The sequence below is a fragment of the Chiroxiphia lanceolata genome, chromosome 4, assembly GCF_009829145.1.
Source record: "Chiroxiphia lanceolata isolate bChiLan1 chromosome 4, bChiLan1.pri, whole genome shotgun sequence".
Lineage (NCBI taxonomy): Eukaryota > Metazoa > Chordata > Aves > Passeriformes > Pipridae > Chiroxiphia > Chiroxiphia lanceolata.
The window spans coordinates 58,741,212-58,879,181 of NC_045640.1; the positions used below are offsets into that span (position 1 = coordinate 58,741,212).

Below are 137,970 nucleotides of genomic sequence, written 5' to 3' on the forward strand. Positions count from 1 at the left end.
CTCCATTACATTTCTCACTTGTGTCAATTCATCCTGAAGCATCCATTTTTCTTGCTGAATTTGTTTTCGATCAGTTTTCTGCTGGGACAGGCTGCAAATCTGTTACTTTATCTGGGTGCAGTGCTTCCCACATGCACCGAAGTCGGAGCATTAATCAGCATGGCTCAAGTGCTCGCCTGCCTGGCCCTTCCCGTTCCTGCTTGCTCTACATTTTTGTACTATTAAGTAACTATCCACCGGAAATAGAAGAACTGGACCAAATTAACTCAGTTTTTGATAAACACATCCATGGCTCTGCCAAAAAGGAAACATCAGTGACACTCCTGACTGCCTCAATATCTTAGTCAGGGTAACACTTCCCATCTTGGGGGTGCGGCACCAATTATATGCCTACGCCCCAGGAAGGGCTGGGGTGACTGTCTGCCAGAGGAATAATTCATCTATCAGCAGGTGACTGAAGCACCACACAAACTACCCAGCCCCATGAGTAAACCAAGGGTATAAGAATGTAGCTCAAGTGTGTGACAAATCATTGCTGCAAACCTAATTAAGGTTGCTACTACAGGTAGCTAGTTAAGGTTGCTACTACAGAAAAGGTTAACAGATGTCAGGGGATATGAAGCCTGTGCACAATTTTTTTCTGTTGGAATTCACTACTTCTGCCTTCATTTTCTCAATTTGCTTCTTCGAGGAGAGATGCCTTAAATCACTTGCCCACTGTGCTGTATTTCTAACAGCAGAGGCACAAAGTGTGTGTTTCAAATGGCCAAGGCTATGTTTCGGATTCAATCGCTGTGAACGGATGTGTGTACATAAGGTCTAGCACGTGTTGTGTTTTTAGCAGCCTGCAAACACTTTTAGCTGGAAAATAATGCCTTCCAGCATTTGCATAAGAGCTAGAGGTACTAAACAAGAATTTGCAGCTTTTGCCTGGGCATTTTTCACATTAATACCCATTTTTAAATATTGCAAAGTAGGGGAGACCAGTACAGAGGTATTTGGACTCCCATGGAAATTTGGGCAGAATTTGAGTGGTGCCGTGTGAAATACAAGGGGAATGCTTAAGAACCAGGACTAGGCTTAAGCTCACTTGAGTGTTATTTGAAGCCAGCTCTGAACGAGCGCCCTATCCCACTTCCTCACTCCACAGAAAGCCTAGTCCCTGCCTTGTGACATTCAAATGCTTTGGTTATGCAGCTCCTAAAGCAGTTCTGCTTCTCCCACGCCAGTGATGCCATCAGGCACACTGTGCTGACTAGGTTTTTATAACTAGAGAGAATTAAAAATAAAACTTTCCAGGAATTTCAACTGTCTAACAGCAGTGGAACCATGCTATTGCTAACAGGGACCCCACTGCTCTTCCTGGGCAAGCACCAAGAGCTGATATATTTTCATATGTATCAGTTTTATATTTTTTTATATATATATAAAATCAGTGTTTTACCTTCTGCATATTAAGGGAATTCTGAAGGGAAGAGTTGTACAAAAGGCAAACAATTCTCGTGACATAGCAGTGTTTGGGCAGATGAACAGAGCAGACCCGTGCCAGAGTAGCACTCTGTTTCTGAGTAAGAAGCATCAGGAAGATGAAACTAAGTTGATGCCAAGAAAGCATGGAAACTGTGAAAACAGAGATGCCTATCAAAGTGGTTTTGTAAGCTATCCTTACTCCCTGCCCCCAGACCCCCGGCCAGACTTTGTCCTGACAGAGCACACAGCTCTCAGCACTCTCAGCTGCTTTTATTTCTGAACTCAGCTGGTTAGAGGAGGCTGAGACAGCACACGCTCTGTTTATCCAGAGCTGGAAATAACACCGTGGGTCTATCTTTCTGCAGTTCTCTTTGAAGTGCACACAGCTTTATAGATAGTTCTAAAAGACTGTTTCCACTGAGTCTGCAACTGACAGATTCAGGTGCTGTGGGAGCTGTGGAACACACCCAAATCACTCAGCCTCCCACTGACCAGAACAAAGCTTTTAAGTGAGAATATTTCCTCTCATTACAACTGATGCACAGAGCTGGACCATCATGCTGAAAGAGATGAAATGAAGCTTTAAAAGGACGGACAAAGTGAGAGCTGCCTAGGCAGGACTAACTCACGTGGAAATGGCTTTCTAGAACAGAGGAACACAATAGGTCTTGTTCACACAATAGAAATGAACAGCTAAACGTTAACCTTACCAGTCCTCGCAGAGACATTTTAAATAAGTTACATACGGGGATTCTTAAAAGCACAGAATTATGACTCAGGGGAAGGAAGGGAATCACACATACACAAAAAATTGGTCTCTGTGGATAAGCTGGAAAGTGAATAGGCACAAAGACTAAGAAATACGCCCTGAGGTTTTAGGTCAGAACACTTATTCTGCACCTGAAGAGACTTGCACACACCATAGCTCTGATTCGATTTACTGTGGGTTATGAAGGCATTGGCTGCAACATCCTACAGGGCATATATTTATGACCTACCTTAGCTTTGAAGCACCTGATGTTATTTCATATAGAAGTAAGATAAATTCATCAATGTTGCTTCTTTCCCTTTAACACAGGCTTTAGGATAGAAACATCCCATTGAAGCAAGTGAGAAATCTTTGCTTTCCAAAACATCCTGAACCCATCCTTACTACAAGCTTTCCCATAGAACATCCACCAAACCAAACCATACCCATTCCAACACCTGCATGTTACATGTATATATGTATGTATATATATATATATATAATGAGCCCAGTACTGTCCTTGACATTGAAGCACTTCAGCATCATCTGGCAGCATAAAAATATCACGACCAGTGTCTGTTGTATACCTTTTTTCCCCTCTCCCATCTTCACCCAGGGGAAAAGCCCAGGTAAGAAAGCTTCATATTAAAGGCATTTGATCATACACTAATACATATTGTAGAAAGAGTAAGCAGTATGAAGTGCACGTACTGCCTTGCTTGACAAGCTTGATTTCAGAAAAATAAGACAAGCTACATATATCAGAGTTTCAGTGCAAATTAGAGCAGCTTCATTCATTTCACTTCTGATGCTCTCAAAGGTCACAGAGAAAGCCTTGGGGGAGTTGCACTCATCCATCTGGCAGAGCACAGCCTGTGTAAACAGAACAGCAGAGACAACAAATGTCAGCCTCTTTTTCCTTCCAGACCAGCTTCATGCAGATCGGAAACCACTCGTTTATTTCAAACTAGCTTTTCCTGCCATTTTCAAAGGAGAGTCGACATTTCTAGGGAATACTTGACTTCCTTTCCAAGCATCCATCAGGTCAAAATCTGAACTTGCAACAGTGCTGGTTGTTAGTGATGGACAGTGTGAGGTTACAGTTAGCAACTGGCAGGAAGAATTTTTTTTCCTGCTGTTCCCCTCCGCTGTATAAAAATAAAAATGCACACTCTGATAAGCATGCAAGTACAAATATCATTGTGACAGAGGTTACTGCCTCATTAACTACTTGTAGTTAACGCAGCAATTAATGGATTATTCCCACAACATCAGTTATTGCAATAAATCACTACTCAGAGTGAATAATTTTACAGTAACTTGCTCCTTGTTTTGTTTTTGTGGTTTTTTCCCCCCAAAATCCATACAAGAGTGTACCAAACTCTGGAGAAACCACCAATAAAACTTTAGAGCAACTGGTTAGACCTTAAGAGCATCACTAAAATTTTCTTATATGTGTACTACATCAACTACTTAGGTACATACAGTTATGCTGGAGTGAGCATCATCTGTCTTTTGAATGTAACACAAATTTAAAACTATCTATCATTTGGTGAAAAATATATCTCAGTTAGAAGGGCAAGGCATTAAGAGACAGATTTACACAGCCTCAAGTCATGCCAAATACTGCTTCTGCCCTTGAGGGCCAATTATTGTTAGAGTCAACATTTTCTGTTTCCAAAGCCATTTATGCCTCAGCTTTCAGGATCAGTAACAGGATTCCTCTAGAGGCACTCAATCAACCAGTGGAAATGAATAATGCTGCCTCTAAAAAGTGCTGGGTTTAAATTCTTGACCTGGTTTAATACTGAATGCACTCAAATATTGCACTTATGCAAACTTCATAAGCCACTATGAATTATCATAAGTAGAAGTATGTTTTTGCTAAATAAAGAATTTATTGCATTGCTACCTATGAGCAGTACAATACTAGCATTTTCATCACTTTTTCACCATAACTCCTTTCAATCAAGCATTCAACATTTAATGGCTCCACTGGATTTAAAACCATTCTTGTTTATTTCCAGAATGGCAACATAATTAAGCAAAGTTGAGTAACAAACACACAGTTTAAATACGGTTTATCTTAATTTTGCTTTACTGAGAAGAGACCTGATTTTGCAGAGAAATGCCATGTTTAGGTGTGCCACTATACTGGCTACCATAATTCAAAACTACTTTCATGTCCTTGTGAGACCCTGCCTGGAATACTACATCCAGGTCTGGGGTCCTCAGCACAAGAAAGACATGGACCTGCTGGAGCAGGTTCAGAGGAGGTCATGAAGATGATCAGAGGGCTGCAGCCCCTCTCCTATGAAAACAGGGTGAGAGAGCTGGGGTTGTTCAGCCTGCAGAAGGGTCCAGGACTTGTAAAAAAAGAGGAAGAGAGACTTTTTACACAGGTAGATAGTGATAGGACAAGAGGGAATGGAGGTATTTAGATTGGATGTTAGGAATACATTTTTTTCTATGAGGGTGGTGAGGCACTGGCACAGGTTTCCCAGAGAAGCTGAGGATGCCCCATCCCTGAAAGTGTTCACGGACAGGTTAGATGGGGATCTGAGCAACCTGGTGTATTGAAAAGTGTCCCTGACTAAAACAGAGATGAAACTAGATGATCTTTAAGATCCCTTCCAACCCAAACCATTCTAGGATTCTATGACTTAACCCACCAGTCTATCCCAGCTTTCAAGTTTGTCTTAATGGGCAGTGCTCTACCATTGTCCAGTACTAGACACCAGCTTTGCAAAGTTTACTTTATCACAACTGAGGAACTTTCAAGCATCCTCAAAACTACTTCCACGAGCCCTAACTTTTTGCTGGAACAAATCTGGTTCAGATATCTTTAGAAATCCTAACACATGCCCATGGAGTCTCAGAACTTGATACGGCTTCTCAAAAGTCAGTTCTTCAAAACTCTGTCTTTACATTTAAGTAAGTAATTAAAAAAACATTAAAAAAAAAGTAAATTTTTTGTTTGGAAGACAGCTACAGATACATCCTGAAAAAATTATTTCAGGGAATGGCCAAAGGCTGAATATGAATTTGATATTTGCATCTTTTAAGAAGGCTTAAACTAGGCATCATTTACAATTTCTTGCACAACTCTGGGACAGCTTCTTTATTAAGAATTGCAGCTCTATTTCTCTCCTTCTGTTAGCTATACCTAGAGAACAAAGAATCCTGCAAGTAGGAATTTTGGAGTAGCTCACTCAAGCCCATGTGTCCTAAAGGGAATATCCAAAATAAAGATATTATTTAAGTCAACTATGAACCTAAGCTCCTGGCAGAAGTACACACCAGGCAGTTAGTCCAATCCCCAAAGCACTCCTAGGGCTATGTTTGAAACCAGGAATGAATTAAGATCACATCTTCTGACTCTAGCCTACTGCTCATAATCCAATCATTCAAATGAAGTCAACTTTCCAAGAAACATTCTGAACTCAGAACTCACACAGAATTGTGGTATACAAAAGACATTAAATATTTATTACATGGCAGCAGCTTTACACAGGAAAGTTAAAAAATTTAAAATATCCAAATTTTGGACATGATTTTTCTCCATGACAGTTGGTCAGTGGGTCCCTGGGATATCTGTAGGCACCTTTAGGAGTTCTTCAACTTCTTCTTGTAAAGCCTCAGCTTTTTCACTCAGCAGCATCTACAGTGACAAAAACAAACAAAAAAAATTAGAAAACAAATACAAGCATTAGATGTAATTGTTAGGTTAAAACACCAGTGTTTCTTTCCAAAATTGCACCTGGTCTGTGAAAGACTTCTGCTGCTGCTCACAGGACCACAGTGATCACAAGACCTTTGCCTCAAAGGACTAACTTGTGCACAAGTACTACTACCAACATGTCTTACTGATTAGTGTACACCCATATAAAAGGCAGTCACATAAAAATTCATACAGTACACAGCTGTTTTTCTCAATTCTGCCACAGTACATAAAATTTACAGAACTAAACAGTTTTGTCTGTAACTATTAAGGATCATTTTTAACCTTAAACATTTATTTTCCACATTGGAATAAACACTTTTAAGTTGTGCCTGACAAGTTGCCAATTTCTTGCTTTATATGAAATTTCTTACTACAGCATTTTACACCAGACATAGAGGACTCCCAGTATCAGCAACTGAACTGTTTGTTGCTGGCAGCTGAGGAAGAAGAGGCCTCCATGCCAGCACTCTTCTAACTTTCCAGTTAGGGAAAACTTTAATTTAATATCTGAGCATGAGAGTAAGCTAGATTGTTGGATTTGACATTGATGTGCATGAGGAATATGCATATATCCCTCTCTTCTGGCTCACCAAGCAGCATAAAAAAAAAAAAAAAGCAGCAAGAAGCCTACAACAACATTAAACAAACGTGACCTTTTAAGTGCATAAACCTCAAAGTTTGTATGTTTACTCCATGAGAATATACAAAGAAAGACTTTGTTATTGACCGTCTCAATTTTACACCAACCCCCCATCCATTCATTCTAGACATTCCCTTACTTCACCAAAATCCTGTTCTTTCAGCAGAATCCAACATGAAGCCAATACCATTGTAGCAGCAGATGATTAATGGAGATAGAGGAGAGAAAATGCTACCATTGATAAATGAAGTACTTTCTGTATTTTTTGTTTAGACAAAACTCAATGTTTGTTACAGAACCTTTCCCTTTGTTTATTTATGTGTGCCAAAGGCAATAAGGGTACCTTAGAGGCAGATATTAAATGAAGGCCCTTCTCGTGATGCCTATTCAAAATGGAAAAGAAAGGAAAGAATAAGAGGGCATGACAAAAGCAACTACATAGGTGAGGTTAACCCTATGCCTTGCTGGTTTCTAGAATCCTGAAAATACTATTCTGTTGCCACAACTACCACTAGAATTTCTGTAAGGTAAGTCCTGAGATATTGGCAGAATCAAGCATTTCCACTTACAACAACTCAGCAGGAAGACCAATGTAGTCATTTAGTTCCCGTATTTCATCAAACAAGCTGTACAACACTTTTTCCTTTTGCTTCCCCTCTGAAAAGGAGCACAACTTGGCACTATCCTGTATGTAACAGGTTGCTCTTATCACAGATCAGTATTTGGATCACAAATATCCACTAATTAGTAAACTGAATCCTTCACTTTCAATGTCATTCAAACATCCACTTACGACATGTTGGCATTCTGAAGCAGGTTTTTATAACTTTGTTTCTAACTTACCTTTGCAGATGAAACAATTTGTTTGGCTTGATGTCGTGACAAGTGCTCAATCATCTTTATCAGAGTTTCTGGATTTGCATTAGCCAAGTGTGCTAAAGTTTTGTACCCTGCATTATAAAGCTGTTTTGCTCTTGCCTGAAAGTACAGAATTGTGTTAGATTATTAGAACAGGCAGTAAGAATTACTGTTAAGTGCCAATCTCTGCACCAACCTCAAATATTTCATTCTGTGTATCAATCCCATTCTCTGTTCCCTAATATGAATACTCACTGAGAATTTACTCCTCAAAAGCACAGCTTTTTACCACTAAAATTTACCTCCCCCAACAATTTCACCCAGCTCTTAGGAACCCCTTATTTTCTGAGCCTAGATGATACTGACTCTGCCATCTTCTCTTGTTATCAGGGTTTCTGCATTCACTGTCACTGGCACCAACAACTGTCTCACATTCTTTGGAGGTGTCTAAGTGAAAGGAGGGCTGATTACAGAGAGAGCTTTCACAAAATTCCAGAAGAGGCTACACTTTCTGTTTCAAGCTTATAAATAATTTTTCCTTTAGCATCACAGTATCTTTTTTATTTCTCCAATTTTGTGTGAAGTCATGGTTGTGAATCCACATATACAGGAGAGATGCACATCACAGGAGTAATTCTCTGGAATTTGATTACCAACAGTGTAAGAAGGTGGGCATTATCTGCTTCTTTTGACTCTGATCCTGTTGCCTATGTAAAGCAGCCAAGAAGTATTTGCTTAACAGAGGGTCTCTGGACAAACAAATTTCTTTTGCAAAACAAATAATGCTAGAACTTTACAAAGTTAAAATTAAAATGAATTTCTACAATGGTAGTGGAGTAATGTATCGCACCCAAGGCTGAGTTATGAAATAAATGCCCATTTGATGAACAAACATTTGGTTAATTACCTTTTGGGGTTTTTTCCCCCTTTACCTCTTTTAAAGACAACAAAGAATAGAAAGACTTTAATGGCTTATTTGGGGTCTTTTAGCATCCAACAGTCAATAGTTTACAATATATAATCTTCCTCCATGCATTTCATTGATGTGACATAGATGTCATTAATTTCACCAGAAGTAGCCACTAACTGCCAAAAAGTATTTCCTGTGCTCTATTTGGCTGTTATATGCACAGTATGACAAATAACACAGAATCTTGCCCCACTAATTACTTAAATCTCATGAAAAGGGTTTAGATTGCTCTTTGAAAACTGCCCAAGTAAATGTGTAAATAATTCTCTTTCAAGACAATACTCTCTCATTCAATCATCTCCTCCACAGAAATCTAAGCAAGTTACATCTGTTCAGGAGGACAGTTTACCTGCTACAAATATCAGCTGTTGGTATAATTTAAACTCCAGGGCAGAAGTACCTTGGTTATAGCAACAATTTTTTTGAAGGGTCTCCTTCAACTTTATCAGAATCAAGTACAACTTTATTAGAATCAAATACAACTTTATCAGAATCAAATACAACTTTATCAGAATCAAATACAACTTTATCAGAATCATGCTGTCCAGGCAGTTTTTGGCCTTACACAGAAATGGTCTCATGGAGCGAGCCATGAAAAAGTTGCTACTTACCTTCTTCAAAAAATTTGATATATATAAAAAACCCCAACAGCTGATTAGACTTCAAGTCTTCATTGTTTAGCTTTTGAGAATAAAACCTTATTGCCACTAAATTCAATGGTTTCCTGACAAACTGATTCTATAACAGGCTGGACAGGCAAGTTAAATCATTTTGCAGAGAGTATAACCTTGGACTGAAGCCCCAAAAGATTTTATACTTTAATAGGAATCTTTGATTCAGAAACTGGTTAAATTTCTTATTTAAAGTACATGTAGTGCTGCAAGTGATTTGCAAAAGCCTAAGTTCCCAACAGGACTTCACATATTTCCGTGAGGATCTTCTAATTTAAATATGTAAATTCTTATTCCTCTTTACTCTTATGAACTGAAGAATTCTTACCACAAAAGAAACCTGGACTCTGTTTTCCGACTGAGTATACAGCTAAATTATTGTCCAAATAGAGCATTTTCACTGTTGCCGTGGCAGCAGCCAGAAGAAAAACATTATTGGCTCCAGCTCACATTTCCTCAACAGACCACTTTTCCCCCAACCTCCAGACTGTTGTGGAATATCTGCATTTTGCTGAATTCCCCATAACAAACTAGCCTGATCTTCCAGACATACTTGAAAGGCACAGTAACATTTCGCATACAAGTTCACACTGTAAAATTTCATAAAGCCATGTTTACTAACCTCTAGAACCCCTGCTACCTCCATCAGAGGGATGAGTTCTGTCTTAACACAGTATGTCAGCTGCTTGGTAAGTTCTGTCAGCAAGGCTTTATAAACCCAGAATTCTTCCAATTCCTGCAGAGACAGAGATCACTAAAAATCAGATCTTAAATTCTGTATTTGGGGGACACGACTGATAAAAGCTCTGCTATGGCAACAAGTGTATATTTGGCTTTTGGACAGGGGAAGCACTGTTATTTCTAATTATCCTTTCAGCCAGTTGCAGAGTTGTATTCAGCACTCCAGCTGAACATCCCAAGGTTGGGGCAGTTCTGAAGGACAAACAATGCAGGAAAGAAACTCAAGAGAACAAGACAACTCTTTTCCAGAGCTGACATTCCACAACCAGATGGCCTTATTTCCAAGAGAAAGGTAAAACTGCCAAATATTTCACCAACAACACTGACACCACTGCCCCATACAGTTTGTGTATTTTCACATTCTCAGTGCATAAAGCTTACTTTTAGTATCAGAAACATGACTCTACAAGGCTGCTTTTCTCAGCAGGAAAAATAATTTTGAACAGGAAAGGTGAAAAGACAGTTTCGCGCGGGAAAGGTGAAATACAACACTCGTGTTGGGTTCTAAAGTAAGAGAACAAAACTCCAGATTTTGCAAAACCAACCACAGAGGATTTATTTCCATTCATTGAACACACTACCTCACAGAAGTGTAGAAGACAGGAGGCGAACGAGGCAGCAGAATTAAGGAGATTTTGCACATATCCTCGGGACATATTAAATTTCTCTGAAACGTTCCATATATTGGTCTCTTTCACCAGGGAATAAAGGACAAACGTCAGGTAGAGCCTGTTTACCACAGCACTGTCCACATTCTAGGAATAAAACAAGCTAAAATTCAGAGCTCATATCAAACTGCAGATTTTCTGTTAGTACTGTAAGGAAATTCTTTTCCTCTCTCTACTCCTTCACAGCCCTAAAACATTTCTATATTATACCCAAAGACATTAAACATTAAGAAAACCATGCAATGAGGTTAAAAGAACTTTAATAATTAGAACAGTAATAGGGAACACTAGCAGAAAAATAATCTAGAATTTGTAAACAATCTAGAATTTGTAAATAATCAAGAATTTGTAAATAATCAAATAAAATTACTGAACAGTCATCTTAGGTATGAGAAATCTCCAGCCTACCTTTCTGATGGCTTGACCAGAAGCCTTTTTTGTAATAAAGCTTTCAGGCACTCCCACAATATCTGCTACTTTTTGTTCTGCTGCACTTAGCTGGTTGAACTAAAATAAGATTTCACAAAGAATTTTCAGATGTTTAGTTCTCTTAATGTTATGGAAAAAAAGTGTATTATTTACAGTGAAAGAATGTTTTTCAGTGTCTCTACAGAGTACTTTGTCACTGGACTAGTACTGTAGTCACTAGACAGTCAGATCTGCAGTCTCTTTTCCCACTTATCTGAATTATCTGTAAATGCCCATCTCTGAATGCCTCATTAAAAAATAAATAAATAAATTTTAGTGCTCCCCCAGTACACAACACTTTACAGAAAGTGGAATAGTTGAATTATGGGTGGCTCTTACAAAGCATGCAAGACTAGAATGAGGGCAGTGCTGCTATGGCTGACACAAACATAGTCTGTAGGAAAAGTATTGGCCACAGTGTAATAGTTACAGTCATGGCTGGAGTTAAGTATTAGACTCATCATTAGACATATCAAAAAATGGTTAAATGTTCCTTAAATTATACATATAAATGAATGCTCATCAGAAGGTAAACATGGCTCTTGATTAATTTAATAGTGGTTTTCTTGCAGGATGACAATGATGTGGTTACATATAACTAGTTTATAGGAAAGTCTTGTTTAAGATAAACCAGACTTTGGCGATGGCAAGGCAAGCACCAAGGTTAGAGGTAGGATTTAGGGTACTGGCAACTCAAGAGATATGTTTCATGCCACTGTTTTCCCCAAACAGGGTCAAATATTATAAGTACAAAAGAGAACTTAGATTTTTATGCAGCACAGGAAAGCAGTTCTGCCCTGCCTCTGAAAATAAAACAGCACATCTTGTCATTGCATTGCTACCCTGCTAGCTACATTTCCTATGCATATAAACTGACAGCAAATTTAATAAGCAGGATTGTTCTACGTCCCAATGCATGTTTGCTAGCAAATTCTCACCTGTCTCAAGTATATCATCCAATCTGGGCTACAGCTAGAAGTCACTTCATAAGGAGTTGCCAGATACAGGAGATGAAGATTGCTCTCAAGAATTAGCCCCTCCAAACCTTTCTTCAAGTCCCTGTACAGAAGATTGCAGTATGCCAAGTCTATAGATCCTAGAATAAGTACAGAGGGTATTGCAATTATAAACAGGCACGCAGTCAAGTGCAATAGATTTTAACATAGTCAATATTATCTTTATCTTCCACAAAACCTTGTTATGCCATCTGAATTGAGGAGAAATAACCTGTAACCTGAATAATTGTTCTAACCTAACATGAGCAGTGAAACAAAACTGAGGAAAGGTAGTCACCTATTTCCATGTCTGTCTGTTCTGTTTGGTTTTAGAGTGTTTGTGAAATGCCTTGGCTTTAAAGAAATCCTGCAATAATGTGGAAGATTGAAGGAATCTTTCAGATTCATCTTGATTCAGTTGTGTTCCATACCCCAAAATCTTTATGCTATGCCAGGAAAACAGAACTTCCTGATATATTCTCTTCAATATTACAACTGGTTTACATGTCATATGCTCCTTTTCCATCTTAAGCTTCCCTCTAGTCAAGAAATCCCTTTGTTCACAATGACTGTTCATAACAATGAATTATAAAACAAGGTCCTGAGCACTTTGATCACAACCACTAAATCAAATCTTTAAGTAATTTTTTTAGGGGTACACTTCTGGTTTTGCTCCCACTGGGATCAATATTATTACACTTCATTCCCATCCCATTCAGTCATGTGCTACTTGTTCATTCCCATTTTCAGTTCAGCACATCATTCAGTAAAACTTTCTACAACTTATTTTTCGTTGCAGTTTCAGACTGAAGACGGGAAAAAGAACCAAACTGAGATAAGGCTGAAATGAAGGGTTTGTTGGAATACATATTATAATAAGAATAAAAAAAGCCTCACCTTTATACGTAGCTTTTCCCAACGGTGTGATTGTTAGTGTACATTTGGAATTGTGGTCCTCCTCAGATACTCTTCCTTTTAGGAGCCCTTTTTCTATTAGATTTTCTAGTCCATCTTTAATTACCTCTGAGAGGCTCTTCTCTTTAGACAGCAGCTGTTGCTGAACACCCAGCAATGTACTGCACATAAAACTGTTGACCTCCTCACAGGTAACTGCTATCTGCGACAGCATCGGAAGTGATTAGCACATTGGAAGTTATAATTTCATAAGATACAGGAAAAAATTTACCAAACAGAGAAGAAGTTTGATATCCTGTTGATGTGTTTCTATAGAAACACACGACAACAAATAGCATGATAGGCAGCCTATGGTGGATCTGATGGGACTGCTCTCCACCTGGTCTATTATTCGAGCTACTACATCATGTTAATTTGTTTCCACTGTTTCTATTTGAATCAAGTATCAGAAACAGAAATATTAATACTGTATTGTACAATAAGGTAGATACCATTTTTGCTTTTACACATAAGGAAACTGTCATATTACATGATTTTATTTAACTCGGTTATTAAGTAAAGACTAATCAAACCTTTGCCCTTCTTATCTGATTGGAAGCTGTTTTGAAGTTTAAGAAGCCTGCTTTTTTTCTACAGAATCAACAGGTAACATTTTCTTCACATTTCCAAGCACTTAAGTTACTCACAGAGAAGAGTTAACTGATACCTTCAGTCCAACCAAAGACAACAACAGGCTCTGCATTCCCTTGGTCAACTCCAGCAGAAGATTGCTGTAACAATTCTCCAAAGGACTAATAACTAAATCCCGAACCTAAAAAGAGCAAGAAATGTACTTGTATAGGGGAAATATTTATGCATTTACACTTTAAAAAACCACTGATATGCATGATTCAGCTCATAAAGAATATAAGTGTAAGCATCTAAATTTTACAGTTCAGATCTGAAAACAAATCACATAAAGGTCGTTTAAAGGTATTATTATATAAGCTAAATATTTGCAACATTAAGAAGTGAACAAAAATTAAGCTAGGCAGCCCAGCTCCTCCTGTTTGTTCCACCAACTTAACACAGCAATTTAAATTACCAACAGTTTTGTAAAAATTACCAAGTGTTTGTCTTTTTCTTGCACTATGAGAATACTTTCTCCAGCATCGTCAATACCAGCTCGACCGGCTCTGCCAATCATTTGTTTATACTGGTTCTTCTTCAGGAAGTCATTAGCAACATAAGGAGCTCTGAGAATAACCCTGTAAAGAAGCCTTTAATAAGTTATACTTTATACTCAAACTACTAAAGCAGCAATAAAATGGTACAAATTCATCCTATATATATGCTCCTTACCTAATAACTAATAAAAATCAACTGCACCTCTTTGAACAGATGTGTAAATCAGATGCAAAGCATTTAGCAACTTAAGGTTTATTAAATGGTAAGCCATGTTTATTATGTTTTGCAGAACCTTTGAAACTAGTTTTTACATGTACTTAAGCCTGAGTTCAAGATGCAAATCAATGACATATAAAAAAACCCTACAGAAAAAACATGCTCAACACTGACCATACATCAGTTATGCTAAAAAGACAACACTTGTCCGTATGAATTTTGTTTCTCCCCTCAGAATTCCAATAAACACAGAAGTGGACTCTTAGCAAATAGTCTTTGGTCATACAGAGTACAGCAATCATACCATCAACACTTGTACATGAAAAGATAACACATTTTTGTGTTGAAACTAACTTTTTGTGTTCAAACTAACTCCTTAGAAAATATTTATTTTCCAATTTAAACACTGTTCTTAGGTCAAATTCTAAAGAAACCACTATACTCCTGAATAACATCAGTAAAATACTGAAATTTTTCTTCAATTTATTAACATTTCCTTATTCCATTTAGGTAAGTGCTCTTCAGCTATGCATTCTGAGGGACTTGCTACTGACTCACATTTCCTACATAAAAACTTTGCAGCCTTGTGTCCCAAGTTGAGCACAAAATCCCTGATACTTCCAAATTGCTAGTAAAAGCAGAAACACACTGTAAATAGCACTGATATTTCCAACTTATTAAAGCATTTTTTTTTACAAAGTAAAAATCTATTAAAAAAATGAAATATGTTTTGGTTATTAACCTTCTAGCTGGCAAGTTGACTCCAGCAGCCAGAGTAGCCGTGCAAGCAAGTAGACACAGGACACCTGAAGAATATGCTTCCTCTATGCTTTTTCTTTCATCATTTGTAAGGCCACTATGGTGATAGGCAATACCAAAAGGGATTGTTTGCTTCAGAACAGGACAGACACTTCCATTTCCAATATTCTTTAGGTTCTCGATGAGATCTTGTTTTTCTTTCTCCCTGTGAGCTCTAAATTCTCTTGGAGGAGGAAAAGTATTTCTTTAGACTTTGACCAACCATTAACTAAAAAAAAAATAAAAAATTAAGAAACATGCTTACTGTCTATTTCTCTTCATTATCCATTCCTCTAACATCTAGGTTGGAGAAATAGTTATTTTCAGTAATTTTAAAACAGCAATACACAGGACTGATTTAGTTGCAATAGAACTCTCTTCTTGTTTATAAGCACAGGCACAAAAGGGATCAAACATTTATTGATTGTGTATGGGTATTAAATGCACCAAAGAAAGGAAATAGGGCCAGTAGTGAAGATTATAGGTACATTTAAAAATTGTTTCAATTTTGATAGCAAGGGAGTGGGCTTGTTTATTTTAATATAATTTCTTTCTGCATAATTTACCTTTGCTAGACCATTACGAGTTGATCAAATCACATTTAAACGAAATCAAATCTAAGACTTACTTTCTTTTCTTTATTAATGAAGTCTGGTTTACGTTTTACAACTTAGATTCACCAAGTGGGTGTGGAACAGAGATACTGAAATGACTAATAACATACATGACCAAATACAGGGCTATAGAGAAAAATGCTTGTTTTCTAAGCTTGCAGAAACCAGTGCCAAAGGGACACAAAGTTAAATTAATTTAGTATGCTTTTCCTTTTTTCTTTAGCATTTGTCCTCTGATAACCACTTTTCAACTAATTTGGTTTAAAAGCAAGAATTTTTAAAAAAACTTTTTGTTTAATAAGCCTTTCACAGTTTGCTGTCACTGTATGCAGTTAGCAACTTCATATGATTCCATGGTCAGAGTATTTACTTCTAATCACCAGGGAAAGTCACTTGGAAACTAGTGACAGTAAATCCTTTATTCAACATACATAATTAAAAAAAAAAAAAACATGACATACACTTACTTCTTGAGGTACTTGCACACCATTGAAGCCACATTTTCACAATTCTTTTTGGTGGGACAAAAGATTAGGCAGGAATAATTAGGAATAACTTCAGTAACCAGTGCAATGATGTGGTCAGGATCCGCTTTCTCCAGATAACTAGAATACTATAATAAAGACAGAATTTCTAAGTTTAAATATTTGTCAATAAGTCATAATCTAAGTATGCAATACTAAGTAATACTTGTTCTCAACCTTTGCTAGAATACACCCATTTAATTTAACGTGGCATAATTGCAAGAAGTCGAACGATAAGCTTTTCTCCCAATTCTTACTTGAAAGAGTTTATTAACATATCTAGCTTGGACTTAGGGATACAAGGATGGACCAATCAAATTCTTTGCTTTTTCCTCTTAATACTTCACTTTCTTTTAGCAACACCATAGAAATACTGTGATACTGGCAGTCTACCATAAGACACATTTTTCTTTGTAAAGGTTGAAACGAATCCCTACAAGCCAGTAATAAGCTGGAAACTCCCCCCCCAAAAGTATCTTCTTTCAGTACTGTCTTAAGTGATGAACCACTGAGAAAATCTACCCCAAAACATAAAGCATTGGGTATCTGGAATACTCAAGCCCATTACTTTTCACAGGTCAAAATACTGAAGAAACTTCTACCTCGAAGAGTGAAAATGGAGTGAAAATCAAGTTAAGTGTTCAGTATTTTAAGGCCTTTTTCTTCCCCAAAGCTCACCATTTTCTTTCTCACAGGTACTACAAATGAACTATAATGTTTAAGCAATTTCTCTAGTAAAAAGCCTATTAAAAAATAATCAGTGTATAATAATACATTTCATAAAAACAGTTCAAAGAAACTATAAGCGCTTTGGTTTTTACCTTGAAATTAAGGAGACGTGAAAACGTAAAGCCATTTTCTGTTTTGCTGTCAACTGCATAAATGGTGTCTCGTATCTTCACATATTCCTTTAATTCTACCTAGCAAGACAGAAGCCATGAACAGAAACTTTAATTAAATTACTAAGTTTTCTCTCAAGCTATTGCTTATGTACAGCTAAAGCTTTTTTCTAAGCATCACATGACATATACATACTTACACACAAGCATACACTTCACCCCATCAAGAATTTTTTAGATAATTGTTTTAATTATCTGCCTTGATAAGGCACTGAATCATGATGAATGATAAATACAGTATCTCATGAACTATTAATAAACCACTGTCCTGACAGCATACAAGCACCAATAATAGAGATTCCACTTATATCAAAAGAAGTGATTTATCACAGTAGCTGTAATTTAGAAATTGGTTTAGTTAAAATGACACAAATGTCTTAACAGGACAATATAAAGGTTACTACATTTGTGCATTTAAAAATGCCTAGTGAAATTTATTGTATTGGTAACAACTGCAAGCAATAGAACAGATTATATTACACTATACAGTGAAATTAAGCAAAAAGGCTGTGATACAATCCTAAACAGATTTACTGTAACTTTAAAGCCAAATATCTTCTTTATTAGTCTGTGGTATCTTGTATACAGACCGGTCTAAAATTATTGGTGTAGTATTCCGCTCGCAGGAACTTCTGCAGGTCTCCAACATTATTTAACGTTGCACTCATTCCAATGATTTGTGTGTTTTCTGTAGAACAGAAGTTGAGATGAATTTATTGTCACATGACCAATTTTTAACACTTTTGCTCAGTAATTAATTCACAGGCCTGCTTCTTCATCATTAGTCTTTCGTAAATGCCGAAGTAGACGGATTAAAGGGGGATCTAGGCTAAGAAATACTACTTGAGATGCAAAAAAAGAGCATTTAATTGGAATGGTTAGGGGCTCCTACAAAGAAATGGAAGACAACTGACAATACTCAGGATTTTGCAGAGGAGTATCAAAAAAGTTTCAAGAACACCCAGCCCATCGTTAGAGGGTCAATGAACATCATTACCGCATGGAGTCATGGCATGTTTTTCAAAAGCAGCCAGAACACCACAAATCCAGAAAGCAAAAGTATGACTCCTCTCTAGAGATGCCATCACTACAATATGTTAATAACATTAACTGCAGTCATGACTTACTACTGGTGTAAAGGATTTTCGCAAGAGTAATTTCCAGTACTGCTCCACGACTTCCCTCACCAAGCATATGCAGCTGTGCACAGGAGAGAAAAAGAAAATGCAAGAATGTTACTAAGAGTATTTCTAAAAAAAAAAAAACAAAACCAAACCAAAAAAACAACCTAAAACACCCCCAACAAATTATGTGGACCTAAACAAATACTACAGGATTCTTTGTTGGACTTCTGCTTGTAAATTTTGACGGCTAAGCTCCTTCCAGAAGTACAACCTCAATGAAACAACATTTAAGAATAAAGACCAAACGTAGACAAGATCTACCTTCCAATTAACTAGACCATAATTGACCCAAACAGTTAACTCCTGACAGTGCAGAGAGTTTTGTATTCACCAGTCAAAAGCAATTTTCAACAAAATGCATTTTAAACAACACTTAGAGTAGAAAAATTTCTAGTAGGCAGCTCCCAGAAAGAGTAGAATTAAATGCTACAGCTGCCTTCTGTTTAGAAGCTCCTGTGCTAAAGTAAGGTCAGTCAGCCTGAGGCATTCCATGAATTAAACAGCCTCCCTATACATGTTATTTAACCCCACAATCAACCCTTAGTAGCACAACTCAGCCACACCACTAAAAAGCAAAATAAGGGACAATTCTCACAGTCAAATGTTACTTGATAATTTTCTTTTTTTTCTTTTAATGTTCCATTCAGTTGTTTCTAATACCAGACACAAAGTCACATGGTTTCATATTTAGGAGCTAAGATACAGATGTCTAATTGACAAGTAGTTATTAAACAATTCACCACCAATCATTAACACTGTAGATCTCTCGATATAAAATCATCCTGATACAGCAACAAGTGCTCCAGTTAAAGAAAAATAACTTTCAATATTACAGAATTATGTACCAATGCAGAAAAAATTTAGTTAAGTAGTAGTAATTTCATGATGAACACTCAAGGCAAAACCAAGCAATCAAAGAACCACTGTTTGCTAATTAGATTAGAAAAATATGATCAAACTGAGTAAGTCTTGTGTCATACCTCATCTACAACAACCAGACCGAGGTCACTGATCCTATCTGTTTCGATTAAGGAATTCACCAGAGCATGTCCTTTCTCTATGGTAGCAATATAAAGAGATTTTTTTACTCTCCTTTTGATTGGTGGAAATCTTCCTTTGCTTCCTGCGTATTCTTCAACCAGGAAACCCAGTTCTATCCCAAAACCTGATAAACCCCTAATCTGTAAAGAAAAAAAATCAGAGAACAAACACATGCTCATTTTGGATTTCAGAGCTGCCTCAAGAACTCAACATACAAATAATCAACCCACACCACAATCAACGGCTTGAATTAGTGAAAATATATTAGCTATGACTACCTATGCCAGCTGCAAAACTGAAGTGTCTGCACATATTATCAGGTTGTGTTTCATCTGTTCTCTAAAACTAACTTTCCCTTTACACCAAAAAACGATAGCTTTTATTTCAAGACCATTTCTTTAGCAAGTTGGACAGCTCAGCTCTTGGGCTGCAGAACTATACAAAACATCAAAAAAGCACCATTATTTCAAAATTCACTTTATATATAAATATATGTATATAAAATTTTCTTTACAACTCAGCATCCTCACCTCATGATTTATGACTGTTCCGTTACAAAATTACTGACCCTCAGAACAGCATCTAGGAGGGGTCACTCACTTCACTCACTTCCCACCACATATTCATAAAAATCATGGAGCTTGCTGAAAACCAGCCAAGCAACAAGGTAACGAAGCATATCAGAAAATATAGGTATCAAACAAAGCAGTATCAGAAACACTGTATCCAGACCTTTTCTTGGACAATGGCAACATATGGCAGGATCATCAGAACATCCTTCTGCCTGCAGAGTAGTTCTTGCAGAATCATTATTTCAGCTACCAGTGTTTTTCCACCACTGGTTGGTAATGAGTATATTAAGTTCTTTCTTTGCTGTAGAGATTCTAACATTAAGCAATCATGCTGCCACTCTGAAAAATCAAAAAGGAACTATTAGCAATCCCAGGGGCATGTTAGCCAATAGCAAAATGCCTGCATTTCCCATGGAATACTTTAAGCCCAGTGTTTGAGGATTTTTCCTCAATAAACCTCTAGAAGTCTTCACTGGTGAAGCCTTCCACAGTATATTCTATAAGCCATATAAACCTTTTTCACCCACCTAAAACACCAAGAAAGCCATTTACAAAACCAAACCAACTATTTTCCAAGATGGTTTACATCAAAAATTACCTTAAATATTTTTATAGGGTAATGGGTGAAAGAGACAACCACTCCATTAGCAATTTTTTTCCAACAAACCATTAGTTACACTACCATAAAGTGTTTCAATCCCTCGAAGTTGTCTGAATAAATCTTTAACTTTGCTAGGTAATCCATAAAAAGGGCCTATATCAACAGAAGAAGATTCAATAGCTTTCCTAGCAACAAAAATCTCTTCAGATAAAACAGCTTCTTTAAGCTGCTTGGTCTTAGAGACCTGCAGAGTCTGGGCTTTGGCATTTCCAGTCATAGCACTTTTTAGGTGATCTTTAAGACTCTCAGTTTTCAATAAAACACACTTGGAGCCTGAGGAAAAGTCCATAGGTCTGTTCCTGTGTTCAGCATCAGCACAATAAGACAATGGGCTCCTGATTTTGTCCGAGGAAGAATTCACACATTCACTCCTCTCTTTTGAGTCTGGCGATGTCCTAAAAGCAGAAGCAAGTTCATCCGTTTTCTCAAAATACAAAAGTTGTGATGATGGCAAGTCGTCTAAAAGAGATTCAGCTGGTTCTCTACTGCCATCCACCCGGTCTCTGTCATGCACTTGGCAAGCACCCTCTTTGTCAGCTTTAAGGACAGATGCCTTATCTGAAGCAGAGAAGTTGTCTTGTTTTTTCTGGTGAATTCCTGACTGAAGATTCCCAACTGTGATTTCTCTAGCTGCTTTCACATCCATGTTTTTATCTTGCAGGTACTTGTGTTCGATGTCATCCACTTGAGCTAGCAAAGAATCATTTCCACAGAAGCTGTCATAGTCACCAAACATGTCCTCCTCGCTGTCATTACAGCACTGTAAAACCAGAACAGTGAGCATCAATAAGCTGAAGCAACGCCACAGGAGGCAGCATAACTTGTGCAGCACGCACATCAGATGCAAATAATCTAGGTCTTCCCCAGCTCAAAAGAAAATTGTCTTTTCTGATATTGTCTGTGGGGGAAACCCAGGTCGAGTTCTAAAGGAACACACACCTTGACTCAGTGAAACCAAACCTACAAGCAGGATGGATGCCTGCACAGAGAGCTGATGGAGATGAGCTTTTTTAAAGGTAAAGCCAAACGGGATCATCTCCTCTCGTACAAAGCGTGGCCCTTCCCGACACACGCCACGCAGACTTGGTCTGGGACATTCCACGTTCCCAGATGGAGCTCCCCCGCCCCGATACCAGCCCTAGGACCCCGCCATCCCCTACCGGGGGCTCCGCCGGCGGTGGCCCCTCGCCACCAGAGCTCGGTCTCTTGGGAGCCACCGGCGAGCTGGTGGCGCTGGGCTGCACCGGGGCGCGGCTCCTCTTACGCTCCGAGCTGGGGCGGCTCTTCCTCCGCACCGCGAGGCCGGACTCGGCCATGCCCCGGTCCCGGTCCCGCTCCAGCCGCCACTCTGCGGCCGGGGCTGCGCGGGGCCGTCACGGCCGCGGCGGGACAGGACGAGGGGACACCCAGTCGCGCGGGCGAGGCGCGGCCGCCATGAAGCGGGAGCGAGAACTTCCGGCAACAACCCGCCGCGACGAGCACGTGACCACGCGATGGCCAATCGCCTGCCCCGAGCGGGGCAGGCCGCTCCTCCATTGGCCGGCGGGAGGCAGTGACGCGCGGGCGGAAGCGACCGTGCGCGAGTATCATGGCGGCACGGGCCGTGTCGGCGCAGGGTCCCTGGCGGCGGCTGGTTCCCGGTGTGTCCCTTTCGCTCCCTCCTCCCTCCGTCCCTCACTCCCCCCGTCCCACCTGTCCCGCCGCCGCTAACCCTGTCGCTCTCTCCTTTGCAGCGGCGTTGTGGGCGCGCCCGCGCCGCCTGCAGCACGAGGGGCAGCCCCAGGCGCAACCCGAGCACCCCGACCAGGTGAGGCTCCCCCGAACCCCCCGTCCCGCCGCCCACCCTGCGCAGGAGGGGCTTCGGCCGGGCTGAAAAGGCCCGATTCTCCATTTTCAGCCGTGTCTGAAAAGGCTTTGCCCTGGTGGCTACGGATCCGTTGTGTTACAGAGCAGGAGGTCACCGGCTGCTGAGAGTTACGGCACCATTGATCTGTATTTCAGTATTCTAAGTATAGTCCTTAAACCTGCTGCCTCAGTAACCCGAATGTGGAGCAAAAGCTTTGGTAGCACCAGCTGGTTTCCTCTGTATAGCTGAGAAAAAGACTTAAGAGACTGCACTAGGTTTACATTAAAAAAATATGTGGGTTTTGGCACCAGCAAAAACTTAAAATATTCCTTCTCTGCCCAAATTCTACTTGTGCCTGCAAAGTGCATATAAATACCTCAAAGGCAGATGCCCAGAGGATGGTGCCAGACGTTTTTTGATTGTGTCCAGTGACAGGACAAGGAGCAGTGGCCATAAACTGAAACACAAGAAGTTCCACCTCAGCATGAGGAAGAACTTCTGTACACTGAGGGTGGCAGAGCGCTGGAACAGGCTGCCACAACGGGGTGGTTGTGGAGTCTCCCTTTCTGGAGCCATTCCAAACCCACCTGGAGGGCATTCCTGTGCAATAGGATGACCCTACATTGGCAGGGGGTTTGGACTGGATGATCTCCAAAGGTCCCTTCCAACCCTGACAATTCTGTGATTTCTTGCGAGGATTTGGTGTTGGGTGTATTCTGAAGCTTGAGGAGCTTTTCAGTCCTTGGAAATCTCTCTTTAAAGTGTGTGAGCAGACAGGAGCTCCCTCAGGCCACTTGCTTTGAAATACTTTTCAAAAAAAGACTCTTGTGACTTATCAGACAGAGCTTCTGCAGATATTGACTTCCGAGTAACAGGTGTAAGCACCGTCTCACTGAATGCTTTAATAGACTTGTTACAGTATCATTATTACTAAAATGTAAAAGGTTGTTTACCTGTGAGAAGTCTTTTAGATGGCTCTGTACCAATCAGTGTGTTAGGGAAACAGTTAGGGAAGTTATTTAAAAACTTCAGTGGTGCCCTAAATATCTCTTTTGGTTTCAAGGTATATCTTGCCTGAAGGATTCAAAGTAACAATTTATTTTCTGGTGAAGCTTAAAAATGTTAAAAATTCTCTAATTTCAGCCTATACAAATGGAGAACCCTTATAAGGAGCCTCCAAAAAGATGTATCTTATGTGAAATAAATGTTGACTACAAGAATGTGCAGGTGAGTGAAAACTCATGTCCTCGGATGAAGGTAAGTGGTTTATGATTTTTAAATGTGTGTGTCAGAAGTCCACAAGAACTGAAAAAAACCCAACCAACCAACCAACCAAAAAAACCCCCCAAACATAAAAATCCATTCATATGTGTAGGAGTTTAAAACTTGAAAATGTGTGCAGATTAAAGGTCAAATAATGTAGTTATAAGCTGATCAAGCTACTAGTTCTGTGTGTTAGTGTGACAGTTTTGTCATTTACCAAATAAGAGTCCTGGATTACAATCTATCTGTCATACAGCTTAAATGTTATGCCATAGAAAATACTGTTTAGTTCCAAGCTCTACTTTTTCTTTAGGTAGAACTGTGTTTTGAAAAAACAGATGCTAAAAAAAAAAAGAAAAACAGAGGGCAAGTAGTAATATAAAGTAAATACCTAAAAAAAGTTCTTGAACTGACTTTGATTTTCTTATTTTTGAGTAGCTTCTTTCCCAGTTTGTTTCTCCTTATACTGGGTGCATTTATGGCAGACATATAACAGGTATGTGAAGTATTAAATTAAAAATTTACTGGTTAATATTTGTGTTCTTCTGAGTCTAAGTAACTGTGCTTCAGCAATCTTTCCAAAAGTAACTGCTACCAATTCTATAAATTTTGTAAGAGTATTCCTCTGACTTAGTAGCCTGCATCAAGGAATAAAAATATCCCTTAATTATATGCATTTTGTATGTAACAGTAAAAGCACATGTGCATTTTTCTAGGAAGACTTAGACAAAGATAGAGGGAATTATCAGTAATATCCCTTTCACCTTTTAGACTAATGGCTTGTTTAGTGTTGAAAATAATTCATCTCTTTAGGCTTGTGCCACAAGAAGCAGAGGGAAGTTACAAAAGCCATTAAAAGAGCTCAAGTACTTGGTAAGTATGATTATGCTTCTAAGTTTTCGAAGGCAAGCTTACTTTTCTATTAAGAATACCTCCATCTTATCTTTTTACAGGATTTATGCCAGTTGTGCTTAAGAACCCACAATTTCTCACAGACCCCAAGATATGTAATATCAAGTATCCAGAGTAAAATGCTGTAAAGAAATAAACAATAAAACTGTGTTTCATGTTCATATTCTTGCTTACTGGAAATGTGGTTTTCTAGCATAGTGTGTGGTTGACTGAGGGTGGATGTCAGTTGGATTTTTATTAATTTTATGAAGTCTCTAAAATGTATTGTCTGAAGGAAGTATGAAATATTAAGGCAGTAAGAGAAACTGGCAGCTTTCTGGACCCCTTTCTGAGCTCACAGGTCTTGTTAAACTTTAGGTGGCTGTTTTTTATCCTGTCTGGATTGTAAGATGGGGGGAAATGAACAGGTACTGGTTTCCTAAGGATAAATTAAAACTATTCAAATTGTGGCAGTTGAAGTAGACTGCTAATTTTAAGTTATCTGTGTTCATTTGGTGCTACCTGCATCAGATTCTGCTGAGGAAAGGATAGTACTGCTTCTTCAACAGCAGCTTGAAATTGTATTAGTTTGAGGCAGTATGTGCTTATCTGACTGCTGGCATAGTCTTTAAACCCTGAGAGAGAGACTACAGATGGAACTCTGAAAGGCAAAATGAGGGAATGTCATCTGGACATTGTTATGCTGAACAGGATTCATGCACTGGACAGAAACCCCAGACAAACCCTGTATGTTTTGCAAAAATGCATTATGTTATATACATCCCTGCAGTGCTGACAATTGACACATCACTTGAATATGCTGGCAGTAGCTTTTGGTGTGAAGTCATCTGACAAATCATTAAAAGATCAGAAAGTAGGAGAGTGTGGGTATTCATTTGTGTCTCTATTTTTTTCCAACACATCCTCATCTGATTCAGTGCTGCTCAGTGTAAGCTTCCTGTCCTGGTCACTGTCCTCTGGGTCTGCAAGTGATTCTCGGTGAAGCTGCAATGATCTGGATTTCTTGAATGACTTTGATACTGTTGTGGTCCCTCTGACTTTACGCTTGGTTAGATGTCTTGTTTCAGCTTCAGTGAAGTCTCTTTCCTCTACCATGAGAGTCAGTTTGTCCGTGACGTTAATATTATGGTTAATGTTACAGCAGCTCTTCAATATCTGTTGGCCTTTGAAGGAAACAATACATGTCTGAAGTCCAGAATTGGGGAAAAATGTTTGCAGTGCCTGACAAAGGAGAACGTTCTCCTTTGGCTCTCCTGTGTAGTTTCTGCCTTCTCCTGGGGAAAAAAAAAAAAAGTTACAGTTGCAAAACCTCTTGCACACTCCTACCCCTGTTTTGGCTGCCTCAAGTTCAGAAGTGTTTTCTGCTTCTGCCAATTGAACAGACTTTGGAAGTCTAAAGCTGGCATTACATTTGGTTAACTTACCTGAACAACCTTGTTGCTTTTTCCTCTTTATTTCTTCTTTTAATTGCCTCACCTCTGCTAAGAGTTTCTCTACAGATCGTTCACTGACTTCTACTGTAAAGCATATTTTCTGCAAGAAAAAGAGCATTTGATCAGAGTAATAGTATTCACAGAAGCTGACTTTAACCTTGTTGCAAAATCCTTAAAGGTACTCACGATTAAGTTGGACACAAAGTAGTAAAAAGCTTAAGTAATGAGGTTGAGGTGGATTTTAGAGATCACTTAAACCTTGTGTTGAATGAGGTGCAGGATGTTTTATTTGTTCCTATCTAAGCAAAGAAGATCTGATAAACTACAGATAGTACTCCTTCAAAATAATCCTCTTGTGAGAATTTATTAGTGAACTTGAAGATTTATCAGTGTACTTCTATCAAATGGAACCTTAAGTCTTCAACTTTGAGAACATAATGTGCAGCTGCTGATAGTAAATGGAACTCCCTGATCTTTCGGATCCCCTTCCAAGACACAGGTTTGTTTCTCATGTAGTGCAAGATGTTGTACCCTCTGCTTGACTTCAGTTTTGTAGTACTACCAAAGGTGAGGCAGGTATGCCTGGCTTACCTTGAGTTCCTCCTGCAAAGTGGCATACATCTCATTTATCTTATGAACCTCTTGCAAGGATCCATCCTCGTGAAAGAACTCTGACCTGTGGGCCAAGAATGTAACTGTATAATTGCATGTTAGTTATCCCAGTGGTTACTTAGTAGGAGCTTTAAAGAATAAATAAGCATTTTGAGCTTCAGTAGCAGGTGCCTATGTTGAGACAGACAGCTGCTCTCCTGGCAGAGTATGGGACTGAACTAATTTCCAAGTGTGGTGGAATGCTAAATAATTGCAGATAAAGGACGAAAAGTGAGCAGGATATAGCTGTAGCATTTGCAAAAACACTTAAATGCTTTTATAGAAAGGTAAGTATAGTTATGTTAACAGGAAGCAACAGCTGTCAGTCGATATGTCATTGTACCTGTGTTGTCTTACTGCTCTCACAAAGCCAGAAGATACGCAGGAGCCAGACACTGTTCTGTAGCCTTGCTGTTCTGCCATACCCAGATTGGTAACCACCAAAGGGACTTTCTGGAAAAGACTTAAAAAGCACAAGTATGAAAACATGATCTATTAACATCCAGAGGCCTCTTTTTGATAGTTAACAGTTCTTGACTGTTAAGCATCCCAGATGGGCATTTACAGTATAGTTAGTCCTTGCTAAATGTATTACATGACACACAGATGAGGCTAAAGGCAAACTCCAGGAGCAACCAGACACTGAACCTGTATTATTTCCCCTGTTTCTGAGTACAATACACAATAATGCAATACTTGCTTGTTAAGCCTAGCCTGTGGGCAGCATGTCTCTGAAAATAGTTACCACCAATTTAGATATCTTAATATGTCAAGAGAAACACCATGGATGGTTGAAGTCCTATACAGAAAACCAACCTGATCAAGAACAGCTTATGTACATAAATATGCTGACAGTGTCTGCCTGGTGGTGCTGGCACTACAGATATAAAGGGACATCCCAGAATAGAGTCCCAGGGTAAGCTTTGAACTGTGCTCTAGCAATATAAGGAGGGACCTTACCTAATGTATAAGTTTCAAGGGTAAAATAAACAGTGTTAACAATTCATTTGCAACAAAGAAAAAAAACCCACAACTGTTTCAAGTTAGAGCACCCACTGTAGAAAACAAACCAATTATTACCCTTCCTGTGGCCGATGTAAGGCATGCTCCAGTCTGTAAGTAGAACAACTTTCTGTCATCACACTAGAGGTTAATAGAAGGAATACAAGACCCTGATTTGATAGGTGTGACTGCAGGTTCTTATGGAGAAGTCTCTCCCGGAATGTCATGGTCTGGTCTGTGTTGCGTCTGAATTTGTACCATCCTATTACACTCTGTAGGCAGAAGAAAAATCATTGTTAGTGTTGAACTGTGCTGTCCCTGTGTGCCACACTGAAGCAAGGTTGATACAGTACAAAGTCACAAGTCCGAATTGTTTGGTGATATGTACATAGTCAAGCAGTTAACTTGAAACCCTTAAAACATCTAATTCCAGTATGGCAGCTTCTTTCCTTCAAAACCGTGTGTTGAACCGGCCTGTTTCTGAGCTTGTGCTCAAGCTGAAACTCTGCAAACTTTGTTCTGCTATTTTGTGGTTTGTTTCTTTTCAGCTTATACCTTCCCCCTGTAAAAATTTCTTCTGTGGAGAAGACTAATTTTTTTTGGTCAAATGGTGCTTAACCATTTGAGCGAGCTGACCTTAATTCATCTTAAGCTAGAAATTGATAGAATTCCTTTGGGATACTTGAAGTGTTAACTTGGGAAATTAATAAGAACAAATAAAGTTGTGACATATGTGTAGCAAACCCTACATATATATAAGAAAGATAACCTAATCTGGTTTTTTAGGGGGAAGAGATGATGGATCTGCCTTGACCAGCAGCATATGGGACTAGCTAAAAGATTTCAAATGAGGAGAGAAAAAAAGCTTGATGCAAAAGGTATCCAGAACAGCCTCCAAAATTTCAATAAGCTCCTCAGTATGGTTTAGATTTGAAAATAAAATACCTTCTTACAGCCTGATAGTATTTTCTTCAGGGCAAGTTCATTCAGTTCTCCTGCAGAATTATAAAAGCTAGAAGAAGAAAATTAGGACAATTAGAGGGGAAAAAATGCTACTGTAGAAATAACTGTTCACTAACATTCTGGTAATCATCTCTAATAGTCTTTTCCCCCTCCTATTAAGCATAACAATATGCTGCCACAGCTTCTCTGCTTGGACAGAGCAGGTGATTTCATTATTCAAATAGCTCTGTAGGAGGTCTTGTGCAGCCCAGATGCTCTTCTGGCATCAGTGCTGCTGGGATATAAGTTAAAAGTAGCACCTGTTCTCTGAACTACAAACAAATAAGAAGCCTTCAATTTGATATGAAATGTATTTTTAATAAGAGCTGGGTTTATTAATTTTCAGAAAGGTTTGAGAAGGAAACTGTGATTCTCCCCTTACAGGGGTGTAAACCTGCACAGCTGTGTTCCCATCTATGATGGAACTCTGAATACTAACTTTTGAAACTACTCCTGCTATGGGGCTAACAAGTGTTTCTTTTATTGACCCACTTAGAAGCCTACGCCTGTACCTTTTTATTTATTTTTAAAATTTTTATTATTATTATTATTTTTGAGGGTGAGTGGTGAGAATGTATGCTTTTAGTAAAGCAATGCTTTTTTTCAGTGTGTTGGTATTATTCTTTAGTTTATATGGTATCACAGCTCACCAGAAGGTGCACTGTGTCATATCTCTATTTCCATATATATAGGCAAACACCAAAAAAAAGACATAATGAACAAAAATAGTAATAACATAAGGCATTTTGCATCTATTATTCCAAGAGGTTGATATGGCTACTATAGTTGCATTGGGTGATCTTCTCAAGTAATGTAATATAAGTTTAAATCCTGAAGAGTTCAAGTTAGGCATTTTGTATCTGTTTACTTAAGGCTCTTACCTGAACAGCTGGTAGCAGGGAATATGCTTCTGTATATCTGGAAAGAGAAAGTAATATTACACCAGGCTCATCAGTTCATGATGTATATTCTTCTGTATGTTATGATCAGTATTAAACTCATAGCAGTACCAAGAAATAATTCTATATAATTTCTTAAAATCAAATGCATTAATAAGGTGAAGAAAGGAAATATTTAAAAAATATATTCTAATTAATTTGTTCAAATGTAAAGGGAACCACTTCTGCAAACTGTATTTTTTTGTGTATTTTGTCAAATGAAAAATCAAGTTGGGCATTTTATTTCTCTCTCCCTTCTGTCAAAGTACAGGAGTAGTATGTAATATGAAAGATTTCCCTTGAGTTACTCTGCAACAAGGCATAGATGCATTAGTAAGATGAGGGTGAAGAACAGAAACCCACAGGGTAGATAAATGGAAGGCTGACAACCAGAAAAAAAATAGTAGGTGATCTAATGGCATTCTAAATCCTTTTTTTTTTTACTTAAATTCTCCACTGTTTTCATTTTCACAAGATAACTGAAAAACACCTCCAAACTTTAGAGCAACTAAGTCTGCCTGTGAGAATGTAATGATAAGACTCTGGGTAACCTGATCAATACCACTGCAAAAAATTCCCCACATTTTTGGTTCAGCTGTGAGACTGTGAAGGAAAGTGTTACACCTTAATTGTATCCTAGAGCAAAACTAGAAAATGGGTTGCAATTTCTCCCTACCATATTTTCAGGAAGATTGGCAAGAAGGCACGTGCTGCATTACCTTGTTCTGTTTCTTTTTGTATAACTGCATTTGAAAGGAATGGAGTTAACTGTGTGTGCATGTATGTATAGAAATGTAAGGGCCAGTATAAAATGCACATCCACTGCAATCCCGTGAAGACTATAAAAAAAATACATCTGACATCTGCTTAATGAAATCAATAACAGCTTGCAGCCTTCAGACACAGTATTTTATAAGCTCCCAATGAGGTAATAAATGCTAATACATTACAGGTCACATCACTGAAATAGACCAAGTTTTTCAGGGCAACTGTAGTTCAGGAGAGTTTGTGTTGTCACCAGGACAAGGTAGGAGTCTAAACCCTAAATTACTTTCAATCTGATGAGATACTTGGTATCTATTCAAAGAACTAAGAACTAGTATTTATTTAAAGTTACTCTGTTTTCTGCAGTATATTGTAACTTTTGTAGCAATTAAAATGTTGCAAAATAATGTTTTTTACACCAAGGTGTACTCCTGGGTCTCACAGCTTTGATGTCGCTGTAAGTTTTTGACTGCCCTCCTTCAAAACTAAAGCATTCATATGTTGCCTGAAACCAAGCAGGGTATTAAAAATATGGACAGACTAACCTATTGTATAAACAACTTCAACATCATCCATTTGCGAGTCAGTAATGCTGTTCTTGGCTTCACCTTTCACATCTCCAAGGAGAAAACCTTCCTGTAGAGGGGAAGAGGAAAAAAGTGTTCATATTAACCGTAGCATTGAACAGACACTCCTGCTGTACTCGGTGCTGGTGGGGCCTTACCTCTAATCCTGTGTGCAGTTTTGGGTGCCACAATATAAGAAAAATACAAAGCTATTAGAGAATGTCCAAAGAAGGGCCATGAAGATGGTGAAGGGCCTTGAGGGGAAGCTGTATGAGGAGCGGCTGAGGTCACTTGGTCTGTTCAGCCTGGAGGAGACTGAGGGGAGACCTCATCGAAGTCTACAACTTCCTCCGAGGAGCAGAGGAGGGGCAGGCACTAATCTCTTCACTCTTGTGACTAGTGACAGGACTCGAGGAAACAGCATGAAGCTGAGTTGGGGGGAGGTTTAGGCTGGATAAAGGAAAAGGTTTTTCACCCAGAGGGTGGTTGGGTACTGGAGCAGGCTCCCCAGGGGAAGTGGTCACAGCACCAAGCCTGACAGAGTTCAAGAAGTGTTTGGACAATGCTCTCAGGGACGTGGTGTGACTCTTAGGGCTGTCCTCCTATGCAGGGCCAGGAGCTGGACTTTGATTGTCCCTATGGATCCCTTCCAACTCAGGATATTCTAAGAGGATTTTCCCTCTCATATTAAGTCCAAATGCCGTCTTCAGAAAAGGAAAAAAGGTGTCAAAATGAACTTTTTTTTTTTTTTAAACAGACCAGGTTTTCACTAATTTTTCAATACTGGCCCGTAGTTCCGAGGGAAAAAAAACCCCAAAACCAACAAGTAGTGACACGTCCTCCTCGGGTGTCTCCCGTCCCTCCTGTTGTCGTTCAGCAGCGAGCACCCCACGGCTGTGCGGATGCTGCCCGCCGCCCAGGCTCGGGCTGGGCAGCCATACCAGCCCCTCGCTCGCTCCTGGGCAGACACAGCGCTGCAGCCGCCGCAGCCTCCCGGTTTACCGGGAAGACCCCGCGTTTCCCCGCCGCTCGCACACAAAGCGACTCCCGTGCCCGGCGAGGCGGCAGAGACCCGCAGCCCTGGGGCCGCGCCGGGAGCCCGGGCAGAGGGAGGCCCGGCTGCGGCGCGGCCACGGCGGGGGCGGCCCCTCCCTCCCCCCGCTTCCTCGGTCCCCTCTTCCGCGGCACCCACCGTGTCCGAGTCGGTGCTGAGGTGCTGGAAGGCGAGCGCGCCGAAGACGAAGCCCGAAAGCAGGGCCGAGGTGCTCTCGCCCTCCATGCCCCGGCAATGGCGGGACGGGCCGCGCCGCACGGCGGGAGCCCCCAGCGGCCGCCGGCGGCAGCGCCGGGCCCGGGCGGGCACAGCCCGGTCCCGCAGGGACGCGGGCTCCCCTCAGCCGCCCGCGCCGGGGCGGAACGTGGAACGTGTAAAGGTTTTCTTCAGAAAGGGTGTCCTCCGATGTTTGGTCTTTGTGTGCTTTCAAAGCTAATCAACCAAAAAAAAAAGGCGATTTAATCGGTGAAAACGGATCACAGAATCGCGGAATCAATTAGGTTGGAAAAGACCTCTGAGATCACCGAGTCCAACCCGTGACCCAACACCACGGTGTCAACTAGACTATGGCACTAAGTGCCACATCCAGTCTCGTTAAATACCTCCAAAGATAGTGCCTTCACCATCTCCCTGGGCAGTCCATTCCAATTCCCAAGCACTCTTTCTGTGAAGAAATACAACCTAATGTTCAACCTAAATCCCCCCTGGCTCAGCTTAAAACTATAAGAGAGCAGCTAACAAGCAATCTGTAAGTGGTGTCCAGGTGTCAGAAAGACAAATTACTTGTTGGTAAAATCGCCTCGTTAAGGTTTAGGGCTGGACATGCTTCAACGATCTCAGCCCATGGGGAGGTTAGCAAAGCTTGGAAAGAGAGATGTATCACTCATAGTGGACATGAAGAATGTAATATTTATGGGCCACAAAGACATCTGGCAGAATTCCCAAGATAAGGAAGAAACTAATGAAGACAACTCAGCAACTGTGCTGAATCAGCTTCAACTGTGTGAAAGGTAATTCTGTCAGTGGAAGACGGCTACCACTGACTTATGGCCACCAACTCAAGAAACCCACTGGCCCAAAAGAATAGAAAGACTGAGCCTGTGGACTAATTAGCATAAGAAGCAAGAGAATCATTAAACAATAGAAGATACAATACTAATTAAAAGGAGAACTGTGTAACTTGTAACCAATGAACATTAATACCTTTGTTTGCTAAAATGTATAAATAGTGAAAAATTTTGATAGTTGGTGTGCTTGATTTGTGAAATACCACCAAGGACCCATGATTGTGCAACTCTGAAGTAGATAATCAATATCTCTCTCAAGTGTGTGGTGTAATTATTGGCTTATTACAACTGTGCAATGAATCAGATTTTGTGAACAACAGCACCAGACCTCACCTCCTCTGTGCTCACTTCTATCCTCCCTCACTCTCCCAGCCTCTTCCTGCCACCTGCCCATGAGACTTCTGGAAAATCATCCCTTGCAGTTTGCCTTAAATGGCACAATTCTTAAGTCTAAATTACTGGAGACTGAAACAATTGAAACAGTGCTTTGATTTAGGAAGGCTGCTCAATCCTCTGCGTCTCTGTGAATGTCTGTGAGTGCAGCCCAAGGGCTTGTCCCGAGGGTGTCCTGGCCCCATCCATGGCTGCCAGCCTCCTGCCTGCAAGCTCTGGGACCTGACGCAGCTCTGGGCTGAAAGGCAGGATCTGCGTTCATGGAAGTGCCTCATCGAGCTGCACTACGAGCTTTAGTTTGATGCTTTCATCAAAATGACCTTTAAACTGAGCTGCCTGGCCCACATCATCCTGCTGGGAGTGTGGGTGGAGTGAGCTGGGCTCATGTCTTGGGAATGGGAGGATTGTGTCATGCCAGGCTGCAATATCAAAAGGCATGGCACTGGCTAAACTGCTGTCCATAACAAGGCCATGCCTTTCAAAACAAGCCATGCAGCTGTGAAGATGTCTGGGTGCACTGTACTGTTTAGGATTGTGGTGAGAATCTTCTGAGTTAATAACCTAATAAATTCTGATAAGGAACTAATAAAATGATAATGCTGAACAATGCTGGGCAGTAAATTGTACAACTTCTTCCTCAGATATAGACCGAGTTTGCAGAATATACGTTCTGTATTTTTTCCGTTGTCACATTTTACTCATTTTTAATACTTGTAGTAATGTATTTTTTTCCCATTTTAGCAGGTGTTCCTGACATAACAGTCAGAAGAAAGCTCTAGAAAACAATTTCAGGAAGGGAGAGTTAAAAGTGATAACATTCTTTGAAATATGATCAGAGATCTGGTCTAAAGGCCGCAGGAGTTTTACCCCTTCAGGGTAAATCAGGCGAGCAAATGTTTGATTTCATCCCTCACCAGGACTATAGGTAAGCACATTCTTAGCCTTAGACATTAATTGCCTGACTCTTGAAATAGAATGTGTGCTCCTGTGGTCTTTTAAGTTATATTTCCATGCTTTTGGGGGCTCAAATATGTTTTTTTATGTTGCATATAAAATTAATGTTCTTAGCGTAATATTTTTTCCATTAAAACTTGTTGGCAAGATTTAGAAGGAGAAGGGTTAGTTCTGGTATATTTAAATAAAATTCTTTAAGTGTTATTTAAAATATATGTGAATGGTGCCAAAATTTAGAAGAGGAAAATTGTTGTGCTTCTTAGCTGTTGTTACAGTGGAGAGAGGGACCAGCTAGGACTTTTATTCCTCAACACACTCATAAATGATCTAGATCTCTGGATAAGGGGAACACTAGTCTCTGAATGATACAGAATGATGGACGAGGGTGATGGGAAAGAGCTAGCATGCATTTCTTACAATGCAGGCCATGTGGTATTAAAAAAAGGGGTAATAAGTACAACACAACTGAAGTGATACATTGCGACAAATGATTCCATTGTGGACCACGTTGCCGTGGTGAAGGCAACAAGAACTGATGGATGTGTCCATATTCCATAGCTGTTTGTGGAGAAAATGATGAAAGGGGATGAATGCTGACGTCTTTCAGGAATTGCCCCAAAGGACCCTGTGCTGTGTTTGCAGTCACTCCTAAGCCAGAGCTGGGAGAAAATGTTATGCATTTAACCAATGCAATAAATGTTGGGCATTGACAAATTATTGTATTGCATTTAGCATCAATGATACACAAATCATATACAAGATTTATATGGATAATATGTGAGGTACGTATTGAAAGACGTGTAATGCCTACACACCTGTGATATCTATGCCTTGCTAAGGCAAACAAATGTAGTCAGAACATGTAGTGGATTTCCCTGTTTTGTGATACAAAGACTCAAGCCTGTTGTAAGCTACAGGATACAATAAATAAGGTTCTGTAATTGTTGAATTTATGTTGTGTGGAAACAATAATGCTTGTGTGGTCAGAGCTAAATGTATTACAGTCATTCTATGAGTGATACAGTAGTCAAACATACTTCTTCAATGTTTTCGTAATTCAACTGTTGATGGCCAAAGATAAAGCATAAATAGCACAATCTTACTGTGGTCAGATATAAACACATATCTGTTTAGTGGTGTAGATGGGATCTGTACGGACCTTAAGAGCAGCAGACATAGATCAGTTAGAATGTTAATGCAGAGGAGTACAAAGTTGCATTTAAGTGCCTGAAAACAGTGTAGTTTCTGTAGATAAATATTGCACTTGACATTGCTATTACATGCAATAGGTGATCTTTAAGGGTATTCTGGCTTTTTGGAGGATTTTTTCACCAGGAAAACATGAACCTCAGTCTTGATAAATATCAAAACAAAACTACCAGAGATTATTTCCCCCTTGAGTAGCAATCAGGTGTGGAATCTGAGGCTGAAACATAGAGAAGACACAAACAAAAAACAAAAAGGCCCTTTTTTTCTCCTTTTTTTTTTTTTTGTTTTGTTTGTTTGGTTGGTTTTGGTTTTGTTTTTAAATTTTATTTTATTTTTAATTTCTGCAATTGAAAAAGATATATTCTTAGTAGTTTTCATGTGTATGTACACACATCAGAATTACTGGAGTGCACAATGTTCTGGTCAGTCCTGTTTGAAAGACTTTCTTATCCTGCAAAGCATAATCCTGGTACCCCTGAATATTAACTGATGCTGGCTAATCAGCCCAGGTTTTCTCTCTTGACCCTCTGTCATTGACTTACAAGGCTTTTCTAAGTACATCAGTCTGCTTTGTAGCATAGCAAAACTCATACAGAAATACCAGGGAGGCAGAAGAGCATTTAGCAATAGTAACACCTTCATGTGCCTAATGGCAATGCTTGTCTGTACTTCTGTACTTCTAGATGTAAGCACTTTTGGATCATGTTACAACTCAAAACAGTTAAACAATATACCCTGTATATTTACTATAAAAAATATACTATATATTTACTATAAACAATATACCCTGTATATTTACTATAAAAAAGATCAGCTGATAGATGGTTGACCATGATTGATTGTTGTGGTCATTGTCATTCGCCTCAGGTAGAAATTTCTCTTTATTAACCTTTAGGGAATGTATTACTTCAACATCTGATGCACCACTGACACATGGCTGAAGCTGATGTGTCAGTGCTCCTTTGGAACAGTATCTGCTGGGGACATACAATGTTCTGGTAGTCTGATAAGAAAGGCGTTACAAGAAAGGCAGGCTGCAAACTCCTGTAGGATATCCCCTCAGAGTCACTGGAATAGTTAGTACTGAACAGGAAGAAGGCATACCTGGAAAGAGTGGTTCCCAAAATTTCTGTGACTCTGTGATACCTTCTCTTTGAGGCCATGCCAAGTGTTATTTCCAGTCTGTGTCTGCAGTAGGGTGCGTATTGGGAAGGCAAAACCATAGTGGCACTTCTTGAAAACTGTTATGTCTCACTACTGTTTTTCATCTGTTCACAGTGTATATGAATCTGCTCAAAAGCTGACTGCTGTACAGGAAAAGGCTGCTTATACCTGATTTAACCCTTCCATGTAAGGCACTACAGATAGACAGAGGTCAGTGCCGTGTTTGCTTCTCCTTGCACTGAAAAAATAAATGGGTCGTAATTCTGGTTCCCTGTGACAATTGGCAACTAGGCATTAGGCAATGTTTCGCAATATGAAATTAGTAGAATGACCCCAAGGGATCAAGAGCCAAGAGTAGGTGGCTGACACCCATTTTGTCACCTTTTCATTTCCCTAGGAGACCAGAATTGTTTCAAGTGAATTTCTTATGCTTGTGGGTGTCAATTTGAGATTTGTTAAATTAAAGTGAGCTTTGCTCTTGAATTCCTCCTGTGTCACTAGCATCTCTTTCTTCTAGGTTAGATTTTGTGAACAGAGAGTTTTGCACATTGTCTTGCAGCTTTTCTTGACATTCAGGGTACTTTGTGATAAAGAAGCACTTGTGGCTATTTGGTATAAATTCATCAGCTGTTATATACTAGACCTTACAAATGAATGCTACATTCCGTTGCTGCATGTTTATTTGAATTATTTGCAATACCTTCACACTTCCCTCTCCCAGCTTAGAAATGGATATGATTGCAGCATGGCTGGCTGTTGGTAAGAGGGAGAAAGAGGGCAGAAGAATGACAATCAAAAGCTCTGTTTAGTCAGTGGCTGGCAGAATTAATTCTGAAAGAAATTACCGTGCCAAGGAAACTTGTGTAGCCCCATCACAAATTGTAGTTATTCAGCTCATACCGGAATTCGGTATAGTTCAGTGTTCTTTGTATATATAGTATGTATAGTTCAGTGGTTCTTTGGAAATAATAAAAGATCAATTATTGTGCTGGGGTGTAAAAAGCTATGCCAAATTTCTGATCAAAAAACAGGAAGCTGTGTTATGAATTGCCTCGAAAAATAAAAGATTTCTTTTCTTCTTCACATCATAAGCAAGTGCATCACCTTCATTCAGGGCAGAGATAAAATTCCAATCCATATGGATTTTGTAGTGCCTTTGGACTGGATAGTTTGACCACCTCAATAGAGAGGCTACTAGCAACTCTTCAATTCTTTCACTTAGAATGCCATCCCTATGGCCTCCTCTTTCACAAACCTGCAAGGGGCTGGGGCTGCCAGGCTGGCCCATGAATTCAAGATGATGCTTTCACTGCAGTGGGTTGTTGCAGTGCTATGTGTCCAGGAGCAAACTGAGTGGAATAGGTGTAGTAATTATCTTTTGCTGTGTGGAAAATGTGACATGTTTCATGAAAAGCAATAGACTGCCAAGATCTCTCTATTTATTCCCCCTCTAAACCTGTTTTGGTTTTTTTTTCTCATACATCTGTGATAATTGTCTCAGCAACCCTCAAAAAACCTCATGTGTTTTGGACTGAGTGGTTTGCCAGGGAAAATTATAGCTGACAATCCCATAATTCAGCATAATAGATGGGTGAACATGGGAGGGGGTTGCTTGCTCTCTGGTATTTTTAGAAAGTGGCAGGTAAGGATTACAGTGTCTGTGCTCATGCTGTAGTGGGGAATATGACTTTGTAAGAGTTAGGCAGTGCAAATGATAAGGTTTCATGGGATGGAAAACAATTTCTGCCCTATTCAGGAGGGGAAACATCTTCTTACTCCCACCCAGGGTAGGCAAGTCTGTCTTCCCTTCTATCCTTTTAAGAAAGAATCCGTCTTTTGTGCGTCCAAACTTATTGCTGAGGCATCCCATTAAGTGAGTCACCACATCTTCCTGTTACTTTGTGGTGTCCTATCAATACTTAATTTTGCCCACCTTTCCTGCCTCAGTCAGGTCCCAGAAACTACCTCCACCCTCCCGCCCACAAGGCTTTTAGCACCCAGGCGACATACATACCGATCCCCTGTGCTGGGGCTGATGGCAGCTCTTCAGAGACACTGCCTTGTGCCAGGTGCATCAGCGCCCGCCCATCCAGCTCTCCACTATATGCCACCCTAGGGATCATGTGTTAGCTGGGCAAGCCACTCGAGGAAGAGACTAGTAATGAGAACGTAAGGAGTGGTAGCTAAACAGAAACGGGTGAGTAAAGCTGTTTTACAAACAATAAAACATTGTTCCCAGGGGAGCCTGGAACTGGAGCCTTTTGGTGGGGCAGGTGAGAAAATAGTGGCTGATGGCGGCGGCGTGATGGGAGAGTGAGGGGCTTGAGGTTGCCGTTGAGAGAAAGAGCAATGGGAAAGCAGAAAAAACCAAACAGACAAATCAGCAAGATTTTGTAGAAGATGCAGAAAGCTCAGAAAGAAGCCAGAAAGGGGAGAGAAGGCAAAGAAGCTAAATAATGAGAAGAAGCAAAAGAAAAGTTAGACTGCTGAAAAAGATTGCAGTGTAGTTGCAAAGACCCGAAGGATGTCATTCAGCAGCAAATCTGAGGATACAAAAGCTACTTGACTCACTGTAGGGCACAAGAAGCATGCCAGAGATTCATGTGAGCTTGAGAACACATCAGGATCCTGTTTGTTGGTGCCTGGGCATGTGGTATAAACTAGAGGACTTGGAGGTGGTACAGCCCACTCTGACACCTCTGCTTCTGTTACTGACTGGAGGGTATTGGGTGCACTTTCTACAGAGGATCTTTGGGTCTGCTTTCATTTCCAAGAAAATCCAGTTTGTGTGTACTCAGATTGCTCCACAAACCAAACAATAGTACATGGGAATGGGAATATTTTAAAAGGACAGCCCCAGCTTTAGAAAAACACGCTAATGTAAGTATGTGCAAAGGGAAAATGCTTTGTGGACTAGCATATCACTGTCTTGGAAGTTTTGCTCATTCTATCAAAGTTAGTTAATTTGTTCTGTGAGAAGGTTGTAAACAAGCAGCTGGTGGGCTCCCCTTGAATTCTGGAGTTATTCACCTCTTCTGTTGTGCATACAAAGAGGCAGCAGAGGTGTCTGTAAGGGGCTGAACTGTGTCTTTCCTAAGAAATACTGAATTAAATTATTGACAATTGATAGGATAGAAGGAGAAACCGGACTATCTATTGCATTTCAATTCTGTAGTTGAATAGACGAAAAGGTTTGAAAGGATGAAAGGCTTGTTACTTCACCAAAGTGTATTTTGTAACCCTGTAATACAGGCTTTTTGGCTAATTTCTGGTAGAGCAATGGAGGGAGCAGGTTTATCATATTGTCAATCCCTGCCTGCTGAAACTTGCGTCTTCATTTCATGTGTGTTATTAAAAAATAAAATAAAAAAGCCTGACTTGCACCTCAAGCTTCAGTTTCATTCCTTTGGTTAAATACCAAAATGAGGCCGTTATTTCCTCATGAAGCAGAAAATCTGACTAAATAAGTCACCAGTTTGCACAAATGTCAGTTGGAGAAGTGTTTCATGTGTATTAAATGAGGTTTAGAAGAGAAGATTTTAGGCAGTCTGAAAACCACACCCACCTAGTTCTGTATTGTAATTTGTTGGCAGGACACCTTGTGAAAACTAATTGACACACTGAAAAGTTTTCTTATTGACAGTATCTAATTACCTAACATATATTATTACCTATCATTTTTTTTTTTTTTTGTTCTCCCCTGGTGAGTAAATGCTTATCAATTACAAGGAAGTGGGTGGAGTTAGGGTGGGATAAAGGGGGTAGAAATCACATTATCATTGAGAGTATCTGTGGTGCTAGGCTTCAGAGAGCAGCAGCCTTCACCTAGACATAACTTTGGTTCTTAGAATGTGTAATTCTTATTTGGCTCCATCTCTGGAAGCTTACTAGATTCTCCACTACGGATGAGCATATATTCTCAGAAAGGCAGCTGGTTGGCATTTTGGAGGAGTAAGCATGGAAGAAAATAGAGAGGGCCATGGTCTTGCAGAAAGCAAGATTTTGTCAATCTGGATGATTTTGTTTGTGGCGTTAGTTTTGTTGCCTTCGATGTTCCGAGTGTCATTGGGGATTTCTCATTTCTATGTGAATATTGTAATAAAAATATTAGAGGTAAGTTGAGAATTAGGCTCAAAAGGTATGTGTTTGCTACAGGACATGTTTAATAATAAAATCTGTACATTTTTTATAGAAGCCATAAAAGTCAGCAGAAAGAATTCCATTAACTTAGATGTGTTGTTTGAAGCTTTATTTTACATGATAGACTTTGAGTGGTGTCTTTAATGATATCTAGTTTTGTGCTGGTTTACATATAATCTGCTGCTGGTTTGAGATTTTCTTGGATTAAAATAGAGACTCCATGATCTATTCTAGTTCAGGCTGGTTAAAGTACTTCATGCAAGTAAAATACTCATGAAAAGTCAGATATAAAGAAAAAGAGGTATTAGTTTATGGGACTTGGTAAGTAATAAGAACATGTATTTTAGATGTACATAAGATTCAGTGGTTTTATTTGGATTATTTTATTTACATGGTATTAATATTCTAGGTAAGGATATTCACTCTGTGTGTTGCTTCTTCCAGATGTAAATCTGGAGGATCAAGCAGTTACAAGTTCTGTTGTACTAGACTTGAGGAGTCTGTGCAACCTTCTGAAAGTGTAATTTTTCTAGGGATGAACTGATCATGGCTAAGATCCTAATTCTGCTGCTATCAGTAAGAGGTTTCTGGGGGTTTTAATAAGCCATCATTCCATTTAGTTTTTCAAGTTTGACTTTTCGTATCCATCATTAGCCAGAAGTAGGTGCAGTGAATTCATCATACTGAACAGTGAAGGATTTCCATTTTCCAGTAGATTAACTTTGTGCTTCTGGCATAAACCTGCTTTCTGTGAATATACTTTCTACTTGTGGCAGAAAACACATTACTAGTATTATTGCTATTGTTATTATTAAACTGTTGGAGTCATCTATTTGAGCAGTATACCATGTCTGTAACCATGTGATATAGTTAATATCATAACCATCTTACCTTGCCAATTCTGTCTTTTTTTCTGTCTTATAATTCTTCTATTTCTTTTTGTTTGTTTGTTTGCATTTGTTTGAGTGCTTGTTTTTTATTTTGTTTTATTTGAATGCTGACTAAGAGCTCTTGGGCAGGATCTGTCTTCAGCTGTATGAACAACATTTAGCATAGTGCACAGGACTGCAAAGTTTAGGGTTACTTGCTTTTTCAGATGCTGGTGTTAATGACAAATGACTGCCTAGAGTGGCTATGTGTAATATTGGCCTTTATATGTGAAATGGTTTTTTAATCAACTAGTGCTATGCTAATTAAATTCTTCTTGGTACCTTCTTCTTGGCACTCTTATATCAAATCTGAGAAGGTCTTTGGACAGGTCTTGCTGCTGCAGTTGCCAGACATTAAAATAACTTCCGAATTTTCCCCCCACCCTCCAGCTTGACCAGAGAAGTTTGACCCACTCAGTGTGTGCTTTATATAGGAAGGCACTTCTTTCATGAAGCACATTAGATATTTCTCTTTCCACAGTTTTTGTAACAGGTTATAAGCATGATAATTTTGTGTTCACATTGCAGAGGATCAATATATCAAAAAATAAATAATTAAGTTAATTGTTATGTGATCAGGTGCAGCCTTTTATGTTTAGTTCCCTGTGGCCACAGCAGCTAATAACAGGAACAGCACAACTCCATGCACTGCAGTTCAGACTGGCTTGTTTTGGGTTTTAGTTCAAAGTTGCTCCCTAGTTGTTCGATGGGCAAAAAAGGAGTTTCCTCTGTTTTCATCTGACAGGTAATTCCAACTACTTTCTTTGAAGTATTGCACAAATGCTTCTCATTGTGCCAAAAGAGTAACTAAGAGCTATTTTGGGGGGAAATGGGAGGGAGAGAGGATGGAGAGAATTTTAGGTCACCTTTGCTTGTGCTGTGGCCCACTAGACTCTTTGCAGGGAAGAGCAGGACTGGGAAATGCTGGGTTAAAGCTTGTGCATGTAATTGCTGGGCCTGTTCTTTGAGTCCTGGGGCTCATTCCTCAGAATACGGCTGAAATTGTAGCTTGGGATACAGTCAGCTTTAAAGCAGGCTTCTATGCACCGCTTGTTTGAGAAATTAACAACTTGACATTGAAAGCCCAGTGAAGGGTGGACTGGTTTCCAGCTGTGACATTATCTACCTGAGATATTGCTAATGGGGTAATGCACAGAGACCGACTGTGGTTCCTGTTTTTATCCGGAATGGCGAAATAGGATGCCAAACCGGATAGCTAAGCTGAAAATGCTAAGAGCAGATGCTTAGTCATATATTAGCACACTATGGATTATATTGCAGGAATATCAGTGCTTTAGGAAGTACCAAACAACTGGTTGATGTTTCAGCAAAAAAATCCAACCTTGAGCGCTATGACTGGATTCTCCGTTATGTTGCATTTGATTTAGTCTGTTACGTAGACCTGCAAAATTAACAGAAAACTTCTCACCTGACAACACTTTATATTTGTTTCTTACAGCTGTAGATGATAAATAGGGAGGCAGAGGGAAAACATGTTTTATTTTTCTCCATGTTTGTCAGCTTGAGAAAAATAAAAAAAGTAGAGATCGAAATCGAGGACTTCAAAGTTAGAAAATATTTTTCAAAGAAAGCATATCTGTAGCCCTTACTGAATTTGCTGGGAGCAAAAAAAAATGTGTTTTAGAATAAAGCTTAAGTTTTCAGATCTATTACCAAGCAATGAGTAATGGTGGCATATGATGAGATAAGTCAATTTGATTTCTTGACTTCACTGAAGTGTTTTAGCACTGTGAACAGTGACTGGAACAAATGGAAAAGATGTAATCATGTATGGAAATAATTTGTACCCTCTAGAAGTGATAAAGATGAATGTGGTTTGATTTCTGATAGGGTTACTTTTTCCCATATGCTTGTAAACTTCTATTTGTAAATAATGTGTTTTCTCTGAGTTTGTACTTGCTTGTCTATATCAGGGTTTGATGGAAATGACAATACTAGCAAAGCCGTTCTAGGGATGTTATTCCAGCTGTTCCAAAAGAAAATGCCTTTGCTCTCACAGTCCTGTGGAGAGTCAAAGAAACATATTGAACAGCTGTAGCTCTATTTGCCAAGAATCTTCTGGAATTTTGAGTTCTGAACTTCTGTATGAAATTGGAGCATTGTTGTTTCTTGAGAAACACTCACATGTAGGAAAGACATCTAATAATTGTGAATAGTCTTTGAATTGATAGCTACACGGAGGTAGCTAATATGCTGTAAACTCCCACTGGAGTATGGGCAGATGTTACTGACACTTAAACTAGTGAAAGAAGCTCCCTGCCGTGCTTTCAAATACATGGCTATCCTGAGCTAGCCTCTGCAACAAAGCCCAAACAAATTACACCTGTGCTCCTATTCCAAACAAATGTTTGTGACCCTTCTCAACCTATTTCATCAGCCCTCACTGAAGCAGGCAGGAGATTTGTGAGTCATTTTCACAATCTGATGGTGGACAGTCACATTCTCTCAGACATGCAATGTAATACTCAGATCATTTGATCTGGGTTCTGGGTTGTGATGTGAAAGGGGAAATGAGGCCAGACAGAAAGGACTGTTGGATGGAAATGTCCCAATTGCTCGATCTTAGATGGTGATTTTAGTTTGTGCTAAAAAACTACTGACCTTCTCTTTGCCATTGTTTTGGAAGACTATGGGGAGTAATTGCCCCAAAGCCTTTGTCACACATGAGAAAAGGATTGAGAAAAGCCAGTGTAACGAGTGACTAGAAAAACCTCTTATAAGAATATGGGAGAAGAGGTAGTAAAATTTGGGAAGAGATGCAAAACTGAATTATTACATAGTACAGAAAAATCGAGTACTTTAAATGGAAAAGGGAGGAAAAACTGCAAAAACCTCATAAAAACACAAAAAGTGAGATTTCGGAAAATGAACATTCCGTATTGTATAGTTTTTCCTCTCAGGTACTATGAAGAAAGTAATTGATATAACCAAGTATTGGGCATTCTTACTTTGTTTAGAATGTAATTACAGGAAGCTCAAACAAATGGACTGTTGGAATTAAGCTGTCAGGTCTTCAGTATTCCATCTGGGATCAACCACTGGATGTTTGGACTCCTTGTGTCCTCATCGCTTCAGAAATGGGAGTGAGGAAAGCACAGCAGCTGAGTTCTCGTTCAGTCAGCAAACTTAGGAATGAAGTTGCTACATTTAATACTTAAATTCTGTGTTAGTTGCAACATCTGTTTTTTTTTTTTTTTTGTAAGGCATTTAAAACATCCTTTCATTACTGTTTTGCAACAAAGACCAGCATGACAGCTCTGTCTCAATGCTGTGCAATACAAAGGTGATCGCAAAGACTTATTTCATTTTTAAAAACAAATTATACGTACAGGTGCAACTGAATGCAGAACAACAGAGTAGCTAGTCTGCTGAGTCAGTCCAGAGTTTGACCCAGACAGACAGCTTTGACAGGCTTCAATTCAACTGCTCAATGAAAAGCTGGGTGGTTGTATGGTCAGATTCTCTCCTCACTCCTTGTTGCCTCAGTCTCCCATGCCAGTTCATGAGCTGGGAGGGTTTTGTGTTCCACAATAATTTTCATCCATGTTTTTTTTTGTAACTGCTCCCATTTCAAATGATCTCTGGTGACATGTTCTGGACAATGAACTCACAACTTAACTGTGTTTTGTGGAAATATATTGCCTTTTTCTTGCTCATACACTCTGCCCAACACTTTTATATGATGAACCTCAGTTCTTGTATTAGAAGAGAAAACAGATAACTGTACCTTATGCACTTGCCCTGTGCAAGTCCAGATTTTGTAGACCTCTGTCCCCTGCCATCTTGGCCAAGCTGACAAGCCCTGTGTAACTGTTCAGCCCTCGAAAGCTCCTTCTCTTCTGCCTTGTCCCCTCATCTTTGTAGCCTTGACCGTTTAGTTACAGCCACTTTTGTCTCACTCTTTCTCTGTTCTATGAGTCAAGACTTCATATTTTACTAGTAATCTTTATAAATTTTTGTTGGTTTTGACTTGTCTTACTCATTTAAATTAGTTAACATATATTTTGAGTCAGCTTGGTCAGTAATTATCACCCTTTTTCTATCTGGCAATCAAAAGCCAGCCTCCTTGAGGCATTCCAAATCCTCCAGGACAGTATGAGCAAGCTCATTTCTCGCAGAGCTTGCTGGCTGCCAGATGCTTCTCTATGTAGGAGGACTGTGATAGGCAAGATAAGGGTGGTAGACAGGAGATAAGAAAGCAGAGAGTAAGGCAAAAAGACTTTATTTGTCAAGCTCAGTGATTTTTTATTTATTTTCCTCCCTCATGCCATACAAGTATCCTAAAAGAATATTGGGGAAGGGGTGAGAACCAGCAGTACATTATAAAGAGGTTAAATTTGCCACATGTCTGCCTTTACTCTCTTTTGCAACATTGCTGTACCTGTTCCGGATGTTCTTTCATTTCTCAGTGTGTGGGCTGCTGTTTTCATGACATCCCCTGGCTCCACAATTCTGACTCTTCATGTGTTGCAAAAGATTGAGACAGGTGATGTACCAGTTGACCTTTTCAAGACAGTAATAGGGAAGTATAGTGAAGGGCTGGGGTGTGCGATTTTTTTTTTTTTTTAATTTCCTCTTTTTTGATTTTGTTTGTTTTGTGGTGTTATAACAAATGGTTTACATGGAGTTTAAAATACCCCATCAAAGCCTATTCTGCTTTCACTTTTTTCTTTTCTTTTAAGATGGCTGGTAAGAAAAAGTCAACTAAGGGTAACTAAAATATCCTAATTACACCTTGGCAAAGTATCCCTTTTTTTACTGACTTTAATGCTACAGAAGGAGCTGGTAGAGAGCATGCAAAACTTAAGGATGGCAAAAAAGCTAATTGATATTGTAGGCACATGCAACACATTGTAGTGTAGTGAAGACTGTTTGAGATCAGCTTTGTGGTGACTTAAATGGCTGCACACATCAGTAAGAAGGAAATACACTTTAAGCAGGAGTTTATCCTGAAGCAGATGGATTATCCTTATCTGTTGTAGATGGGTAGCTTTAATAGCAGGTGAAGGCATAAGATGAGTGGGTTGTTGATTCTTTGATAATGAGCAGAGCCTACACTCAAGCATCCGGTGTCCTTTGTTAGGCCAGGTATCTTGACATAAATACAGGAAGATCTAGGACTCGCTAGAGCTACTATTTATATATGTATGATGAAAGCATTCAAAACTATGAAAACTTGAAAAATTAGGCATATTGGTATATTTGATTTTCCTAAGGGAGAGTTTTATGATGGTCTGCACAGGGAGGAGAAACTTGGTTTAGCTCAAAAAGGTGAGGACAGGGAAGGGTGAAAGCCCATTACCAAAGCTATTCCTTCAGAAATACCATGGATACAAAATGTTGCTGCCTCTGTTTTCTGTTAACAGAAACCACATTAATCCCCCAAAAATGAGGTAATCTCTTTTATTCTTTAAAATTATTTTTTTTAGATCTATTTTTTCAGCATCTCTCTGATGTCAGTGATAGTATTTTGCATAACCCTATTGCCTGAAGCTAAGTGAAAAAGAGTGTTTTGGACCCATGGATCTCATAGTCTTTCAGGTAGCTCAGTAATTTGTTGAGCCTCCAGAAGAAAAACAACTGTGTCCTGAAAAGAAGTTTGAACCAAACAATTTTTCCTAGAAATGGCGAAAGGTAGTCTATGTAACAAATGAAACAGGAGGTGTGCAGGACAGCCTTCAGGCTCACTTTGAAAAATGAAAATCTAAGGCCGTATAGGAGTAAAAGAGGCTCAGACAACTCACCTAAGGTAATTACAGAATGTCTAGAAATGATGAAATTAAAACCATCAACATCTACTTTTCTTGTTTTGGGAACAGTGGGCCACCCTGCAGATTGAGGAGGGAGTAAAAAAGCAGAAGGCGCTGGCACTTGAAAATTTAATCTCCACTGGTAAGATCTCTGGATGAAGGGGACACAGCACTATTCATCTTGTAAAAAGGCAACTATTTAAAAATCTTACTGAGAAAGGAGTTTGATGGGCAAATAACTTTTGAAGTTCCAAAGCTACAGAAGGATGTTATAAGCAAGATAACCTGCAAATTATTGAGTCTTCTTGAATAAAAGAACCTAGAGACTAGTGTGGGTATAGAAAGACATTGATGATAAGTATTTGGGAAGCTGCCCCTGTTTTCATGAGTATTTTGTGCTTTCTGACTCCACCAGCTCTCTCTTTAACAAGACTGAGAGGAATGAGTGTTCATTGCTCTTGACTTTGCTCTGCATGGATTCTCTTTTGTTTCTTGTAACTCCTCGCATGGAAAAAACCCAGGGTCTCTCAAGTGAAGAAGCTACAGCATCCCATGGATCACAGTTAAATTTTGCATTTTTGTCTAGGCATCAGGATAAAATCTGAGTAATTTTTTCCCCCAACTATTTTTCCTTTCTTCTTTGACCAGAGGGGAGTGGGTTAAGTTCTCATGGTAATCCTTTTACTTGTAGTGTCTTTTTTAGTCATTAGTCATGCAGACTGCTTGTCTGCTAATAAGTTTTGGGTCTGATGATTTTCTGGCTGTTGAAAGTTTGTTTGACTGAAGTGCAGCTGGAAGAAAGTTTTGTGATTCTAGTGGGGGGTAGTATATTGATTAAGATAGATTAAGTGTATTTTGAGTAATGCGCATTTCATGTCATCCAATACACCCCCTCCAAAAAAAACCCAAACAAACAAACAAAAACAAAAAACCCACACAACAACCAAAAAACCAAAAAACAAAACCAAAAAAACCAAACTAAACAAAAAACCCCACAAACAAACAAAAGAAAACAAAACCAAAAACAAAAATAGAAAAAAAAACACCCCACAACCAAAAGGCAAACAAGAAAGCCAAGTGTTAGCTGGTATGAATCAAGACAATTTTAGTCACTTTAACCAGCCAGATAAGAATCTGGTCTCAGTGTGACCTCAGCAAACACACTGAAACTTGCTGTGTGGTTGTCCTACGGGGTGTAATTTTACAAATAGAAGAGCATGAATGTGTTTTTATTCTTCCAGCACAATGTGTCTGGAAGAACAACGTGCAGTGTTACACTATGCGTGTTTTGGGGGTGGGGGGAAATCTAGACACTTCCAAGTTTCTTGGTAATGAGGGGACTCTCAAAGGAGAAGGGATAGAGGAAGAGAGAAAGCCCTGAAAAAAAAATACAGAGGAAGGGGTTTGTTACAGCTGGGAAAAAGTAAAACTAATCAACAGCAACAAGAACAGTAAGTATACAAGCACTGGCTGAATCTGAGTCAGGGCACCAGGAGGGATCTGCAACCTTGGCAGTGCATTGTTGACATTTCTAGGTGTGTGTACATATGTTGTTTGGTAAATGACAATGAAGTAGGTGTTGCGCTCAAGGTTTTATTTGCAGCTTGATCTGAATGCTTTTCTCCTTCCTCAGCAATTTAGGGGGGTTATATGGCATAGGGTTAGAGAAGTAACTTGTGGCATTACATGTCAGTACGTAAATGAGGCATAACAATGCAATTATGGTACTTGAGTAGGAGGAAAGCTATTTCTAAAAAGCATGTGTATTTTACTCTCTTTGGAACCCATGTTGTTCATTTCACCGTGTGGAAGGGGGACTCATTTCCTCATGCAGGGATCATCCAGAGAGATGAAACCCCCATGGAAGAGGAGATTGCTGGCCGGTGCCAAGGGTGCTTCAGCCTTGCTGATGTTATGTACTTCTCCAAGAAGGGGTGTGAGGCAGTTGCAGAAGATGAAGTCACTCGACGGTTCTCCTCCGAGGAGCTGGTGTCCTGGAACCTCCTCAGCAGAACCAATGCCAACTTGCACCGTGTCAGCTGGCAACTCACTGTTGTGTGGGTCACTGGGATCCTAGTTCGGTATTGTCTCCTGCTGCCTTTTCGGTGAGCCAGATGTAATTTGCTGGGATTTGCTTTCCATGTTACTTTTTACAGAAGCTGTGAAATAATATGGCTTTTGTCTGTTTTCCAAGATGCCATCTAAACTCAAATATCCCTAAAAGAAAAAAAAGAGGTGCCAAATATGTAAATTTCTCATGTTCCATATGTTTGATTAGTAATTAATTAATAGTAATTAGTAATTAATTTGTTTTTAAAATCCAGCAAAACTGTATAGGAATAAACTGGATATCTTTTTGTTAGGTAAAATAACAACTGTTTCAACTGAAAGGATCAGGCTCTACTTGCCTAAGAGACAGGGAGACTGTGTGCTGAACACTTGGGATTTGAAGCAAAGCCAGTGTTCATGGGGCATAGGGCTGAATGGAGGGGAAAAAAAGAGACATCCACTTGGAATGTATTAAATGTTCAGCATTTTAAAATTGTCTATTAAGCAAAACCAACCTTTGTCGTATTGACCAAACCACTACAAATATTCATGTGTTCTTGCAAACAACAGGAGCTTTTAAAATTCCTTATTCTTTTGATGGGTGGGCAATATACTTACAACCTAGCTGAAGTGCATGGTGAAATTCTGAGACCCTTTTGGCCCTGAGAAATCTCACCTGCATAAAAGAACACCAGCCACTACTTGCTGTCCTCTTTGAACACCATGGCTTCTTCGCCATGTGATACCTTTAGATCAGAGCATGGTGTTTTTTGGAAGTTAGGCTCCAAGCAGCACAAGGTTTTGTAACCAGTGCAGGATTAATTGGGTGAAAACATGTGCTTGTATTGTCCTGTTGGCCTTTAGCGGTTTCTAATGCTAGTTAGGTGCTGTTATGGTGGAGGGAAGCATTGTGAAATGGATCAAAGGGCCATAAAATGTTTTCTTGCTTACTCTTCCAGTTTTGCTTCTTAGCATTTAATTAAGATTATTTTACTTTGTAGCGTCTGCTTGTCTGTTTTCAGCATCCTGTTGCTGGTGTTGGCCAGTATGGTAGTTGGACAGTTTCCAAATGGCAGGTAGGTGTTTGCTGAGGGCTCTACTGATTTCTTTTTCATTTCTTTAAGGATTTGAACTAGTAGTTGGAACACTCTGCTTGTGGCCAGAGGATTAATGCGGACTATCATGGGATGACTTTTTCTCTACTGTAAACTTACGGAGTGCTATGAGAGAGAGTATGGCAATGGCATCTGAAAGCAGACATGCAATGTAACCCAGATGGATACTGCTGGAAGCATGTCTTAGAGCATAAAATAGAGTATGCTCTACCTGAGTCAGAACAGGGCAATTAAATCACCCGTCCTGAGCAATTCCATATCAATACTTTGAGATTGTATTGTCCTGTCACTGCAAGAAACTCAAATGTGATTCACCAGCTAGATAGTGCTATATTAAATTTATGTTATTGAATGAGAAGAAATCTATAAAACAAAACCCTGTTATCTTCTCTGCTTTGAATCTGGTGGATTTAGAATAGATTACAGTAAGAGAGTGGATCAAGAATATCTCTGATACGAATGAGCTCCTTCTGTGTGGCATTGTTACCACAGAGAATCCTCTTAGTATGGGCTTTGTAGTAACTGCTATTTGGAATAATCTGGAGAGTTTACATTGGAGTGTTCTAGGACTGACTACATAGAACTGGAAATGTATGTATGGCTTCATTTCTTTCAGAGTTAAAGGCTGGCTGAGCAACCAGGTTCAGATGATATGTGCCACACTAGGTGTCCGATGTCTGAGTGGTCTTGTTCATTTTCACAACAGGTGAGTGGTTCCAATCTGCTCTCAATGGGTTGGTATTCGTTCTTACAGTACTTAATGTCTCAAGTTTCAGAGAAGGATTCTTATTCCATTACTGCATGGATACTATGATGGCATAATTTATCCAAAAAGCTGTTTGGATCATCTAGACTCTGTCAGGATGTTTGCATGCCCTATTGTGTCTTCTGTTGTGTATGCATAGGTGAAATGGTACTTGCATTCCTGGTTAAATAGACACTTAGACATTTTTCAATGTTTGCCATGAACTTGTTTTAACCACATGCAAAAATATTGCCATAAAATGTTCAGCTGTCCCAGTAGCCAATTTGTTTAGTAACTAATTCTTCGTGCTCTCCCCTGAAGTAAGTTATGGGAGGTATTTTGGTAAACCTTTGTGGTGTCTTGCTTGCTTAATGGCATGCTTTATGTCATGGAGGCTTCTGAAATATCTTGTTTGTGCTTTAGAAAGAAAAGCAAAATCATGCTGCAGCGTCTTTGCTTTTAGAATTTTAGTGTCCAGATATTCTTTGATACATGCCTCTGTGAATGGTAATATATGCAGCTAAAATGCATATCCAGGGAAATCTCATATTTTCAGCTAAAAGGAAACTGGTTTTGGTGAAATGCCAGAACTGCTGAAATGTGAAGGGACTCTTGAAAGTATGAGGAAAGATGACTTATCTGCTGTAATGTACTACCAGAAATTTTAACATATATGTTATAATACTAGTATTTTAAAATGTTTTGTGTTCTCTTGCTTCTACGGATTTGCAGATAAGCCATGGGCCTGAAATGCTTTTGTCACTCAGTCTTGATTGTTCATGTATGCTTGCTGGATGGGTCATCTGATGGGGCCTGTAGTCTGGAGAATAAATGTTTAATAATTACCTTTATGGTTATCATTGCAGGGAAAACAAACCACAGCAAGGAGGCATCTGTGTAGCCAACCACACATCTCCATTAGATGTCCTAATCCTGGTCAGCGATGGATGCTACTCCTTGGTATGAACAAGAGAGTTGGTAAATATCAGTAATGTTGAGATGCCTGTAGATGTAGTGTTGGGGAAGAGGATAAACTAACTGGTCAAAAGAGAGGGATTTGATAGCATTCAAATTCGCATTTTGGACTGCAAAAAAGCACATGCAGGCAAGTGTGTGTGCATTTCTGACCAAGAGAATTGGTACAATTTGTGATTAAGCTTAGAAACAGATGCGTGTGTGTGTTTGCACAGTAACAAGTTTCTTTTGGTCTTGCAGGTTGGCCAGGCACACGGAGGGCTTATAGGACTCATTCAAAAATCTTGCATGTGGACCGGTCAGCATGTCGTATTTGAACGTTCGGAAATGAAAGATCGTCATCTGGTGAGGAAAAAGTAAGGTAGTGTGAGCTGTTTGCTTAATTATCCGGTCAGGTCTAGTAATTGTGAGGTTCAAGTGTAAACTGAAGCTGCTCTTACCCTGCATCTCTCCTTGGTGGGCAGCTGTAGGTTGTCATCAGTGTAAGGTTTGGAACTGCTCTGTCAGAGAAGGTGCAGGGTGTAGCAATCATCTTTAAGGTCCCTTCCAGCCCAAACTATTCTAATAATTCTACTCCACGTTTGATCATTTGCCACGTGACCTCTGGGAATTTCCACATTGCTACAGCTGCCCTGTCTGCCACAGGCAGGACCCTATTCATTCAGTTTTGAAGCTGTGATTTGGGATGTCAGGACAGAAACCAGAGTTCTGTCTGCACTTCTGCTTCCCAGATCATGGCTTGTCCTGGTACATTTACTCACCAACTCTGAGCATCAAAGCTGGTTGTATCTGGTGTTATCACAGCATAAAGAGAGAGTGACTGCAGCAAATTAAAGCCCCCAAAACCAAGGTACCACCTAGCTGCTAGAAGCTGGAAGAGCACCTGGAGTAGTATCATAAAATTTTTGCTTAATGCCTATGCTGCTCTCAAGACATGCAATACTGATTCCTGGCAGAGATAACATGTTGGACTTTCAGGACATAAACAGGATTGACTCAGTATGACAGTTCTTATAGAATCAGGTGTTTACAGAGACTGTTCTTAGTCGTCCTAAATCTTCATGAAAAAGGGTGCAATGCAGCTAACATAAAGTATCTATGACAGTTTGTCCTTAGAAAATAGGAAAGGCTTCCCTACGCCAGATCATTCTCTTTTTTAATTTTTTTTTTTATTTTATGATATCTGATATTTTGATTTTGTTCTTTAATGCAGACTGGAGAGGAACTGCATGCTCTTGAGTCATAGGAAAGATGGGTGTCTTGGAAAACAACAGATTTTGGTCTCAGTCATCTGCTTAGTGGTGATACATTTGTTTTTAAGTGATGCAGCTAATGTAGTAAGATAGCAGCCTGTCACTTGACTAGATGTGGAGAATCATTAGATACATGTAAAACTGATGCTATGTACCTAGAAGGCATGAAAACTAGAAATATGGAATATACTTCAGTCAGGCAAGTTTGACTGTGTTCATAGCTGAAACCTGGGAAGCTATTTTCACAGACTTCAAGTACCACCATTTTCTGACTTCATGTTAACTAGGTTAAAATGGTAAAATGAAACTTCATACAGTTTTGTAAAAAATGTACTTCTGTAATTAGCAAGAGAGAGTTTCAGGCCTGTGTCTCACTATCACATGTCCCAGCTGAGGCTACTGCCTGGCAAAAGACAACAGAGCAAGGGCTTTTCTTGTCCTTTGAAAGAGGTAATGGATGTTTAGATGCTTGGACAAATACAAATATGAAATATACAGTGCAATTTTATTTTCTCTCCACAGAATTAGAGAACACATTGCAGATAAGGCCAAATTACCCATTTTAATTTTCCCAGAAGGTAGGAAACAACTATATTGATTTTATTGCTCTTTTCACTTCTTGCCACTGAGTGCAGTTCATTATATCCAGTCTTCAAAAGTGAGGTGTTTGTTTTTAGTTTGTAGAATTAATTAGCTCTTGTGAGATATTAAAAGTTCTAGAATCTTACAACAGTTTTATGACAGTCTATTTGCTTTAGCATATAACATAATGGAAGAGAGTACAGGCTCTGGGATTTTGTTCCAGAACTAAAGCTTACTTTCTCCTTTGGCAACTTAAGTCTCCTTAAGACAGTTTATGATTCATTTGCTGATACTTTTCTCAGAATGGATTAAGCTCTTCATCTGTTTTAATTCTGGCCAGGTACCTGCATTAACAACACATCAGTAATGATGTTTAAGAAGGGAAGCTTTGAGGTAGGAGGGACCATCCATCCAGTAGCAATCAAGGTAATGTAACTGCAGTTTTCCAAATGTGGAAGAATTGTTTGCAAAAGCTTCTCATGTCAGAGAAGGTGTTCATGTGTAAACCTTATAAAGGGGCTTGTTTGGTGTGAACAAGGTACTGAATAAACCCTGAGAAAACGAAAACTTGGTGGTTTGCAATGTTCAGTGCAGTATGGGAAACGTTTCATTGAGGATCTTTGCAACTGGTTAGGAGCAACCTGAAAAGTACAGTGGCACTTGTCGTGCTGTGTGTTCAGTTCTGCTTGCTCATTCTGTCCTAGGGCTCCTGGCTCTTGTGAGCTCTGAGGATAAAGGCACTTTGCTTAGCACTTCCAAGTCTTTCTGAGTAGCTTTAGCCAAGTTGCCCTAGATCTAGATATGTTAGTTACTTTTTCTGGAACTCTAACATTGCCTAATCTTAAGGAAATCATTAAAAGTGGTATAAACATTTTTCATTAAACCTTCGTAGTCAGCATATCTGTAGATGACAAGTCTTTACATTTCGAGTAAATCTCTTGTTACAGTTGTGTTTCAATGTGTCTGTTACAGTTTGAGGTCCTGCATGGCTTGTAAATGAAAAATGTTAGAAACTTATAATAAATGTTGGAGCTTTACCCTGAATTTACTGATGCTTTTAGGAGGTGTGAGGAGATTTACCCCTTTTTAATAAGTTGAACTGTGACTTTGTGGCCGAAAAAAAGCAGCTTATGTGATTTAAACTAAGGTAGCAGATCATGCCCTTGTGCTTATTCTTCTTGTCTTCCAGTATGACCCCCGCTTTGGAGACGCCTTCTGGAACAGCACAAAGCATTCTATGATGACCTATACTTTCAATCTGTTGACCAGCTGGGCTATTGTCTGTAACGTATGGTACCTGCCACCGATGGTCCAAGAAGTACTTATGCTTTTCTAAATTTTGAAAATGCTTTTAAAATGTTGTCTGTGTTACTATGCATAGTGTTTGTGAATTTTTATTGATAACTTAATGGACTAAGACCAGAAAGCAACACTACAATCTTAAAATTGAGTACAGATTCATGTGGGTTAGTTATCTTCAAGTAAAAACTAACCTTGAAGATATTCAAACGTTCCTGCACCGTGCTCCCTATTGCTGCTAAAACCTTTACTTGGGTGCAGGTGCAGTTGCTTTCTTCTGATCCTTGAGACTAGAAGAGATATAGGTTTATGCTACAGGAGTCCTGCCCCTCAGTCTGGCATAGACCTCCTGTTTTTACTCTAGAAGTGATACATAGATTCAGGCCTTCTCTTCACTCCATACAGGGTCGCTTCTGCCTTCTGTGTCACCCCCACTACCAGCATCTTCCCAACACCCTGTTCTCTGTAACAGCTTCCTCCCACCACCTTGTTTCTCAGCCCTGCAGCATATCCAGCTAATCCTTTGCCCAGCAGCTTTACCCCACAACTTGGCAGAGCCTCCCAGCCCACTGCCCTATATGCCACCCTGACGCTGACAAAGTGCTCAAGGCTTTTTCTCTAGCAAAGCCCTAGTTTAGTATTGCCTACCGTGGTCTTTGCTCAGCCCTAATTTTGGCAGGGAAGCTGCTGTAATGCGTGTATCTTCAGTCCTCTGAAGTTTGGGCAGAGTCCTGTGACCTCACAAAAATTTAAATGCACCAGGCCCAACCCTGTTCAAGAACCCCATCTCCTGCAAGGATGATCCTGTCAGTGTGTTCCCGGCTTCAGACTCATGCTGAAGTACTGGGAGCAGACACATCCCCTGCTCTGGCCAGACCTGTGACCTCATACTGTGCGTTGTTTGAGATTGCCCCAGAAACCAGAGAGCCTCCCACTTAGTTCTTTTTGGCACTGACTGGTGGCAAACTGGGCAGCGTTTCCCAGGAAGTCACATCTGGCTTGTCGGTCTGGAAGTGCCTGCTGTCTGACAAAATGTCTTTAGGTGAGGCACAGAAAAAACGTTTATGTTGTAAAGCAAATAATTAACATATTTTTCAGGAAGAAGAAGATGCTGTTCACTTTGCCAACAGAGTCAAGGCTGTCATTGCTGCTCGGGGAGGAATGTCTGTGCTTCCTTGGTAAGAAGCAACACCTCTGAGATTGGGTTTAAAGCCTTTTAAGGTGTTCTGTATTCTGAAACATTAGCCTGGAATCTTTTAAAACTTCTTCCAGATTTGCTTTGCTTGCACTGTAGTCCATCACCCTTACTGACTCTAAATCCAGAAAATATTCCTTGAACAATTCCATTAGAATAAATAGAATAATATAGTATATACAGAGAAATAGAGCTGAGAGGTAGATCTAGCCAGCAGGCAGTGTTAGGTGCAAATGAATTATTTGACTGTTAAATGCTGGGTTAAGAAAGGGCATTGTTGTGTGGTAGGACTTGGCAGTACAGATCATTTAGCATTGTTGTACAAAATCCAACATTAGAGTGGAAACTACGTGGTCTAAATATTACAATGTTTTTCTGCCTTGACCCTGAGGTGAGCTCAAGGCTGTTTCTTTTCTGTATCTTTCAGGGATGGGGGACTAAAAAGGAAAAAGGTGAAAGAGTCTTTCAAGGAAGAGCAACAGAAAAAATATTGCCAGATAGTAATAGAAAATGGATCTGTGGGAAACAGAAATGTTTGTTAAACGGTATTTATTTTATCTCATTTTTCCATGACTTATCTCCGCCAGAAAATAGACTGGTTTTTGTATGAAACCAAACATGTTTTCCTTCTGTCCCTGTAAGATATTTTGCATATGACACAGCAGGGAAACCATAAAGAGATATCCTTATTTAATGCAAAAGACTCTAATTTTATAAATAGGAAAATATACAATCTACTAGTAAAATTCTCTCCGATACTGAATGAGAAAAATCGGCAATAAAATTACTTAGGCTCATTAAAACACCATTTTAAAACATTTGCAATACCTTGAGGACTTAAATGGTTACCTGTTAGCTTCTAACAAAACAACTGTGTAGTCCTAGCCTGCTGTCTCAGTGACTTGGACTAGCAGTGTTCCTGTCAGCCACAGTAATCATGTTGCTGTGGAGAGCTCCTCACATAGGAGATTAGGCAGTTCACCAAAATATGGTTTCCAAATTGTATGTTGAAGAGGAAGTGTTGGATGTCAGAGGGGAAAAAAAAAAACATGTGCTGACTTTCCCCTCCATGTCAGAAGACCAGGGACAGCAATGTAGAAAGTTTTCTGTTCTGACAAAGAGCAGAACAGTGTCCAGGGCAGCATGCCCCTAATGCCTGGGTGTGTGATGCTGAGGTAAATTAGTCACAGCCAAGGACAGTGTCAAAGAAAATATATCGTGGTTTTAAATTACATTTTATCTTCTAGTGTTATGTCCTTTTCTGTGTCTGCTTGTATGCATTACACAAATTAAAGAAAACATTTGATGTGACATCCATTGTTCTCTGTTATCATTATTTCTGGAGAGCCACCTGCTTATGTTACCACTTGATATGAAGGCTAAGGATTTGCTCTCTGACAAGCCCACCCTCCAGAAATAAATAGAACAACTGCACACAAGAAGTATGAGATGGAAATATTTCCATCACTTACAGTATTTACTGGTATAAAATATTTGCTCTCCTGGTAAGTAGCTCCCATATGGAAGGATCTGGCTTCTTAAATGATCTGAATAGCCCTAATGAAACACACACAAATAGGTGTTTTTTACCCAAGGTGCTCTGTGACAGAGATGTTGGTAAGGACAGTTAATAAGGTTTACATGAGAGCCCATGGATGAATCTGTTGTGGTGATCACAAACACACCCTGCAGAGGCACAGATGCACAGATACAGCTTTGCCCAGCCCTGGAGAGTCTAGAAAACTAATATTCAGAGGAGGGGGTAACAGAGGTGATAACTGCCCTGAGGCTGCATGGCACAGAAGCGGCATGGAACTGAGCTCTCCTCTTCTGGGGCCAGGCTGGGCTTTGTTACAGGTATGTGAATCCTTTTGGTGGATTAGTCAGTCCAAATTTTGGTGTCATAGGTAAGCAGTAGAAGAAACTGCTCTTCTACAAAGCTTTTAGCCACTCAAGTAGGGAGAGTGCTAGCAGTATGCCTACAGAGCAGAATTGCCTCAGGCTCTCCTGCTGTGAAAGAGGGCTGTTGGCTCCTAAGTGTAGTAAACTGTGCTTCCGTGGCTGCTGAAGCTGCTGATTTATTTTCTAGGTATAAAAATGTGAAGAAATATGGTAGACAATCCTGATAACTGTTAAATCTCTTCAGTGTGCCAGAGTTTAAAATTGAGAGATTTTCTTTCTGTGTGACTGTTGTCTGAGAGTCACTAACAGAGGCTGCAGTAAGACAAGTGTGGGGAGCATCCTTCCCACACTATGTGCTTTCTTCCTGCTCAGAGGTAAAAGGGGAAACTGAGCAAGCAAAAAAAAGGGGGCAGAGACAGAAAAATATGGGGAGATAAGAGTGTTGGAAGAGACATTTTCTAATCTGGGCTCTGCTTCTGTAAGAAATTAGGAGATGATGTGCGTTTTTCCCCAGCCTGCTACACTCTCCCAGCTAACAAAGAGAAGAGGAGCCTTTGAACCTGTGATCCTCATATCTATGACTCCAATTCTTGTAAAAGTATAGCTCAGACCCCTGAAGGTATGAGTATTACATGTCATCTGTGGGAGGATGGTGGGATTGTCAGTATTTCCTCTGCCATTTTTTGGCTGTCTTGACAAAAGAAGCTGAAAATTCTGTGAAGTAGGTACATACATACAGAATAGGGAAATGTAAAGCAAGTGATGAACACAAGAACTTCTTAATGATAAGTGAAGTGTGCTTTGTTAGCTGCCAAGAAATACCAGCCTAAGTTGAAACAGAGACTATTTTGTCTTGTCCTGCTTTAAAGAAATGTTTGTGGTTTTTAGTGATGCTTTCTTTACCTACCTTCCACCTCCTCCATTCTTTTGAAATGCAAATGAAATACAGAATATATCAGCAGTGGCCTTGGCAATTACTTTTACCTGAAATTGTATACTGCCCTTAGAGTGAGAAGGTTATAGAGGAATTGATTACTATCCAAAAGGATAGTAAGATAAGTGTGTCTTACACCTCCAGCAGGAGGGCATGGTAGCAGTAAAATCATACCCTCTTGCTATGTGAGTGAGTCAGAGACAGAGAGCTGAACATAGTTGCTGTTTCTAACTTTCAGAGACATCACTGTTTGATCGGCTGTGCAGATGGAAAACCAGATATATTCAAAAAACTCCTCCTTTAGGTCCTTAATAAAACTGCAGCGTGGTCAAGGTGCAGTGCAGAATCTTTGTACACAGTGTGGGTTCTGGGGTGACTCCAGACCTTAAGTCACTTGGGTGCTATCCTGTTTCAGGCTGGAGCTGTGTTCCCTGTATTTAGAGTCCTGAAGCCTTGAACAAGTAAGGGCACCCCACAAAATCCCATAAAGGCTGGGTCACTGCGTGTAACATGCCTCTCCTTCATTAGGCAGGCTTCCAAAATCACAGCTTGAGGAGTCCTCTGAAAACATGTTTTTAAATGTTTGCATTGCTATTACCTAACTTTTCCTCGGTTGGGAGTAGAATTTGTAAAGGTGAGTTATGTTTTGACCCCTTTAAACTCAATCTGCAGACTGAAATAGCTTCAACATCTGTCTCATTTCTGGCTTTTCATCTGTGGATTAAGGAGAGGTTATTTAGATGTTACCCCCATTCATGTTTAAAGTATATTGTGCTACTCTGCTACAAGGGTAAAGTAACCTGAAACAGATTGTAATTATTCAATGTTAAGCAGTGTAAGGTGAATTTCTGTGTAAATGACCACCATTGCCTTAATGTATTTGAGCCTGTTTTTCAGGAAAGTTCTCTAAACTTCCTTGGCCTCTGGGAGCATATTTGACTCAAATACGAGATGGGACCAGGAGTTTTGAGGTCTCTTTTTATATATATTTACATATAAATATTTTTTTCTGTCTATACACACACAGAGTATGTATATAAAGGGATGACCAAGTGCCTTCTATGTATTAGGAGCATAGTGTGGACATGAGAAACATGAGTTACTTATAACAATAGCAATGTTGTGGATTATTAGAAGATGTAGTGTTAAGCAACTTGATGACCTCTTGTATTGTGACAACTGAACAGAAGTTGGCTAAAAAGTGTGATAATCTTTCACTGTAATGTACTTGCATGTTAACAACGATTGATGTAGATCAGGTCCTTAATTCTCTTGGATAGAAATGTGTTTTTCTAAAGCTGTGTCTTACCTTTGGGAACGTCTGAAATGCCCATCTCTCTCGGACTTCTGCTGACCGGCTCTGCGTTACCGGGAAGCTCTTTTTCCCGGCTCAAGATACGTTCCCGTGTCTGCACCACGAGCGTCAGAAGAAACGGGCAACGGGGGCCATCTGGTGGCGTCCACTCAACCAGTAGTAAACTCCGCCTTGCACAACCTGCTCGCCCTAAATGCCGATAAATGAGCCTGTTATTTCTCCTACATTTCCAGGAAACCATGAAAACATAGAAATAATGCTGCGTACCCCCAGCACGGGATCTTTGATTACTGGTCGTGGTTTAATACCAGCAAAGCTTGTGCTTGTTCGAAGTTTCAGCAGCCTGTGTTGTGTGGGGTTTCCCCAGGTCATCTCTACCCTGTGACAAACCAAAGTCAGAACTACTTCTGCCCTTCAGTTCATTCAAAGTCAGGTATGAGTCTAACCCCTGGGCTTTTATTTGTATTTTAAAACTCAGTAGAGGCAACAAACCTGAAGGCAGTAGGACATTTGGATTTGCCGTGATGAGTTTCTTTGGTACCTTGATGCAGTTTGCTTCTGATCTGAGACTGATGATACTTTCAGAAGAAAACAAGTTTTCAGGATAATAAGGGAGATGTTCCGAACTTGTTTCCTACCAGCATACATTTCCTTGAGCTGTAGTGAGAACAGCAAACAGTTAGTGCCAAATTTAACAAACCTGCAGTTCACTGAAACTCTTTCATGTGCAGCTTGCCATGAACAAAACAAGGAATGTAGCCTGGGTGACTCCTCCCCTGGTGTTTGGTTATAGCCTCAAGGAATATATTTTGGTTATACATGCAGTCTGAGGCCTCATTTCAAGTAGGCCAATGGATTTAGGTCACAGATATGTTATGGATGACACCCCTGGGCTTTCTATCCTCGCTGTGGGATTTGGTTTTGGAAACGCTTGTGCTGAAGTGTTGTTCAGGCTCTTTTGAGCTTGTTTCCCAGCTGTGGTGCAGATTGTGGAGATGACCTGCGAGGGGTTCACGGGTTCATTTGGTTTTGAAAAAGTAGGCTTAGAAGTTAGTGGACATACAGTAGAGACAGAGGCCTTCCTGGCTCTTTGTCTTTTTATTGTTTTTGTTGTACACACAAGGAAGGACCCTAGCTTTGTAGCCATTTCTCCTCTCCCTTCTTCCTCTATTTATTACTCTGTTTAACGATGGCTCCTCAATTAGTGTACCAGACTCCTCTGTGAGCAGAGTTCATCGTGATCAATTGTCATCAAGGCCAGCGTTTGGTACATCCAATCAATGATGTTCTATATAATGGCAGTGGTATGGACCGATTTCTAATTTTACAGTATGTTGAGCCCTGTTGAACTCTTTTAATATGATAATTGCTTTACTAATCAGTAGTCATGATTTGTGTGCAACAGCAGATTATTGACATCAGTTGATATCCCTTGGTATTTCTATTAGACTCTACGAAAGATGCATGTGGTGAAAGGTGATTAATATCTAAACTGTGGATATTAACTAGAGTAATTCTGGGGAAAATACTATATTCTTGCATATCAAACTTTTAAGAAGTAGGTTATTAAATAATTTGGAAAGGTTTATTTCTTCTTTTTATAAGGGATAGTTATTAATAAGTACTTTTAAGTTTATACAGACAGCTGTTAAACAGCCTATTTTATAACTATGTGATAAGCACTCATTAGTTCATATGTTCAAACCTGTGTTTATTAATTATATAATAGGGTTTTTTTTTAAAAATTGCTCATCATATATGGCTATGAGCAGTCTACTCATCTAATTTATAACTTCAGATAAGATCTAAGTATGTACACACATGCAATAAAATGATCTATGTTATACTTCAAATAACCACTCAATCTTGCATTTTATTAATGTAATTTTCTAAAATACACTTACAAGGTATTATAAGGAGGGATATCTATATAAAAATTACATTTCAGTTAGAAAACTGAGGCTGATTTCTATCCAGATGTTGTCTTAAACATTTGTGTTTGTAAGTTATTCTTTGCATGTTGCACCCTCCCCCTTTGCATTGTATGTGTGACACGGGGATCTGGTATGTGCATCGAGCACATGCATTACACTGTGTGGCAGAACCAGGAGGTGGCACCCCACTGCCATGAGGACTAGAACCTCACTAATGCTCTTTTAGGAAGTGTAGGCTTTAATATCACTTAAGGAAAAAAAAAAAAAGAGATGCAAAGGTAAGTTAATTTACCGGCCATCAGCATATTTTGTCCTTCCTTAAAATCCTGGCATGAATGGAAAAGAACAGGTTCTTTTTAAGTGGTAATTCTGTTACACTGGAAGATTCAGTCATTAAAGAGATCATGAAGTTCTGGAATAATACATATATATGTTTTTTCCTTCACTTTTCATCTCTCCAAATGCAGTAGAAAGCCAGGCTGCCAGGCCTCAGGTCATGGTGGACGGCAAAAGGGGGTGCCATCCTTGTGTTGATGCCACAGATTCCAACACATCTGCCAGGTTGTTTGTACCATTTTTGCTCTGAAGATGGTGTCTGCATCTCCTCCTGTGCTTGACCCACAGAACCACTCATATACTCACAAAGCTCCTTCCATGTAAATGCTAGGGTGAAGGTTTCTTCGTCTTTTGGTCAGATGCTGTTAAGGTCACAAAGGGAAGAGCGTTGCTGAATTCTGATGCTCCTCTCTCACTGCAGAACCAAGCTTTAAGTGTACACTTACATATTTTGCTGTATAAAGGCCAGCATCTTTAGCAGCTTGCAAGAACAAGCTCTGAGATGTCCCACTGAAAAATGTGCAAGCGTAGAGCTTGCTAGAAAGGTCTCATGGTCCTGATTCCAAGACTAACAAGGAATCTCAGCTGTTATGCTCCAAGTGATAAAATCTTGCTGTAGATGGGAGGCCAAATGACCACAAAACCTGTGCTTAGGGCCTCCAAATGAAAAGTACTGGGTGCTGCACTGGGATTTATTCATGTGACCATTGCATTAGTGAAGATCTCTCTTTTCTCTCTTACTCCCCAGCATTAAAGACTCAGTTTCTCACTGAGTCATCTCACCATAGGCACACCTGAGATGCTCAAGGTTGTGTGGAACATGCATGCAGTTCCTATGGCCTGCAGTTGCCTCCAGCACAGTGTGTTTCCTATTAGCTGGTCTAGCTAGGATCCCTTCCATTTTGTCATATTTTCCCATTCATCATAAGGAGTAAGTAAACTCAGGGCTTTTAACAGTGTTTGAATTGTAGCTGGATTGCTGAACTCCTAGAAACCTAAATTTCTAAATTATGGAAATTAGGTTGTTCGAGGTGGGGGCATGCCTGTGTGCTGTGTTCAAGCCTTCATTACTGCTGGAGACAACACACAAGGCTGCAGCTCTGTCAATACACAGTGCTGGGCTTATAGGGTGCATAGAAGCCAAACTACTTGTATTTATTTTCAGTGTAATAAGAACTGGAGGTCCATGACAGCAGATGGTAAAATTCCACTTAGGTTCCTGGATACAAAGTGAAGCTGAAAACATCTGACTCCTTGTATAAAAGGTATCAATTTTTAGAGTGAGTTATAGCAAATACAGTGGTAGAGAAAAAGCATAACCTGCTTGCAGCCAGAAGACAGACAAGAGAGTAAAGAATTCCCCTGAGTGGCTTGCTGGCTACCTGCCATTCCTCAACAGCAGAAGATAAAAGGGAGTACCAGGATAACTACTATGACCCTATTTATTTCCAATACAATACAGATATTTACATGAGACGAAACCATTTGATATTCTGGAGCTGCCCGGCTCCTGTGACAGGAGACAAATGAAATGCTACTTTTTATTAGATCTGACCCAACAGAAGCCAATAACATGCAATAGCTTAGCAAAGACAGAGTCAGACTGCCACGTGAGGTCCCAGCTTTCTTCCCAAGTTGGTTTAACAAGGCCTCCCCCTTCCTGGAAAACCAAGCTTTCAGCCATGCTTCATGCCACCAAAATTTGGTATGTGCTGATAATTAAGTGGGATAAAATAAGTATAGCCATAGGAACAAAAAAATAAACCATTTACAGAAGCAATGGGGGAAAACTGATGAGAATTTTACAGATGCTTTTCTCTGTCTGTGATTCAATCCAACCCCCATTAAAGTCATGCATTACATCTACATCACAAAACCATGTATATTTAGGCAATAAATGTATTTTTGCTACAGACATAAAAATATATTATTGCCAGTGTTAATAGAACAAAAATTGAGAATGTTGGTTACTTCTCACAAAGTTAAAAAAAAAAACCAAAACCTTTTGTATCCATTTGGAATACCTGGTTTAGACAAACATGAAGCATATAACTTCAACCAAAGCTTTTTTGGTATGCACTGTTCTTTGTGAAATAAATTGAAAAATAAGGATATATGAAATTTTTTTCTTCCAAGTGTATAGACTCCAATGTACTCTCATGGGATGTTTCCTTCTCACCATTTGCACTTTTTAGTGGAAAATACTCTACAGCAAGCATGACTAAATGTAGCCTTTGTACACAAAATAGGCCTTGAAAAAATGAAAGCATGGAAAATTGTTAAAACTAGCACTTTTTCCATGTCTTTAATGGAACCATGCCATGTTACCCATGCTGAAAGTGTGGTCTCAGCGCTTGAAGAAAAAAGTCCTCCTCTTTTAAGAAAACAGGCTTACTGGTAAAAGTGAGGTAGAGAAATTGTATGTCCTCACAGGTTACAGAGCAAACAAATAAAATGTAATGATGTCATTAATTTGAAACTAATTTATCAGTAGATGGGTGATCAGTGGTTTATAACAGCTATATGTTTAGAAGGCAAAGGGCCTTTGGCAAAGAGAGCAAGCTGCTTGTTTTTTTTAAATAAGTCAACAGTTTTTGCCGTTAACAGTCAGCTATTCTGGGATGGGAGTGCAAGATCTGTGCAAAGGCTGAACTTCAGCACAGTCACGATAGGACTTTGCCAGCAGCTCTGTCACCAGGAGGCTGTCAGGTGAGGTGGCACATTTCCTCCCTGCTGTCCCAGGCAGAGAAGGTGGTTTTTCAAGCAACTCAATAACAGAAGTGATTATTTTTTTTCCAATGTAATATTAATGGCTTTGTGAATTATTCATGCAAGCATGGAGGGGAAACCTGGATGCAATAAAGAGTTTCTATTTATGTGTGAGTCTTGCATCTGTCCTGGTTCTGTTCAGCTTACACAGGATGGCTGCCTCCCATCAGAAGATGTTTTCACCAGTTTTTTTTCCCCCTAGTGTGTAGTGACTACAAGGATCGAACCAGCTGCCTTCCCCCTGCTCTGAAAACACAAATGTTGGTAGAGACTGCTCCCTTCCTACTATTTGTTTATGGAGCCTGAGGACAGTGCCAGTAGGTCCAATAGCTGGGCTATTGCAGAAAAAAAAGCAATAATAAGCCCTTAATTCCATGCAATGAATATTACAAGTAGAGATCTCCAGAATCTTCTTTTTGTTGCTTCAGGTACACTGATGGATTTCAGCCCTCTGAGACTCAGGAATTTGCCACACGCCATCAAATTTGAGATAGGCTGTGCCATTTTACTAAAGCAGAGGTTAACAAGCACATGGACTAAGTCAAACAAATTATTTTCAATTTTCAAGGTTTGTTTTCTCAACAAACACACAAGGCAACACTTTGCCTTGCACGGGATTATCTGTATTATAATTCTTGCTTCAGATGGCAATTTTAGATGTTGCTATCTAAATGAAGATATTGAAATGTAATGGAGACGTAAATCTGTATGACATATTACTGTGAACGCTGTCCTGTTTTCCTCAGGATCTAGACAGCATCCACTGTTGCTACTTGGGCTATATCTGTCCTTTGAATGGAGACTTTTGCTCCTTAAGGCCAGATAAAAACAAATCAACCAAGCCTTTGGCCTCTGCCATTTGCACTCCAGATGAAAATTCATGAGCAAGTACTAAAAGACCTGTATCACATTCTGCTGTTGCTGTGCAACAGACACAATACAAATTTAAAATAAGCTACCCACTGGTGTCTGCGTTATGAATATCACCCAGACTGGAAACTAATGTTCTTCTGAATTGTTTCTGTTCCAGGCTTTGGGCACTTAATAATTGACTCAGATCTACACACCCCTGTAATATTTGAAAACCACTTGTAGTGCAGGTCTTTGGAGCAGGGACTCTTTCTGTGTGTATGGCACAGGCAGGTTACTGCCTTCAGTCCTAACTGGGCCTTTTGGGCGTGATCATAACTAAACACCTACAAAAATGAAGACATTGAAGTTGTGTTTGGCAATGTCAGATCTAGCTGGACAATTGTTTCTGTGCTTGTAGTCCCTAGAGGCTTCATCAGGGATCATCCTGTCTCTGCCTTAGTGAAATTATCTAACCAGATGAGGCAAAGAGTAGGAGAGGCAAGACACTGAGAGCAGAGAAGACTTGCCCAAAATGATGTAGTGCCAGAGCCAAAAAGAGGAGCCAGAATGCAACATTCTTGTCCACATGACTCTCCTGGAAATAGTTCTTTAGGCTGTGGACTCTAATTCAGGTTTTTTTCTTGGATACTAAGCACTTGGCTCTTAGATAGATTTCTGATCTCTTGAATATGGAGAGGGAAATAAAACATCCCATTTCTTTGAAACACTTACGAAAGATGCACACAGAAAGGTTGGATGACTTTTTCTTGGAGGAGGATGTTGTTCCCTTTCCCCGGGATGCTTTGTCAAGGCTTCCATCCCTCTTCAGCCTCTTTCTGCTAACAACGCTTTTTTGGAATATATTGTGTAATTGCAAGTGCTATAGGACTTCTGTGCCTAGCCACTTCCCACAAAGTTCCATTTCTCATGGCCTAATGCCTGGTGGGGTACCCTGGGGGCTGGAGTGAACCCCCCTTCCTAGCCCAAGGCACGAGACAGCCCAGACGGACCGTGTGTGCCGCAGGCTGAAGCGCAGACCTTGTCCCTTTCACCTTCTTTAGCTGTCCTTATTCACTATTCACAGATCTAGAGGCTCTCCCTAATTTTCCTCTTCTCTTCCACTTCCCCGGCTGCTCTTTTCGGCTTCTCCCTGCGGCTTCCCTGCCCGTGCTCCTGCCACGCAGCCCTCAGCGTGCCCGGGCAGCACCGATCCGTTGGAGCCGTTTTTCCCACACCAGGAGTCTCCAGCGCGGCCGTGCCCCGTTTTCAGCTGCTCTCCGCCCCGTCAGCACCCTCTCCCGAGGCACATCCCCCCTGCTCCCAACACCTCCGGCGCGCAGCACCCGCTGCCGCCCCTCACGACAAGTCACCCGGCGCGGGAGGGTGAGACCACCCCCCGCCCCGAGGCTCCGCCGTCCCTGCTGCCCGCTGGGGCGGTGCCGCGGCCCCGGCGGGCGGAGCGGGGCGGGCCGGGGGCGGGCCAGGGGCGGCCGCGGGGCTTTAGGGCCGGCGGGAGGCGGTGCCCCGTCTCCGCGGTGGTGCCGGCGGGAGGCGGCGTCGTCGTGCGCGGCTGCCCGGCCATGGAGGACGTGTGGGTGGCGGTGGCGGCGCGGGTGGGCGCCGTGTGGCTGGCGCTGGTGCTCGGGCTCATCGTGCTGCCCTCGGCGCTGGGCGTCTCGCTGGGCATCTCCGAGGCCTACATGTGGGTGCTGGTGAAGACGCTGGAGGTAGGCGGGGGGGGGGGCGGGCGGCTCCGGGCGGGTGTCCCCGGTGGGGTGTCCCCCTCGGGGGCTGGGCCTCGCTCCCCTTCCCGGCGCCGGTTTTATCCCCCGTGCCCCGGCGGGGCCGGCGGGGTGGGCTGGCCGGGCAAGGCTCCCTCCGGCCGCGGGGCGCGGGCTGGTGTGCGGGTCCCCGGCAGCGCTGCGGGGCTGGGGAGCCCCGGGGTGCGTCTGTGCCTTCGCCTCGGCTGTAGAGGAGAGGGGCTGGGCCGCCTCCTGCCTGGCATCACCCGTGCCCGTTTACGGTTTTACACGTAAAGCCCTTGGGCAAAACTCGAAATCTTTATTGATTTATTTGGTGGCTGCGGAGGCTCTGGCGTGTGCTCCTTGAACCCGCGAGAGGAGAGCGAAATAAAACCTTGTTACCTAAGGCTGTACCATGGCCTGGGCGCGGCTGTCACTGCTCGGGGACAGCTGTTCCCCCACCTGAGACAAATGATGCCGGGTCACGCTCTGGGACGGGTGTAAATGTCTGGCAGCACGCCCGGTGCCTGCGACGGCGGGTGCCAGGAGTGCTGATGCTCACAGATGCGGACTCCCGTCCAAGCTGAGCATATCCAGCCCCTCAGTTGCCATCTTTCCCTGAATTCTCTAGGGTAGCCAGCTTCTCGCTTTCTGCATGGGGCATATTTAGTATGTGTGTGAAAGTGCTTGCTCTGAAGCTCTTGGTGGTGGGGAGGAACAGTGTTTTAAAATTGCTGGCGAAAATGATCAGATTTAAATCTTTATGATGCTTTTCCCAAGGAGGAGGGGCACCCAAACCAACGAAGGGGGAAAAGTGAAATGAATCACAGCATAGTCAGTGCTGTGTATACATCAGTATGTGACCGTGAAAAGTAGGGTTTGTATCATCTTTGAAGTTTTCAGATGAACTTTCATGTACTTTAGTGCATTCAAGTTCCTTGGTGCTTAGCTAAAAAAAAACAACCCGCACTTATTTAAATAGTATCTTTTAAATGCCTCAAGTGAAAATGTTTTAAGGCTTTTGGGTGAGAATGAATCTACTCCAAATACTATCTGGGGCTTTGAATGGTAGGATGATAACTGTTAAGGGCAGAAGATGCAGTTGTTACTGGAAAAAAGTTTTTGGATAGCAGAAGGTGAGGGGGTGAAGGTCACACTTGCCTGAGGGAGCAATCCAGATGTCCTAGTGAGATAGTATTATTTGGATGACTTGCCTTCACCTGTGATTAACCACAATGTGCATTCTTTCTTCTTAGATCACTAATCATTATTTTTTAGTGTCATCAAATGTTGTGACAAGGGGTGACTCAAAATGTTTTGGACAGAAGTACGGAGAAGTATCTGACAACATGGGCAAAATTATGAAGTATCTGACAGCATGTCGACAGTGGTTAATTGCAAGAGCCTAAGGGAGGAAATAATGACTTATCTTGAGAGTTGCCATTACTTTTGTGTAAAATACTTTTAGGAATTACATACCAGTCAGTATATTAAAAATTATATTAATATGAATTTATATTGAACATAAATATTACATAAAATACTATATCTATAAAAGAAAAGCCAGTGAAAAACTGTGAAGTGTTCTGAGAAGAAGAGTCAGCTAAGGTGAACTTCCTGCAGGAGAGTGAAGAAACTCAATCCACCTAGGTAGTCCATTTACCTCTATTTGACCTTGCTTTGCCTGTGAATTCTTTGTACTCAGAATACCTGCATGGAGAGAATCTCTGAAAGGAAGTGGTTTGTTGTGAATGACTCCTGTTCCTTGGCTCACAGGTCTGCCTTGGTTAGAAGCCTGACAGAGACAAGCTGATTGTCTGCCAGCCATTCCAAGCAGCACCTGCAAGAGCACCTGACAAGATACGTGTTGTTGCCCCTGACTTTTCCCTGCCAAAATCATGTTAAGGGTGGAAAGTGCTAAATACACAGCTGCTACCTGGGAGTCTGAAACTGCCTGGGGTTTTGAATCAAGTGTACAGGTTTTCTTCTGAGAGGAGTTTCCTGGCTATGTGGAGTCAGAGGATGCTGCAGTCTCTGATAGGCTGAGGCCTTTTTCACAACAATGGTTAACATAATAGCTGCCTTAAGCTTCCTCTTCAGCTTCCAGCCCTGGATCTCCCAGGCAGTCTCCCTTGTCTCTTTGCCAGGAGGAGGATGGGCCCTTGGGTCTGCAGAGTGTTCAGTCGGGATGATGAGATGATGATGCTGCTGCCACCTTTGTTGTCTCTTTGATGGGCTGGATCACAGGAACTGCAGAAAGTGGTGGCTGTTTGTGCATCCCAGCTGAATACCAAGTTGCTCTTTGGTTTTGCCTGCTTATATCCCACATGTTGGCATGTGGGAGGACACACGTTGGCATGTAGCAGGCACAGTGGGAGGACAGTGACTGTGGTTTGTTTCCTCCATGGCATCTGTTGTCAGGTAAAAAAAACGTGCTTTTTTAAAGCTAATCTGCTGTGAGGGTCCAAGTCTGTCCATAGTCCAGAGACTAAACAGATGGTAAATCTACAGTTGACTGTGGTGCATGTGCTGGTCCACTGTCATGTCAGATGAAATGGCATATGAGTCTGGTGTTCTTCAGTTGTTATGCAGGCTGTGGTAAGGAGCAAGTTGAGGTTAGCAGAACACTTGTGCTTGGATTTTTTCCTGCCAACAAGAAAAGAAATCTGTTTCTGCTTGTTTCAGGAGGGCAGAAGCCTGTTCCCAGTGCTGTAAGCATGGTCCAGGAAAAGGGATGGGAAAGCTCCTTTTAGGAACAAAGTGTTTTTGTACTTTGACCATCTGACATTTCTGACAAGGGACATCAGTTGGTACACAATAGCTTTTTCTCCATACTGAGCTGCCTCAGCAAGACGCATGCTTCTAAGCAGAATGCAGTATGTACAGATGAGGATGTGCTTCTGTTGGCTTGCATTTGACCCCTAAGTACTGCACCAGGGATTACCAGCTTTGTATGGAGAATATAAGTAGATTTTTTTCCTATGTGATAAGGGGAAAAAGAGTAGAAAATTGTGACCAGTTGTGCTAATACCAGAGGAATGAAGTACAGCAGGCAGACCACTTGCTATTAGAAAGCCTGCATTCCCCCAATCACATGGGTATTCCTTAAAGTACATTAACTTGCTTCTGAATTGCCTTACCAAACTCAGCAGACTTCTAGGAAACTGCTCATTTCTGCCTGTGGCTTCCTTTTCAGTGTTAATAGAAGCATGGTTTTAAAAAGCATCTCCAGCAGCTGTTCACCCCTACGAGGAGCTAGTCTAGGCTAGTCACCTGCTGTGCCGATGCTTGTGAAATCACTTGCTGCAGAAATCTTTCCTACTGCTAGAACACTGGGGACTGCCTCTTGCAATCATCACAGCATGCTGCATTTCTCCCTGTTCAGTTTTCAACATCATCAGAAAGCGTCCATTTTTAAACTTAGCGCATCTTCACCTCTCTGTCTCATTTTTCCTCTGTCTCAATCTGTTGCCTCTTTTATGAGCTCTAATATGGTTGGGGCTGGTGAAGCCTTTCAGAGAGTCAGTTGTCTTTCCTTAAGGCCCATAGAGCAGCCATTGCCACAGAGCAATCTGTTTCTCTATTTTCATCAGTTTGTAGAAGATCTGGAGGACTTGTTTAGACCGTGTGTCCATATATTTGGCAGTAGCAATGAGCCCCCTGCCCCCCAGTAATGATCTTTGCTTGACAGACTGCAGTTCAATTTGTTAAAACTAATTCCAGTACTTTGGTGTTTTTTCATTCTGCTGTTTTGTTTGTTTCTTTGTGGGGCTTTTTTGGTGTGTGTGCCTAGCTACCTAACACAGTAGGGTTGCTGTCAGCAACACTTTGTACAAATTGTTCTGCTTGATCTATCTAGTGGGAATATGTTTCTTGTCTTTTTTAAAGACAAGAAACGTGGTGCATGATACTTGTGAAATATTAAGAAACAAGAAGGCCTGAGGGAAGTGAAATTATTGGGTCACATTTGTGTCAGGAAACAAACAACCTGGCTATTAACTAACATCAGATTATTGTCTATTTTTGGACTAATGGTTTGTTGCTGACTGCAAGCCCTTTGAAGGCACTGCCCTGCTCCCCAGTCTCTTGAGGCTCCTTGTGGGGCTTGCAGTTAACAGAGAGAGCACTTCTTGTGTGGTTGGCTTTGCCTTCTGTAATGCACAACAGATGCTTGCAGTCATAGGTGTTTTCCACGTCCTGTAACTGATCCATCGAGGTTTAATAGCGGCCCCTTTTAACAGAAGCAATTTCTGATAACTTATTATGCTGCCCTGCAGGGAATGTGCTTTTGCTGGACAAGAATGTAACTTTACTTGGTACGTAGGAGGTTTAAGCCCAAGTTACTTGTGTTACAGGTGACCTTGGCAATATGAATGGACCTAAACTTGAGAAAAATATACCTGTGGGGGGAAAAAAGGACTTTTCAGTGCCTGTGGTCAAACTAGAGATCGTGACTGTGCAGGGTAGGTGGGATGGACTGTAATGTATGTCCAGGCTGCAGCTTCTTAGGTTAGACATTTGGAAGAAGCTCTTTACAGAGTGAGTGATTGGGCTTTGGAATGGGCTGCCCAGGAACATGGTGGAGTCACTGGCCCTGGGGGTATTGAAGAAGAGACTGAATGTGGCACTTAATAGACAAGGTGGTGTTAGGTCAGAGGTGATCTCAGAGGTCTTTTCCAACCTAGTTGATTCTGTGATTCTTCCCATAAGTCACTGTCAGGGTTGCATATGGTGCTGGGTGTAAGGGTGGGGAAGGGAAAAGGAGAAGATGTAAGCTAATAAATAGATGAATCATTGTGGGTTTTGACTGTTTCTTCTGTAACTCACTGGCCTCTGAAGCAAGCTTTGCTGACTAATGTCATTGCACGGTGTCAGTGAAGGCCTCTGTCTCTGTAATTGCTATCCTTCAAGGACTGCTGGGCAGAGGAGAATCTGAGGGTTCTGAAGTGAGAGAGTGGCTCTGAAAGCTGCCAGCTCAGATGGTAATGAGGAGCATGTCTTGGAGACATGCCTGATGTGAATGACGCATCCTTGTTTACAGAGCTTGGAACTGGCTTTTGGAATAGTATTTTAGCAAATTTGCTGCAGAATCATGAAGTGAATTCCTGGCCCGTATTAACCTAGACCCCAGTCCTTTGAAGGCCTTTCTGTATGTTTACCACAGATTTAAAAATCAAGGCTCCTTGCACATAAGTTTGGCAGAGCTGGGGGTTATCCTCTGCTGTGGTTGCATCACTAATTAATGCAGCATCTTCCAGGTCAACAACACTGATCTGAAACTGCTCTCAATTTCACAGCATGTGAACATTGGGATTCCTGATACTGTTGGTAAGCAAATGCTGTTAAAAAAATAACAACAACTGTATTCAAAGCTTGCCTTAAAGTAAGAGTTTGTGAAGCTGGCATAAAAGAAGCTACTTGGCATTTTTGTTGCTGATGCCCTTAGTGTTTTTCTGTAAAGCTGGACTCCTGGTCTTTGGATACCTGTCTACCATGAAGTACCTGCTATACAGGTCATTGTGCAGAACAATTTGGAAAGGTCCTTGGGGGGGACAGATGTCCATCAGGATGAGAAGATTCATGGGAGATCAAGAGGACCTTTTGCCCTCACTCGGAATTGATTGCTCCTCTTGATGGTGCTGGTGCCCTTTCCTCACACAAAACAACCCAGTAATTGGCATGCAGATTTTGCTGTGTTAAACAAGGCAGCATTGTGTGGGAGGTGCTATGAAACCTTTCTGTTGTTATTGAGGTTTGGAGAGACTCCAAGGAGTAGTACCCACCTGAACTAGCATATAAATTTTTGGCTCTTATCTGGCAGTGCCTTTAAACAGAAGAACACCAGTAGTCTAACTTCACATGACTACAGATTTCAGTCATCCCTCTTCTTCTGAATAATGGTCAAACTTTGCTATTAAGCCAGAGATGATGTAAAGGTGGTAAATGAGGTGAAAGGCTAAGCTCCATCTGTTAGGGAAACAGGGGAAATCTCTGAAGTGTTCCTAGTAACTTGACTTTTGATCCTAGCAAAATATCTCTAGATGTGCTTTCATGAAACAGTATGTCAAGCTTGTCTTTGAAGGTAGTTGTCTATTTGGCAACTGTCTTATCTGGAGTTAGGAAGGGTTTTTCACATCTCCTGTAAATGCTGTGTGATTTTTGGTTCTGAAGTCTGACTGTATCTTTCTCTAAGTACTGCATAAGTCCTGTATGTGTGGCAATTGCTCAGTGATGTATATGTTAAATTGATTTTGTTATTGTTGGTTCTTTTTTTTAAGGTGTTGATAAATTAAAGGCCTTTCCTAGGAGGATGAGGAGGGAGGCCTTTTTAGGGAAAAGTTGGTGTTTTCCTTGCCTAGTGAAGTGTGATATCTTCAGATTCTGCCTTGTGTGATTAGAACATCCAAACTACTTTGTTGTGAGCAGTTGGAATACTAAAATTTCAAAATCAGACTTGTGGTGATGTTTGTAGTTATGTGATCATGCTGCTTTCTAACTACAGTTGTAGCTTTGTGGGCAGCCCCAGCTGCAAAACTGTTTTTAATCTACTCAGGAGCCTGGTGTTTTATACTCATTCCAAAAAGCATCTTCAAGAATCCCTACTAAAAACTTAGGTCTGCACCAAGTATTTGAAACTACCTGCTCAGCGCCAGCTCACAAGCTGGGAGAAGCCACCTAGATTTGTGTCAATATTACTGATAGATCCAGAAGACCTGCCAGTCTGCTTTTTGCTCATTTCCTGAGTGGAATGGAGGCTATGGCTTGTAATTGTTTCACGCTTTTTGATCTCTAATACACAAACACAGTATTTTCCCCTCTGTAGGATGGATCAGCTCACATGGTGATCACTCTTTGTAGCATAAAGTTGTCCTCTAGCATAGGAACCAGCTGAAACAGCGATGGATGGTACATATCCCTAGTTTGCAGGAAGGAAGGGAAATTACTCACACTGCTGCATGTGGTGTCTCTTTTGTTTTTCAACCTGGATATAAACAAGCTTTTCACTTGATCAAAGTTCAGATTTTGGCTTTGATGATAGTGCCGTTATTTCAGGTGCCTGAGAATAAGTGGAAGAATTAGACGGTAAGTTAAAGTTAAGTAAAAATGTCTTGCTGCTTGGTTGCTGGAACATGAATATTTTCTAGAAATATGATGGATTGAGGGAAGAAGAAAGCTGACAGAGAGGACTTAAAGCTTGTTTGCTGTAGCATCTGGTAGATGTGGATCCTTGAATGCCCAAAGGCTCCTGGCAAAGAGGGGGAGTTGGTCTCATCCTTGCATGTTTTATTAAGTGTACTTAAATCACGTGGGAGACCTGGCAGGGAACATAAAACTGCCTCAGCTATTGACTAGTGGAGCACAAGTCAGCTGTTCCCTGGAACGCTCTGCTCAACCTTTGTACAAGATGCCACGCTGGTGTCAAGCCTGGGGCAGTGCTCCCAACTCCTGGGAAAACATGGGTAGAGGGCAAAGGGAGCTATCTGCTCTAGTCTCTCTCTGCCACTGTTCCCTCCTTCCCCCCACCAGAGTGGGCTGCTGTACCTTTCTGGAGGTAGATGAACCTGTGGAGATAAGACTTAGGAAGAAGGAATGTACTTTTCTCAGTAGGGTTGATAAACATATATGTGCAGTAGAAACAGACTTGAGTTACATGACCCTGCAGTTTCTGTCTGCTTTGGGAAGAGTCCGCTGCCTCCTTTGCATAGCAGAATGACAAAGGATACTGCAGTACAGTAGGATGTTACAAGCTTTTGAGCATTACAAAAGTGTGTCTCAATAACCTGTGTCCTTTTTGACAGTGTCTAGCATGAACCCATAACTGCAGGGTTTCTGTAGCAAAAGCTTTGTGGGGAGACTGTTGCATGCTCTTTCTAAACACCAAGCAGAAAATGTTCTTCCAGGTTTTGATTACCCCTTTGAGTGAATTTGAAAGATGAAAAAATATTTTTTCTGCTAGTGTGTTTGGCTGAGACCATTAGCCAAGTATGCTCTTTCTCTTCTATGTGATAAGTGATTTACCTGTTTGTGGAGATTTTAATTCATTGAATTCAGTGGTTCAAACTTGGTCAGAGAATGACTGTGTGTGCTGGTCTTCCTGTACCCCCAAACCTATTTCATAGAAGAAATGTATAAATGACAGTATTGTGAATAGTTTCTTCACTGAACAGTATTTTAATTTGGTATCTCCCAGAACTTTTATGGCCATAACACTACTGAGGATATTGTGTAGCCAGAAAGTACTGAGTTCCTGGAAGAGCTATTGCCTTAGGAGCAGCAGAACTGAAAAAAACAAATTACTATATTGGTTGGGTAGGTTGTGATTCAGCAAGACTTGATACATGAAGCAGTACAGGCTTGTACTGGGAAGCTGTGTGGTGGAGATAATGCCATGAGTCAGGATGCTGACCTTCCAAAAGGGAACTGCATCTCCAAATGCCCCACGGCTTGGTTAGAGCGGAGAGGTGGAAAATGCGTGGTTTATCTTTGGTCTGGGTCCTTCCTGTGCAGACCAGTGAGCATCATCGGTATGCTGTTAAAAAAGTATGCTGCTTAAGTTGTTAAGGTTTGAACAGGTAATACCCTGATCTTCTCCTATGAGCTCATTTCTCCCAGATCCCCTGTCTGTCTTGAATATGCCTATTATATTCCTAGAAATAGTATGAAGTCCTGTGGAGGAGGAATTAATGTGTATAGTGGGGAGCCACAGAGTCAGCCCTTATTGGCTGAGCTTTCCATCCCTTAGCAAAGCTGCCATGTAGGGAAAGGAAGGATCCAGCCAAGAAGGGCTACTCTGACGTCACAGGCTTTGGGGTGGAAAAGGGGGTGTAATTGTTAACTCAGTAAAAATGAAGCTGAGATAGCAGGGTGTAATAAAAGCACTCTATGGAACTGAGTCAGATGAAGGTCAAGAAAGTCTTTTGCCCTGAGAACAGGTTAAACTGGCTCCAGCCTCACCGGGACTGGAAATGAGAGGAAATCTTCTAATTCTGATGTGGTTCTGCCAGGGGGTTTTGCAGGAAGCAGGGCAACTGGGAATCTTTGACACTCATTGGAGAGCAGAGCTTACTTTATCACCTATTGCAATCTCATTCTCTCAGCCCAGCACTGGAAAAGAGCAGGTTAATCCCAGTGAGGTGGCAGCCCCTCCCAGGGGCAGGAGAAGGGGCTCTCTGCAGCTGTATGAATAGAGCTGGGGATTTGGCCTGTTCCTCTGCTGCTCAGAGCTCTAAAATGAGAACTGAGAGAGTTGGGGCTGTTCAGCCTGGAGAACAGGTGGCTCTGGGGAGACCTTATGGCATCTTCCAGTGTGTAAAGGGGGCTTACAAGAAGATTGGAGAGGAACTTTCCACATGGGCACGCAGTGATAGAACAAGGGGGGATGACCTTAAGCTGAAAGAGGGTATGTTTAGATTAGTTATGAGGAAGAAAATCTTTACTGTGAGGGTAGTGAGGCCATGGCACAGGTTACCCAGAAAAGTTGTGGATGCCCAGTCCCTGGAGGTGTTCAAGGCCAGGCTGGATGGGGCTCTGAGCAACCTAGTCTAGTGGAAGGTGTCCCTGCCCATGGCAGTGGACTTTGAATTAGATGAAGATCCTTTCCAAACCAAACCACTATGGTTCTTTGAAAATGCCAAGAAATGAGCTGTTGCAGAGTCAAGTGGAATTTTTGGTTAGTTCAGCTTGGAAAAATCTTGGGTGCAGTCCTTTTTTGTACTGAGACTGCATTTAAATGAAGCTTCCTGTGACTGCAAATGCTGTCTTGGTTTTTAGTGGAATTAGCTGTGTGCGGGCCTTAGTTTGACTTAACCCAGTTAGGACTTTCTTTTGCTTCAGTATGGTGAAACTACTCTGGCTGAGTTGTGATGTGTCTGTCAGCTCTGTGAACATTCTGTGCTGTATGCTCAAGGGGTGTTGTCTAGCTCAACTCCTGGAGCTTCCCATGCAGCCTGGATTTGCTGGCTGGTGTGCAAGTAGCAAGGCTGACAGAGGCCTTTCAGGCTCTTGGTGGCTGTGTCTGAACTGGAACTAAAGCTCTGAGGTGGCTCTCTGAAGACTGACAAGTACAATTGGGAAGTACTGACTAGCAAAGAGTGTGTGTGGGAGGGTTGGTTCTGGTGTTTTTTGTTTGTTTGCTTTTTTATTTCTTTGTTTGTTTCTTCATAGAAACTGTGTATGGGTTTGGGTTTGTGAACACATCTGAGGAAGATGGGTGATGATGACCTGATGTAGATATTCTTTGAAAATCACAGCCTGTCTTTGATTAACTGTTGCTTTTTTTTTTTTAGGTGACTTTTCTTCCTTGAGTGAATACAGCATTTGTGAAATTAATGTTTTCTTTCTGTTTGACAGTGGGCCACTATACGGATAGAAAAAGGTGCCAAAAAGCCACAGCCACAGATGCCAAAGACTCCTACTGCTAATGGTGAGAGCCTGGGGTAAAGTCAAATTGATAAGACTGATGTTCTAAAATCAGAGTAGAGTCCTTTGCAAATGAATTAGTTAGATGTGTGCATGAGAGAACTGGAAAAGAGATGGGGTGGGTACATGCTGACTGTTGTGGTTTCACCCCAGCCAGCCTCCAAGCCCAAAGCAGCCTCTCGCTCACTCCCCCTCCAGTGGGACTGGGGAGAGAACCAGAAGGGTAAGAGGTAGAGCACTTGTGGGTTGAGATAAAGGCAGTTTAATAGGGAAAGCAAAAGCTCCACATACAAGCAAAGCAAAACAAAGAATTAATTCGCTGTTTCCCACAGGCAGGCAGGTGTTCAGATACTTCCAGGAGAGAAGGGCCCTATGGCGCTTAACAGGTACTTGGGAAGACAAACGCCATCACTGCAAATGTCCCTTCTTTCCTCTTTTTTCCTTCCACTTTATATACTGAGCATGATGCCATATGGTATGGAATATCCTTTTGATCAGTTGGGGTCACCTGTCCCAGCTTTGTCTCTTCCCAACCTTCCGTGCACCTCCAACATCTTCAGCAGTGTAACAGTACGAAAAGCAAAGGCCTTGGCTCTGTGTAAGCCCTGCTCAGCAATAACAAAAACATCTCTGTATTATCATCACTGTGTTCAGCACAAATCCAAAATGCAGCCCCGTACCAGCCACCATGAAGAAAATTAACTCTACCCCAGCTAAAACCAGCACTCTGATACATCTAATTGTTTTACAGTGCTGCTGTTCCTGCAGGATGAAATGCTTTTTTTACCGGCTTGTACTGAATGGTTGACAAACAGGGGATGAGGAAATGAAGTGTATGAAATAACATCGTTTAACAAAACAAAGTAAAGCGTAAGATGGAGACCATCCTCAAACTTGATGGAAGTTTTCAATTTTAAATATAAGGTTGATTTTTATCTTGAAATCTCTTTAAGTCACTTTCTGCAGGGTTGCTGGCCAGCTATCTCAGTCCTAACAGCATCAGAGTACACTGAAAATATTCTCTGAGGAGATCTGGATGTTTATTGGACAGTACTTTTCTTTTCCCAGCTCAGTGCTTTCCTGTTGTAGGGCTGCCAGATTCAAGTGTGTGGTGTTATACTCATTCCCCTTTTTCAGTCTGCTTCTATTGGGCTTTTGCCCCCTGGAGTTTATATCAGTGTTTGTCAGACTTCTTACACTCCTTGTCTGTAGAAAGACAGCTGAAAAATTGCTTCATAATTCTTCCTTTAGCCTAATTTTGAAATTGTTTTTTTTACTATGTCTTAACCCATAGTCTCTGAGTTGTAGTAGGTCAGTTGGTAGGCTGTAGTAGGTCAGAGTTGGCTGTAAGACTTTGGAGCTGTGAGAGCAGTCTGAGTTTGCCTAGGAAACAGAAGGCTCAAAAGGCATTGTAGTCTGCAGTTGGTTTCCTCCTGGTTCCTGAATGCCTCAGTATTGCTAATCATTTGCTTGGTTTTGACAGCCTTTGGCAGCGTTTTCTATGTACTCCCTCATTAGGCAGCACAGCTGGAAACAGGCCCAGCTTGCCAGTTAGTAGACGAGTCAGTTGTTACCTGATTCTAGGAATTAGCTCATGCAAACACGAGGCAGTAATGGGGACTGAATTGCTGAACTGGTTGTGTGTGTTTCATCTGCAGAGGAGTATCTTTATCAATACTGTAAACACTGGTATCTTACGATCTGCAGGCCAGGCATGAAACAGGCTTCTATGGTAGGAGATGCAAGTGTCAGCACCTGTAAAAATAAACTGGAGATACTGCCCAGCAGCTCTTAAAACAGCTTAAAACTTGTCTTATTTAATTACTGACTTTAAAGTGGCTGAGAAAAAGTACATCCTGTATCATTCACCAGTGTCCTGACAGTTGTGGGGTATTTCTGAGGGATGGCAGGGGAAGGCAAGGTCCTTCCAAATAATGTCAGTGCCCTGTTATGTGCTTCACAGGCTGTCAATGATGCAGCAAGATACCTGTTTTCTTCTTGTAAGGCTGATAGTGCCCCATCATGCCATGGGTCAGTGAAAGGGCAAGAGATCTGGCTGTGCTGCTTTAGCTGTGCAGTAGGAGATTTTGTCTTCCTAGACATCTGGTCATTCTCACATGTAATTATTTCTTCTCTAGAAAAGAAAAGGGAGAGGTCCCAGTTAGTAGATATATCAATGAGCTATCTTTCCAAAAAACTCCAAATAGCTGGTTGTCTTGTGCATGACTGAGGGGTGTATAGTGTTAATATGTGCCGTGGTTCAGACTAAATTGAGTGTACTCCACTGCCTGGAGCAGCATCATTGATAGTAAAAATGGTCTGAGATAATTCATACAGATGATTGCATGGGGGCTGTGTTCAGGTGGTCTTATGTATGGGGATACACAATTGCAGTGGTGGCCTGAAGCACCACTTTTTAATGTCCTTTTTATATCTGAAATAAAAGATTAAAACCTTTCCCCACTGTAGATGGCTCTTTCTGCAGGAAGCTAGTCTTAACTGTTACTTATTGAGAAGGTGTGGGAAACAGGGGAGATATGAAGCCTGCTGTGCCAAGCTGTGCTCTGTGTATTGCTCTTGGGAGTATTTCAAGTGTAGGAATAACTGACTTGTAATTAGGAGACTGGATTCCTGTATGTGGATGAAAGTGCTGGAGGGTCAGGGCAAGTGTAGGTCTATGCATTATATAAGTTGGCATCCCCTGAAGTGACAAAACATGAGCAGGCAGAGAGGCCCAATTGCATTACACAATACTTACTAAGGGAGGAGAAATTCCTGCTGATAATGTGTTACAGAGTAGTTGATAAAACAGGGTAAAGGTAAATGTTTGTGTGTACACATGTGCATGTTAAGTCATGAAAGGGAGTGTGTATCACCTTTTCCATCTTTCCTGACCATCCAGTCATCACTAAGAGTTGGGTCAGGATAGGAGGGAGCATTGCAGATGCATTTGCCAAGGGCAAGTTTTCCTGTTTGCAGGCAGAGCAAAAATGGTCTTCCCAAACACCTTAAAATTGTGTCTGTGAATAAAAAAAAAAGACAAAAAGATGAGTGAGCACAACTGAGGAGACACCACCTTCCTCTGCAGTACCAAACCCAGTGTATTTCACATCTCTTGGCAGAAATGACAGCCACTGCCCCTGCACTGGTGCTGTGATAAGGAATAGTCCAGGGAGAAATGTAGTTGCTTTAGGCAGTTACCTGGTGCTGTCACCTAGGGTGCCTCTGTGTTAGAGGGCAGCATATTTGTGCTGGAGCCAATGGTAGCTCTTGGCTGAGCAGGTAGCTGGAGGCTTGATGTCTGTCTCATTGCAGCTGAATAACCAGCTCTCAGCTCTGTGTGGGTGTTGGCTGTGTTGTCTTCAAGCTGGTGGGTTTAAAAAAGACAAAAATGCTATTAAGTCAGTTTTGAAAATTACATCCAATAAAAGAAAAGTTTAAGCATGTTAGTTAGTAGCATCTACTCACTATGTAGTATATACTTACTGTGTAAGTAGACAGTGTCAAATTTGAGCCTGGTATAATCAGGTGACCTAGAGTATGTGAGCTTGAAGGCTTGGGGCTTGTGCAGCAACGCTGAGTAAATCTGCTGCTATGGCTTTTTGTTTGGTTGAGAGTGATGTTGGCTGTTCTCCTGCATAGTGCTGTCTTTGGCAAACTCAACTCTGCCCATGGCCAAGGATTAAAGGCCATTAAATGTTCCTTCTGATTACAAGACAGCTAAGTACATGACCAGAGCAGCATGTGTTACCATTCTGTTCATAATACCTTTGTGTGCTGCTGAGATCCTGGCTTGGAGTAGCTTGTCCCAGGGCTGGTCCATGGGGGCATCATGTGACAAGGACAGTGCAGGCTGATGAGGCAAGACAGTACAGCCGTGCTCTTTCAACTTGCCAGCAGATAACCTTGAACCCTGGGCTGGTTTCAGCCAAGAAGTTGTAGCTGGGTGAGCCAGATGCTTAACAGGTGCTGAACCAGAGTCTGGATAAGGAGGAAGTGTTCCTAGTTCTGGCATCTGGAGAGAAGAGTGATACTTGTGTGATGGGTGCTGGAGAGTTCCCCTGGTTTCTTGCCTACGACCTGTCTCCAGCAGTGTGGAGCAGACAGGTTGGACTGATATGCCTACAGTCCTGGATGTTTCAAAGTTTAGAGGTTTAAGGGACTGACTGTGAGAAAAATTGAACCACAAACTAGAGCTCTGATTTGGGTTTAAAATACAACACAAGTGTAGTTTATTCTGGTGAATGTTTGATGTGATGCATGCTTGTATAATTTAGATCCTGAAGGGCATGTGATGTGCCATTTTGGTGTGCCATATTAATGATTTATATTTGTAGGCTTGTGATAGGATGATGCGGTGAGGTGGTGTGATGGAATTGGAAGACATGGCTGCCAGGTTCAAAGCTGAAGGTGTTAATAGGTTTTGTTTCAGTGTGACATCTCTTAGATGATGTTCTTTAGCATTGTCCTCAGTAATTAGTGGGCCTTGCATCTTGGAGCTTCCTGTGTTATCCCCTATGAATGCTACAGTGCAATACGAAGATTTTCCATATCACTTGTCATTTAAATGTTGTGTGTGATTTCACAGCAAATATATGTTCAGAGTTTTTCTGCTGGCAAGACTTCATTGGGATGCAGATTTCCTACAAAAAACACTTTATACAATGTGGAAAGTTCTTAGTAGCTCGAAGAAGTTGGTGCTACGTCCCTTCCCTTTTTTATCTTGACACGGAAGCACAAGGATTATGCAATTTGTCAGAGGATGTCTGACAGAGTGGCAACCTGAACTTGGACCTCTGTAATCCAAGTTGAGTGTCTCAGGGGATGGTTGTTCTGGTGAACTGTTACTCTAAATTTCTTCAGTCATCAGTTTCTGGAGCCAGACTTGCTTACCAGAAAGCAGTTACTTGATCTTTTTATTTAGCTTACACAATTTGTCCTTGCCTTTAAAAGCTCTAGTGAGAAATTGGAGGTTATCAGACCATAAGTATAAAAAGTGAAAAGAGGGGAGGAGAAGAGGGAATACTTCCTATTGCTACTGCAGTTCTGAACTGTCCAGGTTTCTCGTCTTTTGCCGGGCATTACGTGGTCAGAGTTCAACTGAAACACAACTGAAGTAAATTATAGTAAGGCACCTCTAGGCATGACTTTGTTTGATGTGTTTCTTTGTTTGATTTTTAACTAAATTAAAAAAATTGTGGGGTTACTTACAGGAAAGACTTGTGCTGTGAAGGGAGGAAGGTGCATTTGGTTCAAAGCTGGTCCATGCACAGTGTTGTGGTCTGGGGCTTTGACAAGTAACAGCAGAACACATTTCAGCTGAATGTGACTGAGGGACACCACAATATAAGATGGGCTTAGGGAACAGGAAAGCCTCCATTGAGAAGAATAAATGCCTACAAATATACAGAGCACAGAAGGGAATGTAAAGGACAAGGTCTCACCTGGTTTCATCTGAAAGCATAAAATGGTCTTGGATAAAGTTGCAGAGTTGAGAGCATGTTAGATGGTGGGAAAGGGTTAGTCTTCTTGCTTCATGTTCAGTAGGCAACAGAATTTGATGTATTTTCTGCTCAAGGAGTAGATGTGAGGAAGGGGAACTGGAACTGGCCTACTGAAGAGTATGCTGTGTTCAACTACCCAGCTGATCTTGCTGTCATAGGAGGGGCTCTGAAAGTCAGTTTATCTCCTTGGGTAATGCAGAGTGACAAGTGATTTGGAGAATGACTGTTAATTCACAGAATTATTTCCTCATGTGGTTACCATTTCCTTCCCAAGGTATCATTGAAAGAGATGAAACGTCTATGGAGGAAGAAATTGCACATATGGATGAATTGAATTTCGAATTCTCTGACGTTTTCTACTTCTGCAGAAAAGGGTTTGGGGCTATTGTGGATGATGCAGTCACCCAGAGGTTTTCCTCAGAAGAGCTGCTCTCTTGGAATCTCCTGACGAGGACTAATGTCAACTTCCATTACATCAGCCTGAGGCTGACTATTGTGTGGGTCATTGGGGTTGTAGTGCGGTACTGCTTCCTGCTGCCCCTACGGTAAGCTCGTGGGTGCTGATGGATTTTGGCAGCCTGGGAATGCATAAATTTGTGTTTTCTTGGTAAATGTCGTCTCAGCTTCTTTTAGTCTAAAGGCAGCATTGGCAGATACAGAAGATTAACCTGCTTAAGGACTCCTTTTAATGGTTAAGTCACCATTCAGATTACTTTTATCTTGCCATTCACTGTGGAGAGTAGATTAGGGCTAAGTGATCATCTTTCCCATGAATTCTTCCCCACAGTCATGTGTATTGGCAGTATAAGTGTAAGGTGGGTGAGCTGTAAAGCTCCCTTACACTGTATCTGAATCTGCTGCCTTTGCTAGACCATGATTTTGAGCAACAGGTCAGGGGATTGCTGAGTTAGTGAACTGTAGAAGTCGGGTATCTGAGGAATAATTGAATTTCTGCAATCCCTTTCTATTTTGTAGCGAGAAAGTGTTGTTACAATGAATAAAATACTTATTTTTATTTAATGTCTGTGTTGTGTGTAGCATTACCCTTGCTGCCATTGGGATTTCGTCAATGATTGTGGGAACAACATTGGTAGGCCAGCTGCCAAACAGCAGGTAGGTACTGCGTGTAAAGGATGAACTTGCCAAGTTTCATCAGTGCAAACAGCTGAAGATGGGGAGCAGACAGATTTTACAAACAGACTACTGATAGTCCACTTGAACCACAAATTTGTGACCTTGCTTTTAGTGGCATTTTGATTTTTGGGCTGAGGTTGCCAGGCTTGGCACTGAGATATCTAAAGGGCTCCTCACGCTCTCAGGAGAGACTCAAAGGGAGTGTTGTAGCGGAGGTAATGGTGTTGGGATGAAAAACATCCAGTAAGGAGATTACAGCCTTGCCTAGATAAGTGACACCAAGAGTATGACATATCTTGGCTGAACTGCAATAGCAAGTGAGTGGTAGAACTGGGAATATCCCTCTGTGCTCCAGAACGCCAAGAAAATTTCAGTCCTGAGTTGTGTTGAGTAGGCTGGAGAATATTGTATGTGTGTCTAGCTGCTTTCCAGGATGCTCCAAATATCTGTGATTTCTTTCAGTGTGAAAAACTACCTGAGTGAATTGGTCCACCTCACGTGCTCCCGCATCCTCGTCAGAGCTCTGTCTGGTACCATCCATTATCATAACAAGTGAGTGACAATAGCAAAAGTGTGTGTATACTTCTGTGTGTGTGAGCATCCCATTTGAAACGGGGGCTGCTCTTTTTTTACCTGCAAGTTAATGTCACACTAGATGCTGAGTCACCTGGCAGCTTTATGGAACTGTTGTGTGTGTAATGTGATGCTTAGTGCACTAGTAGTCTAACCAAAAAATATGTACTTGCAGGGAAAACAGACCTAAGAAAGGAGGAATTTGTGTTGCCAACCACACATCACCGATAGATGCAATCATTCTGACAAATGATGGATGCTATGCAATGGTATGAGCAGATCCATTATGACCACAGCAGAGGGAGAGGAGGGACCATGAGAGGGAAAGATTGTGGGGGATTGGTTGTGGACTTCAGTATTAAACTTTCATGGTTTAGAGATATCTACTTGAGCACTAGTGTTGAAGTTGGTCTACAATTTACATGCTGGTGAAGTTGTCCTGGCAGTGTCAGTGCTAAGGTCTTCATCTGGTGAACTACTTGGGATGCACTTCCCTGTGTGCACCTAGCTCCTCTCAAGTGAATGCAGTGTAACAGTTTTGTGGTTGCTGCTTGATCCTGGTTTGCAGTCTCCAGTGCATTTGGTTTTTTTTTTTTTAAGAGGGATGGAGAAGAGGAGGTTCTGCTTTTCAAGTGTCTTAGATGCTGATGTGCCTTGCTGGGCTTGCAGGTTGGCCAGGTTCATGGTGGGCTGATGGGAGTCATCCAGCGAGCCACGGTCAAGGCCTGTCCTCACGTCTGGTTTGAACGCTCCGAGATCAAGGATCGCCATCTAGTGACGAAAAGGTGAGGCGTGGAATGGTGTGTCTGCTACCTCCCTGTGCCCGACTCCCTGGAGAGTCACTGGACAATCAAAGACCCAGACGAGGGGTTTTTGGAGTGAGTTCCAGGGGTGGTATGCAGGAAACTGGATCACTCAGAATGACCTGAATAAGCTTGTTTGTGTGGGCTTTGGTGCAGTAGACTGGTCAAAATGTCAGGTGTCAAGGTCACCAACGAAGGCTTGAAAAGTTTGTACAGGGTAACATGGATGAGCCCAAAAGTTCTGGTAAGGTCTGAATAGTGGACTATCACAAAACATCTCAGTTGGGTAGCCATCAGCATAATAACTAATGTCTGGTGAATTCAGATATACATTTTAAAAGGATGGGAAGCTATTTAAATTTTGATATTTTCTGTTGAAGAGAAATACTGATCATAAAACGGGCTTTCTGTGATACAAACTCTCAATTTCATTTGAAATTGTGAGCCACTGGAAATACCAAGCTTCACTTGTTTGGGTGGGGGCAGAATGTGTCTAGTTATAAGAATGAGCTGCTTACAAAAAGTGGTTTTCTGCAGAATGTCACCAAAGGCATACCTGTGGACACAGTAGTACAGGGATAGAAATTCTTCCTAATTTTTAAAGAACTTTTAGGTTAATTTTGGCAGGTTAACTTCTTTGCCACCTCTTATTTACCTCTGCACAGCAGGACAGCTTTGCCAAGTTATCCAAGTGTTATTCAAATAGTGTGAGCTGTAGGCATTTAGGAATCCACTTTTTATGAAATCTGCTGTTAAGTAAGCAGAACCTGGATGGACCACTGCACAATTTTTTGTTTTTTCTTATGTGGGTAATTTCTTGAAGGTTGAGTTGATCAGAGTTAGTTGGACTGACTTAATGGCATACATTTGTTGGCTTTCCTGACAGTCATTAATAAAATAATATAGAGGAAGGAAAACAGGATGTTGCCTCAGTGTAATGCACCACGGGCCTAAGGGGTGGCTTGCACAAAGCTTCAGTGTTCTTATAAACAGAAAAGCAAGTACAAATTAGTGTCTAGTAAAAGCCTTTGCTTTCAAACAAATACATAATATGTAAAGATATTTTTAATGCACCTGCCTGGGGAGAGAAGACTGGAAAGGAACTGTCTTTTAAGCTTTCCTTCTGCTTTTACAGACTCAGGGAACATGTGGCAGATAAAAGCAAGCTTCCAATTTTAATTTTTCCAGAAGGTAAGAAGCTGAACTGCTTATCTCCATTCAGAGTAGATGTCATCCCTGTTCTCTTTCCATGGCTTCTGCTGCTCAGTTGTATCTTCACCCTTACCATAAACTTGGTTAAGGCATTCCTATTTTTCATCATTCATATGGAGACAACAACTTGGAGACAACACAATACTGTCTCTGGCTGTTGGTTCTCCTGGCAGAAGCTCTAGGCAGAAGAATGGGAAGATTGTTTATTTTGCCCTGTGAATATCAGTTCACTGTCCTATAGATTTAAATTCAGCATTTTGTCTCACATGCATTTGGGCTTTATTCAGGGAGTCAGTCACAAGACAAAGGATAAAAGTAAGGAGGGGAGGGATGCTTAAGTTATACTCCCTGAGCAGCAAATGCAGACCTTTATGGGCAGGACCTGTATGTTGATACAGTGTTGCTACTGAAATGTGGTAGGCTGTATGGAACAATGACTTTATCTTCTGGACAGGCACCTGCATAAACAATACATCTGTGATGATGTTCAAGAAGGGGAGCTTTGAAATAGGAGGGACGATCTATCCTGTTGCAATCAAAGTAAGTGGAAAAAACTGGCTGCTGAATTTCAGAGTTTGAGAGGTCTGTTTTTGTCTGGGTGGCAGAAAGCTGTCTCAGTACAGCTGCTGTTGAAGGCACAGTAGCTCTGGCAATTGGCTGTGTGCTGTGGATAACTCCTGGAGTAAAAGTGGCTAAAATGAAAGTGAAGTCCCTTGGCCTATGGAACCTGGCTGGTAGTCCCTGATGGGATCAGCTTCTTCCTCCAGAAAGCTGAAAGGAAGGGAGATCCAGCTAGTCCCTCCCGGTGCTGAAGGGAAGAGAAGCATGCTGCTCACAGCAGACTTAACTGTTTTGGCTGTTCAGGCAAATGAGTGACGTCTGCTGCTGGTTCTGTCATGTAATCACAGATCCAGGAGGCTGTGATGGACTGTGGGGAAGGGGTTTTATGATTTGTTTTTTGTGATCCTTTGCAGTATGATCCTCAGTTTGGAGATGCATTCTGGAACAGCAGCAAATACAACATCGTGAGCTACTTGCTGCGAATAATGACAAGCTGGGCCATTGTTTGCAACGTGTGGTACTTGCCACCAATGGTTAGAGAGGTAATCTAACATCTGGCTGACTAATTGCTATTTAAGAACTTGACTGTGTCTGCAAAGGCCTTTTTACTCTTTTTCCCCAAAACCTCTACCTACCCCATGCCCCCATATCAGAGTTTTGTATTGGATTTTTGTCAGTGTTGACTGATGCATGACTGGACTTAGTTTTTCCTGTTGCAGCTTGGTACCATCACAATAGTGTCAGTATTGCATCCTGCTGGAGCAAAATTTTCTCCTAGTTTCAACACTTTAGGGGAAAAATGAATTAAATTATTACCACAAGGGGACATCAGATCGTGATGTTGGCATGATAAGGGACAAATCATTTGGCAGTGAGCTAATTTGATGAGGCAGCAGATAAAAATGTTATTAAATCCTGTTTCAATTCACTTCTCTCTGCTTTGATTATGTTGAATTTATGACCCTTGAAGGAGGATGAAGATGCTGTTCACTTTGCCAACAGAGTGAGGTCAGCCATTGCTCGCCAAGGAGGACTGACTGAACTTCCCTGGTGAGTAATGCCATCCTTGTTAGACTTCATGGACTTTCTGTTAGTTTGATTGAGAGGTGCCTCCTCCCTTAGCTTTGTGACAGATAGCATTCGACATCACTTTATTACACTCTGGAGAAAGCAAAGGAGTAAATCCACGTGCACATATGTGAAAGTAAAAATAAAGATGCACAAAGTTTTTGGAGTGTGTAACATGGAATGATTTTCACCTGAAGGCTTGATGCTTTTGAAGCAGCCCATTCACAGTTATTCCTCATGTTGAGACTTCTGCTGTGATTAAGCAGCAGAAGTGAAGTTAGTTGTCAAGCCTAAACAAAAAATGGGGCTTGAGGCTTTCTGCTCTGACTTTCTCATGTCCTACTTCAGTAAGTGGCAGTACAATGCCTACATTTCCTATAAAACAAACTTGAGAGCAAGATTTTGATGAAAAGAGTGGGCAAATAGATTCAACTGTGAGGCCCAGCTGGCCCTCTGAATGAGGTAAGGCAAGAGACAACTATGGTGTTGCACAAGATTGACTTCCCCTACAGGCTAGGGAAGCAGCATCCCTGATTGCCAAAGATTTCTATTGTAGGTACAGCCTGTTACCAACATGAGTAGGCTGCTTTAGTGAGCTAGACTCAAAATTTGGACTTCATACAAATTGTGGCTTAAGGTAAAGGTTTTAATAAACATGCTTAAACTTGGATGTTATAGTTTTAAAGAAAATCCTTTAATAATAGTACTTGAAATTTAGACTCTACAGTTAATGTAATGCGTAGTTTGATAACAATAGTCATAACAGTCCAGATGAGTTACTTTTCCCTCTTGCTCTATTTCAGGGATGGAGGTCTGAAACGAGCGAAAGTCAAAGATACTTTCAGAGAAGAACAGCAGAAAAACTACAGCAGGATGCTAGTGAGAAATGGATCCATAGGAAGCCTGTCTGCAGGAACAGAGTCAGACTGAATGGTGGTTCTTGAAAGTTAACTTTGCACAACCAGCCTTAGCAGGAGTAATGTTTTTTAATTTAAAAAAAAAAGGACAAAAAATAGAGCAAGACAACAATAAAACCCTTCATGACGTGTATGCATATTCTCTGTATGGCTGGTGCAGAGCCTGCCAAGGATAGTGCCTCTGTATTCCTCCTTATTCACTCTTCTCACTCTCCTACCCCTCCCCATCTTTATGTGATGATGCACTGCAGCTCCTGGTATTCCTGAGTTGAATGCCAGCAGAGTTAAGAGACACAAGGAAAATAGCACCCCAGTTTTTCTGAGTTTGTAAGGATGAAGGGAAATACACTGAACAGATGCTGTCAGGAAAACTGGTTGTGAAGATACCTCTTGCTTATGGTACACTGAAGGTTTAAACATAACAAAATGTTGTCTTTTTTTTTTCCCCCGTGGCTCACTGAGTTTTTGTTGTAGGTTTTTTAAATAACATGTTTTAGGATATTGTCAGAACTGTAAGATTCACTCTTGGGTTAGCTTGCACCTGGATGTGCAAGGAGGGAATGGAAGCAAGGGCTGCAGAGACCCTAAAGGATGGGAAAGGAGCTGCCCTGCCAAAAGCACAGTTCATGGCCCATGAGGAATTTGGTGGCCTTACAACGTGGTATCATCTTTACTGAGAACTGCTACTTGAGGGAAGATAAGGGGCAAGTCCTCAATCTCCCTGCCCACTGCTGTTGTTGAAATTGCTTTCTTGAGCTCTGAAACTGTAAAGGTAAGAGACAGGAAACAGCTGGATAATGAATTTTTATGAAGTGGATTTTCAGGAGTACCCTTCTGCAAAAATTGCTGCTGGTGGCTTAAAGTTCTCAAGAGAACCACTCCAAAAACACATTTGGTGTTTTCTGGGCTAGCAATAGCTACCACAACTATAAACATAGACTCCATAAGTCACCTATGATACAAGATGTGGCATGTCCAAATATGCAACATATTGCTGTCTGAATGTAATGAAAAATAAATTCTATATTTCTAATGGGTCTGTGTGGAATTTATACTGTTCTCTAAGTGTATGTAATTAAAACAGTTATACTTCCTGAGAACTTAACATTAGAGTCATGGAAACTTCAGTCACTGACATAAAGGACCAGTTGTAGTTGATCTCTACCTGATTTCTAACCTGACTTTTTTTTTCCTATTTTCCCTCTCCTTGGACTCTATGGCTTGGTGTTTATCCTTTCTTTTCGAAGCAGGAGTGACTCCTCACACAGACTGAACTTGAAATTACAACATGAAGCCCTAACAGGGAGACTCAGTTAATGAATATATAATTAACTGGAAAACTATTAGCTTCTAAATTTAAGAGTTCATTTTTAAGTGACTTTTTCCTGTGGCAAAGAGAATTTAAATGTAATGCTGGAAAAATATGTTGCTGTTCTACAAATCAGAATTTAAAAATGTTAGAACGTAGTTTCCAAAAAAAGGGTTTCCTGATCTGCTTTTCATTATCTCTCAGTTCATGCACTTGCACAAGGACAAATATATTTATTCATTGAATATTATATGGACACGCAGCATATCTGTGTCTTGGAAATCTGCTTGTGAAGCCTGTTTGTGACCTTGGGAGAAAACCCTGGGGAAGGGGTTTTCAGAGAAGTGTTTTCAGATGTAGCATGGCAGGCCTTTAAGAAGGAAGTTTGTTTGTATTAAAAGGGTTGGAGTGGTAAGACAAGTGAGACCCAGCAAAAGTCTTTTGCTTGATGTGAACCTAGCTCAACTGTGAACTGAGTTGTGTTATTACTGTTAAGATGAACTGGTCCTGCAAGCTTTGGGCTAATGAATGTGTTTGTCATAATTTATGGATATAGCTGTGAGCTTGAGCTTTTCTGGATTGCACTCAAAATAGGAAGCTTTGTAAGGACAACTTACCTTCTTAAAAACATGCCTGCATGTGCACCTGTGCATACACATGTAAAATGCAGTTTAGGTGACACATTTAAAAATCTATTATGTATAAATATTGATGTGTGTATATATTTTAAATATTTCTTTTAAGGTATAGATTGTGATATATTTCTCTGTAGGTGGAACAAGAACTGTTTTGATGAAGGTTTAAATGTGTGATTCCTAAGAGAACCTTCACGGTCAGTTTTATGGGCCCTCTGCTCTATTCCTGCTTTTGGAGTTGATCATCAGTAACTGAACTGCAGTGGTTTTAGGAAATCTTGACTGTGCTCACTGGGGTGCTCTGTTAGGTGCACATGTTTACAGCAACAGGATTGTGAGCTTTGGGAAAAGTGCCGAAGACTGCAGTTTGCTTCTCACTTAGGGCAAAACTGAATTTTAAGGCAAAAAGTCCAGCTAAGTGGAAGGATGATAAGGTAGTACAGTGTCACTGTAATGAAATGTTGTCTGACAAGCCAAATGGAGTTCTGTGATTAATTACAAATAGCCTCCACTGAACTAATTTTTAACAAAGTCTGACTTATTTTTTAGAGAATTTGTCAAGGAAATGTGTAGATGAGCTGTATGAGTGGCACTGGCCATGGGGAAAGGCATCATGCAGTCAGTTCTTAATTGCTAAATGAGTGGAGAAGATGGAGGTGAATGAATAAGCTGAGCAGGTTTCTTGAACCTTTACATCTTTACTAAGCAAGACCTTTTGTGTGTTCTTTGACTCTTGATAGGTGTTTGGTGTTGTATCCCTAGACTTCTCATGTAGCTCTGAAAAAGTGTTCAGGGAGGCTGTGTAGGCAGTGGCGACTACTAATAGATGATTCTGGACCATATCCCAGATTTGTTACAGACATGAGATCCACATTCCTTGGGTGGTTTTATTAACTTTGGAGAAGTATTTTTATAGGGCAGTGATGTATACCACAATGACTAATAGGAGGCCAGTGCATAGAAGTTGTGACTTGACTCAGTGCCAGCTAGGCCGCTCTCTGCTGCCTTTGGAAAGCTTTTTGTACGTGTTTTTCCTTTTCCCCTTGACAGATCTGGGAAATGTTGCAGCTGTTTTGAGTGGGATCAGTAAAGACAGCTCAAGAAATCCAGTCGTTGAACTTGAAGTCTTAGTTTCTAGTGCTGGGCACATAGAGCATTGATTCTTATTCTAGGACCTAGTACATATTTTTGTTTAGATTTAGAGAAAGAGTTTAGAGAAGGGTTGGCCTCTTTCCAGCTTGAAAAGAACCTCACTGGCCTTGGGGGGAAAAAAACCAACCAACCAAAAAAAACCCCAAACAGCTAGTTGGTTTTAAAGGTGGTGATGGAATCCAATTCAAATATTATTTTCCTGTTGCTGAAATCTGTGTGTTATTTCCTTGAGCACAGTGGGTATAGCTAAAGATTCTGTTTGTATCCTGGTAAGTTGCTCTGTCTCTAATACATGAAATGTATGCAGGCTGTTATTATAGACAGCTCATAGTTGACATGAAGGAAGCCAGTGAAAAAAAACTCAAGTTGAGGATCCTTGGAAACTTGTTATGAGAACCTCAGTGTTGACTCTGGAAGCTCCTGGGCCAAACCTAAATTAGGTTTTACCCTGGGATTTAAGGTACTTAAAAATGTCCTTGTCATCTCCATTACAGAACAGACAGATAAAAGGTTTCTAGTTAAGATTTAGGTCTTCCCTCACTTTCCCCAGTATTTGTCTGGTATAACTTGTAGAGGACTTCAAATATCAGACTTGGCAAATGTGATATATTCTTGCTGATATATTCTTGCTCTTCCTTGTTTTAACTAGTACTTCTGAAGAATTGGTCAATCCTGATATTATTCAATATGCAAGTTCTTGCTTGAGGAATTGAAAGGATTTTAAACAGTACTGAGATATTTAAGGAAAGGAGAAAAGAAAACCCTAAAGAGACACAACTAAGATCAAAGCAGACCTTGGCTGTTGAAGCCTTCTCTAAGGTATTAGTACTAATGCTCTTGAAGGAGGTTCCTAGGTCCCTAGTTCTGGTTTTTTTCTTTGGTGTGGATGTTGGATATTATATAGCTGTTGGATAAAGGAATCTGTCACTACAAGCACTAATGAAGACTGATTTTATATGCAATTGTACCTCAACTTAGACTGCAAGCTCTGATTGTTGTGGTATAATGTGCTGTTACTATAGGATGGGTTGGGTTGCGAGGGACCTTTAGAGGTTATCTAGTCCAACCCCACTGCAATGAGCAGAGAATGATCTTCAAATAGATCAGGTTGTTCAGAGCCCTGTCCAGCCTGACTTCAAATGTTTCCAGGGATTGGGCACCTACCACCTGTCAGAGCAACCTGTTTCAGTGTTTCACTACCCTCACTGTAAAAAAATGCATCCTTACATCCAATCTGACTTTACCTTTTACTTTAAAACCATTACTCCTCATCCTATCACTGAGCACTCTACTAAAAACTCTGTCCCCATCTTTCTTGTAAGCCCACTATAAATACTGAAAGGCCACAACAAAATCTCCCTGGGCCCACTTCTTGAGCTTGTCCGGGTCCCTCTGGATGACATCCCTGCCCTTCAGGTGTGCCAGCTGCACTGCTCAGCTTGGTGTCATCTGCAAATTTGCTGAGGGTGCACTTGCTCCCTCTGTCATTGAAGTGGAACAGTACTGGTCCCAGTACAGCCCTCTGAGGGGCCAGTGTGTGCTGCAAAACACAGATCTTGACTCAGCCATGTGAGAGTATGTGCAGTTGGACTAGAAAGCTGCTAAAAAGTCTTGGGGATTTTTAATATTTATTTGTGTGACAAACTGGCTGCTCAAGCTTAACAGTGAGGGTGAATTCTTTGATTTTGTCACAGATGTGGTTTTGGGCACTGCTGCTCATGAAGAATCTAGCAGTGCCATTAGCAGCTCTGATTTGTTCCCATCCAGGAGTTTTTTGTTTCCCTGAAATGCTTTTTGTTTCCCTGAAATGAACATAATAAAAGAAGCAGAAATATGACCTCAAGTCAAGATACAGACTCCAATGATTGTTCACTGTCTCCATCTTTTTATTAAATTTTTCTGAGGCTGCTGTCTTTTCCACCGGTTCACTGGATAAAATCCATACAAATGAAATACAAGCACAGTCAGTAAATAATAATGAAAAGGTAAATTCCTTTTACTGAGAAGCCAGTGCATGTAAGACATCATCTGAAATGGCGATTTTTTTTTTTTAATTTTTTTTTTTTTTTTTTTTTTTGGCAGAGCACAAAGCTGTTACAGTCTTTTAAAATTAATATCTGGCTTTTAGGCTCTATAATGGTTTGTGTGACCTCTTCTTACCCTTGGGCTAATAAGAAAAGTGATATTGTTTTTAAATACAAGACAGACATGATAATGCCATGGATAAGGCTGATACTTCTGTTAAATAGCATGGGATGGGAAAGTGTGTGGCTTGGTTTTCCGTCTTGTGGACTGGTGCTGCTGTCCACCTTTGGGGCAGGAACGTATGGATTTGTCCATATCTGAGCTTCAGCAGAGCTGCCCTGCAGCTTGGTGAGGAGGCACAGAAAAATCCCTGCCAGCTTCCTACCTCTTTTCTGTGGACCAGGCATAGCACAGGAGTAGAAAGTCAGCTAGAGGTGGCCAGATTGCAGTTTGTGCATCTCTGTGGCGGGAAGGACCGCCTAGCCTAGACCTGGCCTCACTGAATTCCAGGACATTTCCAGTGCTTCCATCAGTGGCAGTGACTATGTTGTGACCTTATGCTATGGTAGTGTACAATTCGCAGGCTGGAATGTACCCAGTTTTTTCTCACACACCAGATAATGTTCTGTGCACACAGTGTGTCTTAGAGACCTAATTTGTAGGGATTTTAATTTCAGAGAGAGCATGAGAGATTAATAACCCTTAACTTCTGTAAATTGCTCTGTCATGTGATGGCTTGACACTATTCCACCAGTGTAACTTGGTTCATTTTACTGCAGTCAAGTCAGTTGTTAAAGAATCATAGAATGGTTTGAGTTGGAAAACACCTTAAAGATCATCTATTTCCAACCCCCCTGCCATATGCAGGGACACCTTCCTCTAGGCTGTGTTCCTCAGAGCTTGATCTAGTCTGACCTTGAACACTTCCAGGAATGGGGCATCCATACAGAATGAGGAGTGGATCTCAGAAGTGAGGTTTTTAGCTGTACCTGGAATACACATCCTGTCTCAGTGCTTAAGCCAGCCCTGTCTATCAGCTGATGACTGCATGAAGATTTATTGGGTTTTGTGGCTTGTTTTTTTTCCCCCAAGTTACATCCTTGTGCAATGAATTGGCTGGGGTATAACTTGCAACCTTATCTTTCCACAAAATAGTGGAAATGTTCCTGCTTTGGATAGTGAAGAGGACTTTTGGAATGAATTGGCACTGAGCTAGGATGTGAGCGGGGGACTCATACCTTTTACAACTAAGTCTTCCTTGAAGTTTTCAAGTAAAGGGCACTGTCAGCAGAGCACTGCCACCTCAGTTTGGGGCCCTGTGTCAGGCTAGGCATGCCCAAACTTTCTGCTTCTGAAGTGACTTGACATGAGTCAGAGCTTTTCTGGACAGCAGCATGTTTTTGTGCATGCTTTGCTCATCAGGACTTTCCACCTTTCTATATTTTTTGCCACATGTTTGTTGTAACCTAGTTTTTATTTATTTATTTTTTTAATGTTCTCTGGCTGTGCGATTCCATACCTGATGTTTAAGAAGGGCACAAGTTTTGTCGCTGAAGAATGATGTCTGTGTGTACTTCCAGCTTTCATTTCTCTCACATTTCTTGCCTGTGGGCTCTGTCTTTCTACCTCCATTCCGATACAGTAGCAAGTCACTGTCTCTTGCAATTAGTTACATAGAAGAACAATGAGATTGGCCCTGTGTTCTTCTCACTTCATCCTGGGATAATGGATTAGTCCAGATGCTTGACAGCATTGCATAAAGTGAGCGTGATGGACTGTAAACGCATGTGGGGACAGCTCTAGCACAAAACAACCCTCGCATGGCATACTCTGATTTTCTTCCTCATGCTTCATCTTGTGCAACCGTTCCACTTAATTATTGCGCTGTGGAAGTCAGCAGCCTGGGCAGGGATTAATCCTTTCCAACAATTGCAATCAAACCTCTACTCATGCACTCGACTCCTAATGCTTGGTTCGTGCTTAGGGAAAGGGATGGGAATTCAGAAGCATGATTGCTTGTCAGCAGCAGAAATTTCTTCCTTGTTCTGTTCAGTTAATGACACCACCTGTTGAGGAGGGAGAGGAATAATGATGTTTAGGAGGTAGTCACTCCCCAAGCTAGCCATATAAACCAGTGACCAACTGAAAGTTCCAAACCCACCTGTTTATTTAGCTGACCTGGCTTAGAGTAAAAACTAAACATGTCTGAGGTTTTGGGGAAGAATTGGGTGGTGAGGGAGGGTATTTAGGCTTTTAGGGTTGTTAAGTGCCTGGTGGGTATTAATTAGATGCTGTTCGGGATGCTTAAAAAAACTTCTATCTTAATCTTCAGGTGCCAAAAGATCTTTGGAAATTGTCCCAAATGTAAGTCTTCAATCTTATGAAGTTCAGAAGTAGCACAGGCTCAAACTAGCTCTGTGAAACTACAGGTAACACATGAATTAAAAAGAAAAAATGACTAGGAAGGGAGTGCAGTTATGATTTTTGAAATAACTGGCTGCTTGGAAAATGTAGTCCTTGAGCCAAACTGCATCCTTAGTTTGTACTGATCTCAGTGTCTGTTGGAGCTGTGGAGGGCAGTCTTATGACCACATCTTCGTGCACCAAAGGTGCAAAATCTTTGCTTGTGTTTGAGCTTGATATGCTGTCCTCAATATTCTGAATGTGTTCTGGTCAGGATTCACCCGTGTTCCCATTTCCACCAGTATTTTATTGAAACAGGATTTACTAGGTTTCAAAGGAGCTCAAAATAAACCTTGAGGATGGCAGGAGTGTTTGTCTCTTCTTCCCTTGGAATCACATGAACTCATTTAGCTCTTCAAGAGAAGTCACAGGGAGTTGATCATCAGTGCTATCTCCGGACTAGGACTTATATTTTCTGTAGACATGTTGATTTCTGGTTCTTAACTTATTTGAACAGGGTGCTTACTGCTGCATTCGCAGAGGTTTCCAAAGCACACTGAGAGGGCTGCTGTGGTTTGGCAAAAGGGCTAAGGTTTGTTCTAGGGGCTAAGTCTGAGAGTTAACTTTTACCCAGAGTGGCATCACTGTCATGTTACTATGTAGTGCAGAGAAAAGATTAAGGTGAGATGCATGTCTGTGCTCACTTGCCAGTACTAACCAGCCTGTCTTAGTTAATCACTGCTATAGGTGCCATCTCCAATTGCCAAAATTGAGGCATGCTGTTACTTTCTTTAAATCACTGTTATCATTCAGACTTTGCTTCTCTAACAGGCTCCCCATGAGGTGCAGGTTTTACGGTCCTTGCTGATGGCAGCACCAGGAGCTGGTAAGTGTGCTGCTTTAGGGATACCACTACTCTCCTTTACTGGCTTTTCTTTAGGAGCAAATAAGACTATTTAGCTCCTCCTGGTGGAAATGCACACCAGCTTCTCTCACAGAGAAGCTAAGTCATAGTAAACTTGTGTTGTAGAAATCCAGCTTAGGAAACAAGCCAAGTCCAGGCTTGTTTTAAAAAAAGATAAAAATTACTTACTTAAACCAGTACTGTCCAGCTTTGCAAAGCTGAAGTGGCTTAACAATTTGGGACCTTCAACTGGATTAAGCTTTGCTTGAGATAGCTTTATTTGCCTTGCCACATAACCAACTGAAATTAAATTGGGCAGGGATGGAATCTGTGTAAGTGAGCCCACTGTTGAGCCTTGTGCGGTATTGCATTTTAGTCCCCTCTACATGGGGTTTCCTTCCTCACAGCAAGGTATGTTGCTTCTGCCAATTTTTCAGGCTTGTTGCTGTCTTTGGGATTTTCCATCGTTAAGGCAGACTTCCTCTTCTTGTCTGCTGCTGTGTTCCAGCTGTTTATGGGCCATCTTTTCTTGTAGGCTTAAAAAGAAAGGGATAGATCAGTAACAAATAAAGAGTAAGGTTGCTTGTATATGTCACTGTGGTCTTTTAAGAAAATGGACGCTGTAGGGAGTAAAACTCTCAGCTATTAAGAAAATTGCTATTTGAATTGGTTGTGACCCAGAGAGAAACAGAAGAAATACATGCCAGGATGAGACAGGAGAAGTGCTGTCAAGAGAATGCCCTTGATAGCCCTGAAATTTCTTTCATGGGTATGTGATGACAATTCCAGTGAACCTTGCTACAGCTTACAAAATTCCCTTACTGCAATGTCGTGAACAGCCTTCTAGTTGTGTGCATTTATGTGTGCATCCTGAAATAAAGTGGATATTTCATGCTATTCTCTTAGCAGAAAGGTAAAATAAACTTTTAAAGATACTGTTGCAGGGAGGCTATTATGCTATTGAGTATCATGTTACTTTTGCACAAGGGTTTGCTCACTGTTTTCAAAACTGTCTGAAGAGGGTGCTTTTCATAGTATATAGCTGCTTATGAAGTAAGGAACAATTTTTTTCCTCACTTTTTTTACTTTAAAAGTTTCAATTCTAATGTTTTCAGTTCCTGAAGTTAGAGATATACAATATTTAAATAGGAAGATTTTATTTTTAATGTAAAAAATACCAGTGTTAGGATTTAGCTTAGAATTCAGTGTTAACAGCAAATGTGGAAGGAGAGTGAGGGTGAGCAGTGTTTGGAGCAGTTGAACTCCCATATTTGGCTTCTCACATCTCCTAGGTATGTGTGTCAAGAATTAAAAACAGAAATGGTTTGTCTTCCATGCATCAAGTACAACAAAATTATCTTCCTTTTCAAGGTGCTTCAGAAAACCCCTGAGCTATAATGAGTAACGTAAAAATAACAATAAGGAAAAAAAAACAAACCCAAAGCTAAAGACTCAAAACAAACACAGCCCAAAAGCCTGGGCTGTGCTGTGACATCAAGGTTTCAACACCCAAAACAAAATTAGAGGCATCCCAATCTTGAAAAAGTTGAGCATTCAATTTTAAATGCTGTTATGTTGTTTACCCCAAGTCCTGGCAGCACTGGCACGTGGCAGGAAAGTAAGTGTTACATCATAATTTTTCGGTAACCAATAGGAAGATGAATCTGTCAAAGTTGGCTCTAGAGCCAGGGGTAGAGTACCGCTATATGGGTAGAAAGCCACTGTGCAGGAGGCTTTTGGCCAAAAATGTCTTTGATCTGTAGCCAGAAAACTGGGAAAGTCAGTCCCTGCAGGCAGCTCCTTGAAAGGAATAATCCTGTCTGTTCTGGGCAAACGATGGGAAAATTGGTCAGGATGAACAGGACTCAGGAAGGCCAGATTTTTGTGGGTGTATGAAATTGGATCTCATGGCCTGGTGGTCTCGTGGTCTGCAAGAATGTGCATGCAGTTGTTATCCACTGTGTCAGTACTCCCATGTGGCTGGGTTAGCACTGATAGGAAAAAAAAGGTTAAACTCAAACTAGTTCATAGAACAGTAGCCTTGTGTCTCCAGACAGCTACGGAGCATTCATAGCATGTGTGAAAATTTTGGTGAACTTTTCCTTCACTTCTTGAATTTTCACAGGGAAGGGGATAAAGCTTCCTGAAATGCTACAATTTTGGGTTTGGTTTGGTGGGGGGAAAAAGCAAGCTCAGATTAGAGTGGTGGCAGGGTGATGTATACTACTGCCTTAAGTCGGTAGCCAGAGTTGTGTTCTAGAGACTCAGAGCTCTCAGTTGTCATTTGAGAGAGCAAGATGTTTAATTGATATAGATGGCACTTGGATGAAATCCTTTCCTTGCAATATAATTATGTGCTTCCTAAAGTGCCTTTTCTTCTCAGTGTGAGATGATGAAAGGACGTCGGGCTTGCTCAGTTTTCTGCTGCTTTGCATGCATCATTTTTCATAAATAAGGCTGAATCTGCCTTCTGAGACAGGCTGGTGGGCTTTCTGCACCTGAAATTGCAGGGCAGGAGGCTAATGAAGAACTGCTATTCGGCACAGTTGGTCTCTGCTGCTTTTACATCCCCTTCTGGAAGCAGCTGGTGTATCACAGCACACGCAGCTAGGTGCCAGCACCAGCTCACGTTTGTGTTTGCCTGACGCGTCTTACCCAGCAGTGCCCAAAGCAGCAGCAGCTCAGCTATACGGTGCACTATTTGCATACTCTAACGAGATGGGCTATAATTGGCCTTCATTGATTTTGTTTTCATTGAGCTAAAATAGAGTCAGAGCTTCTTAGGCAAGAAGAGCTGATTGATTTGTGGTAGGATTCAGGACTATTCAGTTGGAGGAATAATTAATTATGTTCTTATTTAGTAATTGTCAGGGTCTAAGTTTACTCTTACCTTTCAAGTAGACACTGCTAAATTTGCTCTCTAGACTGTGTCTTTCCTTTTAAAATCTGGGATAAGGTGCAAACATCCAGAAGGCAGTTCACAGGAACTCTATTCCTTCATTACTATTTCTTTTTCTCCCTGCACTTCCTCCCTACTGATCCATATGCATGACATCCTTCTTTCCAGGTATTAATTGATCAGCTCCATTATCTGGCAATTTTCCTTTAAGCAATTCCAAGAAAACACCTTTTCAAACAAAAGTTGGAAAACAAAAGAAAAAAAATTGCTTGCTTAAGAAAATTTGAATGGTAACCTACTATTAAGATTTTTATGATTTTTTGTTCTAATTCAAGCTCTTGCCCAAAAGAAGTGTTTTCTTATGCTGAGTGTGGATGTTGAACAAATACACCTGTGTAGCTCAGGAGCTAGGATGTGTTGATTATGTGCTGTTATACACTCATAAACTTGAAACAGCAGATATTTTTGTGTGTGAGCTATGGTCTTGCTGAAACTGGAAGGGTACTTGTCTTTCCTTGTGCTTTTCTTATGAAGTATCCATTTAATTAAACATTAGCCCTGTGTGAGCAGACAGTACTGTACAGCAGAGGCAGATTTTATGAGCTGTTTCTGTAGAGTTGAAAGCAAGGTTATAATGGCCACACACAGCAAGGTTAGCACTGGCACATATGTAACAAAGATGATGTTCAGTATATTTTCTCCTCTTCTTATCTTGTGCTTGCAGCATAACATGGTGGCAACGTTTGCTAGTGCTTTTTAAGTAGTGGATCTTACTATGAATATAAGGTTAAACGCTAATGAATTGAGTCCAAGCGGTTTCTGTGCTGCTGCCAGGAATGCAGTGTTCGGTAAATACCTTGCACCAAGCAAGCAAATGACAAAGGAACTCCCTGGACAAACAACAACCGAATGTAAGAGATCATTCTTTGTAACAAATTAGTTCTTAAATAGAAGGGTCTTCCACCAGCTTCACCGGATGAAACCTCCTGACTCAATGAGTGCACTGAAGTGGACACAATTGCCAATAATAAGTAGGACACAACCCCTGAGTGGCCTCAAGTCCTTTGCAGGGGTGGGAAAACTAGAAGAGAAAATTACTGAAAAAGTATTGGGGTGCGAGGTTGTCTTGGCCACTGGCTCTGAATAAAGGGACAAGTCCAGCAGCTCCAGCCTTCACTGGGCAGGTGAAGCCAAAGTGTGCAGGATGACTCCTGCACACTCACTGCCTGATGTGCTGGAATAGAAGCAGCAGCATTGTAACTGTTGTGTCTCAAGCAGACATGGGCAGCACTGCTGTTCAGATGGAAAAGATGCTTCTAGACCCTTAGTTTGGACATGTTCAGAGGGATGCAGTCTGCTCTGGGGGTGCTGCCTCTTTGCATGTGAGTTGGGGGAAATACTATGGGAACTACCATGGAAAACCTCTAAATTTCCTTTTCTAGTGTGCTTTGCAGGAAAGAATTGAATTTGGAAGGAACTTAGCAGAAAGGCAATGTTAGAATGTAGCTGTGTTAAGATTTCTCCTTTCTTTCCCTTTAATTTCCAAGGAAAAGCAGGAGAAACACTTTGATACACAGAACAATCTTCCCACTCATCAGTTTCCTACAAAAAATAAAAAAATAAAAATAAAAAAAAGAAAGAAGACAGAAAGAAAGCAGATTTTGAGGTTTGAGGTTTTGTTGTATTTATTTTTCCACTTTGGATGAAAGGTGGTTGTTGGGGTTTTTTGCATGGGAGATCTCTGTTTAGAAAAGCTGGAGCAAATTTCTTTGAGAAATATCATTCCTACTCATTTACATTTCCCAGATGTGAGCAAACTTCTTTAGTCCTACTATATGGAAGGAGAGAGAACTAGAGGCAAGGTTCTTTAAACTGATGTCTGAGTGGACTTTGAATGCCATTCTACATCTGAAAAGTTTCCCAAACTGTGGCAAACTCACAGCTGGGTAATAGCTGCATAGGCTCCAGGGCACTTAGTAGCTGTATAAGCTCTCCTGGATACTACTGGCGTGAACAGCCATATCTGGATAGCATGTAAACCCCTTCTCCAAGCCCTGCTGCCCTTGCAGATCTGTGAGCTGAAGACCTCTTATTTCCTTGCTTGCTGTCCTACTTTTTGGCTAAATCATTTTTTGCTGCAGGTGGTGGTTATGGACTATACATGCACACACCCCACCACTCACCCAGCCCCAGTGCCTGCCTTGCCTTGGCATGAAGGGTCCCAGAACCTCCTTCTGTTTCATGGTCTGTGCAGCACCTTCCATGTCAGGAACGGAGATTTGACAGGGAAACGAGGTTATGTGGGAGGCCTTGGAGGTTGGAGGCCAAAAGAAAGGAGGTTTAGGAGACAAAATGAAGTAGGAGAAACAGCTGTGTGATCTTAGGGTGGTAAATCAAAGTCTGTGCTGACCAGCATGTTCCTTTAAATTGGACACTCCCATTACATCATCTCAGTTATTCTCTTCTTGGCACTCACTTTTCTCTAAATAATGCTTTATGTTACTCTGGATGGTCCTGTTTTGAGAGCTTAAGGTCACAGGCTTCAGCATATTCTTAGAGTTGTTTTTTCTCTTCCCTTTGTTACTGACCTGTTTTAAGGAGCAGAGATGCATTGCATTACCCTTTTTTTTCCCCCTGTATAATCTTGCTCTGTAAAGTTGAGGTAGTTCATTGTAAAATACCTTTGTGTTAGAAAAGTAAGTGAGTGCACCATAGCACAAGACAATTAGCATCACTTTGTGTCCGAATATTTTCTAGTAAGGGATTAACTTACACATGTGCCTCCTGGGACTTGTGTGATTTGTGCTGCCATCTTGCTATTTGTTCTGTGTCAGAGTTCACCCATCATTTCAGACGGAGGAAGGCAGGAGCTGGGCTATTTTGCACATGCACTTTCTAGCTTTCATATACCAGAAGCCTGAAGGCTCCTGCCTCATTCAGTTTACCAAAGGCAGCTTTCTTCACTGCATATGATCCCTTGGATTGGATTCTTGTATATTTCTGCCTTGGGACAGAGGTAATACTTAAGGCAGAACAGTGCATTTGTAAAGATTACCATTTTTAAAGGTTACCTGATTTTGTTACTGTTGTGAAATGAACCTGAATTCCAAGTGCTCAGTATGAATTTTTCTTTTGCTTGCACTGAAAGCACTGATTGAACATGTGTTTACAGGCCTTTTGAACTTCATGTATTTAAGGTGGACCAGAGCTTTAAAGACTTGTCACTTCTACTAGACTGATTGCCTTGGAAAATGAAGAATTTTCTATGCTGATATGCTCTGAGTAATGAATGATCAGCTTAGAAGAAGATGAGTACCTTGGGGGTTGTAAGGATTATTGGACTGCCTACCCTGGAGCTTCAGCTATTGAATTGTAAAGATAATGAATGATTAATTGATCTCATACTTTGTACTTAACTTAATTGGTATCAGTGCTTTGGCTGCGCTGGCTGCTCTAGCAACTTAGAAGATACACTCATTCTGAGTCAAAAATTAAAAAAAAAAAAGTGAAGGGGCAGAGCAAAAGGAAGAAGAAAGTGCCTCTGGCAAGTGCCACTGGCCCACATAAATGTTGTGGGCAAAATAGGAATAAGGGGAAGAGCTGGCAAAGGGGATTACAGCAGGAATCCTCCTAGCTGGGAAGATGTGGAAACTCCTCTGTCCTGAGAGAAGAGCTTCTCCCTTACTAGCTAAGACCTCATTTTTTTCCTCTGTTTTCAGAAAAATGAAGAACTAATGTTAAATATCTGAAATTTCCCTCTCACATAATATTGCTGCACCAACCTCTGTCCAGAAAGAGGCTGACCCAGGTGTCTCTCCTGGCTATCTGCTCCTTTACAAATGAATCTATTGCAGTGAGCTGCAGCTGCAAGGGCTTGTTACCGCTGTTGTGTTATTTCCTCTTCCTGGCATCGCTGCTCAGGTGTTCTGTGTCCTTGGTGGATTATTAAGCCCTGTACTCCTGTGTTTCAAGGGGTGAGGTACAGAAATAAGTGGCTATTAAAAGAGGCAATTGGCTACAGCAAGTCCATGTTAGAAACAAAGTTAGTTCCTGTTAGTGTTGCCTTTGTATTTGTAACCGGTAAATCCCTATTTTCTGCCACTGTTTGTGTGGTGTGTAAAATAACTTGCCAGGTCTAAAGGGAGCACTGGCAGCTGTGCAGCTCTAATCTTGTGTGCAACAAGGGAGAGTCGCAATCACATTTTGTGTAACAGTCTGCCAGAAACCATCACACATTCATTTCACAAAGTGGAAGGAAAAAGCTCTGCAACTCCTTACATAAACCAGGGAACAAGCTGTAGAGCTACATTGTCTTCCTTCCTTCCTGATGAAAGGAGAAAGTGTCCAATAATGACTTGCATCAGAATAAGATGCTGAAATAGATGCTTTCTGGGTTGTTCACCCATCATCTTGCCAAGTGAGACTTCGTTTTGATGGAGATGATAGTAGTAATGGTTCCTCTTGTGGAGATTTCTCACTAGTTTGGAAAAAGGCTGAAGTAAAGCTAGTAAAATTGCACTTGAAAATGGTTGGATGGATGGAGTACAAACTTCCCAATACTGTGGGACAGGGTACTGACTTGGGCAAAAATCCCCGGAGCAAAGAAGTAAAGCTTTCAACCAGTGTTTGAAAAGGACAAACATCTGTCATTAGTGACCCAGAGATGTGAAATGCTGCAAATGGGAAAATAAGTCAGTTTTCTAATGTCCTGTGTCTGCTATTGCAACTTAGAAATAATTGCCAATATAAGAGTGGAAACAGATACAAATGAGTATGTTATGGTGTGAACAAATGGAGGTTATGTTAATCCTGGTATGAAGAGTCCATGTATGTTAATAATGATCAAATTAAATTGCTCATTAACAGTCATTGTAAGTAATATTGATCTCTACAGCACTTTCCACCCAGATGCTCCAAAATGTTTTATGGATCTTTGAAAATCATGGCAAGACAAGGTAGGAAATTTTGTGTAGCATAGGCAGTGGGGATGGGGGGGTGCGTGAAGGAATTCTGGGATCATAATGACTCAGAAAATTTCAGTGACCAAAGCCAAGTTGTCCTGAGAGGAACTAAGATTTCTGGACTTTGATTTATGAAGATACATGTTCACTGACATTGCTATAAAGTGGCTCTGTCCTGGGTTATCTGCAGTTGGAGAACTGCAGCAAAACTTAGTAGCCCTGTACAGTGCTTCTGCTGCTGAGGAGAAACTTCCTCTTTGTACTGACTTTGGCATGTGAGATGCATTCAGAAGATAGCAAGTATTGTGTATTTCATAGCAATAACGTGTGAAAAATCTTTTAGGTTGGTTGTCTAATTTGTTTCTACTTCAATTAACTTTTTTAACTGCATGTCTTGTCTCATAAAATGATGAACGCTTTCCAATTTATTGAAACAGTGGTTCTATAAAAGAACAATACGCTTGAGCAACTCTTTGTACTGATACATCATCATCAACCTTAGTAATGAGTGGGAGAGAGATAGGGCTGGTTTTGGTTCCATTGAAAACATTTGTAGATTTTATCTGGAACAGATTTTATTAAAATTGCAACAAACTTTATAGAGCCCAATATACGCTTCATTAAGGGAACATTACCTTACAATTATGATTAATTAGATTAAACTTATGAAAGTGTGTTATTTGTTCAAATCAAAAGGGTGGCAGGGAAGAATGATGGATGATGAAAGAGTGTGATAAATGAAGAAAGCAGCTGAACTAAATTGAATGTGTATTCATCCGTTTTCACTTCATAACTAATGATAAATTGAGCATGTCACATTTAACAATACATGTCTGAGCTTAAGCACAGTCCCAGCTCCTGTAGTTTAATGTCTTTTGTCAGGTAGCTGCATTCAGGGGATGTGATATTTTGTTTGGAGAAACATATGCAGTTCATTATCTATCTGTCCGTGCAGCTAAAATCACAAATGAAAGCTCTTGCTCTCTCTTGAAATGAAATCACGGAAGTCTCAATTAGGATGGAGTTGTCTAGGAAGCAGGATCTGACTGTGAAGTGTTAATTTGACTCGAAAAGCAAGTGATGTATTGAAAATTGTGTGTTGTTGACAAGAATACATTTTGGGATAATTGCGAACTTGAACAAGCCCGTGAGGTCAGAGTCTAACGCACGGGCTCACAGTCACTTGTTGTGCAGCCACATGAGAAAGATGCCGTTCAGCACCAGCTGAAACGTCTGAATTTGGCCTGAAAGACGCAGGCACTGTAGGCATTGCCTAGAGTGGTTTTGCAGGCTTCTCAAACTTGTACCACATTTCCTGGTGGTCAGCCTAGAAAGCAATCTTCCTGATGGTAATGAGGAGTTCTGCTTGTATTCTTGATTCTAACAGATGTGAAGCAGGATAATAGTAACAGGTGTGTACTGAGGAGAGGATCTTAATTTTGTTATCATCAAAACCAAAAAGGAAAACATTTTGTTCTCGGATCACTAAAATATTTGGTCAATATTTCATACCAAAAAATGTTGTTTTAGCTGACTTCATTGTTCCGTTTCTGGTCCAAAACTATTCATACATGTTAGGCCTAACTGAGTGATGATGGATTGAGCTGCTGAACTACACCACGGATGAATTTTGGGCATGAGATGTTTAGCATTTCCAGGAATAGTTCAGCTGTGGTCCCGTACATCCTTGTGTGCTGCAGACCAAAGAGTGAGAAAAGGTTGTTGTATGGTTTTAAGGAGTAACAGGAAGCAACTGTAGGAGAGCTGAATGCATGAAATAATAGCTATAGTCCTCCAAAACTGCAATGGAAGAAAGTCCTGCATCTCTTATGAGCACTGGGCATAAAGAGATGTCCTGTAAACAGATAACAAATAAAACTGGGGAGTTATGCATGGGCATAAATGTCACATACAGGGGTAGCTGAAGAGTGTAGCAAAAAGACAGTCTCTTGCATTTCTCGGGGGATTAAAAAAGGATTGCTTTAGTTACTTTAATTTGCTATAGTTGCTTTAGAGCAGGATCAGAGACCCATCTTGATGTTCCTCAAATGTTCCCCGACCCCTTTTTGCAATCAAGTCTCTTGACGTGCCAACTGCATTCCTTGTCCCTTGCTAGGAGCACCCTGTGGAGTTTCAGTGACAGTTACACATTTGAGCTTTCAAGTCAGGAGTGGACCAAACTTTGTTCCTGTACAGTGCTGCCTGTAAGACTGGATATTAAACAGATTCTGGACAATTAAAGGAATTTAAGAAAGTTAGTGATATTTAACTTCGCTAACCTCTCTAAGTTTAATGACAGGAAGGAAGGAGTTAGTGTGTGTAGAAATTAAGAAAAAAATAAAGACTGTGAAATAAAGGGAAGAAAACTCTAATTTTTAACTTTTCAAACGGTTTGAGTAACAACATCATTCCTCCCTAGACTGATGCCAGTTTTTTAAGTGGCTGTAGTATTGTTAAGCCCTGGCCTTGTGTGGCTGAATGCTTTGTGCTTATGTGCCAGTCATCACACCTGGATGGGACGGATGTGAGGAAAGTTCTGTGAAGTTACCTCTGCTTTTCCTTTACCTGTTCCCAGGGAATGCTGTAAAATGTTTTAGTCTGACTGAGGAGTGCAATAGAGAATTTCTTTGTGTGTAAGTAAGTAATTTATTTACATCTGTAACCATCATCCATAAAACCAGAACCTGATTCATCAAACTACTGAAGTCTTATCCAATGGGAAGGCTGTGACAACAAATGGCATAGAATTGTCTCTAGCACTGAGGTTATTAGGAGTAGAATTCTGTTTGAATCATAGAATTTGTAGTGAAATTAATTCTGCAGTTGTCTTGTGTAGTTAACCGCAAGAAAACCTTAAGGAATGTAATGGGTTTCCTGTGAAAATTAGCAGTTTTATTTATCTCTCGTTCCATTAATATGGTTTGGTGGGGGGGTTTGGGTGGTTTTTATTTTTTCTTTGGTTTTTAATGTAGCAGACACGCAAAGAGCTAAATTTGTAAATTTGTGCTTATCCCTGGCTGTTATTAACAATGCTTCTCCAACATTAGGTTATAGTTGCCACAGAGATATTCCTGATTCTGACCTGATTGATTGAGGTGGATTTTTTTTTTTGAGAAATTTTCTATGCTGTGAAGATATTTAAGGCCTTAGGAACTGGAGGTGAGTGGACTACGTGGACTGATTTAGCAATCTAAAGCTTCAGTATCTCAGTACCTTTTCTGATTTTTATGGTGAGGCTAGATTTGAGTGAGAAAGGAGTGTGTGAGGTGCTGGATTTCTCTGTGGAATATTCCCACAGACTCTTTGGGAAGAGTGCAATGTACTGAGTGCATCTCTGCGTTGCCATCAATGCAAGCCCCTTCCCTGTGAGCATTGCTCTGCTTAAGCTGCTGCATTCTTTTTCAGAAAATAGTGAGTTAGCTGAGTAAGGACTCTTCTGGAGGAAATGCTGCAGATGGTTCAGCTCCCTTGAGGAGATCATTCCTTTGTTGTGCCACTATTTTGGGTAGCCCAGTTGGAGACTTCTTGAAAGGACTTGGCTCCGAGTGCTTTCTGGACTTCAAATTTCTGCACAGCTTTGCAGTGTGAGGTACTGCAAAATAAAACAGAGGTACTGGAAGTGACTCCCTTCTTAAAAGGTATCCCTTTACCTTTAAAAAGGCATGTAGGCCACCATTCCCCCATGACTGGGTAGAAGGAGAAGGCGCAGAGGAGTCACGGGTGTAGAAATCATTAAAGTGAAATGTGAGTCATGTTCATTAAAGGCAAGCTAGCAGAATGTCTTATATTAGTGGCTGCGTAATGATTAGAGCTTCCTGTAATAATGATGATGGCGATTCTACTATATGAATTGAACATTCATTCTAAGTTAATTCACATCCTTTTAACTAATAAGTTATTTAAGGGGGAAAAAAAAAAAAGCCCTTTTTAGCTCATAATTTGAATAGACTGATCAGAAGAATGCTGAAATAGCAACCCTCCCTCTATGCTGGGGAGATTGAAACACCAATCTGTATCTCGGTTATATTTATTTATTCATAATTCATTGCATCTCTGCTAAATACTTGAACACCCTCCCACTGGAGATTATCTATGTCTTCACTAGCAATGCGTTCCTAGTCAAAACGGTGATAAAGAACTTTGTTTTGGTGTGAAATTATTTGAAGAGAACTTCACTTTGATTTTTGTTATTCAGACATGGCAGGGAAATGAATGATTTACTGTTTGCCTTAAAAACTTCTCAATTTTTGAGCAAGAAATCATGGTCTACAAATACTTTTCACCAGAAAAAAAACTTAAAAGGTGGCAGAATTATTTATTGTGTATAGGACATAAAAAATGAAAACAGCAAGATGAAAAGGAGGGCAAAAGGTTTAGTTTAAATATTGAAGGAAAGATTTGGTGGTGACAGCCATGGGTTTGCAGTAGTCTCTTGACAGGGAGGGAAACGTGATTAAAGCTGTTTAAAGATGGTCTGGGGGATAAAAAAAGCATATAAAGCCCCAGCAGAATGGAAGACGGATACAAGAAACTAATCTGTCTTTTCCACTTGCAGCTTTGGTCATTCTGAGAATCTGGATCCATTAGCAAGTTGAGGACTTGAGAAGTTGATGTCAACTTCTGCATGCCTACAAATTCACCTGAACAATCTGATGTATTTGAATTAATAAGGTGGGCTTTCTCATTGTTTTATTCAATACTTTTGCCTTAAAGTCAGGATAGGTATGTCAAAGACAAGTTCTGACATAATTAGGTATAAAGACTGTACAAAATGCCTCAGTGTTTTAGTCGTGGTCCTGCTTAGAAGTAACAACTGAATTCTTACTATGATTTCCCTGTCAATCAAAGGATTATATTTATTAAAGTATTTCTTGTGTTACCATATATTTGAAGATTTAACAAGTGAAAATGTCAGGTTTGAACACCATAAAAGCTTGAAGTAATTCCACATTATATGAACCAAGAGGTTCGAAGTGAAATTCAGATTAGTACAATTTGGATGAGCCTTGGAAGGTACACTCTGATGCCTTTGTACATTCAAGTTTGTTCAGCTGAGTTCTAGCATATAATGGCCTTTACAGCTTAGCTTGTGCAGAACTGCACAAACATGTACATTTGGAACAACTTTTCATAATTTACTCTTTAGGTTGTGCAGTTGTTTCTGACACACAGTCTAACCTGCAAAGCCCTTAGATTTACACTCTATTTGAATGACTACAGGTATCTGCTTCCTTGTAAATTATTCACTATGAGCATTTGGTTATTTGAGATGTAACTCAAATTAGTTTGAGAATGTTTCCTTTCAGCTGCTGTAACAAATTCTGGAGAACAGCTGTGACAGGAAGACCGGCTGCTGACGGGGTCTGCCTTGGAGAGCCCGGCGGCGGAGGGAGCTGTCCAGCCTTGTTTTCTATATGAACCTTGCAGAGGGGAATCTTAATGTTTCTTTAGCCGTTCTTCAGAGGAGGGCTTTACTGTTTTCTACTCCAGAACTGCAAGAAAATACTGCTCTCAACAAGGCTCTGGAATAGCAGTACTGGAATCCAATTCAGATTAGGCTGAGGTAATCTTTTAATAAAATAGCAAGTACTAACTACCTTAGTTAAAATAGGCTGCAATACTAGCACCTTATATCTGATGCTGCAGATGACATTCTCACTTCAGGGTATAACTAACTTGAAACAGTTTCTAAAACATGGCCTTCTCCTCATCCATATCCCCGAGAAAAAAGTCACTTGCAATTTCTCATAGGTATCACACAATCATTTAGGTTGGAAAAGACTTCTGAGATCATAGAGTCCAACCTCTGAGTGATCACCACCTTGTCAACCAGACCATGACATCCAGCCATTTCTTGAACACCTCCAGGGATGGTGACTCCACTACCTCCCTGGGCAGTCCATTCCAATGTTTAACATCTCTTTCAATGAAGAAATTCCTCCTGATGTTCAACCTGAACTCCCCTGGCACAGTTCGAGGCTATGTCCTCTTGTCCTGTCACTTGTTGCCTGGGAGAAGAAGCCAACCCCCACCTGGCTACAACCTCCTTTCAGGTAGTTGTAGAGAGTGATAAAGTCTTCCCTGAGCCTCCTCTTCTCCAGACTGAACACCACCAGCTCCCTCAGCTGCTCCTCATAGGACTTTCTCTCTAGACCCTTCACCAAAGGTAGTAAGCAAAAAAATGTTGTTTTCTTTAGGGTTTGAAAATAGACTACTAATCTCTGGTGGGTAATCTGGAGACAGAGGCCTTTGAAAGAGAAATATTTTTTTCCATCTTAAAATAGCTTTTGTTTAGTTGCTTCTCAAAACAGAGTTGTTATCAGACTGCTTTTTAATTTAGTTCTTCCTGCATAGCATCTAAAGTAGGGAACTATTTCTGGTAAGGTACTAACTTAAGTAGTTTCTGAATGTCTCTGATAATCTTAGTGGTTTGTATATTCTTGGGCATAGGTCTGTAAGACATGATATATTGCACCAAAGGTTGGGCATAGTAAATAATCTTGACCTGAAATCTGTCAGACTTTCATGAATCAGTGAATGGTGATGTCTAAATTCTGCTAAGTGAAATACAGAGGTCTGGCAACATGCTATGCAGTTTTATACCTCTTGGTAGGCATGATAGCCTGTTCTGATTTTAAGCCATATTGCCTCCCTCAGAAGAGTTTGTGTGCTTTCATTGTCTTCACCAATGACACTTTCCAAACAGAGTTGTTATGTACTGTGACATAAATATTAAAGGATACTGGCTGTTCTAACCCAAAACATACATGAAGTAGAACATGTGACTATACTCTATCTAGTGCTTGCATGTTGCCGTGGAAGACAGCTGGATCTTAGGAAGTGAATCAATAGTCAGGATGATAATGGTCAAAAAGAATGTTCGCAGTCCATAATTGCTGATCTTTTGGCTTTATTTTTTTGCCAGTGAATATAATGTTCTGATGAAGTTATAGTTTAATTAACCTCATCTTAACAGTATCCAAAAAGCCTATGCTTTGCAGGAATCAGTCATGCCCTGTCATCTGTCTACGGTGATGTTACCATGGGTCTTGTTTGCTGTAATCTTCCTGGGCTGACTATGAAAATTGCATCTAGCTTTAATATGAAATTCATGAAGATCTCTGCTTCTTATCCTTCAGCCTGAGCATTCATGTATCCACATTTTGCTTTGTGGGGAACCAGTTGGAAGAAAAGGGATTTTCTCCTCCCTCTCTTCTTACTTTCCTCCTTCGACTGCCTTTCCCAATGTTCTCCTTTACTTTCTCCTCCCTTTCATAACCTCATCTAGACACCTATTAGCTCTCTTTCAAAAACACTGCTCTGGCTTCCACGAAAGTGCTTTTTAATGTAGGAGATGTACTTCAGCCATAACACCAGGGTCACTTTCTGAGTAACATTTTATGGGATTGATTAAACTTTAACACCATAACTGTTGACTTTATAGGCCAAGAAAGAGACACTGAGTGCTAAGCTCCGGATAATTTGTGCTTCACAATTTTTTAAAATCAGATAGAGATGGAGTTTAATGTGTTTGATAAAGCAACCCTTTATTTTTTCCCCAGTGTGTCCTATTTTAAAAGACCCACAACATTTAACATAAAATAATGTCTTTAAGACTAATGAAGTAAAGTTATAGTAAATAATCATATATATCTAAAGAAAGGTGTTTAGGTCCATGGGAATAATACAAGAAGAGATTTAATTTACTCTTCCCTTGGCTCCAAATGTGAGCACCTCATGTTTTTTTTTACTGCTAGAAAGTGAATGAATAGTTGCTTTTGGCTGAGAGTTGATGTTGCAGAAATGTGTTGTTCCTTCTCACTGCAGATTCTCTCCTTGTAGTGACTTTGGTAGGACAGAAAAAATGGTGGTTTGCTAAATTAACAGAAGACTCTCAGCTCTCCTTAAATTGTGCACGGTTGTTGCTGCTGAGAAACTGCCAGACATGTACCCAGAAGTAAGATGAGTATGAAGGAGTGCTTGATGAATGAATGTGACTGCAGACACAGTTCCCAGGTTGGTTGCAGTCCCACAGGACTTTAAGCAGGCCATCTGTAATCTCCTCATCACCTCACCTGTGAAGTGGATAACAGAGTACTTATCTACCAGGTTTCCCTATTCTTTTCTGCCTATGGGTAACTCCTCTGGCTGGAGCTGACACACTGTTCCTAATTAATGTTCATAATTAATGGTATGTTTGCCCAGCAAAAGGGAAGCACAGTTGTACTTTCTTGTGGAGCCTGATGACTTAAATCTAGTGCATGATTGACCTCGGATGGGAGGACACAGAGGTTCAGTTTTGTCCTCACAACTCAGATACAGATTCCCTGGAGGCCCTCGGGACATACCCAGGCTGCCGAGATATGCTGCAACTTATGGGACTGGTGCTTCCCTGAACATTTTTACTGTGTTAGAGAAAGCTAGTGCAGGGACGTTGAAAAATGCTCTGCAATTCTGTATTATAAGCATGAGCTTCCATTGTGGTTTCTGGACCCCAGATAATAAATGATAGTTAAGAGCTCATCATGAATCCCTAAAAGTATTCAACCTGTGTTATGGTGAGACCCAGCCGTTTTCAAGGTGAGAGAGACCTTCCCAGTTGGAAAAGATGACTTGGTGGGGCCAGTGAGTGCAGTTATGGCCCGACATCAGCAGATTTCCTGATGAAGTCACAGTAAGATTGCTATTTTAGAAAATCAATAACATGGTTAATTGTCTTGTCCTAACATTTCTTGGGAAGGGTAATTGTACAGTTTAAAAAAGAGCCAAAATCTAAAAGCCTTGTGGCTTACCATTTCAGTAGAAACATTGAAAGCCAAATCATGCTTGTATTGCTAACTTCCAGAACAGGGTTCATCTACTTGGACACCTCTTGAGACTCAAAGGAGTCACGTGGAGTTCTGTCTCTCCTCTGAATGCAGAAGAGACTTGGCCTCCTAGGAAGGCAAATACCCTGAGAGCTGCTGGGAAAAGCTCGAGAGCTCAAGATGGGTTATTGCCAAGGAAGGCCAAACTCTCCATGAGCCCTTCACAGGATGCTCTCCTGCTTGGGCTATTGCCAGTAGCACTGAACGACATCTGTCTTAATGACCTTCCTCGAAGATGGGTAGTATTTGGAAGGGGTAGGGATAGCACTGAGTTAAAAGCAGCTCTCGAGCTGCTTGAAAATGCTAGTTGATCAAAAGCACAGTTACACTGTAGAGGAGGATTGGATATTATAAGTGATGTGTAGGAGGAAGAAGCAACTTCTGGTTCAGGAGATTCCTGAAACATTAATTGCTGGAACCCGGGAATAATACCCAGGAAAAGAAATACTTTGTCTTGTTCTTATGCAGTCTCCTGTTCAGAGATGGGTCCAGTACTGAATGGTCCTTGAGTCCATTCTTAGTACTCATAAAACCCAATTCTTACTCTATAACTTAAATAGTTTGGTATAAGCCTTCAGGCATCTCCATATCACACAAAATGAAGGTTGTTTTATTTTCATTCGCAGAGTTAAGCATATGAAATTTAGCAGACTTTTTTGTTTCTTCAAGTTTTTGGATTGTTTTATCCTGATCTTTCTGACTGAAAAAAAAATGAAAAGGGGAAGAATCTGCTTTTTTTTTTTTTTCACCCTTTCTGTTCATGTTTTGTTTTAAAGCTAGTCATCCACAGTCTGTGGACTTTTTCTGTCCCTAGTGAGCTGCATATCGATAAGTCAAACCCCCTTTTTTTTTTTAAGATTCAGAAATGCAGTCCAAAATCAGACAAAAGTAAAACCTCACAAAAAACCAAGTATGTACGTCTACCAGATTACTTGCTTTCTTAGGTGCAGCAGAACACAAAGGTTACTTTTTTCCTGTGAATAGGCTGAATCCAGGAAAGTTCAGATAGCTGGTGGAAACTGAGAGGGCTCTTGGTCAGATGTCTTTTCCTTTCCACACTGAGACAACCTGTGTTTTTTTTCTTAAGTCAAATGTATTTCTCATTTGATTTCTCACTAGCTGTTCTCTTCTCTCTCTGAATCCATACAGGATTTGTTACTTGCAATTCCCCTTCAGTATTTTCTTTGCTCTTGAGTCTCATGTCCTTCAGCATGCCACTTTAGCTGAACGCTGAAGTCTCAAGAGGGCCTGGCAGGCACTGTTGCTGTTTTCCGATCTTGCCAACAGTAATATTTCTTCCAGGCAAGGTCCCTCATAATTCAAGTGAGGTCAGTCAGGACCCAGGAGCTGAACCTATCCTTTCCAATGAATCAGCAGTGGGATTGAAAGAATCTATGCAAACCATCAAAATTATTTTGTTGGTTCCTGTGCTGGTGATAGGTCTCATAGCATTGTGAGGTTTTTTGTGTTCTGCAGCAAACAGTAAATTGTAGGATCCATTAGAGATCAGTTCAAGCCTCCTTCATCCTAGATGTGGGCCTTGAGTAAGTCCCCCTACTGCAAAGGAAACAGAAGAATGGAACTAAAACCAAGCATCTTATGTAACAATTTATCACAAACCTGTTTGTTCTTCATTGGAGCTGCTCACCACCACTAAGCTCCTGAGAGCCCTGACTCTCACTTAAGGGAATTTAGTTTTCCCTTTTGACCATAATTAATTACATTCTCAGATAAAAGCACTAGACTGGGAATTTGTCTCTTACTGTGTGTTTGGCATTTTCTAGAGACTCTCAGAAAAGAGAAGGAGGTATTTTTCTTAGAGCAAGCTGTACTTTCAGAATTAGATAGTATAATAAAAGTCCATGGTGTTTTATTGACATTTGAACTGTTCTGGACTCAGCAGCATATATTTTGGTGTCACTTAAATTTTTGAAGGATTTGAGATCTGACTCATGGTGCAAGCCTGAGTTTTTGCTTTGGGCACTCATGTCGTAATGAGGTGGATCATAAGAGAGAGAAACACAAAACACTGAGGATTTGAATCCCCAGAGAAAGCTTGTCTCCACAGAAATGCTATGGAAAAACCCCAGCAACTGAATGGATAAAGGTACAACTCTAAAACTGATCAGTAAAATCAGTCTGTGGACACCCTCAGGTAAGATAAAACTTGCTCTGTGAGTGCTCCATACTGCCTGGAACCAAGTCTGCTCTAGTGGGGAATATCTTCCTTCAGTGCAGTGTTTCACCAAGTATTTTATGTCTATATGCCTTTGTAAATAATCTATCCTTAAAGGTTAAGATATCTTCTAATTGTCATTCCAAAAGACTTTTCATGTGCAGATTGCTATCCCTGTTAAATTAATATGATTTAGAAATTAAATCAGCACAATTTTGCTGAAAACTTGAATGCAAGACATATTTAGATTTAGCTCTTGGAGATTTTAAGTCTTTTCTGTACATAATATCCTACTCTAAACACAGGTTTTTTTCACCCTAGAATAAATCATTGCATTGGTAGCAGCTCAGAAATGTGAATTGGACCCACTGCAGCTCTCCACTGCCTTTGGGCTGTCGAGTCTGTACAGTCCAGGTCCAGTTCCAAAAGGTGCAGGTGTAGCTAGTTCTTTGTTTCAGTCACTTCTTTACCAAGGAAAAATGTCTTTTATCCATGTAAGTATCCAAATAGTCTTAAATCTGGGATGTGTTATCTTTGCTCATGTGAATGGCACCTCAGTTCCTAAACAGACCTTGACTTGTCAGTGCTTGCTCTGGGCAAGGTGCTACCTGAACACTCCAGTGGTGTCAATGATACATGAGCAACACAGAGTGAAGCGTTAAACTCGCACAGTAAGTTTTTGCACACTTCTCTCCCTCCAGAATGCTGCCAAAGCAGACATTAATCAGCTTTACTCTACGAGTTAGAATAGAAACTCGCTTGTAAATTACGACCATTACATTTCCGGCTTAAATTTCCCTACTCCTTTAAGCTAATGTTTTAAAAGACTAACCCTACCACTCTGGCAAGTGCCACATCTTGCCTTTATATCCATTTGGCACTCTCTCTATCTCTTTTTTTTTTTTTTTTTTTAAGTTGAAGAATTGCATTATCTCTGTGAAATAACTTTCCTTCTTTAGTTGTTCAATTTGATTCAAGGATTTTTGATTAAGCGTTCAGGGGTTATGAATAAATAAGAACCAGCAGCCCAGTAATTGGTATATCATTACTCCCTAGTAGCACATTTAATCCTCAGCTTCGCTGCACCACATAACCTTTTCCTTCAGTCCTCCTCCTCCTCAATATTGCTTACAAAAAAAAAGAGGGGGAAAAAAAAAGCCATGTCACTGCAAGCTTCGCAAGTTACCATTAAAATGAATACTTTTTAATTTCTCTGGATGAGATGGAGCCCTGTGCTCTGGGACAATGCTGATGGATGACATTTTAATGCAGCTGAAATGTTATTTTTACTGAACCAGGGAAAACTATAAATTTTGCTTCATTGCCACTGATGGCTCTATGCATAAAACTATGGTGGCGCCCATTGCCCATGAATAATCACCTCGGCATGGCAGATGTTACTTCGCAGGGAAAGCAATTCTTATGCCGAAGAATTGTGGAAAGATTAATTGTCTACAGCTGTTTCATGGCCCACAGCAATCTTGATACATTTATGATAAGTTTAAGAGCTCACTAGAGGCAGCTCCTATTCCCTGTTGTGAGAGAGGGAGGAGGGGGAGCTGAATGGCTTTATTTTGACACCTGGATTCATAGAATCTGTCAGCTCCATTACAGCCTTCATAGAAAGCCGGCTGTTGGCAGGTTTGGGATGCTTGCGAGTGGGCTAAGATGCAGGAATTATCTAGACATAGATAAAGAAAAGGAGACTGAGAAGAATTATTCAAATTTGTGCAAATGAATTGCTTCCATTTTTCCTCCCTCTGCCAAGTGGAAATTGAACGTAACCCGCTCTGACCTTTCTCTATTAAGTGCTGCAAATTGCAGTAAATGCATAGTTCTGAGTGCCCTAATGAGACAAAGCTCTAGCAATGCCTCATTAATAAGGAAAGTTTGACCTTGCTGGTCAGCCCTTCATTCGATATTGAAAAGAAATAGGAAAAAAGAAGAGATGACCTGCTGTAAATTTTGAACAATACCTTTGATTTAGTTTGTATATACTCCCAAGCAGGCACTTCCCAACCTTTTTTTTCTTCCATTTTTACTATACAAGTCAAGAAGAGGTATTTACTTACTAGATTCCTCTGTAAATTCATGAGGACAGTGGTGATTTGTGACAGGAATGCACATAGGTGATCTGATGAAGCTTTTTAAAATGTGGTTTTAGTGTCCTTGTATTGATGAAAGAATATCGATACCCTCCATTCTATACAGGTTTGTTTTCCTTTTTCCCTCAGCCCACATCCATTATCACTGTATCTGAGTGCCAGCATGTGTTCATCCGCTACTTGAAAAGACTGTGGCAAGGAAATCATGTTCTGTCCTTAAATACACAGTTGTTGGAGCAGGGACTGCCTCTGAGAACGTGATGGGAAATGTCTGCTCCCCACTCAGACAGAGCAGCTCTCTGATTCTGGTCACTGTACTGTCCCAGCTGAGATATAATTTAAAGAGCACAATACTTTATTCACTTATGCCAATAAGCTATTCTAAGGAGATTTATTAGAAAATCCCAAACCTGCGAATGCATGCATATTCAGGAGAAAAAATATTGAACAAGGTTAAAAATTCAGAGAAATATGAAAGCCTATAAATAGATTTATATAAGTGGAATGATTATAATCCGTGATGTTCTGTGGTCAGTTTGATTCTTAGAAATCATAGTGAGTCAAATATTGCAGATGTAGAAAACATATATTTACCTTTTCAATGACTTTTTCATGATACAACTCTTTTTTTGGTACTTATAGTGTCTAGCTTGATTTGTGGTATTTTCTTTTTTATGTTCTTTGTATTTGTATATACTTGTGTTGTTATATATTGACAGTGGTTAGATAAACATTATTTTATTTATTATTAGTTATAATAATTATATTATTAGTAGTAGTTATTTAAACAACATTTTATATAATAATATATTTATCCATATTTGTTTTGTACTTGTTTCTTATGTTTTTTATTTGTGAATGCCATACATTCAAGAAATTTAAATAAGCAGTGAGGTTTAGATGATATTTTCTCTGCTTGCTAAAACTTGTTTCTGTTAAATGGATACAAACAGTAAATGACTAGGTAAAAAATTGAAGCCTCCTCAGAAATGGTTAATGAATCAAAATAGTGTCACTCAGTTTTCTGGAAAACTTATGAAGAATAAGTTGACCATCTCTGTTAGACATTTATAGTTCCTCCTGAAATTGCATCCCCTGGGATTTGTGGGTGGCAGGGAATATGCAGGATCATGTCTTTAGGGGTACTGTAACAAAAGAGAGGTGGGTCCTGCCATGGCATCCTTAGATCAGCTTTTGGAAATTTAGCAAAGCACTGAAAAATGTAATCAATTTTGTCAGTGGAGCAGTGACCTTCTTGGGGTGAAACACACTGTGAAACAGAAAGGAGTGAGCGCACCTTTTGCAAGATCAAAACATCAAATATTGAAATGTTGACCAAGGAATCCAGTTCCGTCCACCCAGTTTTGAAATGCCAACTTTAGGGGTTTGAGGGATGTCAGGTCTTTTTTATAGGGTACTGTTCTCTAAAGAAGAGCAACAACTACTCCTGCCATATCCCTGTTTGTGACATGCTGCTGACATACAGGTGGCTCACAAGGCAATGTTCATCTTGCAGTGGGCAATGGATACTGGGGTATGCTTTCCAGCTTGATAGGATAATTGTTACTCTTGGCCACAAACAGACATTTTTCAGTTTCACATTGCAGTGCAGTATGGCTGTAGTGGATGCTAATGTTAGAGTTCCAAATCAGAAACAGCGTTCAGAAGAGTTTTGAAAATTTTGGGACTTCAAGGGGAAGGATTGGATTACCCCAGAGTGGCAGCATTGCAAAATGGCAGCCAGAAACACTGTAATCAAGTCTGATGGGATAAAAACAGTCTGAAGTTTCACTTTGCTTAAAAATCTGCGAATGACCAAAAAAAAAGTAACCCTTGAAATATTTCAGGAAATGAAATAGATGTGTTATTGTGGGTTTATATATCCAATGCTGTAATCAAGAGCAGACTTGTGCCTCTTAATATGGGTGTCCTCGAATGCTTTGCAGAAATAACATTTATTCCACAGCTGTTTCTCACAAACAGTTGTTGGACCCGATGCAAACATGCACAGCTGGAAGCTGAGTCTCAAAACCCTGGGTCCCAAATGGCAGTCTGTGGTCTGTGGGGTCACGATAAGCAGTCTGTGACAGGTCTACAGACCTGTAACCTGGAATAACACTTATATAACCACAGATTTCTAAGCAGAAGTGCCAGAGGTGGAAAAAATTTGGGGGGTGACAGCAATCATTAGTGTAAAATGTCTGGGAATCTTTGTAGTGAAGGGACATCAGCTGTCTGATGAAGTCCTGTAAAGGGATTTCTTTAAAGGATCTAAATGGGTGCTGTAAACAGTAAGATTGTGTGCAATGGAAGGTATGAGAATATGGAATAAGGGCATTTTTAATGGATGGAATAGTTTTAGGTCACTTTTTGACATGATTTATATTTCTAACTTTGCCATCACTCTCAGATTTTACTATTAGAGCTAGACTAAACGCTCACTATCAAAACACAGATCTCTGAGAAAAGAATCCTAAACAACAAGCATTAAAAACATCAGCTTGACAGTTTCCCTGCATCAGCATATATAATATAAAGAGTGAAAGTGCTGTGTACATAGCAGCACTCAGCTATACCTGGGAACAGATAGGGTTTTCTCAATATATTCATAATTCAAAATAATTCACTAAAAATCTGCAAATGTCTTAAAATCAATATTTTTTTGGAAGTGGTCTCTGACAGATACACCTTAAATATACCTAAGTCAAGACAAGCAGGACAGCTTTCTTTGGATATGTGAATCTCACACCTCTGATTGGATGACTGTAAAGCTTTGAATTGAATTCCCACAGTGAATATTTATAGTTAAGACTTAAAATGTTCATTTTACATCAATATTTTCCAACATGAACTTAAAATGTACTGTTTCTACAAACATTCCTCCAGAAGGAGTCATTTGTTTGAACATAGTGAAAGCATCTCAAAGAAGGTTGCCCACACAGCTGGAATAATTTTGAATAAAGATTCTGATGTATTTACCTATAGGTTGTATAGTACTCACTTTCCCCTCATAAAAGGTGCTATTTGAGCCTAATGAATAAGATTAATAATCTGTTGCCAAATTCTCTATTCTTCAGGATCAGGTTTTTTGGCACAGCTCAAATATTGCAAATACTTAGTAAAACATTAATTATCTAAGAAAACTTTCTGTGGTCTAAAGTGCCTAGTAAATAATAGAGACAAGTCTTTTTTCTCACTTGGGTGGGAAAACAAGATAGTATTTATTCAGAGAAGCAGCAAAAATATGGAAGCAGCTAAAATAGTCTTTTGTGGGAGCTGTCACTAAACTAAAATATGACATGATTTCAACTAGATTTTTTTTTCTGCTATAATTAACTTTGTCTTTTGACAACTCCTTCTGAGGCATATATTAATTAAATATGGGATAATGAATAGAGACAACTAGATCACCAGGGTATAAATCAATTGAGGGGTTCTGATGATACCATAAACCACAAGAATGGAGTATGTGCAGTTAATAATAACATCAAAAGACTGTGATTGATTTGAAACTTAGCGATCCTTCCACATTCATTATTATTTTATATAAAGCATAAAAACGAGTGGTGTTCTATGCAAAGACAAGATGATTTTTCTCCCCCAGGTTCTTTGACAATGGAGAAATTGTCATTGTTCACAGATAAAGAAAAAGGCCGTGCTTATTATGTGGAGAGGGACGGCAGAAGATCCTTGTGTGGTCACAGAGAAACCTTGGGACTAAGAATAGTTTTACTGTAATTATTTTTATATCTTCAATGGATAATTTGGGGCCAGGTTTTCTGTCTGGTGGTTTAAAATATTGTTACTACTTGCAATCCGCTGAATTTTTACTAATTGATAATTTTTTGTAAGGTGAGTTTTGTTTTTTTGTTGTTGGTTTTTTTTTTTTCCCTCACGTTATGCTCATTTGCCAGATTCTGTTCCATGGAGCCTAAGACCTTTGCCCTTTAAGTGACCTGAGATTTTTATTTTTTACAGAAAAATAAAACCATATACTTAAATATGCTTAAAGTATATAAATGCTAATAACCTTTATTTATTGTCGGTAACATTGAGGGCAAAGAACTGGATTTTCCCTGCAGTTTTGTGCCTCTTGCACAGTAAATCTGGACCAAAGTGTGGTCTAGATGGTAAGACAACGGTTGCTTCAGAAAACTGCATGGTAAGAAATCTGCGTGTGTCTATACAAACACACACATGCATGTATATGTAGAAATTAATTTTTGTAAAATAGTATTTGATGAGCACAGAGTGCCTCTGGGTTATGCCACACAAAATTCTTACATATTCAGTGGTTTTTTCCATTTTAAATTTACTGGGTGTGGGAACATGAGGTGAGGGAACATGGGATGTTTTTGTTCCTAATTCTGAATGTTGAGTGAGAGAAGTCTTCTGGCAGAAAGATGGGCTCATGCTCCTTTTAGTTATGCTATGATGCCATCAGAAGTGCATCTGGGAAGGGTTTTAGCAGATAAATAGAGCGTTAGTTGAAGTCTTGTTACTATCTCTTAATAAACCTTTCAGATGTGGTCAGGTATCTTTGGACTTGTGAGACACTTAATGAAAAAAAAAGAACTAGAAGATGGCTCTGTAATTGCGTATCAGGTGCAGTGGTGGAATGTGATTTTGGCTATTTAATGAGGTATAGCATTTAAGAATCAAGAGTCAGGTTTGAATTTGGCACTTAACCCAGTTATCTTTGCTAACTACAAATAAATGCATTAACTTAGTCTCTGTCTCCTACTGCCCAGCTGCTTTCCACAGCCTTGTCTGCAGAGCTTTCTGACAGCTGCAGCTTTCGTTCTTTACTGGTAACTTTTGATGTTGAAAAGACAGACCCTATAATACTGGAGGAGAGGTGAGCCCAGAAAATTGTTGGCTTTGCAGTTTAGTGCTTACTGCTCCTCTAAACATTGCTCATTTTGACACCGATACTGGCACTTGAGGGTCTGCCCTGCTTTCTGTGCGTGAGGTTAGAGCCAGGGGGTTGAGGTGAGGCTTTGGACACTGGAAGGAGACCTGGCGTGGTGAAGGTATGAGACAGCATACCTGCTCCACTCTGTTATGGAAAGCCAGGCTGGGCTCAGAGGCAAGGAGACAGACACTGCATTCTCCATCACCACCTCATCTGCACAGGCTGCTTGAGGAGGTAAATCCCAACACATGTGATAAGGTCTGAGAAAGGTGTTTCCAAAGCTGGAAATGCCCAGCAAAGAAGGGAGTGTCAAACATGCAGCACTACTTATCCAGCAATATGAAAGGAGGATCAAAGAAACCAGAGACATTTTCGTTTATCTTAGCTACCTTACACTAGCTACATTTTAAAAACAAGTTCATTTATATTTACCTTGCAGTTATAATTGTGTGCACACATGAACCAATACGATTTGTTGCTTCAGGACCTTCTCTTTCCATGTAATTTGCTCTGAGTCCTAAAAGGAACCTGCAGATAGCTTGGGCTCAGAATCTTTTTATATCAGCTTAAGCTGGTCTCCAAACACTTGGGCAATGATAACCGTGCATGATTTTTGGAAATCTCTATCTGTCCATCTAAAATGTAAATTTGCTGCTAAGGGCACTGTGCATAAGTAAATCACATTTTAAATGCCAAATCCATTTTATTTGCTGAGGCTTTGGGCACATTTTAATACTGCAATGCTAGCATTTTAAGTGTATTTTTGTGAGGCCTCTAGAGCGTTGTCATGGATAGGCACCATATAAATAACATTTATTGTTATTATCATTGTATGTCGTATTCACTCTGTTTTGCTACCATTAATAAACCATTCAGGCAATGTTGTTGTAATGTATAATATTAGCAGCAGCCTCCTTTGGGAGACATATAACTGGGTACTTAATATTCTAGCTGTTTCCTGGGCCATCTCTCCACAGGCACAGACGCTACAGTGTGTTCAAAGTTCAATATAAAAAAATGGGCTGGCTGTGCAAAGATCACAGCATCTTACAACACACCTCGCAGTAACTCACACCGTGGCCATTGCTGTCAAAATTCTGCAACACTAGATAATAGTAAATTAATGAAATTGCCTGTAATTTTGGGAATGCTGTTTTGCTCCTTCTAAATTTATCACTGCTCAAAAAAAAAAAAAAAGCATTCGCTAGATTCATCTCCCTCCTCCTCAGCCTTGCAGATAAGGCTGTTGCCCTGCAGCCCTCTTGTGGGGCTGCCTAGATTACAGAAAACACTGTTGCTGAGGAAAAGCGAACTGTGAAGCCCAGGGTTGTTTCAGGGCCGTATTAATTTGCACTGAGGACTGGAGCCTGATGAATATCCTCCTTAATGGCTTGCAAAGCAAAATCGCTGTGACCTTTTCTCTTAATAAAAAACAGCAAAAATCAGCCATGCTTAAAATTGCATTCTTAAAAAAAAACAAACAAACAAACAACACAAAAACAAACAATGCTTTTGGATAATGATGATGATGCAAATATGGAACAGAAAAAGTATGTAGGTGTGAAAGCACTGGTGGATTAGGGGGTGACTTTGCCAGCCAGAGAGGAAAGATGGGGAAAACATCCCCACTGCAAGGCCTCCACACCACATAGCCACCCAAATGCTTTGTTGGCTCACAAGGCAAAAGACACCAGCTGGCAGATGCCCCTGAAGGGCACTGCTGGCCAGCTGGGACTTGGGCTGGCAAGGTAGGCTGCTCTCAGTGCTTGGCCCTGTTCTGGCTGCACCCAACAGACTGCCTCCATGGGCTTTGTTCCTCTAATGCTGCATATCTTTTTTTGTGTTTCTGTTTTTCCTATTGGATCCTGTCTCTTTTAAGAGTCTTGTCTCTGTTGGTAATGTATTCACCTTTCTTATCTCTCTGTGGATTTTCTCACAGCTTTTCCTGGGCACCCCAAGTCCATGATGATGTGGCTGGGACATATCAGCTCTGACCTATTGGTCTGCGGCACATCGGCAGCTAACCTCTGGAGGGAGCTCACTCTAGGCAGCCTCAGCACCAACAGGCATCCAGGTCAGAACACAAGCCTGTGGCTCCATCACTTTTTTTAGCTCTAGACACACTTTTCTTTCCTTGTTGCCTGTCCTGCTAGTACATTTTTCCCTTATGGGAAATAAAGCCTTTCTGGCATCAGCCACCAATAATATACAAAAATCTAGGAAGAAATGTGGGTTTGGAGGGTCCCTGTGCTGCATATCCTCTGCCTGCCAGCCTGTGGAAGTCTTGCAGGGGTTCTGCTGCCCACGTACCTGGCTCACAGGATGTAGCTCACATTCTGCAACTGAAACGTCTTTTTGAAGGTAAAAGTGCACTGCCACCTCCTTTCCAATGCCATCAGCAGAGTCCTGAGGTCTTTCCAGCAACTGCTGCCTTTTCTCCGTCTTTCCTTCTTGCTCATTCCACACAAAGCTTTAGATGTAATTTGCACACTCATGCATTATGTGTTTAGTGGTCTCTCTGGGACTGATTGTTCCATCTCTTTGAAGATAAACTGTTAACTTCTCTGTCTAATGATGTGATCATTGTCTTAGTCTGTATTAGACCACGTAAAAGACCTTCCAGCCCTGCACAGCCCTGGAGAAATGCTGCCTTGTCTTTTATTAGTGGGAAACTGTATTTCAGGGCAGGCTGACTAGCAGATTTTCAATCTGCACACAGGGCTGGAGGGCAGCGGGGTAGGAAACATCCTCCTCAAGGGCTAGTCTAATGCCCTCTTTCTTACAAGGACAGTGTGGAGGAATCTGAGTAGTGAGCACATAGTAAAACAGCTATTGGAGACTGAACAGATTAAACATGGTGAAATGATGTAAATGTGCTTCATCATTTTCTTACATTAATTTCACTGCCTGATGGCTATTGGTAGGCACTTCCTTCTTGAAAACAGAATTACCTGGTGTGTTTCCTAGGTACTGAGCCATATTGTATCTCATGATGACATCAGACTTTTAAATAGTGTCCTGCTAAAGACTTGGTCCTGAGCAAGGCTGGAGGACTCATACTGGTGTCAATCACTGGACACAGCTTGTTGTTCTTCCTTGGTAGTATGGAGCTTTGCTGTGTGATCAGCTGATGGGAGTCTGAGGGTATTAAAGATGAACAGAATATAGCAAAGCTTTAGAAAAGGTCATGGGGCCTGTGCTGATCTGTTGCTTAGGTATTTCTGTATGCATATAATAAACATACTTCAGTATGCAGGTCAGATGGGCTGTGCATATCTGTTTTTTCACCATAGTTTCACCAGTTCGGTTATGTGTTTTATTGTGAGAACAACATCGTCCCCATTCATGATCCCCACCCAGACATGATGCAGAAAAGAAATACCTGGTTTTACCAGAGGTTTTCTGGTGTCAGATCTACCAGCATGGAGATGCTGCACTAGAGTCATGGATCAGGCATATGGTATTACCTTTATTCCAAAGAAAGGCAGGAAATCTTACAAAATTGAAATAAGACCCTTGGCTTAAGATGTTAAGGCTGCTGGAATATCACAAGCAGTCAGTGTGACACACTCTCCCACTGAACTAAATATGGAAAGAGAGATCACACATCTCTTTGGCATCTGTACACTGGCTGCAGTTTCCTTTCAGACCCTCGCTGACCTAGGCTGTCACTTGTAGAAATCCCAGGGTAGGGTGTAGGCCTCACATTGTTCTTTGTGCTTATTACTTTATTTCACCCCTTTCTTTTTCAATTTTGAGATTGACATGTGGCTCTGGTGGTGATGTGCCATGTCATAAATAGACACCCTGTGTGCAGACAGTTAGTAGCCTGGGAAATCAGGGAGTGAACTGTTGCCCTTCTGTTCCTCCCTGCTTTGCCCTAGACTGCAAAGCTCAGGAAAAATGCTGTGGGTCCTAGTAAGTATAATTACTTACATGTTTCAATGAATGTAATTATATCATATATATACTAGCTTACTTTGCCTTTAAAAATCTTTAAGAAGAGCATTTGAACTATAGTGCTTCAAGATTTGGTTTAGAGCTTTATGCAAAACGTTTGCAGGGTGAATTTGACTCTCAAGAAATACAGTGCTCTGGACTGTGATGGGCCCCTTGCTTAAAGCCCTTCAATGGACACTGTAGTTCTTCCCTGGCCTTTTTGGAAGCTGAGCTAGCTAATTAGCCATTTGGGCCTTCAAAGTAGCATTCTCCATGGTTATGCATTCTCCCAGGAGTGGGGAAGACTGTGATATAGGGCTGGTAGGGAGCAAGAGGAGGATAGAGGGTATGGAGAAAAGAGTAGTGAAAGCAGCTCATCAAAGTCCACTCTTGGCTGCTACCTGTTGATAGTGAAGAGAAGATGAATCACCAGCTTAGGTCTGTGACAGGTTTCCTGAGATGAGAAAAAAGGGGCCCAGTAAATGCATGCAGCCTTCTCCCATCATCCCTTTAATAACCTGTAATATTGCAGCAGGATATTTTTGTCACACCGAATCTGATTGATGGTCTTGGCTATAAGACATTACAAGTGTAGAGTAAATTGACCGAACACCTAAACATACAAATTATTAAAAGGAGGGGGGAGCAGGCTTGGGCCTCCTGGGGAAAGCAGGCAGGCTTTAGTTAAGATGATCCCATTTCCAGGTGCAATTTATAGTCTATTGACTTGCAGCAGTGTCTTTTCAGATGTGAGGAAATTGTCATACATTGCAAATGAGAAGCTGTTTTGACATCAGGATCGCAGAGAGTGCCAGGAAGAAATGATATCAATGCCTGGTCTGTTAAGGTTAGATGAAGTTGCATTGTTGCCAGCAGATAGGCATTCATTTCCTTTTCTTCCCTGCCTGTCCCTGTGTACAATTACTGTGATTAGGATGAGTAACAATGTGCTTCTGACACCCATTGTATTGACAGCTCGCCTAGTTTTTTCCACTCAAGTGGCACTAGTCATTACTTAAACACTTGGGTATTTTGACAGGGAAGATCCATGCCTGCCAGTCAAGTGTATCAACGACAAGGTGGCCTTAGCCCCTGGACACGTACTGCTGAATTAAAGCAGTCAAAACCATCACGGCTGGAATATGATGAACCTTTTTAGAAATGGGGCTCTGGCAAACCCATAGAGACACTGATGCACTTGGTGCACTGTTCCTGCCTTCTCCACGTATCACTGCTGTTGCTGTGCTGATTTTTCCCCCACGTACATTGTGATCTCTTGGAAGAAGAGGATGATTGCAAAGTAAATTATTACGGAGGAGAAAGGAGTCAGAATTGTTTTGGGCTTTTACATTTACATTGGGGGACAGTTTTAATTTGAACTATTCTGGAAAAGAGCATCAGTTAGCAGTGAATGGTCAGCCTGAGGGTTAAGTTGGCTAATTTAATGGGAAGATGCCAGGTACACCCCTATGGCAGTTAGTGGCTGTTGTTAACTTCCTGCTTGGACCTTCCTTCCTTGAGTGCTGAGGACTCCTGCCTTGTCCAGCGCTGCGTCTCTCTTCACTAGTAAGGGGGACTCTTGTGTATCTAGATACTGTCAAAGAAATCATAATGTGGGCCTGTGCGAGCACAGGGATGTGAGATATCCAGGAACATCAGTGTGAGACCAGAAAGCAGCCAGTCGGCTCTCGATGATGCTTTGTAAAGAAATTCCACAACTTGCAAGCTGATGTCACAGGTAGCACCTTTCCCTTGGTTTGGCAGTTCTCTCTGAATGCCTGGAGAAGGCAGCTGCCCTGGAAGGGCAGCAGGGTGAATATACATATCCATGCCTTGGGTGAAAGCACTCTTGAAACAATAAATTCTGTAGCCTGAATATGTCAAATAGAAGAAATAGATTTTTTTTTTTTGTCAGTGTGACCTAAGTTATGGTATATATTATATGGGAAACTTTACATATGGTAGATGATCTAATTACAAGTGGGTGATACGATGCATACCATATGTGGCATTTGTTATATACACTTTTTTGTAATACACTTGTTTTAATAAAAAAATGTACACACTAGCTTCCTCTACTGTGTGCCCTGAGATCTTTTTTCAAATTGCATCTTACATATGTGTCAAAAGCAAATATATATACCAAGGCTCCTTGATTTTTATTTTTGTTTTTTTCCTTACCCTTAGGAAGGATAAAGGGAAAAAAAATAGCTTTGCACAGAAGGGTTCTGAAAATTGAAAAAAAATGATTGTGCTTAAGGTTAGAGGATGAAGGGGGAAAACTAACATACACAGAACACACAAAAAAAGTATCAGCTCTGAGTTTTTACCAGGTCTCCTTCCAAGGTCTTTGAATACTTGAAAAAGTGGTGGGGGCACATCCAGTTGCCTTTAGGTCTTTGAAAATGTCCTTGTTTAAGTGAACATATGAGTGTGGGTATGTGCACACAAAGAATTCAACAGGTTATTCTCAGAGCTACTAAACTAGTGCTTTGTAATGCTGCTGGATTTTCACAATCCGCTCCCTCCTGCCTCACCCCACCCTGGTGCTTGATGATGGTAGTAAAGAAAATGGTTTGCAGATTTCTATTGGAATCAGAAAGGAGTCTAAGCTTTACTGGAAAATCAATTATGTACTAGGCAAAGTACCCCATAATGTTCAGCAAAAAAATATGCTAACATCCAGGTCAGTACATTGGAAAACACATTTATCATGATTTCCATGATAGCCTCAGCCTAGTGTGTCACAAGAGCAACCTTTGAACTTTCTTGAACCAAATAGTCAAATGGAAAACTCTGCCTACTTAGCATTTTAAAAATTTGCTTCTTTTCTGAGCCTTGAACTGGAAGCTTTATAAAATGAACGCTCCAATCTCCTCAAAGAGGTTTTAATAAACATTTCCTGCAGAGAAGATTTTTTTTGTTGCCTGACTTTTCTTAAACTCAGCTCTAAAAAAGGGCTTCATAGGGGTATAGGGATCCCCAAACTTCTTTTATCAGTGATTTGCCTCATGAAACATTGACTACTGAATGTAATTAAATGTACAAAGCATTAAATGTGTACAAAGCATTAAATGTATGTACTATCAAATTACCACTTCTGCCAATCAGTAGGTTTCCTTTAAACATTTGCTTCTTTGTTGTTTGGTATTTCACGTTTCTATTGCAGATTATCATGGAGAAGCTAATTATGATTTCAGCAGTATTGTGCTAGGTGCTGTACAAATGCAAGGCTAGAGATACTTAGAGACAGTCCTTTCACTGAGCTATTTACACCACAGAAAATATATGTGTACACCCAAGCAAGGGGTTGTGTGGTGGCTGTGTGCGAAAACAATAAATGGCTGCACATCACTCAAAACTGATCTTAACTTTCCATGAAGACGATGTGTCACAATGTGCAATATGGTGCATGGGACAGGTTAAATAGCCAAAGTTATTTCCTCTGGTGAAACAAACCTCTGCAGCCCTCTTCCTCAGAACATGGTCTACTGAAAAGAGACCTGGTGTTTCACCTAGCTGCCTGAGCCCGAGGGTATATCCAGTCATCCTGATGTGTATCCATTCCCCACTTGTCTTTTTCTGTGTAGGTTGTAAGCAGAAATTGTCTTTGTTAAGTAGTTACACAGCTTCCAATATTGAAATAAACTGGGGGGAGCATTTGGCATCCAATTTTGAATGGCTTGTTCTCTCAACGTTAAGATAAAGTGTTAATTTGTTAGGTCTTGCTAGACTTAATCTGTAGTGTCATTCCTCTACATAAAATTACTGGGACACACATGCATCTGCAGATTCCTTCACTAAAAAAGGCAGAGTTTCCCCCCCCTTCACTGCCATGATTTTTGCCCTAGCTACGTTCCTGAATTAACTTCAGAAACTATAGAAAAACAGGTCAGAAGGGACCATTGAAAGCAGTCTTGTGCAGTCCACTGCTCCAAGCAAGCCCAGCGATACTTCTGTTATTCCCAATGGATGTCAATTCAGTCAGAGTTTAAAGATGTCCCTTTCTGGAGGCTTCCATGCCTGTCCAGGTGATCAGTTGGAGGGCTTCATCATATTCCCATTTGAAAGGTTTTTCGTGTCTAATCTTCTTTTTCCTCTCGCCATGGCTTATGGACATTCTTTCTTGGCTTTTCCACTGTGAATAAGGAGGGAAAAAGTTCCTTTCCTTCTTGTAGCAGAATTTTAATGTATTTTATGACTGTTAGGTCCCACATCCAATTTAGCCTCCTCAGGCTGAACAATCCCAACTCTTTTACAGTTGATGGTTTTCTCTCTATCATCTCCCTATGTATCTTGTGAGGCTTATCGATTTATCCATGTGATATTCTTTTCTGCAATGCTAAACTTGGTTTGATAATATTTTTTTAATCCACTTTTAATCATGTTTAAGCATGCAGAGAATACAGTGTATCTCTTTCCACAGTCAGAAAACCCAGTATCACCAGCTTTGAATAAAGAACAGAGCTTACCACAGCCTCGTAAGTGCACTCATATTTTTGGCTAACGGAATCCTGTGACTTTGTTTTTGTTGATGGATGGAGGCAGAGTTTTCATGGATGAAAGGAAAATATCTCAGATACCATATTACTAATTGTGATCTTGAGAATATTCTGCAGTTGGTAGGGAAAATGCTTTGGTAGAAGTCTATACATTTTTGTTTTTTTCGTGACTTAGAATGAACTATTTCCTGACCTGTAAGTGAAAGGAAACAGCATCAATCCTAAAAAGATGATCTACTTAAAATCAATTTCGAATGAATTTCAGTGTATAGGGGCAATGTCATTAAAAGAGTGTTACTGCCAGTGTTTTTCTTGAACAGCTGAGGTGGTAAACACATTTTTCCAAAAGTGGGCCTAAGGCTTATCATGGTCAGGGGAAAATGGGAACAGAAAACTCCAGCTCTCACTGCTTTTTGCTTTTCAGTAAAAAGATGATCTCTGTTCAAAATTTATTTTAAGTGTTGGAAGAAACAACAGCATAGCACTGTGTATTGATGTGAGATGCTGGAAGGTGACACTCATAGGTGTAATGCACTTGCCTTAAAACAAGCTAATTGCTGGTGAGAGCAATCAGACTCATAAAATATGCCATATTTTCTTGATATGTAGTAAGAATGCATCTATAAGTGACAGCCTCAAGCTTACAGTCAAAGCTTATGTAAGGATATCCTCCATCAAACTTGTAGCTTGAAGCTGAGCAACAGGAATGGATAAGAAATCTGAGTGGTCTCTTTTTCATGGCAATGTTAAGTTCTGGGCAAGAACTGCAGAGATGTTGTCTTGCTGAAGTTAAGCTGTGGAGGTGATGCCACTAGGGCCTATTATTTAATTATTTTGTTTTAAGCTTGCAGCTTCTCATAGGGGGCTAATTTTTTATGTTATGTTGTAGTGCATTGCCCTTCAAATCTATCAGGTTTGGCATCCTTTGGCATCTTTTACTCTGAAATGTTATAATCCTCAAATTGATTTAGTTTCTGACATATTAAGCCTTGTCAGAAACTAGTAATGAGCTATGTTCATTGCTCTCTCTTATATGATTGTATAAAATGTGACTTTTTTTCAGCTCATATGTTAAGCTTAAATCCTTTCCTGCAGGTCTGAAAGGAGAACAAATAAATAATTTTTTTTATAGTCAAGTTAAATACCAGCCATGTCTTTAGATTCTGCAACCACCTCTGACTGATTATGTCCTGCACACACAGTAAACAAAGCAGCATGGCAACATCCAAGGGATGTGAGCACTTTTAAGCATTTTTTACATGTCTGTGAAGAAGCTTGACTGTAGCAGTCAACAGCCTTGGGGGAAATGCTAAGCATGGATATCTTCATTATTTTTCAATTAAGCTGATGGATTCAGGAACCCTTGAGAGAGAAGCTGAGTTCTGAATGTAGCTCTCAATGGATCCCAATGGGTAAATTTTTCCCTAGGACTGTGTATGTTTTGGGAAAGAATCCCGAAGATGTGGTTTATTCTCTGGAAGGCACAGGGTGGCAAAAAATGCCTCGAAAATTAGTTTTATCTGATGTTCTGCTGACTGATAGGAAGAGGAGGTGCAGAAAAAACAACCCTCAGAATCTCTGGTTGTTGTAATTTCTCATTTACCATGAAAAAGTCATTTTTGAGCTGAGCTTGTGGTCACATTAACTCCTGTTCTACTCCTATCTCCAGGTTTCTTAGAACCCAAACTTTCATGCGTTTTAGAAATCTCTCAGCTTCCCACCCTCCTTGAAAAGTGATCATTCAGAGAGGTGTGGCATTACAGTGGCAAGATTTCCAGAAACAAGACCAGATCCCCAAAGAATTGTAGGATGCCTCTCAATAAAGCTGGAAGTTGACAATACTCTGAGTTGGTTAAGGAGGATGATCTGGCAGATATTTACCATAATGTCATTGTGGAAGGAGAGTGGAAATAATGCCTGTGAACCTCAGCATGGCAAGGTATAGACAACAGAGATTTTTGGGAGGCCCATCCCTAATGATTGGCTTTTGAGAATATCCTCCAGGTATTGGTGCAACCACAGCAAGAATAAAGTGTCATCTCATAGAAAGCACAGAGAGGTATACATTCAGGCCATCTAACCACTACTAAGCTGTTGCCAAGACTTGATAGCCTCCTGGAAACCAATCTGACTCCTTTCCTGTAAGAGACTATTGCCACAATTTGGTAAAGAGGCACTTGGGTGATGCACTGGCGGCCTGTGCCTACCCAGCAAGACAGAGGGCATGCTGAATAGAATGGCACAGTTGTACAGTGGTTGAGGTGGGTTGTAGTGGCCACAGAGGCAAGATAACAGTGTCACTATCCTGTTTTGTTGTAGCATGATTCCTCTAGTTTGTAGGTATTATTGGAATATGGGTTTTTATCATCTCTGTCAGTTTGCAGTAGCCTATTTAGATAATGCTGTTGCATGTATTTGGAATGAGACCACTGCATCTTTTGGATCACAACAGACAGTTGTCCTGCAGCTTCTGTGAGAGGTTATTCTACATAAACTGAAAAAGGGCAAGGTGGAGTAAATGGAGACCATACTTGGTACATCTGCTGAGCATCAGAATGGGATGGACTACAACAAATGTATGTGTGGTATGGATGCATCACAGAAGGACAAATAGGGAGTAAGTAGACAAAACACTCTGTTCAGTTGCCTGATAAGTAATATCTCAGATAATGTCCTCTATGTAATTGAAAAAAGCTCACATTGTCTTCATTGACCACACAAAACTAAATGCCTTAAAGGTTAAGGAACAACTATTAAAAATGTGAGATATCTTCAATTTATATTTCAGATCTTTATAACCATTATAAAACTGAAGATATTTCATAATTATGCCAACAACAATTAATTAACTTAACATCAAGAACTCCAAAATGATTGAATTAACAGTAAAGGCTTCAGTTAATCTTAGAGTTTTAGCAAATAATTTATTATCCAGTAAATGCTTAGACTTAATAACATGTTTTAAGAGTCACTATTTTTCTGTGTTCTTTCACATGAGTTTCAGTCCCAGTCTTGATGTCCAATTGAACGGCCATCTGCTGTGCAGTGCTCTGCTGATTTCAGCGAAGCTTTGCTGGAGACTCAGAGTCAATTTTGACAGAGCTGGTCTCAAAACTGAGTCCGTGACTGCTGGGGAAAAAGAACATCCCATTTGTTTCTACATCACAACTTCACACAATGGAGTGCATACTTAAATGATCTTGTGCTAAACTGCTTGAATGAAAGCAGTTCTGCAGTGACCCTGATGAGCCTCTGCTTGCTACTGAGGTTGTTTGGCAAGTAATAGATCAAGTGACTGGGAGATGGCATAAATGTGATTGTGTAACTTCTGCTTGAATATAGACAGGAAAGTCAGAAAGCACGCGGTGAATTTTCCTGTTGGGCTATTCTGATCTTTATTTTTTCAGCTCCATGACATCAACAGCAGTGTAAAAGTACCTCATAATGAAAATAGGTTCACCACCAGTGCACCTCAGCATTGTATTACTTCCAAGGGAAAGCAGTTTGATCCCTTCATCTCCTCACTTGTTTTGTGTTACTACAGTTCTTTGGGTGTAGAGGTCATTTTGGGTTACTACTGTCAGAACAGCAGGGGTGGAACAAGCAGGTCCTTTAACAGGGAAGCTGATAAAGTCTGGCTCTGTGTGGGTCTGTCTTGCAAGACTGTGCTTCTGTGTGCAGTCTCTGAAAGCAGTCCAAGAGCATTTGTGTCCCTGATGGTGAGTTTATGTTGCAGCTTTGATCTCTACTGGGTCACTGACAGAGGCTTGATCTCTCTCTCTTCTCTCTGGCCACCCATTTTCCTAAGGCTGTGGGATTTCTGTATTGTGGAGAGCTCCATCTGCCATCAGAGTTGCTCAGAATGAGTTCTTGGTTTGAAAAGTCTTTGGGGAGGGACATGAAGACAGACAGCACGACTGCAAGTTTACTTCTTCAGGGAAAAAAGTTAATTAACAGTCTTAACCAAAAATAGTATTTTTACACACACACAAAAAAATCCTGTGTGTAGTTAAAGCTTTAATACAAGAAAGAACCAGGCCCAAGATTACTTGTGGGGTAGTCATATTTGAAAAAAAAATATTTTTTTAAAATATTACATATTTAAAATCTAAGTGTAGAACATAAAGCTACAATATCATCTTGGTGTCTCCTTTTTTGTTTTGGGGCTTGTGCACTAACCTCAGATATGATTTACATACCCATAAATAAGGGACAAGCTTTTCCTTTAACTCTACAAAAGATTTTGTGTCTCAAATCGTGCCATTCTCAGTCCCAGGAAAAGTTCTTCTCTAAATCAGATGTGCAGTTTAACTGACTTAGAGTAGGTAATGTAGAACTTTATACTGTTCAAACCAAGTGTATGCTGACTGGGTAGTCATTTCATACC

At 40.7% G+C, this 137,970-nt stretch overlaps 5 protein-coding genes across 11 annotated transcripts; 3 read left to right on the forward strand and 2 right to left on the reverse strand.

Annotated features, from left to right (window-relative positions):
• Positions 1-5,686: 5,686 nt before the first annotated feature.
• On the reverse strand, positions 5,687-21,875 carry HELQ (helicase, POLQ like). 6 transcript variants are annotated; one of them, XM_032686618.1, is made up of 19 exons: positions 21,705-21,875; positions 20,566-21,304; positions 20,044-20,222; positions 19,251-19,451; positions 18,214-18,286; positions 17,677-17,774; positions 17,009-17,107; positions 16,131-16,276; positions 14,994-15,233; positions 13,974-14,115; positions 13,575-13,679; positions 12,851-13,070; positions 11,897-12,054; positions 10,899-10,997; positions 10,404-10,577; positions 9,704-9,817; positions 7,426-7,560; positions 6,926-6,965; positions 5,799-5,879 (listed from the first exon to the last, which is right to left on the reverse strand). In XM_032686618.1, exons 1-18 carry the CDS (start codon positions 21,858-21,860, stop codon positions 6,927-6,929), a joined length of 3,117 nt encoding a protein of 1,038 aa, XP_032542509.1. In that variant the 5' UTR covers positions 21,861-21,875; the 3' UTR covers positions 5,799-5,879; position 6,926. The 6 variants fall into 6 exon arrangements, with proteins under 6 accessions (XP_032542507.1, XP_032542508.1, XP_032542510.1 ...); XM_032686616.1 differs by lacking the exon at positions 6,926-6,965 and having other exon boundaries at positions 5,687-5,879; XM_032686617.1 differs by having other exon boundaries at positions 5,687-6,965.
• Positions 21,876-22,101: 226 nt separating this feature from the next.
• Positions 22,102-24,729, forward strand: MRPS18C (mitochondrial ribosomal protein S18C). The gene is made up of 6 exons (XM_032686623.1): positions 22,102-22,184; positions 22,278-22,351; positions 23,534-23,617; positions 24,092-24,149; positions 24,467-24,526; positions 24,607-24,729. Exons 1-6 carry the CDS (start codon positions 22,133-22,135, stop codon positions 24,681-24,683), a joined length of 405 nt encoding a protein of 134 aa, XP_032542514.1. The 5' UTR covers positions 22,102-22,132; the 3' UTR covers positions 24,684-24,729.
• Positions 23,285-32,252, reverse strand: ABRAXAS1 (abraxas 1, BRCA1 A complex subunit). The gene is made up of 9 exons (XM_032686622.1): positions 32,115-32,252; positions 30,902-30,992; positions 29,535-29,571; positions 28,597-28,663; positions 27,730-27,923; positions 26,993-27,112; positions 26,590-26,674; positions 25,990-26,098; positions 23,285-25,839 (listed from the first exon to the last, which is right to left on the reverse strand). Exons 1-9 carry the CDS (start codon positions 32,199-32,201, stop codon positions 25,412-25,414), a joined length of 1,218 nt encoding a protein of 405 aa, XP_032542513.1. The 5' UTR covers positions 32,202-32,252; the 3' UTR covers positions 23,285-25,411.
• Positions 32,253-40,631: 8,379 nt separating this feature from the next.
• LOC116786381 (glycerol-3-phosphate acyltransferase 3-like) lies at positions 40,632-58,126 on the forward strand. The gene is made up of 12 exons (XM_032686928.1): positions 40,632-40,876; positions 47,673-47,745; positions 49,438-49,708; positions 50,654-50,728; positions 51,384-51,473; positions 52,379-52,472; positions 52,728-52,843; positions 54,263-54,318; positions 54,663-54,748; positions 55,512-55,640; positions 56,720-56,799; positions 57,244-58,126. Exons 1-12 carry the CDS (start codon positions 40,721-40,723, stop codon positions 57,356-57,358), a joined length of 1,341 nt encoding a protein of 446 aa, XP_032542819.1. The 5' UTR covers positions 40,632-40,720; the 3' UTR covers positions 57,359-58,126.
• Positions 58,127-68,049: 9,923 nt separating this feature from the next.
• Positions 68,050-91,826, forward strand: LOC116786147 (glycerol-3-phosphate acyltransferase 3). Of its 2 annotated transcripts, XM_032686508.1 has the most exons (13): positions 68,050-68,585; positions 78,951-79,023; positions 79,352-79,405; positions 84,798-85,068; positions 85,562-85,636; positions 86,120-86,209; positions 86,406-86,499; positions 86,900-87,015; positions 88,169-88,224; positions 88,700-88,785; positions 89,220-89,348; positions 89,777-89,856; positions 90,678-91,826. In XM_032686508.1, the coding sequence occupies exons 1-13, from the start codon at positions 68,439-68,441 to the stop codon at positions 90,802-90,804; spliced, it is 1,398 nt and encodes a 465-aa protein (XP_032542399.1). In that variant the 5' UTR covers positions 68,050-68,438; the 3' UTR covers positions 90,805-91,826. The 2 variants fall into 2 exon arrangements, with proteins under 2 accessions (XP_032542399.1, XP_032542400.1); XM_032686509.1 differs by lacking the exon at positions 79,352-79,405 and having other exon boundaries at positions 68,327-68,585.
• Positions 91,827-137,970: the final 46,144 nt, after the last annotated feature.

Excerpts from the sequence above, each read along its gene's own strand:
- LOC116786147 (XM_032686508.1), top strand. The coding sequence starts at position 68,439 with ATGGAGGACGTGTGGGTGGCGGTGGCGGCGCGGGTGGGCGCCGTGTGG. Across the intron at positions 68,586-78,950 it reads TGCTGGTGAAGACGCTGGAG|TGGGCCACTATACGGATAGA; the intron begins GTAGGCGGGGGG and ends TCTGTTTGACAG. Across the intron at positions 88,225-88,699 it reads AATTTTAATTTTTCCAGAAG|GCACCTGCATAAACAATACA; the intron begins GTAAGAAGCTGA and ends TCTTCTGGACAG.
- MRPS18C (XM_032686623.1), top strand. The coding sequence starts at position 22,133 with ATGGCGGCACGGGCCGTGTCGGCGCAGGGTCCCTGGCGGCGGCTGGTT. Across the intron at positions 23,618-24,091 it reads TTGACTACAAGAATGTGCAG|CTTCTTTCCCAGTTTGTTTC; the intron begins GTGAGTGAAAAC and ends ATTTTTGAGTAG. Across the intron at positions 24,150-24,466 it reads TTATGGCAGACATATAACAG|GCTTGTGCCACAAGAAGCAG; the intron begins GTATGTGAAGTA and ends TCATCTCTTTAG.
- ABRAXAS1 (XM_032686622.1), bottom strand. The coding sequence starts at position 32,201 with ATGGAGGGCGAGAGCACCTCGGCCCTGCTTTCGGGCTTCGTCTTCGGC. Across the intron at positions 28,664-29,534 it reads CCCTGCTACCAGCTGTTCAG|CTTTTATAATTCTGCAGGAG; the intron begins GTAAGAGCCTTA and ends TTCTTCTTCTAG. Across the intron at positions 27,924-28,596 it reads TACTATCAGGCTGTAAGAAG|AGTGTAATAGGATGGTACAA; the intron begins GTATTTTATTTT and ends TTCTGCCTACAG.
- HELQ (XM_032686616.1), bottom strand. The coding sequence starts at position 21,860 with ATGGCCGAGTCCGGCCTCGCGGTGCGGAGGAAGAGCCGCCCCAGCTCG. Across the intron at positions 19,452-20,043 it reads TTGCCATTGTCCAAGAAAAG|ATTAGGGGTTTATCAGGTTT; the intron begins GTCTGGATACAG and ends TTTTCTTTACAG. Across the intron at positions 9,818-10,403 it reads GTCTTCTACACTTCTGTGAG|GAATTGGAAGAATTCTGGGT; the intron begins GTAGTGTGTTCA and ends CTGTCTCTGCAG.
- LOC116786381 (XM_032686928.1), top strand. The coding sequence starts at position 40,721 with ATGGAAGAAAATAGAGAGGGCCATGGTCTTGCAGAAAGCAAGATTTTG. Across the intron at positions 47,746-49,437 it reads TGAAAATTTAATCTCCACTG|GGATCATCCAGAGAGATGAA; the intron begins GTAAGATCTCTG and ends TTCCTCATGCAG. Across the intron at positions 55,641-56,719 it reads TGCCACCGATGGTCCAAGAA|GAAGAAGAAGATGCTGTTCA; the intron begins GTACTTATGCTT and ends CATATTTTTCAG.